Raw genomic sequence first — 144,179 nt, forward strand, 5'->3', positions numbered from 1 at the left:
CAGCAGGACAGAAGGACACTTTTAGGTTTGTAGTGAGCTCACAGGAAAAGCTCAGAAAGAAGCAGCAGCTCTTTACATTAACTATTTGTGGCCCACCTGTTCCCCAGCTTTGAGCTTTGCACACATACCAGCCCATTCCCCACGCGTTTGAGTAGCAGATCATCATAGCAAGAGGAGCTGGGAAGCTAAAGGCAGGCCATGGTGAAAACCATTTACTTCTGGAACACAGAGAAATCACTGAAGCATCCTCACCATTGTATAATAGACACAATGGTATGGAGGGCAGATGCTAAGTAACACTCACTGAGAAGAAAAAAAGATGAGGTGTTCATGCTTCAGTCACAGAGCACCGTTCTTTGCAGGACCACAAGGAAAAGAAACCAAGCTACAAGTTAATGAGATCAACTTTGGTGCAGACAAGCTGGAAAGTGTGCAACAGGAGCCCATGTAGTTCTTCATCCCTCCAGAGGATGTCATCGTAGAGCCACCAAAAAAAAAGGCTAGCGTCGTGACCCAAATCTACAGAGGGAGTAAATGCCTCGTGTTCAGCTGCTCTCGGACAATAACCCCAAACCTCCCTATTTACTTTCCCAGAAGGAACCAGCTTTCCTTAGGCCAGCCTGTGCCTTGTGAAGGCCAGGAAGAGCAGTGAAGCCCATTGCTATTTGAGAGATGTGCAACAGGTTAGCCTGGAAAACAAGTGGGATGCGTGCTCTGGATGGCCAGGCAGAACTCACATATGAAGTGTTGACACACTTTAAGGATGTATCTGTGTTCAGCCTCGTTTGTTGTCCTTGAGCATGAATGGGTGTGTGGAGAATGCATCCACAAACAAGGAAGACAAGCAAGGAAACTCATGAACACTGAGACTGTGTTCACAGACAGCAGGAACAAACTCTATTCTGCAGCCATTGAGCAAGCACAGCCAGGAAAGAACTGGTGGGGGTCTGTGTGTTCACCCTGCTCACCCATGTCTATGTTTTATGTCACAAAAAGGCAGCCTTTGGTTTGTGCATATTTGTCCCAGCAGCAAATCACAGTCAAAAGGAAGAAGTACTGGTGATGTTCATGGCACATTTCTGTAATACTTTCTATCCCTAATGATGCATCTTAACTTTGAGAGTTTAACGCAACACTGGCTTCTCTACAGAGCTAATTCAAGCCGCTGCTCCCTTTGGTCCTTCTTGTGGGACACAGGGACACGCAAACCTTCTCCACAAGCCTCAGTCTAAGATGACAGGAGAGGATCAGGAGTGGAAATGCTGTGCCAGTGGTGCAGAGCACTAAAAAGTCTCTAGGCTACTGAGCAATCTTAGAAACCGCCACAGCTTCAAGTCCTGCTGCTGCAACCCAATCACGCTCCCTTTCCCATGTCTCAAATGCCCACATGACCTAGTGATTGCTACACTTGGCTTGCTGAAGGGCTTTGAGACCCTAAGAGAAAAATAACTACTGAGAGAAATCCTGCAGTTATTGATAGTACCCAGGAAGCTGGAAGCCAGGCTGTGCAGCTTAGCCCCTCCGCCAAACACAGTGGGTTTAAATATAGGTGAGCGAAACAGCAGAGCTTCTGGGCTTTACTGTATCAAGCCCTTCAGCCAATGTTTCTCTGCGTGTACCATGCCAGTTTTGCCATTAAAGTGTATCAACAGGAAGCAAGTCATTATCCCCTTCCCAAATATGATTTAGTAAGTCCAAATCCAAGAGCTGACCCAGACCACATCCAGTGCTTAAGAATTGCTTGCCAGCCATCCATGCAAGCTGTATCTTAATCTCCTCTCTTCTTTGCTGCTATTTGTTTCTTTTTTTTTTTCTTTTATTTTCTTTCTTTAACATGGATAGATTAAATTTCCTGCCAACCCACTTTCTCATTCAAATATGTTACAGAGGAAGTCGGAGGAAGGAGGAAATCATGAACAAATGACTAGCAGAAAATGGCATTAGGAAACTTAGTAAGCGTCTGGTCCTTATCCATGGACGCTGTCCCATTCCTACACATAAGCAGTGCTCTCTAAAGCAAGGGAACCTCTACCACAGGGAAATGAAAAGTGCTTTATTAGCAGTTGCTGTCACAGAAACTCATCAAAGAAAACTTGCAAGAGTCCTTGATTTGAGAAAACACAAGGCTACCAAGTTTCTGCTCCCCAAAGAATAGTATTCCCCCCTCCATGCTCAAAGCCCTTGGCACTTATTATCTCTTACTCCCCCCTCCATGGCTGAGCAAGTGACCTGATGAAACCTTTCTCTGTGCTGCCCGCCAGCCAGCAACAAGAGCTCTGGGCTAGTGCCAGGCTCAGGAAAGATCCTGCATGCACTTCTCTTGCTGAGGAGGTCACAGAGCTGGTAATTCTCAGAAACATCCTCCCGGCACTTGCAATGCATAGAGACAAGCATGAAGAAAGCAGTCTGAAATAAAGAGTGATAGCCTTTCACTCCCCTTGCTTTCAAAGCTTTCCTTGTCCCTGATGTTCACCCTCTCCCATCTGAGGAGAGGCACAGCTCAGTGACCCTTTCACAGCACTCCTGCAACATTCCTGCTTCTCATCAGCACGTCTTGCCTTACTCACAAGAGCAGAGTCATTAATGAGGGCAAAACAAGGGAACCTCCTACTCTGCTAGCATCAGGAGAACAAGCTGCAGGACGACCAACAGTACTTAAAAAAAGCCCAGAGAGAAGGGCAAGATATCAGTCATCAAGGCATATCACAACAGCTCTGCTCGAGACCTCAATTTAATAGAGTCCATACAAGTTAATAGGAGTACCTATTGGGTTTGCTCTGAAGTCAACAGGTACAAGGGGTCTGTTTTCCCGGTTTTCCCTGCTCTCTGTCTTGGAAATGCTCAAAACCCTTTTAGCAGAATCTGCTGAACCATTTTGGGTGTACTTGGGTGTTGGAACATATATGCACACTTTTCCGCCTGTTCATGAACCAGCAGTACTGGGAAAATTCCTGTTAGAGGGAAGACAGAATGGTTCTTGAACTAGAGGAAGATGGGATACAAAATGTTAATTCCCAGGAGAAATCTACTCATTTCCAAAAATTTATCTCTGTGTTGAAGTCTAGAATTTACCATGAAACCACAGTATCTTTTATTTTTTTGAGGGGGTGGAAGAGGATCAAAACATTTCAGTTTGATTTCCTCTGCCCAGTACCAAATGAAGCACCTAATTACTTCAGTCCTGGCTGTCATCTGAGGCTACCCTGATGTGAGGTGTTCTTCATGAGGACCTAAACTGGGATATAAGGAGGCTTGATCTCCTGAGCATCCAAGGTCCTCATGGGGTAGCCACGCAATCTTGGAGTGGACACCATCTGGCAGACTGTCTTCTACTGGAAACCTGTAGAAGTGTGTGTTTTGGAAAGAGTTCACTGAAGTACATACATCTGGGCAATTTATTTATTATTTTTTTTTAGTTTAGAGGAATCAGCAGATCCAAGTTCAAAAACTGTGCAAGTTAAAATAAAAAATAAAAAATAAAAAATAAAAAATAAAAAAATCCTGTTTGTCTCCAGACCAGGTTTCCCAGATTTTTGAAACTGAATTCTCATCTCCACCAACTTCTAAAAATGTGTCTACTGCTGAAATGTAAGACATCCTCTTGTGGCTATACTCTGCCTCACCAATCAGAAGTATAGCTGTTCCTTTTTCTAAAACACATTTCCTACTAATAGTCTTTGATGGTAAGTGATCTGACTGATGGGTACTGACATTCAAGGTAACATCTGTTGCACCCACTGTGGGGGACAATCCCCACCAGACAGCTGTAATTGAAGGCAGCCAGAAAATTCAGTTGTGAATTCCACTTACAACTATAATAAGCCTTTTTTTTTTTTTTTAATGATAAATAATCACTCACTATCAAGACCTCTAACTGGTATTATTTTTAGCTAGATATTTGTCCTACAGCAATGCATCACTAGATACAATTTACAGGCTAAAACACCAGCACACTAGGTGCTGTACAAACATAGTAAACTATCCTGTGTCTTGGGAAATTCTGCTCTAGATCAAGAGGCAGAGATGTGCAGGAAAATGATGTAAAGGGCAAGCCAGTGGCAAGGAATGGGTAGTACAGCAGAATACTGACAGGACTATCATGGGAATAAAATGCAAAGATACTATTAATGTCACATCAAGGCTGTGCAATCAAAAGATGAAAAATGTAAAGATTAAGATTCCTACAGCAACTTTCCCAAAATGGCAATGCAGTCATCTCATCTACCATAAAGCCTATAGATGAAAACGCATTCGCAAGCATATTTTAACTAGTCGAAAAATACCTTGGAATGAGAACACAGTATGTGTGCAGCAGTGCTGAATTAGCATCGCTGCTGGATCTGTAGTTTTTTGTTTTTAATAATCATTCTCAGAATACCTGGAGGTTGGAGGGTTGGGGGGGGAGGGGAGAGAAGAAGCAGGTAAAATGAAACAGAGAAAAAAATGCAAAAACTTTGGACAGACATCAAGCAGGTCTAACTAATAAAAACCTTCTGCTAGCCACTGTTGATAGGGAGAGGTGTGTGCTTCCCAGTGCCCTGGAAGTGTGTATGCTCAGGCACTGAAATTTCCTATGCTCTGTCTATGGTGCTCAGAACTTTAGTTAAATTACTGACAGTTTCCCCCATCAAATATATTCAGACACCCAAGAAATTAACTGAGGGCTTTCCCAGTGACTGCTTTAGATTTTGGATCGGGGTTGAACATGACATGTTTCAGACCAGAAAACAGACACATGAGGAAATTCAGGCATTTTTAAACAAAATATTTCCCCACATCACTCAAAGCAGCACAAAGGATTCCCACCCACCCCCAAATGACAAAAAAAATAAATAAAACTCACCTTTGCCTAGAGAAGCAGAGATCCTGCAGGCTTGGGAAACTGTACCTTCAAGGGCAATGTGTCAGAGTATTATGAATGAGCAAAACAAGCCTATAGTACCCGGGTGCACTACCAAAACGGCTGGCCTAATAAGATTCAGGTCTTGGTTGCATGGTCACTGCTTACTGACAGCCATATCAAGGCTGAGTATTAACAGCCAAATTCATTGTAGTTACAGAATTAATAGGAAAAAAATGCAGCAGCAGGCATTAAAAAGTCCTTTTTTATATGAATAAAGTTTTATTGAATTTTAGACAATTAGAAAGAACAAAGAAAGAGGAGCAAACAGTCTTATGGAGGGTAGGAACCAGAAGAGCTTTCTCACTGGAGGAGGGGGCCTGCTGAGGGCAGTGTTCCTGTAAATGCCACACGGGGGTTGTTTCAAAAGCGGAAAGAGTGTGTCTGGGCTTTTCTTTGATTGCATTGTGTTGTTTTTTTTTCCTCCCACACTGGGGTTTCAAAAGCCACTCTTCTCCCCCACTATCAATCCAACCACCCAGCAGCAAAGAGAGCAGACAGGCAAGAATGAGGACTGCTCTGGTGAACCATGTGTATGTGCACACAACCACCTGTCTGCACCACTGCACTCATTCTGGACAGAGTTGTGCAGGAGGGGGGAAGGAAGGGAGGCTGTATATATTTTTTTCCTTTTTTCTTTTTTTTTCCTTTTTTATTTTTATTTTAAGCAAAGAAGGCACAAAATCTCAGCCAAGCTTCAAACCAAGTGCTGCCCAAGAACCCCCAACCTCCCCAAAGGAACTGCATCTATGTGGGAGACCAAACCTCACCTCTTCCCCTCCTTCCACAGAGGCTGTGCTTGCTTTTGAACAGTACAGGCAAAAGGCCCTGCCCAAGGTATATGCACTGCTAGGGAAAGTGAAGCTGAGCTGGGATAGGGAAAGGGGGACGAGGAAGTCCCTTTCCCAGTGTGAGCAACAGAAAGTTGCCTGTAATTGCCCACATTGCTTTTCCAAGAGCAGTTCTTGGAAGGTCTCTGGTACTTTTGGAGGTGACCACTGCCTTTACATGTGCAAGGCTTGCTGTTATGTAGGAGGGCAAGTACTCTGAGCCAGGGCTCTCTCACAGGAGAGAGTCCAAACCCTTGGTCCAGTCCTCCAATAGCACCAGGTCCCTTGAGCGGTTTCGACCCTTGGCTTTGATTAAGGCTATTTAGTTGCAATAGAAAAAGTAAAAGGACAGGTGCCAGCCCCAGCCACCTCCTTGACTGTGAGGAGATGGGAGAGCCACCAGCAGGTGCCACAAGTACCAGTGCGGGAAGTAAGTGAGGCAGAGAGATAGCATGGGGGCTTCCACAGGGTTACTCCCTCCATTGAGCCCCTGCTTTCGCTGTATCTAAGGAAAGGGATTGAGAAACAAATCCTGCCAACCTCAGCATCTGGGAAGTTTGCGTGTGTGCGCGCAAGAGGGAATGAAAACCATAGTGCGAGGTTGTGTGAGGGCCCCAAACACAACAGGTACCCTGCCATGCGCAGCCTGATAAGGAAAACCCACCATGCAAACACCTCAGCTGTGGGGTCTGAAGCCCTTTGCCCTCAGCCTGAGCAGCCCAGGTGCAAGAGACTCCTCTCAGGGCCTGTCTGCTGCTCTGCCACACTCAAAAATAACAATAATAAAAATAATTAAGAAAAAATAATTTAAAAAAGCCACAAGCCAGCAGCAATGCGTCCTTTCTCTCCACAGAGCTTTTCAGAAGCAGACACCCAGATGGCAACACTCTCTGCATCCATGAAGAGGGCTCTGGTGGTGACTGAAAAACACTTGGTTGTTTGTGTGTGTGTGTCAGAGGTGAGGGGAAAAATAGCAAAAATAAAATAAATAAAGAGAAATGCTCTCTGGCCTGCGCCCTTGCCCAGCCTTCCCCTTGGCCTGGCTGGCAGCTGTGCCTCCACCTCAGCCAGTGCATCCTCATGTCCATCCCTGTCCCACCACCTTCCTCGTCCAGCAGTAGGGCTGGCAAAGCAGGGAGGGAGCCATAGCCTCCATGACAAGGCATACCCTGCCTGCGCACCCCTCCCTGCCCCACACAGGCTGTTGTCCTCTTGGAAATAAAACAGCAACAACAACAGAAAAAAAAAAATATATATATAATCTCCCCAAACCTCCCTGAAAGACCCAAATGAACAGAAATGCCCCCCCCCAACAAAACAAACTGGAAACAAAACCAAAATCCCCCCCTCCCAAGGCTGGGCTGGGAGGGGGTCCTGGCTGGGGCCCAGCAGCCAGGGAGGGTCCCCTGGTGCCCCCACGGCCTTGGCACATCTGTGGCGTCCATGGTGGAGCCCCGAGAGCTGGGGGGCATCGCAGCACGGCCGGGGCTGTCCCACCGGCTGGCAGCAGCCTCAGGAGGCCCACCCCAGCTGCCTCGCCGCCTTTCAGGAAGGAGTAGGGTCTCTCGGCCATGTCTCTGCCTCTCTGGTACACAAGGCCCTTGCTCAGCTCATGGGTGCCGGCTTGCCCCTACACAAGGGAGCCAGCCCGGCTCTGGGCAGGCACCATGACAGGAACGGCCCCGATCCGCTCCAGCGTGGCCTGGCTGACGGCATAGGAGCGGGTCTGCGGAAGCCGAGGCTTCCTGCTGACGGAGCCATTGCTCCGGGCCACCTCCTGTGGGGACGGCGCTGTGCTGGCCGTCACCACCAGCGTCTTAGGGGCAGCCGGGGAGGGGTGGCCGCCGTTGGCGTAGACAGGGCGAGCACTCGTGCTCCCTGAGCGGGAGAAGGGGGGCTGGCGGGTGTCGTTGCTGTTGCTGAAGCGGGTGAAGGAGTCTGTGGCATGGTTGGCCTTGGGGTCATTCCAGTAGCGGCTGTTGTAGGTGTTGGAGGAGGTGAGGGTGTCGTTCTCCGACGAGGATGCGTCAGCATGGAATGTCTTGGCAGCGGAAGAGCATTTGGGTGGCAGGTCGTCCTCCCTGGGAAGAAGAGGGCATGAGGGTGCATGTAGGATGATGCTCCGTTTCCCCTATGTACCCCCCCCCATCCATCTCCACTGGGGGCAATGCCATCAATTCGAGGTGAAAGACAGCACCAACATGAACTGGCATCACTCTTCAGCCTGTTCACTCATCCCTCTTTGCAGGACCCACCTCTGTGCACATTAACTGCTCTGTGTGCCTACCACTGAGGGAAACAACCCACATTTATGTTTGTGGGGGGCAAAGCCAGTAGTTGTCAGAACCACTGGTGCTACACAGCCAGTCAGCATGAATGCACTTCTACAATCAACAAAGTTGATCCTCAGGGGAGCTTTGAGATGCTGCCAGAGGCAAACACTGTGGCTATAACACCAGAGAACATCACAGCTGTACCTACAGAGCTCTTCAGCTGTCACTATCTGATACTGTGGGTTAGGATCCCCACCACATACACAGTCACTCTCCTATGGCGCTAACAGTGCCAAGGTGAAGTTTCCAATAATCGTAATTTGGAAAGCAAAATCTGTAGTTACCATTCTACATTTGCTCCCTACATTTTCTGGGCAGATATAAAGACCTTCCCCTGGCCCAGGGGAACACACCTAGGATTAGTAAAAGCAGGATTTCTGCTTGCCTTCCTGCCAGCTGCTGCTTTTGCTGGGTGATCAGAGATTCCCTGCCACCAGTTTTCCCTGGCCCCTACCTTATCTCATTGGGAATCTCTTCTTCTTCTTCTTCTTTGTGTTTATTTTTCCAGTAAAACAGTGCTATGGCCACCAACACAATGCAGACAACAAGCACGACAGCACCTGTGGCCACTGCTCCAGCAATCAGGCCGATGCTCCAGGGGTGGGCTGTGGGGAGAAGTGAACAGAGAATGGAGAATAAATCAGGGCTGGGCTGTGGCCATCTGCGAATATTTGAAGCTATGTGGCTTGGAAGGGGGAAAGGCAATGTCCCCATTCCAGAGTAAAATGATCTTCTGATAGAGAGGCACACGGTGGCTCACAGCAAACATGGTTACACGCATTACTGTCACAAGACAGAAGCAGCTGACCAAGCCTCCTTTGGCAAAATACTTACGTGCAATGACTTGTAGGTCCAGAAGGCAAGTGCTGGTTCCAATGGCATTTGAAGCCACACATTGGTAAAGACCTGAGGACACAGTGCTGATATTTCGGAGAGTGACAGTGCCCTGGACTTGGTCTAGTTAGAGAGAAAAGAAGGATTTAAATCCCCCCGCCCCGGGCTTGAGGAAAACCATGAAAAGGCAAATCCAGCAAATAGAGAATTGATGTGTGAGACTCTTAAGAGATAAATAAATTAGGAAATAACCTTGAGAAGGAAGCATTGTGCACACACGCACAAGATTAGGTCTTAAGGAGCTTACACTAGATGTTTCTTTTTCTTCTTACAGATGAATTTCTGCAAATGAAAGCTTGGGTCTCATATCATTTTGTGAGAGAAGGGAGAAAAGAAGAGATGTGCAATTACCTATACCCAGATCTACCTGCTAAATTCAGTCCTGCCTCTCAGCAACTCTGCTTTCCCATCCGTGGGCTTCCTAACCCCTGCCCTTGCATTTTTTCTCCTTCTGGAATTACCTGAAACTAAAATTTTTGTGTATTCTTAAAATACAGCAAGACAAAGGGCAAAAGTATTGCTAACTATTTGGTCAGGACACAGGCTAAGAAACCTCATGGATGGGACTTGTGGCTGGGCAATACCCAGTCTGATCAGGGCCTTCCTTTTACACACACCTAAAAGGCGGCTCCAGCCTAACATATCAGAGCACGGTGATCTCAGTGTGACAAGATGGCAGGATTTTCAGGGGATAATTCTGCCTCTCTTCTCCCAGTTTTCAATCTATGAGCCTTGCATTTGGTTTAAAATTTAGGTGAATTGGCAGATGAAATCTCCAGCCACGTGCAAACGTCTGGCAACCTTATTCTCTGTCTCTTGTTTGACCAGACCCTTGTTCCTTAATGGTACAGAACTAATGTTCCTCAAAGTAAGACGAAACTTTAAATGGCCACTGATGGATACCTAGTCCAAAACACTCCAAACACTCCAGGAATCTTCGTTCCAAACAAGTGACCATGCAAGTGATGGCAGCCACTCAAAGAGCTGTGTCATCTCGGGCAGCTCAGACAAAGGAAAGCCCAGGCTGCCACCTTGGAAATAAGAGGATAATCAACAGAATGAGCACCTTGTGTGGCAGTTGGGGGCAACTTGGGAACATTGTCCAGTTTCTCCCAGAGGTATGTTGGCCGGGGGATGCCTTCTTCCGAGCTGCAGGTCAGTGTGATATCGCTGCCCACGTCCAGGGACCCCTGGATTCTGCAAAGCGGGGCAGAAGGAGGAACTACAAGAGAAGAGGGGAAAGTGACAGAAGATCAGGAAACATGACCAAACAGTGGAGTACAGGCTCTTTCTGGACACGCACTGCAGGGAAAAGCAAGGATATTGGCATGAGCTGATAGGGGACAAGAATCAGACAAAGCCCAGAAAGGAGGTAGCAGACAGGAACCCTTCAAGGTTTGAGGGGTGACAATTCACAAAGATTCCTGACTAGCCAGTCCATCAAGGTACCAGACAACTGCTTTCCCAGGACCCACTACTTGTAGAGCCCTACCTAGAGGAAAAAAAAAGGACGAACATTTCTGTGTTTGAGACAGCAAAGGTAGCAACAACTAACAGGGCTGCATAAAGAATATGCTGTGGTTGGATTTTGTTTTCATAGCCTTATAATGGCACAAGCTCTGTAGTATTTAACATCATAGGGAGCATCCAGTACTAATTCCTTTCTTGAAAAGGAAGCAAAGATCTATAAGTCCATTCTCTTCTCTTGTCACTATGCACAAAACTCTTACAGTCCCCTTAGCTCTCAAAGATGCACACATGCTTTATTCATGCTTCTTTGCAACTCCACATCACCAGTCTGCCACAAAAGCTTTTTCTCTACCGTATTTTAAAACTCCCTTATACACATCTGCATATGAGGGTATGTGTCCTACAAACTCCCACAGTCCTCAGAACCCAACCCATCCCTCACTACAGTGTGTCCATAGGCTCCAATGCACACACCACCCGTATTTTTATGCTATGAGAACCATCACACACAGAGGATTCCTGTGCCCCAATTCTTCCCCTTTCCCCCATAATCCCAATACACACACCCAAGACGGTCAGTCCAATGACTCCAATATTCCTGCTGCCTCGGTCAGGAAGATTGTTGACCAAACACTGGTACGTGCCAGTGTCTGATAGCTGTGTGTTGTTGATGAAGATGGAGGCACTGGTGGTTGGCATTGTCACAGCAAACCCCACTCGCCCATAGAACTGGGGTGCACCACCAAAGATCTGACCCCCTTGGTAAAGAATAACCTGGAAAAGAAAGGAAGAATCAAATAACACTCTGCAGAGGCTGAACAAGGAGGGAGAACAGCAAGTAAAACATGGACTCTGAAAGCTGAAAGGACCATTTCCTAAAGGATCTCTGAATAAGCAAACATCAATATACAACAGTAGACCCAGAAAGACTGATCCTAGGAGAAGCGTTTTCTCTAAAGGAAGAACACAGTCAGTGGCCTGTTTTATGTCATTAAAAATGTTTACAAAAGCAAATGGACCAGATAATACCCAAGTCTTCTGGCATAGCTGGATGGGTAGTACCACCCTGTTTCATGTAACAGTCATTACCCATCCAGACAGGATTGATGTAGAGAGGCAGAGACTCTGCAGGTCAGTAAGTACTTTGCTGGAAGGCATGCGCCTGGTGGACAGTATCATTTTGGGTGTCAGCCAGTAATGTCCTGCCATGATTTGAAACTGCTCACTGGTGATCGCTAGGATACACTGAATAATAGGCAATGCAACTCAAGTCTGTGCAGCCTCTACCAATCCAACAGCTTTTATAGCAGTCTGTACTCAGACCAAGTCCCTGAGGAGCAAGTTCTCTCCAGTGCAGGATACTGAATCACAGAACTGAACAGCAAATGTGACAGGGACAGCGTGACCCAAGATCAGTTAATTTCAGAGCAATGGGTTTCTTCTCCTCTTAGTATGTGGACAAACACAGGCCAGCAGCTCACAGGTTATGATTCTTGTACCCAACATAATAGGTTTGCTATTGTTTGTAAGAATGGCCTTGCAAAAGCAACAGGCAATGAAAAAGAGGGAAAATGAGCCTATGGGATTTTGTTACAAAGATTTCACAGGTTTAAGCCTGCAGCTGCTTCCAGATCCTTCATATCCCAAAGCCAGTGCACCAAAACCTGTATTATCTTGCCTGTGCCCTTTTGAACACACAAACCACCAGAAGTACAAGGCAGCCATACTGTAACACATACATCTGACCTGATTGTGCATCCAGCCAAGGACACAATGAACACAAACAATTTCCAAAGCTTTGAATACATCAGACTCATCTAAGATCTGCAGATCACATTCAGCAATGAAGAGAGTGCTCTGGGGCAACCAGAGTCTCAGCATCATAAATAGATTACATTCAGATCAGTGTCAAAAGGGTAAGGAAAGCTCCAAAGAAATACATGCTCCAGTGAGAAAGGACTTACCTGTTCAGGCTGGTTGGCATTAGAAAGAGGAGTGACCATCCAGATGACATTAAGGTTAGTGAGAGCAGCATTAGTGGTGAAGGTGCAGGGCAATACTGCTGTCTGGCCTCGGGCAACCTGGATACTCCCTGAACTGACTGACACCTCCAGAGGACACACCATACCTAGAAAGAAAAGAACACCCAGTTTAAGCATTTCACAAGAAGGACTCCCAGTTTGAACATTTCAGGTGGCACCCTGCACAGGCAGGTCATGACAGCAGTGTCCTGTAGTTACACAGCAATCCCTTACCAATTACATGAAGCTAAAGAATTATATTTGTCCCTCAACAGATCAGGCTGCTCTCATGCAGACCTCTTCCAGAAGCAAATGCAGATAGGCCATCCTTTCAAGTGAGAGCATTCTCATTTCAGAGCCTCTGAAAACATCAGGCTTTGTTTTGGCAACAGGGAAAGAGTTGTAAAAGCAGCCAAGCTGTGTTTAAGAGATAATGAAATATGTATTCAATCCCATCAATCTTAATGATACCTGACGTCACTGAAACTGAAGAGGAAACTGCAGTCTAAAAGGCTTCATCAAGGGGTAAGAAGAGAGAACACATTATTTAAAAGTAGAAACACAAATCTCCCCCAACATCTCCTCCTTGTGAAGTCCAGAATGAACAGAAACACTTTAGTGCTATTTTTAACTGAAAGGGTTAAAAATCTAAATCTTTTCCAGGCCGGGTATTTCTTCCTAGCTGGTGAAAAATGGCTACTCAGAAAAAAAAAAAATGAAGATCTGATCCAATCTTATATATTTCCCAACATTTCCACCATTCACTTCTTTGCATTCCGTACAAGCTGGATAGGGCACAGAGTCTGACAAGTCCCAGCTTCCCAGTGCAGCAGCTCAAGGCTGCAGTGTTTAGACTGCAAGTCACACAGGGAAATATCTCCTTTCCTACTGCCAAAATCTTGTCAAATAAAACTAACCAAGGAGTCACCAGCACTGTTTTGAGTAGCACTAAAATTCTTTAAAATACTTTCTTGCACAAAATCAAAACGTTGACTTTAGACATCTCCCTACATGCCAGCTCACTATCTTCCTGTTCAATGCATGTAGGAGGCTGCTGGAGGAGATGCTAAGAAGTTTTCAAGCCCCAAGGCAACACCAGAATATTGCTAACACTGGGATGTAGTCTGAGGGCTACCCTATTCTCTTGCTGACTTCAGGAAGAGCTGCTGGCAAAGTTTTCATTTCACCTTTGCTGAAGGTGAAATGCTCCTTGAAAAAGAATATGGTTCCAGCTGAACTCTGTAGAAATCGAACAGGCTAGTTCTGAGAAAAAGCTAAGTGTTCACTCACACGTGTGTCTGTTGGGATCCTTCTCAGCCTGCCTAGTGGAGAAATGGGGCACTCAGAGCCTGGAAGCACTGAGCTTCAGATTCTGTAAATCCAAAGTTAGAAGCACCTGAACAGGCTGTGATGAGTTCCTGAATTTGAACTGAGTGCTCTGGAGACGCAATACACAGGGATCTTGCAGATCCTCAGCAACCTCCTCTAGACTTCCCAACTCCCTTCCTTCCTCCCTAACTGCCACCCCTAAAGCTTCAGGTAGTTCTGGGAGAAATGCCTCAAAATAGAACCAGACAAAATGACAACTTAAATCTCTCAGAGTGAAATTCATGAATTTCTTACTTGGCAGAAAACAAAACAAAAGTCTGACTTTCTTCACAGGCTTGGAACATGTTTAAAAATGTGGAACATTTTGGAAAATCCTAGGGAAATGGTTTGGCTCTGATTCTAAAATCTGAAAGAATTAGGTGCTTGGGACACAGAACAGCTGGTGAAAGCTTAATCCATCAATCTCCTATGAAAGGCTGTCAGCAGCAAGTGGAAGTAAATAATTTGAAGGGCCAGTAATAAGCATGACCTTTATTACAAGGCATCTGCCTTCCAGTTGCTTCTGTGGTCAACAGTTTGGACTACTCCTGAGCTCCTTATGGCAACCCAGGCTGTTGCAGTAGCCCAAAGACCAGAAATGAGGTATCTCATACTGAACACAACTTTGACAAGAGATCTTCTTCTCTTCAAGCCTACATTGGCATGACTACTCATCAAGTCCTATCACCATCCACGCGCTAAACAGTGTGCAGGGAGACACAGTAATTTGGACATTTATTGGATTACACTCCCTAACGTGGAGCTGAAAACTCTTCTGCCATCTTCAGTGTAGTTTTTATGAGATGCTCCCCATGACAGGAAAACCTGCCCCCAGCTTCTTATCTGATTTGGAATAGCAAAGTATGTTCTTCAGCCCCATTCCTCTACTTTCCTCTCCAAGCAATACCTATATGTTCAAGTTCTTGTAATTCAGGAAAATTAGTACTTAAGCGTGAGCATTCACTAATTTTCTGGAAAAGTTTGTTTTTGCAAATTTGGCTTGGTTTCATCAATCATTCAATCACCAAGATGATGTGATTTTCATACCTAATCACCCTCCCACCACGCCAAATATTTGCTATTAGTTGATTGTAAACATCCTGCAGAATAATAAAAATAATTAAATAGAGCATGCATAATTTCCTCGCTGTAAAAAGAATTCTCAAGACATTTGAGAATATCCCAATTTGCTTATGAAGCATTTCAAAACAGAAAGAAAGCATGTATTATCCCCTTTTCTCTTCCAGTGATCCACTGTCACCCTGTAGCAGCCTTCAGAACCTGTAATCTTCCTCCCTGCTCCCCCTTTTCAAAGCACTGCAGCATTCAGATTAAACTGAATGACACAGAGTTGTTTCTGTGAGGGGGAAAACTAAGGAATAGATGAGGTTTCTGTCCATTTCTCTTGCCAAGGGAACTGCTCTGAACCTGTGCTTGCAAGACAAGCAACCTCCTGACACCACGCTGTCCTGTCTCTGCCTCATTGAAGCACTTGGGCAAGGCAGCTCCTTAGGCTTGCCTGTGCCTCATGCATCCCAGGGCCTGTCAGCTGCTCTTTGGCCCAGGATGCACAGGAGGCAGGCAGCACTTCAAGACAAGGACTCACTTTGTTAAGCTAAGTGGCACCTGCAGGGCTACAGCTGGGGAAAACACATACGATCAACTTCTGACAAGTAAGCTTAACCAAGGTGACAGGGGAGGCAGGAGACCAAACGCAGGCAAAGTCCTCCTCCACCAGCATAAACAGGGAGGTGTGCTAACACAGCACCGGGGCCAGGGAGAGGCATTATTACAGTGCAGCTCCTCTCCCAGGGAGACAGCTGAAAGAGAAAGGATCAAACCCTCTTCAGGGGCTTCAATATCTGTCTTCTTAGACTACTAGGAAATGTAATGTGGTTACACATGCACTTGTCTGTCTATGACATCCTTCCACGCCCATACTCATGGCCCAAAACACAGGTGGCTGCACACAAAGACACACACACGTCAGCCACTGTGCCCAGGAAGACACCTAGGAGGAAAACTGAACCAAACATTACTTATTTAAACATTTCGTACTTAGGAGTTGCAAAAAATGTGGCTTTGCATTAATGTAAAACGAAGGAGCCAGGGGAGAGAGGGAGGAAGAGATTTCAAATTTAGCATAAGTATTGGGATAAGGGTTTTTCAATGCAGCCTAAGGAATGAAAGCCTAAATTCCCTTGTGCAGATATAAATGCAAATATAGATATATGCACAAACATACAGCCCAGCCCAGTAAGTCAAATTACACATAAGAGGTGAGAAAAATCAAGCAAAAAAAATGTTGTAAAAGGTCTCCTTTTGACAAGGTACATAATCCTGATCTTTTCTAAGCATTCAGAGAAGTTTAATAACTTATAAGAGGCAGCAAGAATCAATCACCACCAAATCTTTTTTCTACTAGAGCTGAATTATGATGGCCATTACACCCTCTCCTGTATATGCAATCTCTTCCTTACTTGGTAATTAAGCATCCCCATAAGCCACATGCCTGGAGGTAGAGGAGGGTACATACACCACTGTCAGCAGGAGGAGTGGGCCCTTCCTGTACATAGGACACTTTGATCTTAGCTTGATTCTGCACACAGCTTTCTCCTTTGATCCCGATGCTCCGAGCTCCCATCACTAATTAGAACAGATGCTCCATTTTTGTGTCCCCTATCTATCAGGGAACCAGCCAGCAGAACAACGTTTTGGCTGCAGAGCCTCTTTTAGAGTGTCTCCATTTTCCCATGACCAAGTAATTATTCTGGCAACAGATCACTTCAATTTCATTTTTGATGGGGTACTATTGCTTTTCCGAGAAGCACACTTCACTACCTCCCCAGCACGTAGTTCGTATTGGTAGTTCATGCAGCATGACAAGCCCGTAGGGCCCACAACCAGCATTTTCCTCCTTGCTGGGGATGAGGAGGAGACAGATGCCACCACATTTGCTACCTCCCCTTGAAGGTTTGCAGCCAGAGAGGCTTCAGAATATACCAGACACAGCAAAGATCAAAGACATGGGCACGTCTCAGCTCTTTGACTCATACTAAGAGGAATGAAAATGTTCCCAGCTCCCAGTCATTGTCACACCTCCCTGCCAGAGATCACCAGCAGGACCAGCAAATCAACTCAGCTGACAGCCCAGTGAGCAAAGGAGAACTTCCATCATCACCACTTCACATCGAGAGGCCAGTCTGTAACATGAACAGCTGATGCACCACCACCAGTCAATATCACCTTGATGGTAGGTGGTCACAGACCATGGGGGCCTCAGAGGCTGCAGAAGCTGTCCCTACCAAAAGCACCATGGTTATGCTGTTGAAGCTGTGCTAAGGGCACCTTCCCCTTTACTTCGTGATCATCCCCAGCATGTTTTTCCAGAGGCAGCTATGCTCAGCAAGGTATCTGGGTACTGCTGGATAGGTTGGAGTAGAGTGCAGAGAGAGGGTCTTTCCCTACTGTATTTATTTTAAGACTTTTGACTTCCTAGGATCACAGGGAAAAAAGGAAAAAGAAAAAAAAAAAAAAAAAAAAAAAAGGTTTATTTGGAAGGTTATTCATTCCGTGAAATCAAGCTCTTGCCCTGCCTTGCCTTCTGGAGGACTCTTTCTGCTTTGAAAGTGTCCTCAAGAACTGTTGGCAAGTCAGCAGCATTTGGCACCTGCTAGCAGTGACCTCCTGAGAGTCAGCAGCACAGGAGGCTGGGCTAGCATGACTTTGCAAACACAGAGGCCAGGGTACAGGTTCACTCCACAGTGCTGGCAAGCCAGGGAAGCAAATGGCCAGGGAAGAAAGAAGTGAGGGAGGTGTGAAAGGGATGAAAAAAACCCAAACCCTCAGCTTCATGCGTTCAGCATCTCCATATCTCCAGGGAAAATATGCAGAAATATGTGTGGCTGGGGAGAGAATGAGAATAGAGCTTCAAGCTGTATCAGCTTGCATCCAAAAAATGCAGGGAAAGGCTCCCCCTGTCCCAGCGCAATTAGCGATCCTGTTGCCATGTGCTGGGGAAGATGCCTTTGGCAGTATGACATTTTGGGTCCCTCGTTAGAGAGGCAAAGATGAGGTCACTCAAAAGTTTCAAGAGCAGGGTAGGAACAGTGTTTGGTCTGGCGACTGCAGGCAACAGAAGGAGGAACTGCAGAGCAGTCTCTTTCCTGAGATGAAAGGAAAACACAAGTCACCATGCCTTTGGCCTGCCTCATGTCTCTGAGTTTGGGACCAAAGCTGCCCTCTGTGCTGAAGAAACATCTCCCACCCCAGACGAGCTGAGGTACATTGCTGACTCAACTCACAGAGCAATGCAGCAAAACCCCAGCCCAGGAAGGTGTGACGCACTGCTGGAGAAGTCGGTAACAGATGCTGGGAGAACTTCTGCCGTAGGACCTTGTGCAGCAACCATTCCAAAGCCCCTGAAGGGGTCTGACTCACAGTTTCAAGCGCTAATGACATTGAAGGGCAACAAAGAAACTAAAGAGACATTTCCCCTGCTGACAATCCCTTCTATCCTGTGAGGGAGCAATTACATTGCTTGGAATTGATCTCTGGAAAGGAAGCGGCGATCCTTCCCAAGCTGAAAATGTTGTTTCAGCTCCAGAAGGCTCACCAGGGCTGGAAAAGGGCACTCAAGTGCTAGCCTAGAGCATCAGAGATTACACAAAGGGAAGAAGATAGATGCTTATGGTGAGCCCAGAACATTCACAGCATCCAAACAGGCTGCTCAACAAGCCGTCTGAACACTGGTTGTGCCCATTCTCACTAGGAGCAGAGCATACCCCTGTCATTCCACATGTGACACACTTGCTAGCTCAGAGTCCATCTATCCAAAATCAGTATTTACCCAGGCTGGTGTCTGGAGACAGCTTGCAATAGACCAGATGAAGGACATCATAGTACAGCTCCTCCTCAAGACATGATTGGCACCCCCTGAGCCACTCTCAATGACAGTTTGTCAAATTTATTCTTTAAAGACCCAGATGCTGTAGTGTACAGCATGGTTTAGTAGTCAAGTCCAGCACTCTGCAGCCCCTGCTGTCTTGTAACAACCAGGTCTCTCACCAGTGGTACTTCTGGGTCCTGTCCTTCCATCACTGCAACAAAGCCATGCAATCCACACTGCCAGCCTTGTCCTTCCCTCTCCCTGTCTAGCTCTTTCCCCATATTCTTTACTATCCCCATCGTGGTGATAGACAAATACATAGCTCAGAGCTAAAAGGCGAAGTTGTAGTCAGCCAAAGTTTGGCCATACTGTTCTCTGAAACAGCTGCATCAGACTTGGAATATCTCAGCCACCGGACTAAGAATTTATTGGAACTAAAGGAAAAAAAAAAGAAAGAAAAGGAAAACTGTCACATTGTTAGAGCAAAACCTCTGTAACACAGGTGTTAAATCTACACAAACACTAACATTTACTCAGGGCTATACAGTGTTACTCTCTCTGCTAAATGGAGGTCAAAAGCCAAGTAAACCTCTAAGCACCTTTATCCCTGAAGAAATCATCAGACACAACTGGTGGTATCTAACATTCTCTCTCCAGCACAAAGCCTTCCAAATAAACAGACACATTTTACGCCAGTAAGAGTAATCTTGGGCTTGCTGCTCAGCTGGTAGGATATGTGGGCTAGCAGACACTAATCCAGGGAGAAATCACAGTGTCAGGGTCTTGAACTGGAGCCCTGCAGTGCTTCTCGCTGAGCACTCTGCCAGCTGATTGCAGACATTGGCTACCTGTAAATCTGTGCTGATATGCTGACCCTGCTCCCTTATCATTTATAATCTCATCCACACTAGACAAAAAGATAGCAGTGAGACTTGCTGCTGACCCACTCTGCTCTGGTCTCAGCTGTTGGCCTTGCAAGTAGCGATCCCTACCACCACTGCCATCTCCCTTTTCAAAACAGGTCTTTCTCTGAAGGCCAGCTGGAAGGGGGATTTCAAACAGCTGTCTGATTGAGATAACATGGAGTACATCTCCCTGTCTCTGACCTCGCCAACCTGCAGCCATAGGGAAGATGAAAGTTGGACAAAAAAAGGGCAGGAAAGCTTTCAGCTATGCATACTTCAAGAATGGTGTCGTTTCACTCCCATGTCCTTGTCAGAGGAGCTGGACTAGCTTTTAAGGGGGAGAGAAGGGTCTCTCTTAAAACACGCAGCTGAAAATCACTGAGGAATTTGACTCCTTCCCTATTTTTGCCACAGACTCCCTGGGTCCTGACGAACAAGTCACTCCGCTCCAGGTGTCTTCAGAGGGCCTCTTTTAGCATGAGATCCTCATTTGTCCAGGTTTAGACCTCCAGGAATGGACTTGCTGAACTGCTAAGCATTCAAACCTGCTAGGGAAATCAAAAACCTTTGTGTTCTCCATGTAGCAGGGACTGCATTATGCTTAGCTCTGTGTAACCTCAGTGATGTTCTTCCAACAGTTCTTAGTCCTTGTGCTTAATTAGTCACAGACTTGAAATGCAAAAGTGGCTTTCAAATTGTGAGAAGAGCACGGTGCTAGAGCAGCTTGCTAACATAATAAGGTGAAAACAGGAACAAATTTGTTTTAGAGGTGCCCTGGTGATAGCCAAAGTCAGGAGCCAAAGGACCCAAGTGGTCCTTTCCAATTCTGGCCTCCAGCTGTGCTCCCAGCACTGCCTTTCCTTCTGCATCTCCATCCAGCCTGTCTGGAGCTGCTGGGAGAGGCATCTTCTGCTAGCTGGGATGGTTGTCCCGCATTTCTGCTGCCAGGGTTGCAGTACACATGCAAGTTAGCCATGAAAACAAACAAACAAACAAAAAAACACACACCAAAAAAGCCCTGCATTATATTATAGCAAGATTATAAAAATCAGAAGAGACATTGATAGGAACAAAAATAACATCTACAATGACATTAGCTAGGATAAAACTAATCAATTGCTGTGCTCTGGGGCATGTGTTAATCCCCTCTCCGCGGTATAGTGTTGCACAATTAGGTACATTATGGAAGGTTTAACACCTCCCTCCAATGCATGCGGCACTGGCCGAAAACAGACTGCTGCGATCTGAGCTGGCAGTCCTTGAATTCACAGTGTTTGCAGAAGACTCAAGGAGCAGCCGTGCTACTGAGGTCAGGGAATTTTTTTGCCTTAGCAGATGAACAAGACCAGAGGGGACCCAGAGAGGATAAGAAACTTGCTCAAGTGATCATTCATTGCTCCCCTGACGAGAGGGGAGGGGCAGGAAAGCCTAATTCAGCCCAGTCTGTGGGACATTTGGTGCCAACTTTGCCCATCCCTGGCTGTGCCCAGCACTGAAGACATCTATGATTCTTCTCCAAACCCACGACTAGCAAACACGGTCCCTCCTCCTTCACCCCTTGACCTGTGATGGATCAGCTCTGGGGAATCCTGTTGCATTAACTTAGGACGATACCATCCCCTGATGTTTGCCTTGCCACTGAGAACAAGGTTATTGCCCAAAAAGCAGTGAAAGCAGAAAGGAAGCTGTGCTCCCATCTCATAGCCAAGCATTAATTAGCATAATCTGCTGAGGAAGGTGTAAGGATGGGAAAGCTTGCTTTGCTGTGAGAGGAAAAAGCTGCGTTGCAGATGCACTCTCCTGTGCTGCTGACTGCTACAGTGGAGGCATCGCTCAATGGTAAAGGATGTCTAGGGATAGGAACATTTTGAATGACCATTTTAAACGGCCATGGCCAGTTACTCAATGAACTGTCTAGCTGCAGTCTTTAGCTGAAGTGATTTGGGAAAAAAAAAAAAAAAAGTCAAAAGTCCATGCAGGCACATCTGAGGTGGCAAACCCTGGTTGAGTTCACAGAAAGCCTGCAACAGCAGCTGTGCACTGCAGACCTTCCCATTCAGCTAGCTCAGATACCAACATAAGCCTTCCACGTCCGTCATCTTCACTATCTCACTGCTTGTCACAGCACCTAGGAAAGAAAATTTTACAGTAAAGGCTTGCATCTATGCTTCCTAAAATGGAGAAAAGGCACCGAGATGACTGAGAGCACTGAAGACATAAACAGGCTTCATCTGGAAGCTGGTTGCAAAACCTCACAGGAGCCAGCCCTTAATATTTGGGAAGCACTGCCATGGGCAGGCACCATGCCGAAATCGCCCCCAAAGCATCCCTGTGGATATCAGCACAACACCTGCAGCCAGCTGAGCCCACAGCACGCAAAGCGCAGGGTGAGTGAGGCTGCATGGGATGAGACAAGAACTGTATGAAACTTGCTTACCCCAGAGCACGAGTCTAATTACAGCTCTTCCCTAAAAGCAAAAATAGCCTTGAGTCCCCCCCTCCCCATCCCTTTTCCCTGCTAATATTCTCCCAGCGCAGCCCAGTCAGCAGAGATGTGTCGCGCTGCGGATCGGTGCCAAGTGCTGGCAACAGCACGTGACATTGCTGACACAGCAAAGTGGCCTCCTTCGGGAGAAGGTATCCACCGGTGCCTCTGCAAGAGAAATGTATCTGCTTCGGAGGCAGGGGAACAGAGAGTCAGGGCTAGGAAGCTGAAATTAAAACAGGTCGGAGAAGCGCCACTAAGACACTCGCTCCTATTTTCTGTTTGCCGAGCCATAAAATATACATTAACGGCCCAGCAGCTTTGTAAATGATTTATGGCCAAAAGAATAAATTTCTTCCCCTTCTCCCAGTTAAGAAAAAAAAAAAAAAAAAAAAGGCAGCACAATGATGAACTGCTTAATAAGGGAAAACAACTTGAGGTTTAAATATGCTCAATGGTATGCCGAGTGGTAAGGACAGAGCCCATAATGAAAAAGATTAAGGCCCAGTAAGGGGAGCTGGCCCAGGGAAAGGCAGGATGGATGGGTGGGCAGGCTGGAAAACGTGACTTGTGTGCGGTGGGGAAAGGCAGGAGCACAGGGTGCAGCTGCATAGGAAAAGAGGTGGGGAAGGGAGGGATGGAGAACTGGCTCATCAGTGACTTTTAACACTGCTCATAAATACCTCCCATAATACATAGAGTTTTTCCTATCTTCTCCCCTCCACCTCCTGCCCCGGTAACAGGGGAAATGCCATGGAAATACAGACTGCAAATTCCAGAGTGACTTTTTCACCTACCCTGACACAACCACCATTAGGTCTAACTCCAGTGCAGATACTCCCAAGCTACAGTTCAACTGCTTTTACCCAAAGCACCAAGATCTGTGTCCATCCTCCCCTAAAAGGAGCAAGAACAGACAGAAAAGGGACAGCACCTTCTGTATTAGCCTCAGGCAGGGTGAAGGTGCAGAGACATGCTGACACATGGCTCCCTCCCTACAGACAATGCTGACATCTTCTGGGGGTCCTCCAGGAAACACAGACTTTGTTGGTGCTGCTGCATCTTCCAGAAGTGATAAAGCAGCAAGATAACAGGAACACGCTGCATCCACCCACCCAAACGTTGATGTGCTCCACCAAAGACAGGAGCCTACCCATGCATGCAGGAGTATTCATATGATGCAAAGCCACTGAGACCATGGCAGGGCTTGGGTCAGCAATGAGGGCTCCAAGGAGATAGAGCTTCTAAGTGAGAGAGCTTTCCTGCAGCCCAAGGAGGAAAGTGAAAGCTGAGGTGGATCATCTGGAGAGGCACAAGGGCAGCCCCAGAAAGGAGATGTTGAGGGAGTGGGAAGCAGGACTGTATTGGGAACATAGGAGCTGGCATTGTGGTTAAGCAAGTGCAGAAGACAATGAATGGTGAGGTCTGGGGGTAGGAAACAAATCCCCAAGAAATGTCTCCACATCTCAGAGCCAAATACAGGGGGCCTTCCCTAGTGCTTCTTAGCTCCTTAATGCTGGACCATGGGAGAATTATGAGGGTTGGCCGCTGAGTAATGGGCTACTTAAAACAAAACAAAGCAAAAATAAAATAAACCCTGAAGATAAAGGAACTAGCTGTTTCTGAGAAAAAAAAAAAAAAAAAAAAAAAAAATCTGATCCCATTCTCCTTGAAATTGTTAAACACTGTCTCTGGGATGAGTATCAGGTAATTAGAGGACCTGGTCCAGCAACCCACAACCTTCGGTTATCTGCTTTCTATCAGACTTCTGTGTCTCACACAGAAAATACTCTCATCCTGTTGAGTACACAAGTTTTGCAAGTGACAGGACACCCAGCAGACATGCTTTGGTGTTCACTGTGCCTATGAACTCCCCTAAAATTTTCCCAGCTCCATGACTTAGTTATAACCCTTCTTCACTTGTCCTGATGTCCTCATGGCCAGCACAGTATCAACACAGAGCTGGGGCTGTTCAGCCAGACACTGACACCCAGGCTGGTTTGGTATGTCCTAGCAATTCCACTGAAGGCAGTTAGGTAACTGGAAATACACTTCATGTTTAAAAATCAAGCACATGTTTAAGTATCTTGTCAAATCAGGGCTTAAGGGTCTAGTCACATTTGCATCCATTTTGATAACAAAACTCCTGTGGCCCACTGGTAGGAGAGAGAGCCTTTAAGTAAGAACACACACAGCCACTGTACAACTACTGTCTCATACCTGATTCTAAAAATGAGCCTGATATAGGCAGGAAAGCAACATTTTCAGTCTCCAAAAGCAGTCAGACTTAAACAAGCTTTCATGAGAATGGTCAAAGACGTAAAACTTCCATATCTTAAACTTTATTAATCCCAAACTACTTTGGAAATAAAATTATTAAAAACAAACAAATAGAAAATGAAAAAAAAAGGCATTTTTCATTTAAATTGAAAAGAAAATAAAAAACAAATTTGTCTTCTGATCTGGCAAATGTCAGGTCAGTAATTGAATGTTTCAGATTATGAGATGAGCTGTCTGAAAGAAGTTGTAAAAGGACAATCTTCCACTGGGAAAAGAGTTTTCATTAAAATCAAAATAGGTTGTAAGAATATCAACTTTGATGACATTTTCAGTGAGTGAAGACAAAATGAATTGCTTCGACTTTCCCATTTAATTACGGCAATATTGGCATGCTTTGATTCAATAAGGTAAAAACACTTTATTTCAATCCACTTAAACTTTTTCCATGTATTTAGATATAAATTCTCACTTCATATTATTTTATTCACTGTACAGTGAATAAAACACAGTACAGTGTTATGCACACATATGCAGTAACTATGGCTTTCCATGTGAACTGAATCTCTCACCAATGCAAATTTCCCCTGATTTCTGTTCCATCTATTAAAAGCCTGTGCTCTCACTCTGACGTGAGACAAAACAGGGAGGGATATTCCTGGAATAGATGACCATCTTTTTTTACCAGCTTTAGCTACAAACAGCTATGTCTCTGTCTTCACAAAGGAACATCAGGAGCTGTGGATGTTTCTATGTGAAGTCTGGTGCCAATGTTGCTTAAGAGCCAGGTGCCAGTGGATATTGGAAACAGGACCAATAGATAAAAGTGTGCATGGCGTTATTAAAAAACAAATCCACTGTCTTTCTTTTCCAGTGCAGCAAGTTTCAGTGGTCACTCTAATGTACGCTAGCAGGTAAGGTACTGGGGCGATTCATAGAGCCTCCATTTTGCAGTGAGGACAACTGAGATGGAGAGAGGTTGTAACTCACCTCAACACCATGCTGCAGGTCAATGGAGAGACACGAATAGGACTTTGTCACCTGATTCATGGGTCTTGCTCTGCCTATTAATCATGCTCTCCAGCGCTGTGCCAAGTATTAGTATTGATTTCAAATTAACACCCACATTTCTTATCACGGAGGGGAAAAAATAGCCAGGAAGGTTCACTACGTTCAGCTCTGCTGGAGTCCTACAGGATAGTAAGAGCAAACACTTTCTGCAAGGGGCTTTGCTGCAAAGCAGTCCAGGCTGGGCTCACACTCAGCACCATTCTCAAAGGAGTGCCAGATGCTCACAGAATGCCTCAAACCTCTTACAGAGGTTATCAAAAAATGCAGAGCACTATCATAATGTGATTGAAACTCAGAAAAGAGGTTTTCACTGAATGCAGGTGCTGCTGTTACCATACATGACCACATGCCTCCCCCCTTACCACCTTCTTTTCAGATGCCAGGTGTTGAGAATCAACCCTGGGTGACCAAACCCCACAGTGCAGTCTGATTTAATGCTTGTCCAATCTTCTTCCCCTTACCCTGATGTCCTAAATTCTCTTTTACAGGAGCTGCTAACTTTTGCAAACATAAAGCTGCTACAGGCTTCCCTTGTCTTTTAGAGTTACAGTCTCAGGAAAACACTTCGCACATTTTTCCTCCATAACAGATGCAAGAAGCTGCTTATGCCCAAGCAGCAAAGTACACAACTGCTCTGAACTAAGAAAGATTTTTTTTCCTGCACAGCTGGCTCAGTTTTTCAGACAGATGTTGTCACTCCTGCCGCGTCTAAGAGCGCACAACGCAACATTAATATGAAAAAGCCCAATTGGACACTGTTTTAACAATGAGTTGAAGATTCCCCAAGCACAGCCTGGATGCTGGGTTTTCCCTTTTCTTTGTTTCTTTTTGCTTTAATGCACCCCAAGGGGGAGGGTGGGGGAGCAAAATAAAACAAAATCCTAAGAAGCCACTGAAGCAAGTCTTAGCCTTTTGGGGGTAAATTCCCTTTTTGAAATTCAAAACACACATGTTAATCTTTAATGTTAAACCCCAGATTAAAAATTCATTCACAAATCTCATCGTTTGGAACACTTACAAGTCCATTGCATTATTAAAAGCTCAGATCAGTGGTACTCCGCATAACGAAGTCTCTCCAAACGCTTTCCTTTCTCTGGCAGCCAGGAGCAGGTACTCACTGCTGTCCCTGCTTACCCTCTCAGCTAAAAGAAGCCTTTTTGTGGTTCCCAAGAGCTGGAAAAGGCTCACACTAGGCACCTCCAGGTCCCATTTCAAGGTATGCCGCACACCCTGTGGTCCTGGGAAGCAAATCCTGTGCTGATGGGACACTTCAAAATGGTGTTCACCTGTTTCACAGAGGTTAGCAGTGATGCTAAGGCACAGCTTGACTCCACCTGCCCAGCAGTGCTTTTTGAAACCAGGCACCCACAGGCATCAAAAATGTTGCTCCCTCAACCTTCCTCCAAGTGTCTTGGCAACACCTGGGAAGCACCAGCAACAAATCCTGCAGGTCAGCCCTGATGCTGAGTTTGCTGGTGCTTGCAAACACCCCCAGTTTTAAACCAGCAATGTGGGGTGCACAGCCATCACCATCATCTCCAAGGAAAGAAGCATCTGTGCAAGACACAGCTTGGGCTGCCACAGCTCACTGGTGTTTCTCTGCCTTTTCCAAAAGGACTCACTAAACTATTTTGCATCATGGAAGGAAGAATCATTCCCAAACTGTGGTGTGCCTCTTGCTACAGAGGTTCTCACCTAGAAATACATAGCACTAGGCAAAGAACTCAATTACCTTTTTGTACTCCCTTCTTGCTTGCCTTACAGCTAGAGAGAGGGCACTAAGGGCTTAGGCTACCTGTATAGAGGTCCTGGGGTTTTATAAGTTGTTTTTCTGATTGATTGTTTTGCAGTCCCTTGCTCTGTTATGAGCTGCAGGCTTAAAATGCTGCAGGAGGCTGAGAAGTAGGTTTCTGTCTCTAGACTATGTGGTACCATGTCATTTACTTCAAGGGGTAAAATTATCTGTTTAAGAAACATTTTTGTTATGTGAAAAGGTACGTATGAGACTGGATGAGCTGTGTCATGTCATGCAATGGACAACCCCAATGTCATCAGACGATGCAGAAGCAATGCAATCTTTTTACCTGGTTTGCCAGCAGGGAGGAAAAAGAAAAAACAACACACGGAGAAGAGATTAAACTTGTACAAATCACACTTATCTCTCCCTTGTTTATCATAACTTTTCCTACCATATTTGCTAATGGCAATAATAATAATCTCTGCAGAAGAATTATGCTTGGGCTTCTTGCCCAGATTCCCTTCTTGTTCACCAGGCAGGGAAGTCATTTTATTACTTGGTGACACCAAAACTTTGCAGGAGGGACCCCATTAAGATAAGTTTTGACAGCTTGCTATGGAAGATGCTGGTAGCAAAAAGAAGAGGGATGGAGGAGAGCCTTTAACTTGGGAGAGACAAAAAGCAGTAAATCCCCATTATATTTGCCAAGAGGGGAAAGCAAAGAAAGCAGCAATTATGAATGAACACGCAATGCAGCAGTCCTGCTCACAACATGGGTGTGTTTTCCCAGGGAAGGCAAGGAGCAATAAGGTCAGGTGACAAGGAGTCTCCCCAGGTGACTTGCTCATGCTTGTGCAGAGGTGGAAGTGAACCCTCACTCTCCAGAGCCCCGCTCTGTAGGTCATGTTCCAGCTCATCCCTCCCTCTATAAATTCAGTCTTCTACTTTTAAACTCATGTGCCCATCAAGTCAGATTACAATTAAGACTCTGCAAATATGGCAAAATATATTCATGAACATCTGTTTGAATAATGAGCCTGAATTTGCTTCAACAGTGTTTGCCCGACCTGGTTTCCTTGCCTTCTGTGAGCGCTCACACCAACATCCCCTGCTTGAAGACACAACTGCATGAGGGAAAGGCTGCTGCAAAACACTCGTGGAAGCACGGAGATTGCTTCAGCTGCTGGCAGACTCCATAAAAAGCAGCTAAAAAAGTCAGAAAGCAAACATCCACTGCACCAAAGCCTGGTCTACCAATGAAGGCTCTAGATGTGGGTTTGAATGTTGGGCCTGTGGGGAGGAGATCTGCTGGTGTCATTGCTTTTCCACATGGCACATCCAACTGCAGAGCTCTCTCACCTCACTAGTGTTTCTGTGCTACTTGGGCACCCAGCGGTGCTAATGCCTAAAAGAGAAGCTCAGAAGATGTATTTTGAGGCTGCCACAGGCATGTCATTTATGTTCGCAATAAACACAGACCACAGGGAAGGAATTCAGCTCTAATGACAAGGCGGTGTTGCAGGAGGCTGTACTCTACTGAAGTTGCCACAAAGCACTGCCCATCCAGAGGTTATCTTCAGCAAAGGAACAGCTTTTTGTAACTGCTTGCCCAACTGTCATTACTATAGGACCTACTAATATGCATCTCTGCACTCACGTCACAAAATGTTAAAGTCTCTTCCCAACTCCAGGAAGCAGAAGATGCAGCAGGGGAGGAGGCACTTCTGCTAGGCTGGAAGACAGCATCACTTCAGACAGCACATGCAGCAATAATGCGTAAGCACAAAGGACAGACGAAGAGGACACAGCTACTTCCAGGTAATGGAAGTCTAACAAATGAAAACAAGCTTCCATTAGTCTGTTGGCATGAACATCGCTGGCTGGGAGTAATTAAATGGGTTTAGTACATACTTTTTGATCAAGAAGAAGGGTGTTGTTGTTTCCATACCCACATTGAACCTAAAACAAGGACTAGCAGTTCAGGACTTCCCTAGCAGAGAGAGAAGAGCCTTGGGCATCCACTTACCTATCCCCTTTCCTTCAGCCCTCTCACTGACCCTCAAAAATCTCTCCAGTGCTGATGCTGCCAGCAAGACCCAAGAAGAGGTGTTTTTCTGGGGCATGGTTGTGCCCAGCACCATGACAGTGCAGCTAACCAGGGCTGTAAGAAGTGCAAGAGGCTGAGGAGGGGAAATCATCCCCAGGTTGAAGGGCATCACATACATCTTCATTCCCAGGGTCCCGCATTCACTTTGTGGGACATAACTCCAGCCCTGCACTGTGGCAGTGTGGGGAGGAGAGTGGCAGCACACAGGCTCTCTGCCATGAGAGCACCTTCCTCCCCCAGGCAATGGTGTTGGGGTGCTCGCTGGAGCTGACAAGGCCACGCAGCACCCATTCAGTGTTTTGCATCCTCTGAGAAGTGAAAAACAGGACGTGGCAGTGTGGTTTTTCCCCCCTGCTTTCTGGATGCTCGGGTTTCTGACAGGTTTCTCTGCGAGGGGCTACCCAAAAGCTCCACAGAGCTGGAGTGTCAAATGCTAGCACTCAGCGCTTAATTTGTGGTGCAAATCCTGTCAAACTCGATTGTGTCTCTTTGCCCCTCCAAGGCATCCCAGGCCCCCTCCACTTCTGCAGGGGGGGCGAGGCTTTGAGGAACGGCTGAGTGTGAAAGGCAGGATGTGCAGCGTATGCTCCAGCACCAGTCATGCCCCTCTCCTCCCTCCTCCCATCCACTGTCTGCACGCAGAGCGGCCAGCAGGGAACACATGTTCATTAATTAAGGCTTGTGGAGTATTTGAACACTCCACACATCATCATGCCAGGAGAAGAGTGATGGCATCAGCATCCGAGCAAGAACTGTTTGGGTTAAGGGACAAGGGAGATGGGGACAGAGGTGCTGCTGGCTGGCTGGGAAGCATCCCAAAAGCACAGAACCCTCCATAGGGATTTACCATACTCATTTGTACCAGACACAAAGGTGCCAAAAGAGAAGGAGCCTTATAACAGTTGGGATCAGGCAGGGTTAAGTGGGAGCCCATAAAACACATCCCCCTGTGATAGGAGAAAGTCATCATGGTGGAAAAAGAAAAGTAGAGAACGAGATAGAAATACTTCAAAGGAAAAGAAGCAGAAGAATACAGAAAGCAAAATTCCAAAATATAACTACAGTATGCTTTTAATTTACATCTTAAAAACATTTCTCTTTACCCCACCAATCTTTTTTTTTTTTTTAAAGCAAAAAAAAAAAAAAAAAAATCACTGCAGGATCTCAGACTACTTTTCTAGCTACAACAGCAGCAAAGCTCTGAAAGACACTGCTCAGGGGAGTGCATCTACCTGAGGCACTGCCTTTTCCTGCAAGGCTCCTTTCCTACCTTCCATGCAAATACCAGCACTTGTGGCTATTTATGTTCTCAGGAAAGCAGCAGCCTGGGAGGAGGCAAACTACAAGAGAGGAACACAAAAAAATATAGGGATGAAGAGGAAAATGAGCAGAAAAGCAGATAGCAGTTTTTCCAGCACTAAATTTAGATGAAAAAGCAATAGAAATGGTTTCCTTTCCTTACCTTCCCTGCATTTTTCCCCATCCTTTTTCTTATAGAGAAAACTGAAACCAATGTCAAAAGAAATTAAAAATCACCTGTCCCACTTCTTTCTCCTACCCTGGCCATTTTCCATGGGAAGAAGGAAGTGAAAAAAAAAAAAAGAACATAATGAGCACTTCTGTGAAAAAGATTTTTGGACTAAAAATATGCCATTTTTCATCAACACATAAAGCTGAAAGAAAAACTCAGACCAGCTCTGCACAACATACTGGAGACATAGGCTAACCCCAAACCCACAATTGTTTGTTTGTCCTCAGCAAAAGGAAAACCCAGCCCCAGCATGAGTGCATGTGTCTGTACCAGGATTAATCAGGCTAGCATGGCTAAAACCAGCAGGGACACCATGCTGGAAAGGACACTGCATACTTTCCTGACAGCAGCTCACAGCAAGACCTGTGCTACCATGTCCTCCCTCTGCCCCTTACTCTTGCTGAACAGAGTGGAAGCAGCAATGCCATCACACCCTCCTTTGCCTGGGCAAACAAATCCCCAAAATGCAGAGATTCAATGCTACAAGCTCATCCAGCAGGTAGCACAGCCCCTGCTCCTGGCCAGGAGCAATAGAGCAGCTGACATACACAGGGCTGCTGTCAAAGGCACACATCTCTGTGAGGTTTATTGGCTCTCTACCTCCTGTTTTCTGGGAGGGAGCCAAGATGCAGGAATTTGTGAGCTTGCTAGCTCAGCATTTCTGCCTTGCTGGCATGACGTCTGCCTTCTGAGAAGTCTTGTGTCCACTTGTTAGTTGCAGGGCCAATGTCCAACCCTAGGTCTTGTGAAGCTATTGCATCAAGGCTTACTTTATGGTATGGATCACGGGATCAGACCTCCAAATTTGTTAGGGAAAAAATCCTGTACATGAAAGGGGTCTACACATTCTCAAATAGCTGAGTGCATCTGTTTCTGCTATACATTTAGCATGTAGATGCATATAGAAGATGCATAAAGCATGTACAGGGAAATGGCACTGTTTCCGCTGGATCTTCATAGCAGGTCAAGGGGAACAGAGGCTGGTTCTCAGTCTTCCTAAAGCATGGTGGTCCAGCGAGAGGGAGCAGAGGAGATCTGGCACAAGGACACGTCTTCACATGGAAGAGAAGATTTCATGGAGGAACCTCTGGCCAAATTGCTTTTCAATTCCCATTTGGGGCAAGTACTGCTGCACCTCCAGGCAGCAGCACTGCATTTCCCTCATGCCGCCTACTAACCTCCTTCCCACCCAACTCCCCCAAATCTTTTTGCATTAAAAACTCTTACCCACCCCAATTTTTCTCCTAGCCAGCCTTTACTTCACCCATGAAAGCACAAAAAGAAACTGAGCTCTGATATCCTGCTGCATCCTCCTCTTTATCCCCATCCTTTTCTCAGCACAAGATGAAGAGTAATGACCTGAACCAACCCCAGCTTAAGCCAATAGGTGTCTGGGTATTGACTTCAATGGAATTTGGATTAATATGGGATTGCAAAATCTCCAAAATGAATGCAACTGTAATGCTGTTAAAACAACGGCTCAAAGGTCAGATGTTCCTGAAGTTAAAGGTTTCCCTTGAAATTAAGTAAGCCACGTTGCACATCCTGCATTGCCTCTGATTATACCTTTGTAACAGAAAATGAAAGAGAATGCTGCGTATCTGAGGACAAAACCCAGGAATATATAACATTACATGTGCAAAGCAAATGTTATGAGTATAAAGATGAAGCTATTCACTTCTTTCTTTATCCCCCAGCTGGTACCGATATCTTGTACACTGCAATGCTTTTTGTTCTTGTGCTTTTCTTGAAAAATTAATAAAGAAAAAGTGTTAGAAGAAGACAGCACATGTAGAACAAATACTCCTCTGACAACAGTTATTCTACAACAACATAGCTCAGAGAGCAGCAAACCTGGCCTCAACCTCAGCTCCATGCACTTTTCAGCCTCCTTTTAAATTCATCAAAGGCCAGGCAGGAAAAGCAAGGTGTTGAGGAATATGCCATTAACAGCATTATTAGTGACCCCTTCTCTCAGGGCTCTCTCCCCATACAGGTAATGTCTTTGTGCATATGATTATCCCAACTGCACAAAAAAAGAGACTGAACCTGTCTCCAGTTCTAATCAGCACACCCACTAAATTGAGATTTCTGACAATAATTACAGTTACCCATTTTTAGATTTGAAACGTTATCCAGAAACCAAGTACCCCACTTCATACTGAAGGCAGCGAGGGGTGGTAGTTTGGAGTAGTTCTTTCTCCAGTTCTGGTGATGATGCCGTGATAATGCCACCTCTCAGCCTGGTACCACAGCTTGTTCTGCAGCCTCTTGTTGTCTTGGGGGGAGATGCATAAAGTCTCGAAAGGAAGCAGGCAGCCACTGTTTCCACTACTTGCTCATGTTTTAGGAACTGCACATTTTTCCCAGCGCTTTCCAGGGAAATCCTGGCTACATTCAGTTTGGCTTAGGCACAAGGCTATATTTAGGGATGCAAATAAACAGCTGAAGATCCATTTTTAATTTTCATTTAGATCTAGGATTTATATTTTATTTGTTAATTTTCCTTTAATCTCCTTGTGCTTCATTACTCCCTGACTTTCACAGCAGGGGAGAAGAGGGACACATGGACGAGGGTGAGGAATAGGACCCAATGGGAGCAGCGATGAGTAAGGTACTGAAAGAGGGAAGAGAGTGAGGGGGAAAGAGTATTGTTGACAGCATCTGATCCTCCGATTAATGTATTTCTAAGCAGATTAACCGAATCCCAACTGCTCTGTGCCAGGTTTCTTCCTAAGCTCCTCTCTCCCCCATGTAAACAAAGAGATATTTCCTCTGAGCAAACATCCAGCATGCTGACCAGAGCTCTGGCAGTACCTCTGCCAGGCAACACGGGGCACAAGAGAAGAAAGGGGGGAGTTGTGGGTCAATGGAGACCCATGGAAGCTCTTAATTTTTAAGCACAGTTTGTGCTTTCTTCCACCTTCTCAGGACTTAGCATGACTCCTGATTTGTCCATCTTCACGAAGTGTGGAAGGATGGGGGTGATATAGGATGATGAAGCAGCAATGGTTCTATTCTGGTCCAAAAGGCATATGGGAACTTGTAACCCTGTTACACTTTGCTTATCCACAGCTACTCTCCATGGCACCCACACAGAGAGTAGGGAGAAGAAATGTGGGTGAGAGCATCCCCACAAGAGGTGGTGTGAACCACTGAACACAACTGACCTCCTCCTGCCCTGCCCCACCAACACCTTCACACTGACTCCATACAAGAAAGAAACACTGCTGTTTCAACCCAGGTTGTTGGAGTATTTCAGTCACTAACTGGCCAAGCTCCCACAACCCTACATCACTGTCCCTGTTTTATAGAAACTTTCAAAGTAACTGAGCAGAAAATAGACTTTCCCAAGATCACGGGGCAGGTCAGTGGGAGAGCCACTTTCTAGATTACATCTTTGTAGGTCACAAGATTTAAGCATCTGTCTAGGTCATGAGATCAGCCTTGGCTGAATAGGTCTTCTCTAATGAGACTCCAAATTTAGCCTCCAAGTTTATGACTCTGGACCTTGTGAAGCAACCCCTCTGTTGGTCCATCTCCAGCTTTGCTCCCTGGGGGTGTGTGCACCATCCCTACTAGCAACAGCCGTAGTGGTCACGGGACACTCCTGCCTGTCTGCCACACCACTGAAGCCTTTAAGTATGGCATCATTGCCAACCCATCTTTGAGGAGAGCTTGGAAGGCTGGGAAGACCTCCTGTCCCCTCTCCCCCATTACAGCTCCTTATTTTGTCAGTGCAGATTTCTTTTTGGCACCCTGCCTTCATCTGAGCAAGAAGTGGCTGAAACACTCACAGACACACACCCCCACACACCTCCTTTGACGGAGATGAACTACCCAGAAAATGGGCAGATTTTCTTCGTCTCCTACCAGGGAAGGAAAGAAGCTCTCATAATGAACATCCAACATGGCACAGCGGATGAAACCGCTCAGAAAGAACAGGATTTGCCATTTGCTCAGCTGCCCATCCCGCCCTGTTCAAGTCACAGTGAGAGCTTTAAAAATTAAGTCAGAGACCCACTAGAACTAAAATGCTGGCTTTGCCACACAGTGACTGTTCCTAATATAAATTCTGCCTGAGAAGGCTCCACCACACGCAACTTTTAAATGAAACACTTCAGATCTTATTGTACTGTACAGCACGGTGTTTTCCTACTGATGCCTTTTCATTAAGAAAACCATAAGAAAAGTTCTGTGCTGCAAATGGAAGGGGAGATTGTGACTAAACAAGAATATACAGAGTCAATTAAGGCTGTAGGGAAAAGATAAGGGCAAGGGGAAAAAAAGCAAATGAATTTATGTTGCTCAAGGCACTGAAGGGAATAAGAAGGGATTTACAAATTCATCAGGAGGAAAAGAAGCACCAGAAAGAAGGTAGGTTCATTAATAAATGAGGATGAGGATGAAATTAACAGTTAAGCAATGGCTGAGCAGCTTTTTTAAATCTGTCCTTAGACAGAAGAATAAAGAAAGGAAGTTTTGTCTAGAAAAAGGGGGAGGAGGAAGGAGAAGGGGAGCAGAAACAAAAAGAACTTGAAGAACAACATGTCTACAAACCAAATAAAGCTAGCAACACCATCAAACTTAATCCAGAAGAGACAGAGACATTTTTGAGAAGTCTTTCACTTCAGCAGACCTATTACAGGGTTGAATGTTAAGCAATCTATATATATATATAAGCACATGCATAAATGTATGCAAGATCAGGAGCCTAATTTGTTACGGCAAACCATTGACAAACGTATTATCCCAGTGACATTGAGCTGAGGAGGTTCCACAAAACCAACCAAAAAGCAAACATAATAAAGATTTTCAATAAGGAATAGAGTTGGCAATGTTTAATTCCAAGTCGATATCTATCCCTAGTGAAATAATGAAACAAACAGGGAGTCATTAAGAATCTAAAGAATATAACCACTTGCAATACACAAACGAAAATCTTTTGCTTTTTAATACACATGCACAACTAGCACCCAGTGGGGAGGCAGTAAGAGCAGCACCTTCAGGATTTAAATGAGTTGATATTACCTCACTGCATCAGTTCAGCCAGAACAAACAATCCACAGATCCAAAAAATGGCCAGAGGTACAAAAAGAAAATGCACTTATTTGGACTGGTCTTATTAAACCAGTGTCAAAGGAAGCCAACACTTACTGTCCATTATGCTTGCAGCTGATGCCCTACATAGAAATTGCAGATGTAACAAAAGAAAAAGAAACAGGCCCTTGCCAAACAAGTCCCTTAAAATTAAGAATGTGTGGGCAATAGTCTGAAAGTTAAAGCAGGGAGTAGCATGAGTGAGAAAGGGGATGATTTAATCTAGACCCAACCAAAACAGAAAAATGCAGGTAATGATCCTAGAGAGCAATGGTCCAAAAGATGCATATTCAGCAGGAAGGAGAAAGCCCAGAAGCTGTATTGTACTCTGAGATTAGAGAAAATAGCAAATAAAAAATCTTGATGTGTTTTATCAGCAAAACAGACTTTTGCAGTTTTGGGTAGTGAAGAGAGGGGCATCCTGCAACAACAGAGGGAAGAAGGAAGGAGCTTTAGCACCATTTCATTACAACTAGCCCAAGGTTTCAATTTTGTTCAAGCTATCAGGTTTTCCTCAGCAGAGATAAGAGAAAAGAAGAGAGGGAGGAGAGTAGAAGATTAAGAATTAGATCTGGAAGAATTTGGGAGGAAGACCAAGAAGGGTTAAACGCGCACAGCTGACTAAGAAACAATCCCAATGAAGTAAAGTATAAAACAAACTTGATCCATATGAGTACTGCAGAGTGGGAGGAGGTAATAACAAGTGAGGAGTTAAAATATTAAACTGGAAAAAAAATATTAAAAAATAGACTTTATACCAGGAAATAAATTGACCTCATTCTAAGTTGCACTGATGTAAAAATAAGTAACCCAAAGGAAAGAAGGGGCACAGATGCTGTGAGTGCACCCAGCAAGAGCATTTTGCAGATCCTTTCCCTCTCTCCCAATCTTTAAACTGTCTGAGATTCCAGGTCCCAAGCCCCAGTGGCATTCTTGGTTGCACTGGCTCATCCCTTCCTTTTAGGAAAAGCAGAGGTTTTGCCCAGTGTATGAGTGTTGGGCAGAATTCAAGCCCCTGCTGAGGCAAAGAGCCTTGCTGGGTATTCCAGCAGCTTTGGCTCACCTCACGCCTGTTGGCAACGTACATAGTTATGTAAAAGAGATACTAAGTCTCTAAAACCAGTAGTCATTACCGTTATTAATACAGTGACACACAAATCCATAATAAAGACCTTGTGTCCCTAGGGAGGTCATGTTCCCAGATGCCTGCTGACCACATGGAGAGCTGGGAGAGGGGCACAGCTTCCAAATTCCTCTAAGCACTACTATGCTGCATAAACAGACCTGACCTCTTCTCCTGGATGATGATGAAAACAAGCTTCAGGTAGTCCCCCCAGAGCATTAAATCCATGGAAAGACATCCTCAGGGTCCTATATATTTTTTCAGAGACAAATCAAACCCCAAAGGACCTTCACTTAAGCTGCTGCAAAATGCCTGTGTTACTGCAGGCAGGGGGAAGGACAGAGATGAGTACTCAAAAGCACCACAGCTTGGTGGTAACTCATTTGACAAATTTGGCTGCTCGTTAGTCAGGATGAAGGACTGCTGTGTTACAGGCTTTCTCCGTCTTTGTCCACTTACTGAAATAAATAGGTATAACCTGTCCAAGAGGTGTCTGCTGGAGGTTAGCGCACTTAATATCCTTATTATACTCATTTCTCATTTTCTGATGGCTAAATCCTGGCTTGCCCTGCCTTCTTACGCTGTAGACCCCAGCAGATGGGATGCATATGTGCATTCCTCTCCATGTAATTCGGGTAGGGCCAGATGCAGCACAACGTTAATTGCTCCTGGGTCACCCAGTGGCTGCAATACTCAGCTGCACCCCACAGCTCCAGAGAAGCAAGCTCAGCTGTTGGTGGGCTAGGACTGAAGGAAGACCTGCCTTCCTCTCAGTGCCTGGCAGAAGCACTTCAAGCACTGCAATGCTTTTATCCGGCAAGCACAGAAATGCCTATACAGCTCGCTTGCCCCACCCAGAGGCATTTTGCTCGCTGCTGTGCAAATACCAAAGTTTTGCAGCCCCCAAGTACCGCAGGAGACAGGGGCAAATAACAGCCAGGTCACTGAATTAAACCCGAGAAGCGGCAATGACAGCAGCGAGGGAATCCTACAGACCTTGACAATTATCAGGTTCAGGCCCTCTGGTGCCTTTCTTCGGTCGCTCGGAGTTGTGGAATTGATCTGGAAACCACTTTATTAATGTTCTTTCTCTTCCTCCCCTTCTCCCCAAGCAGTATCATCATTTATTAATTTATGATTAAATGAATTATTGATTCTCGCTGCACCTGCAGTATTCGCCATTGTCCTTCTCCCCCCGAGACAGCTTTGACTGATGTGAGAATGGCAAGATGGCAGGGAGACAGAAAGAGAGAGAGGAGAGGCTCACTGCGGAGTAGGGCCTCAGACACGTGTGCTCCCACCAAAGTGCTGGGCTACAAAGGAAGGATGCAATGCACCAAGGCACAGCCATGGGACCACCTTCTCAGAGGGCCGTGAAGGTAAAAGAAAGTGCAAAGCCAAATTGCTCCCGATAAGGACTGAATGAGTAGCAGAACTATTCATAGGCATTCAGCATGTGGGAAAGTATTAAAAAAAAAAAAAAAAAAAAAAAAAAAAAAAAAAGATTTGACCCAGAGAAGAAGCTTTAGTTTTTATTCAGAAAAGTCAGGCTGCAGTTCTTTGAATACTTCACTGAAAAAACCTTCCAGGCTTTTGGCTTTTGCCTTGCAATTACAATCAACAGATGGTGATTATTTCACAGGCTGGGGCATCTGGTCAGCTCCTAGCCAAACATAAATAAAAGACCTTTGCATGATTTTATCGGGCATGCTGGTCCAGAGACAAAAATGAGCTTGGGAGTAAAAGAAAAAAAAAAAAGGTAAAAGACATTTAAAGTTCCCTGTTTTGGAGGATGTTTCCTTTTGAAGAGAAAAGGATGGAAGGTGGGGGGAGAGAGGGTATGACTGAAGGGAATACAAGCAGGATCTTTACAGAAATGTGCCCCTTGCACAGATGATCACTGCTCAGCACTCAAAAACTGATGGCAATTTCTGAGCCAGAATCTCCCTGTCATGAATTAAACCCATCAATTACATCCAAACCTGACTCTTTTATCTGGGCTGCAAAGCCCAGAAAAACCCTCGCCATTACTTATAGCATCTTTCCCCCAAGCATCATCATGTGCCTCTACCTAAAAGCAAGGCAAGTTTTACTACATCCAAGGCAGGAATGCATCAAGATACTGTTCCTGCTCTGCATCGATAGTGAAAAAGGAGAACAAGACCACTACTGGGAAACATTCTCTCCTGAGAGCCTCCCTGGCCAGAAGAGCTGCAATACTCACCTTGAACTGACTGCATAGAAAATGCAGTCCCGATTTTGGTCCTTCCTGCAGTCTTCATAACCCCATAAATCACTGTCCACCCCCTACACCAAGCAGTATATGCTGGCTTTGTGTGCATGACCACTGCCCATCAAGAGGATGAACCCACAACACTCAGGGAAGATCTAAAAGCAGCAGACAAAGTCCTCCTTTAGGGAAGTGCCTTGGATGATGTGCACAGAAGTTTCAGAGTCCTCATCATTACTTTGCACAATGGGATGATGGCTGAAAATCAGCAAGGCACTCAGCCAAGGAGCAACTTTGTAAGGAAAACACAGCAAACTCTTTCTGCTCCTGCCTTACACATGCCTCTGGGTTACTCAGCCATCATCCACTAAACTAAGAGCCTGTCCTGTCCCAAAGTCACAGCCAATTGTGACTCTATAAGCCAGCACCATGGGGTGTGCCCGGGCTGTCTTGACCTCTCCCGCAGCTTGCGCAGAGTCCTAATCCACCACTTGCCAAGGCATGAGCTCTGCTTTCAGGAGCAGCACGAGGAGATAGATGAGGATCTCCTCCAGGTCTCCCACTATCACAGCTCACGTCGTGACATGCCGCTGAATGGTTTCCGACTCCCTCCTGGGGAGAACTGCCGGAATTTGGCCATTTCATTACATGCTCGGCAGGACTCCACGAGAGAGTGGAATTAGCTGCCTGATCACTAGCTGAGGAGGGAGAGGGACACCCTCCAGCACAATTTATATCAAAAGGCAATGGCAAAACAGGGCCCGAGGTGGGGAAGGGGTATGGACATGTAATGTAGGAGTGAATTCTATGCAAAGGACACACATAAGCTGTGGGATGAAGGAAGGGAATTACATTACACTCCACACAGAGAGGGAACAAGCTTGGCTCAGAAATAAAAGAGCAGCACGCTACCCCACTGCCTCCTATTAAACTGATGAACTACATGGCTGTGCCCAGAGCTTCTCACGATAAAAAGGTTCATTTCCTTAAAGAAGAAGGTTTTGACCTTCTCGACCTTACTGGGCCTGCGTGCGCTTACCCATTTTAATTTCAGATTAGCATCTCGCATTTTTGGTACCCAAGGGATTACTGTTTTTGCCTGTGCAGCAACTGCAGTTCATAAAAGTATCGGTTACCCTCCCCCTTGTTCGCAAAATCAAGGCAGATCTGACCAGATGGCACATGCTCCTGCGCTCTGTGTCAGGCTGCATTAATTCAGGGGAAATGAACTCTCCTCCAAAACTATATTTATTTCAGACACCGCCTTGCCCAGTTGCTGGGCTGTCCTCAGAAAGACCTAGAGCCAGCTTTTGTGTTGTTTTTTTTTTTTTTTTTCTTCTGTGTGCTTAGCAGGGAAATAAAGGATGGCAAAGGCCTTGTTGGAGGTCTCAGCCAAATCTTGGCGCCTGGATGTGGGGTCCTCTGAGGTGAGCTGAGGCATTCACCCTCCTAGACAGAACTGATAGACAGCTAGGTTGTGGTATCCCACAGCAGACTCATGCCTGTCCACAGTGATCGATGTCCCATTTTTCAAGAAGGCTGCATTATACTGCCATGGTAGGATCAGAAATGGGATTCCTGCATGCAATAGAGAAAGGCAAAAGCTGCTCTGAACTGGTGGAGGGTGCACAATTTAAATTCTTATCTAGATTCAGCTCTTTGTCAGGCCATATTTTGTGGGGTTTGGGCAAAGCATTTCACTTACTGATAGCTTTGGTCATGTTGCCCATTGATGGCCCATTTCCTCCTTAACCTTCTGTTGAATAATTGCTGGAGTCAGGATAATGTGCTGGAAAGAGAGTGTGATGGGGTAAGAAAATGCCTTTTTTCCTCCCTGTAAAATGTTATTTACCACCTTATATAGCACATGTAACAACACCTAAGTGCTATACTATAATTAGTAAAATCATGCAGAGAAACTGTTCATGTGGATAATGATACTTTGCGTCCTCCCATGTGGGTAGTTTAAGGTTGAATTAATTCGTGTTTGCCCAGCTTTGTGAGATCTGTGGAAGAAAGGCTATTGTTATGCAAATAATTATTAATAATGACTCCTCCTGTGCTGTTCCCCATTAAATGTGATCAATGTATAAGTAAAAGGCTATTTTTCTCCTTGCTGTGAGACAAACTGTGTTCCACAAATGGACGCCTTGGTGTCCGTGTAGCTGGCAAAATACGAGAACTCTGCAGTGAGGGTGTTTTTCTGAGACTGAGGTCTTGGCTTCTGGATCCTCCTTTCTGTGCTACAAGCAACACTTCTGACCCTGGAAGTCACTTGGATAAGCAGTCACGCTGCCTACTCAAGGCAGCAAATTCAGACACAGTTCACAAGATCTCAACACGGAGGCAAGCCCATGCAGAGGGAAATTCAGACCGCCAAAAAACATATAATTTGACCACAGGTGAACAATTTTCTTCATTTTACAGGCTGAAGCACAAATGCCTATGACAATAAAGCAGATCGTAGAGGTATAAGTATACAAAAAAATAATAATTAAAAAAAAAAAGATCTAATCCTACACTAAATAAGGACAAATGTCTAACGAAGACACTTTTTAAGGACACCGGGGTCACAGTACAATTCAGACACGAAGGGTTTGGTATCACAACCTCAGTCCTTTGGAGCAGATATGCAAAACTGCTTCACAGCTGAAAGCTGTCAGAGTCCCTGAGATGTCTCCCACTGTGGACGAAGGTAGGGCCATGCAGAGTAGGTAGATAAGGAAATTTTTGTGAAATAGGGCTTCTTCCAAGGTTCAGGGTTTATCATGAGCCACACAGGGGTCACACCAACACAATACTTGCAGGACTGTTGCATGACTGCATGCCTCTGAACAAGTTCTAGGAATGCAGAGAAAGAGAAAACTGGCTGTTACCATAGCCTTTTTTTTAGAATTTCATTAGCCCTGTGGTTCATAAAAAAGAGAATTTTGTCCCTGTGCTGCACAAGGCTGCTTGCAGCTAGGACACATCAGCATTATGGTGCTATTTCCACTTGGGAAACAGCCATCTGTGCAGCAGCTCTGATGCAGCCTAAGCCCTCCTGCACAGTTACTTCAGCAAGGAATTTCTAAAGCAGAAACACAGAGAAACAAGAATTAAATTACACCTTTGGCTCCAAAGGCAGTAGCTTACGTGCACAGGGCTCCTGAACGGGGCAGGCTCTGATAGAGGTTAATGGTGTCCCCTCAGGCAGCCACTTTCCATCACCAAACATCATTTCTGCAGGGCTCCCACTGCACCAAAGCTCACAGAGGCCTTAGGCAAGACACAAGGTAGTAAGGCTGGAGATGGGCATCTTCAGCAGCTACAGATGCTAAAGAGTCTGCAGCCAGAACCTAGCTCTGGGGTGGGGGGGTTGAGGGCCACAAGAAACAGAGGTGGTGCCTGCTTATCTCCTTGTAGTTCTGCAGATGTAGTAAAGGTAAGCATCAAGGAAAATGTATTTGTGCCATGTAAATGAGCAGGTCTGAGGTGAAGACACTGCTGGAACTGATGTGGCAAAAAAGAAGGTCTTTCTCCAACACATTTCTCTGCTACCCTGCATGCACAGTGGCTGTGATTAATAGACGCCAACCGTGCCACAGACGGCCCAGTGTTCAGATGTGTGCCCTTCCCCGAGGCCCCTGGAAGAATGCACATGTGTGTGTTTGCATGAGAAATACAGCTAGTCCCACTGCTTGCGTAGGCCTGCAGATTTTCATTCATCAGTCCAGGGCACAAACACCTCCAGACATCCACCCACAATTGTCCCAAACCTTCAGGAAACTGACCAAGGTATTGTAGAGGAAGGATGCTGGGGTAGCTCCCAGGAAGAAATGTGTGTGTCCTAAGCCCTGTGGAGCAGGGAGATGATGTCTGAGGACTCCCTAGTGATCTCAGCAAGCTGATAATAAACATGCTAGAACAAGTCTTTTCAAAATGTGGCAATTTAACCTAAGAAAGCTCTTACTTTCTGTGTCTATTCCAGCTGAGGGAAAGTCAGATACCTGGGTAAGGTTTCCAGCCACTGGGAATGATGGCTTCATGTTCTGATACACATGAACTCCTTCAGTGTTAACCCCACAGGAAGGTCTCAGCTGTTCATTTACACATGGATTTTTATTTCTTTCTGAACAGCTTTTCTTTACTCTGTTTCCCCAAAAAGTTTGTGTCACTGGGGTATGCTGTAGTAGATCACTTCAGCTAGGATAAAACATCTCTGATTACTGAGGACTTCTCCAAACAGACTTCTCTAAAGTTTGGGGTCAGTCTTCAAAACCTCACATTCCCCTGTAGGAAGTGGAGATCATAGGGCATTTGTGTCAAGGAGGAAATTACACACTTCACTCATAAGAGAGAGGCAGCAATATTTTTATTGATATAATGTAGAGATCTAAAAGTTTAACAGTAAATAGCACAGCAACTTAACAAAATTTGAGATGGCAAGGAACCCTTGATTATTTACTGCACAGAGGACAGGGTAGGTCAGACACATCAGGGAGACCCCCCTGGTGAGTCACAAGGTTCAGAGCGGACCCCCTTGCTTTCTAAACTCCTTGAACTGAAGAGGTAAGGAGCCCAGGTGTGTCTGAATCCACTCCTAGTTCCAGACAGTGAAATGGGAGGCTGGCATGGGAAAGAACACAAGGATAAGTCCAGGTAGGTGACAAAAATTGGAGTTTCACCTTTTTTTTTTTTTTTTTTTTCCTCTTGGACCCACTTGCCTAGAGCAGCAGAGAGTATATTTTCCTCATTGGCAATTAATATGTTTGATTTTTTCAAACGACAGCAAAGAAGTCATAACTGGGATGCAGCCAGCCTACAGATAAATCTCAAGGTCTTCAGTTTATCATCCCAGGCAAAGATGCCATTAATGATCATGCATCACGCTGGTAAATCACAGAAATGATGCAATTGCCAGGGTCACAACAGGACAGCTACTTTCTCAGTATTCTGGCTAAACTTCTTTCAAAGAGAAATAAAACATTTCCTAAGCAACAGTACGTCTGAAGCCTGATTCCCTATAATTTCTCAGGTGCCCAGACACCCAGTTGAACTCCACCCTACAGTCATTACAGAACCTCAAAACCCCTTTCCACCCCATCTCCAACTGACATGAGTTCCCTGCCTTTCTGTAACAACTTGGTCACAAATGACCAATCCCTGGTGATTTTTTGGCCTGCTCTTGCTCTTCTTGTAAGAAGGGTCTCTTCTACAGAGGCCTGTTTTGCCACTGGAGTGCCTGTGCTACATGGAGTCTCCCAGGCTGCTGCTGAAGGTTTTGGTGGTAGGGAAGAGATGTGCATATGCTGCTTCCATCAGGGCACAGCCCAAACAGAAGGACTCGAGAAGCAGAGCAGCAGGCTGTTTCTTAGATGTGGTTAGCTGTCTGATTGCTCTCTTGTAAGACTGGCCCTCGGGGACAGCCGTGACATATGACAATGGATCAAACATTGCAAGTGGTCCCTAAGCAGGGACTTCCTTAGGATCTAGTACAACTTTTGTGTTGTAGGTAACATAGCAGCAGCAGCAGGAGAAGAAACACTAAGTACATGACTTATGAGCCCTGAAAAGAACAGGCAAGAGGTGAAACAAAAGCCCCCCTTGCAGACCTGGGTTGCCTCCCTCCACATTGGCAGTGCTGCTCGGAGACCACTCACTGAGGGGAGAATTGGTATCAGCTCAGAAATTTCCCAAGCCATGTCTCGCTGTGCTGCCAAGCCATAACAAATGCCAATATATTGTGCTGTAGCAGTGGCACAGCCAAGAGAAGGAAACACGTTCACAGATTTCACATTCCCTAGACCTGGTGAGGAAAAACACCTCTGCTTTCTGCAAGTTTTGATGGAAAGGGGGAAAAACTAAAACATCCCCTGCTAGCCCAACCATGGAGAAGATTACACTGCAGCCCAGTTACAGCGCATGCCAGAAATGCAGGACTTATCTGTCTCGCGAGATGCTTTTCCAAGTGAGGAATGTGCAATTTCTCTTATTTACAGCAAAGCTCCGCAATCCCTCCCTGCTCTACCAGCTTCAAGACACAAGGTCAGCACAAGAAAGCCATTTTAGGATCGTCCCTTTCACAGAAAAGATGCTGCAGGTAAATCATACATTCATGAGCAACCCCAGCCGGCAGGACACCATGGTATGATTAACCCACCCATTTCATAGGCTGTTAAACTGAGAGACAAAGCCTTGACCTGGCCTGCCATGCAGCCCCACAGACAACAAATGACCCAGGTGGGAGTAGCAGCTCTCCCTACCCTCTCAAAAGGCACACGGATGGGCAGGAATAAAGAAATCTCATCTGCTTTCTTGCTGCTTTGCAAGATATCTGCAAGCCTGCAAGATATCTGCAGGCTTGTGATGTGCTCTTGGCACTCGTGCCAGCCCGCCACGTACACCATTGATCATGGACTGGGCTTCACAGGATGCCTCCTGCTTGTTTGCTAATGATTATTATTTTTTTAAAAACAGTAAGAGATGGGGGGGAGGAAGGGCAAGGGAGCCCGGAGTGAAGGCTGCCTCTGTGCTCAGTCTCTATGGAAATAATCCACAATGCTAATACGTCCTAAAATGGTAATAAAGCCTGTGTTCTCTTATGTAATCCCATAGTAAGAAAGAGCTCTGTCGGCTTGCCTGACAAATGATATCTCTGTAACCTTGGAGGGGATTATTACTAAAAAACAGGGTGGAAAAACAAAGCAACATACACACACACACACACACTCCCACACAAATCTGACGGATGCAGCAAAAGGACAAACAGCTCCAGGAGGGCTCCCAGGCACTGGCCCTGCGCTGTTATGTCTCTGCCACCTACCAGGGAGAGGACCTCCTGGCAAAGCAGCAGCCCTGTCCCGGCTCCTCCTCTGCTTGCATTCCCCTCCGCACCAGGAGCAGGGAGGAGGCAGGTTTTTCCCTCTTCCCCCCCTCCTTCCCCCAAAATGAGCATTCAAAGCCCCAGCAGGCAGCTGGCCAAATCCAGTTTGCCTGCGTCACTGATGCACGTGGATCCACATCTGTCCTGCCCAGTGGTGATGGAGCCAGGGTTACGTGCATCCCCGGGGAGGATTCATGCCCCCAAATGCATCGAGCTGTGTGGCAGCAAGGCAGAGATCACACTTTTCCTGGGCTGAACGGCATGCTGAGGTTGCCCAGTTTGTCTCAGAGGTACAGGGAGACAGGCTGAGGGAGCAGGGGGGTTGGATACTGGGGTACACCCATTTTGGAGCTGTCTGGCCATGTTTGGTTGGCGATCCATAAACCAAAGACAGGCAGCCCTTTGCTCTTGTGGCACCACCAGATGAAAGGCATGCTTCAAAAGGTAAACCTAATATATATATATATATATATATATATATATCCATGCAGGTAGTCCTTTCACCACCTCTATGTAGCTCCCTGTCCCCCCCCAAAACTATGCCCCTCAGTGGAAATGGAGAAGCATCCATCCACCAGATCACCCTGGAAACCCATCTGAGGCATCACTCTAACAAAAATTGCTTGAATAAGTGTTCCCATCCTCATATAGAAAGGTCAGCCCTGAGCACCCTCCTCCAGGACATGGCAACTGGATGGTGAGGGGGCTGACCTAGGAGGCAACTCGTGCTAATGTCAGTGCCGAGCTCTTATCTCGGTGCCAGTAAAGCACAGTGACTGCTCCAGCATCTCTTTCCCACAGATGAAAGCATGGGAACGTTTAACGGAGCATCAGAAAACTTTCTTGGGAACAAGAGATGACATCAGGCGGGTTTCTATGCCTGATTGAACATTCACCCTTTCATGATGGGCTGTGCTCAAGAGGCTTTTAATGTTTTCTCAGACAGCAGGAGATGAATGAATAGGGAATGTCAGGTCAGAGAATATTCCTGAAGGCAGGAGAATGCCAAGTCTGAAGAAAAATTGGCCCGAAAACACTTAAGAAGATGTTATCATGACACTTAAAAGAAATGCTGAAGAGGGAACAGCCTCTACCAGTCAGGGCAGACAGCTGTAGTCCGTGCTGAACTCACGCAATGTGACTGCCTGGAGAATGAAGGGTTACAATCATTATTCACACCAGTCACATTTTTTTTAATTAATAACCTCGTAATTGGTATTGACTTAAACCAACTGATGACAGTCTTATGATAAGCCATTTCCAGCCAAGCTTTCTACCCAATTGCCCTCAGGTCAGGAAAACAGTGAACTCCATTATCGGGCACCAGCTTTCTGCCCCACACCAGTCTCCTTCGTGTGCCATGGAGAGAGGTCGCCCTACCGAGGGATGCAGCAGCCACCCACCTCCACGGCTGCCTGCTGTCACCAGGGCTGTGCTGGGGGCTGGCATCAGGCAGAGCAGCACTTTCTGATGCGGTGATTTCCCCCTGGGGAGATAAAACCAAAAAGGGGAGCCTGCTGTCAGGGCCACCAGAGCCCTTGTGCACCTCCCCGTGCGACCGCGGTGAAGGAAGCAGAGGTTAATTCACCTGCAGGCTGCAGAACAAGCAGATCTCGCTCCTCTCCTCAGACACAGGCTCAAGCAAAGAAGTTCTCCCCCTCCCCTCCTGATCTGCAAGCCATGGTAATTCTGGACATCTCTGACATAACTGCAGCACGCAACTTGAGCATGCCTCTCCGAAGCACGGGGGAAGGAAAAAGGGCAATGCCAACAAAGGGCAGAGCTGCCTCCGCTGCAGCTCATGCCACGGCCTCCCATAAGAGAGTTTGCAGCTGAAAAGAAGGACCCGGGGCAACATTTCTGGCCTAAAACACGGCAAATTTCAAGAGGGGGTTACCTCCAGAAAGAAAAACACAACATGGGTACAGAAGCCATCCAGATGCCCCTGCATAAGGCTCTCCCCAGCAGTGCACGAATACACCAAAGGATGGAGAGGTGAAACTATGGGGCCTGGGGTCGGGACATCCCACCTCCCATCAGTGCTCTGGCCCCCCAAAAAGCTCCCCAAAGCCTCTACCTGGCGCCCAGGGGGGCTTCAGGGCCGGCAGCCTCCAGTACCAGCGTGCAGCATTAGAGGGCAGTGCGCTGCCTTGCAAACCAGCAGCCTGCTCCCCCCCCGGGGCATCCCCTGCCCAAGCCCCCCTCCGGGGCCGCTGCGGTGAGCCCTGACCCCCCCCCCCTTTCCTCGCAGGACGGCAGCCGGGAAATTCTGCAGGGGCTGCGTTTTAATTAGAAAATGCCCGGTTTTAATTAAATAAATGCAAAGCTGAGTGATGCAATCAGGAGAATTGCCCGCGCTCTTTTCTTTTGCAATTCAATTTATTTTCTGCTGTCCCCACGCTTTTGGTTTTCATATGCCAAAGAGTTTTGCATTGATCACTCGGAGCTGCAATGCAGAATTTGCCAGGGACAGGGCTGGAAGCGCTGGCTGGTGACTAAAGGGCAGCTGGAACTTGCTCACAGCTGGGGACGCATCGGAGGCAGCCTGCGTCTGCAGCAGAGGAACTGATTTTTTCAGATATTTGAGCATCGAAGTTGCCCATGACCTTAAGCAGAGTTCAGCAATGCTCCTGAAAATCAGGTGCAAAGGAAGAGAAGCAGAAAATACACTGTCCCATCTCTAACTAGGGTGAGCAAGCGAGTAACCATGCACACATGTGTATGCAAGTGCACACAAACTGACAGGGCAACTTCATTCTGCAGCCCTGCAAACACTTCATTGATTTCCTGAGCACACAAATGTTAATTTTAAGGTTCCAGAAACCAAAATTACAAAACAAAAACAAGATTTTTGCTTTCAAAAGCCAGTTCTGGTTGCTAAGTGACTATAATATATTTCTCTATCACATCATTTTAAAAACCCACGCACTAAGAGCAAGGAAATTGCTGGGTTAGGACATCAGGAATGTGCCCCAGCAAAATGATGAATTTTGCATATGTATTTGCACTACAGTAGCACTCAAAAACCCCAGGGAGCCATTGTCTTTGGTAATGTTAAGAGTAAAAGACAGTTCAGTGGAGGTATTAAACACTCTGAAATGGGGCACAACAAGTTGGTGTAAGAAGCTGTAGCACAGACCTGGAAAAAAAAAAAAAAAAACAGAAGACAAGGAAGAAGTTCTAACAAAACTGAAAAGAAAACCCACCATTAACAGAAGAAACTGTAAAGGAAGATAACTATGGCCAGAACAGGTGATTGAAGCTGTGATAAACTATGTTTGAATGGAGAAATTGTGTGTGTGTGCACGGTGAACAGCATGAAAGGTAAAAGTATGAATCAGGGGCTGCAGCAAGAACGTTTTAAAACTAAGGACAGAAATTTGAGAGAACAGGAGGACACCAGACAAGCATCCTGCAGGAAAAGAGCTCACAGTGAGGGTACAGACATACAGTCATAGACACAAATCCGAAGGAAAATAATCTGCAACTTGGATAGACTGCAGGAAAGATACAGCGAGAGCTGAACCTATTGGTTAAAGCAGCACAATCAGCAATAGCTGCAAGACAGCAGACACCAGCTCTGGTTATTGTAGCAATATATGCAAAAATGCTCCAACTGAGAGGATATGATTCCTCTCTGCTTTATCAAGCATCACATAATAAAAAGTATGAAATTACTTTACTTGCTTTCCCTAATAACTCTGAAATTCTTTAAAAGGACTACTGATTTTATATCCGAAATACTATTTTACCCAAATGCTTGTCCATAAGACCTATCATCAGTGAATAAATTCATTAGCTGACTCTGATTGTGAATAGTCTTTCTGCTTGCTGAGTCTCAGGAATGCTGGCATCACTGTCTGGCATAAAGTCTGCATACAGCTATAACAAACCCCGTTGTTTTGTAAATACCCTTTTATTCATAAAATGGTGCTATGTTTTCCTGTTTCCCCTACATCCCTCGCAAACAGGAATTTCACATGCTGTGCCAAGCAGGGAACAAAGACAAGCAGGCACAGATATCGTGCCATGGACTGCAGAGTATCCACACGCAGGGTATACGCCTGGGAAAAAGACTTTGGCTGGGCCATCAGGACTCTCTAGCTATGTACAGATGTGGTGCTTGGGGTCTTCTCCAAACCAGAGGACCACAGCAGTGCTTGGACCCAGGACACTGAACCAAGAACAATTACCCACTAAATATCCACAACATTATCTTTTCACAGATAATGCAAAAGGCAAAATGACAAAACTTGATTGATAATGAAATTAGAGAGGTGGACTTGCTTCTATGCCAAAAAGAGATGATTACTGTCTATATATACGACACTTACATCACTCATAGTGAGCACATTCTGAGTTTGTGTGGGTGTGCATCTCAGTAGTTTGTCACCCACACAGCTCCTGAATGTGCTGGTCAGAAAATTTAACAGTGAGGAGATACCTCCAAGGTTTAGGTTTCTGCAAGTTTTGTGACATTGAGGGGATGAGGAAATCTGTGTTGTGACAAGCTGCTGTAGCAGCTCACCGGAGAGCTGCCCGGTTTCTCCTGCCAGACAGTCAATCATCTCACACAGATCCCAGACACCTTTTCACCTGGTCAAAGCAAATAAGAAGCAGAGGAGAAAATGAAAGGTATTTCCAAAGGTCACACAAGACAGAGGCTGAGTGGTATGGGCTGAGGGGGACACAAAAGGTTTGGCAAGGCATGGGGCCCCTGAACATTGCTGGGACTCTACGGATGCTGTGGTACTTGATCTTAGGGATGTCAGAGGAAGACAGTAGCACTGCAGGAGTGCTGGCAGTGTAGGACAGGAACCCACAGGCAGCCAAGTTCCCAAATGATCTTACCTTTGTCTGTCAGTGAGTGAAAATACCATTTTCTTTAAGGCCTATAAAAGAGGGGGATGCCATCATCATACACAAGATCTTTTCAGGTGTACCTGCACAACTCACACTGAAGTTAGCTACACAAACAGGTGCAGCAGTGTCTTCATTCATCCAACAAGCACAGAGAAATCAGGGCAAACCCAAGCTGACTGCATGTGCTCTTCACATCCCTGCTTCTTGCCCTGTCTGTGAGGTCACAAAGTCTCTTGTCTGTGTTTCCAAAATGAGCTTCTGTACACCAGGGTCTTATAAAGTGTGCTAAACAGCACTTTGTGTATGAATGATGCCTGGTCATTATCTGTAGAGATATTCATAACAACCAAATGTCTACAAGCAGCCTCTCTAACATGCATTACAGGCTAGCAGATAAGCCAGGCCATCTGTGACTGAGGCTTTGGTCATCCCAAACTTCCCATATCCTCAGACAAGACACTTCTCCATGGTTATCCATGAAAAAAAAAAAAAACACAACAGATCTGTAACCACTTCCTCGCCACCAAGGAGGCACAGCAGTGGGGAATTCAGAAGGAGGAGTAGTTTAAGGTTAATAGATGAACCTCTCTATGCTCTTTCAGTGCTACTACTTCCAATCTTGAATGGCCACATATTATCTCCGTAAAATAATGACTCATGTAGCCCTGCAGGTCCCTTCACCATCCTTTCCTGCTCCCATCTTGCAGCTCCTTCCAGCAATTGGTCCCCCCTGGTACCATGCAGCTCACTGCCAGCAATTTCCGAGCGTCTCTGGCATGCCGTGGGCTCAGAGCAGTAACCAAACACGGCTCCTCAGAATAGACATGCTCCCCCCCGCTGCTCCCACCCCCTGCGTCTTCGGTAACCCTACCCCAACCGGGCAGGGGCTGGGGGTCAGTAAAACAGGAGAGGCTCAAGACTCCAGGGATTAACTCCAGCCATCAGGCACAACTGCTGCCCGAGTCCTTCTCCCCGCCCCATCCCCAAATCTTCCTAACAGGTGGAAAAGGAGGGGGTGGCCACTGGCCCCACAAGAATCTCTGCAGGCATGCCTAAGGGCTGGATATAGCCAGGTACGGCCAGAGGACCCTCGCAGAGGGGCGAAGATGGCGAGCCAAATAAAGGCATGGAATTCAGCACCCAAGGGGAGATAAAAATACACGGCCCCCTCCGCTGCCCCAAGCAGAAGGAAGGGCTGAGAAAGCTCGCTGTCCAATGCAGCCAACTTCACTCTGCTCTTCCCAAAAGGTTCCAAAAGATACAGCAAGGAAGGACACAAATGTGCAATCATGTCAAAATCTCCAGGAGCTCTTCAGCAGTGTGGGCATTGCTCTGGATGAACATGACCAAGCCTGGTAGACGGAAAGGTTTCTCAGACAGACACAGCTGGAAAAGGAGCCACTGTCCCCAAGCATCCTGCCCCAGACACTGGGCAAATCCCTTGACCAAGCAGTGGGTAAGCAGGGAGGGAAGATATGGGAGAAACACAGGAAAAAAGGGCAGCGACTCCTGATTGTGCAAGGTTTGGAGTGGGAGGAGTTGGGAGACTGGGGAGGAACACAAGGGAGGGATAGGTCTCAGACAAAACAAAAAAGAAGCAACAGCCACTAGACAGAAGACAGACTCCATTTTTCTGCACTGCTGAACTGAGGTACTTAGTCTTTTATGAGGCCAATGATGTACTGGGGGAAAAAAAAAAAAAGAAAAAAAAAAAAGAAACCCACCCTCTGCCTGAGCAGACGAGGCTTTTCTAGTGCAGACCACAGGAGAACAAATTGCAGGGCTGCCTACATACATCTCTGACAGCACGGCGCATCGCTGTGATGAGCAAGGCTTGCAGCATGGGCAGGATGGTAACACAGAAGGCAAGGCAGTGGGGCTACAGGGGTGATGAGACTAGTGGAAGGAGCAGTCTGGTGGGCTGCAGCCCTCAGTCCAGGAGCCTCGAGGGTGCTCAAGTTCAGATTTTGGCTTTGGTGCTTCCGTAGGTATGCCCTCACACCACAGCCCTGATCAGCATCCAGGATTTCATCTCCTCTGTGAGAGGCAGCGCTTACTTGTGCTTGCAGCTTTCTTGACCCAGCTGCTCTGCATTACTGTGGGATGGACCATTGATGCAGAAACCTGATGAGATCATGAAAAGCAAGCAGGCAAACAAAAACAACACAATAACAAAAAAAAAAAAAATGGAACCCCAAACAAACAAATAAATAATAAAAAGCTTTAAAGTTACAAGGAGGTAACTCTAGATATAATGTTCGCAACGTATCAGGCTAAGCAGAGCAATGGAGCTGCTCCACAATTCAGCGGCCAGTACAGGTCTAATATCACGGAAAGCTCTTTCATATGTGTAATAGAGTCATCAAGAAATACAGGTTAACAGCAGAAGAATAAAGTGCACAAATGTAGTGGGGGAAAAAAAAAAAAAAAAAAAAAAAGGCCTGCAGAAAGCTGGAGCAGCACAATCAAGGTGTCACCAGAGCAGTGACACATGAGACACATAGGAAGAGATATGCATGGTTCTCTAGAATAAGGTATACCTTTAGGTAGGGCTATTGAGGAAAAATAAATAAATAAATAAAAAGTCTTTGCTAATGTGGCTATAAATGCAATCAGTAAAGATTGTTAGCGCAATCAAGCTGTCTAGAGAAACCGATACTTACAGATACTTGCAGGATTCATTAAATACCTGGAGAACAAGAAATTTTAGTGCCTGGACGGAGCTTGGGACTGCCTTGGTTTGGAAAAAGACTCCCCTTTTCACAGACAGCTTTACTGGAAGTGGGATTATGCCTCTATTTCACCAGTTACTCTTCATAAGCAGCATCTCTCCCTCTCCCCAGACCACTTTGAAGCTTCACTTTTTACAAAACCCAGGCACTGGTGGGATCCAGACACTGACATGCTGATAGGGACCAGCAGTCCTGTCCCTTGTATGCAAGTTTTTAGCAAATTAAATGTAACGTGAATCACACGCTCAGGGCTGTGGTGTCTGTATTAGCTGCTTTTACGTAAAACCCACTTTAATTCAGCTCTGTCCTGAGCTCCCCTCTCCCTATAATGACTTTACAAGGTGTCTCTAAAGCAGAGGAGCTGCCAGGAAGCTGCAGCAGCTAAGCATGAGACAACAGGGCTCTTCAACAGGCCATGTCCTGTAAAAAGGTGTGCAGAAGTGCAGGATTTCAGGCCAGGAAAAATTCAAAGCCCTCAAGCTATGTATCAGGAAGCTGAAAGACTGCATTCTTCATCCTCAGCAGTTACAAAAACGTGTAGAAGACTCGGCAGCAACCTCCAGCTAAGATGCTGACTGATGACCTGGAATGGGGACAAAGCCACCTGAGAAATCACCCAGAGCACAGTCCCCAACGTGCAGCTATCCCTCAGCTGCTGTTGTCTCGGGAAACCCATCATTTGGGATGAATATGCTTTGCTCCCTGTACTGCGGGAAATCTCCACAGCAGGTATTGATTTATGCAAGGTTTTGCTGAAGCTTTCTGCAGTGAAATCCTGCTCAGTGAGAGCTGTACAGGTGCCATCCTCGGGTGATTGCTGTGAAGGCTGCCCATTCATCTGATTTCCGAGTTATGTAATCTCGGGAGGGAAATAGGGCTGGTTGGTCTGATTGTTTGTTTTTGCTTTAATAGAAGCCATGTAATCACTTTAGGTTTAAGCTCTGGTTCAAATCGGACTATTTTTACATTTCAGGCTTGATCTCTCTGGAAAGAGGATGAGTCCTTTTGCCCGGCTTACAAACAGCGAGCTGTGATAAAGCAGTGACTGCTGGAGAATGACACAGGGAGCAGCCTGTCCCCCCTAATCTGGACCTTTGGAGCTCACTCACAGGTTGCTCACCCCAGAGCTCCCTGGGAGCTGCTGGTGCAGCCTGAACCATGTTCCCTGGACGAACTTGAATTTTATTTCCCAGTTTTAGCTGTCTTGCACCTGTACATCCCACTGTCATCTCCCCAGCAGTAATTAATTCTGTAGTTCATCCCAGGTTTAGAGCTCACCAGATTGTTCAGCATTTCTGTCCTTAAAACCCGGCAGCCCTTGCTTTCATGATACTTCCCTTGACGCTGGCTGTCACAGCTTATGCTACCTACTATTTAAACATCGAGGTGCTAAGTTTCAGCCAAAGAGACCAACAAAAGGTTTGCACAATTCAACAAATAATACCTTCCCATCCTCAGGTCCAGCTCTGTGTGCAGACCAAGTGCTAGCCATCTGGAATAAAGCAGATTTCCCAACCACATTATGCTTGTTCCTCACTACCACTCCATTTCTCCCCATTTGCAACAGAGACATCCATCTGCTGAAGACAGTTCACACTTCAGACGTGCTTAGGCCTTGGTGTGACCTACCACAGAAATAGGATGTTTGTGTAGACCTTCCCCAAAGTGCAGTGTTTACAAACTGATTTATTGCCCCAGGCCCCATCAGTGGCTGGTTTTGCTCCTTGACACACAATTTGGATTTCACTGAAGCACCTCTTCTCAGGCAGAAATGCCCATCATGTTGGCAGCAGGATTAAAATGGCATGTAAGCCAGCCAGGGTGAAAATGTCCCCATTAATTTTTCATCTTTCCTCGGGCAACTCTGCCTATAGATCTGCACAGGTAGTAAGGCAGCCGTGTTAACTAAAACTGTTAGCTCATCTTCCTCCTGTGTCCCCAGGGTGCTGCTGGCACAGCAGTGGAAGGCAGCAGCCCTTTTTTAGTTCAGGGAGGTCCAGGCACTCACTGAAGCAGAGGACATGTCCCCATGGACTGAATGTGTGACTTAAGCCACCCTCTTTCCACAGCACCACCACGAGCAGCCAGGCTAAGGGCAGCTGCCCTTCAGCAGGGCCCAGGGAGGTCAGACCATGCTGGGGAATCCCATCTCCACAAATAGGCATCTCAACAGGAGATGCCAAGGCACTGAGACTGAAATCCTCTCCGTTCTGCCCCAAAGCTCTTAAATGACAGCAGCAAGGATGATCCCACCTCCAAGTTCACAGAGCTTCACTCCAGCCCATACTCAGTCTCCTTTTCTCTGATGTCTCATTTCCCTTTAGTCCTCCCCAAACAGGTAGACACCAAAAGGGATGTCAGAATCAATCATCTTTGTAACCACGAGGAACTTGTGGCCCCCTCTTCCTTAGCAGCCCTGATGCAGCCAGGTTTCCCACTGGCTCTGCTCCCACTTTCCCCAAGCTTGGGCAGGCAAAAGCCTATAACAAAGCAAGGAGACCTTCATGAGAAAAAATAAAATGCTTCCCCAGTTCCCAGGACAAAAGCACAGCCTCTTCCATGCTGTCAGAGACACAGGCTTTCAAAGCTGAGGACTAGACCACTGGTGGCCATTAGAGATGTTATGGTCTCTTATTTTTTTTATGAGATTAAAAGTGATAAATCCAGTGTCATGGCTAAATTCCAGCACAGGTGATTACATGTTCCCTATCTTAATCCCTCCACCTCCACAGGTCTGACTGAGTGGAGTAATATCGAGCCAATACTTGCTCAATATCTTGCATGCATTTTACAGAAAAGTAAAATCAGCAATCTTGGGGAAGACTCTGCTCAGAGGTATTTGAAGCCAAAGAGACTTTCACATGAGCATGTAAGTCCAAAAAAAAAAAAGGGGGGGAGGGGTTAACTCTCTACCAGGCAGATAGATGCCTTCTTAAAAAGCCAGTGAAGAATTTAGAGACCTGCATGGATTTGATTGAATGCCTGATCATGCATCCTATTGCTGTATATCCAGCTTCAGCATATTGCTAAGGACTCAGCCTTTCAACGCATGCTGCTCGTAAGGGCCCATTACCACATAAGTACTGGACTTGACCAGATGGCAGGAAGATTTTTGCATTTTCTCATCATACAGTTACTGATGGCTCTGCACCATCATCATAATAGCTTTGTCCTCAAGCTGTATAGCTATAATTGTATTTTATTTTTGTATTTCTTTGCAACTTGGTGCTATGCAGAGCACTCAAAATGGCTGCTTTTGTTTCATATAGGACCCTTCCCCCCACACTGGCCAGCTATAATTTCTATTGTGAAAACATGTTTGTCTTTTTGATGTTTGTTTACCCTTTTTTATTCTATTTTCTTTGACATACATTTTTAATTAGATGCACTGTGCTTTCATTGCCTGTGAACACATTCATTTAGAAAGCACGGTGTTCACTATTGTTGCAAATCTCTGTTGTGTGCTTAAAAGGTCAAGTCTATTTCTTGCAATAACCTTCATCTGGCCAGGTTATCAGCCATACATCACAGACAAGACGATCCCTAGGGATCATCACTTGTATTCAAATTGTAGTCAAATATTTGTCTTTTGGTGATGAAGATTTATAAACGTGAGAGGTAATGGTATCACACCATCATAATTACAATTATTTTTTTACTTTTCGATAGAACATGACTTTCGCAAGGGATGATCTTCCTTCTGGACCCATAGTACACATGGAATCTCTGGAAATTTTGTTCAACGTGTTGCTGTTAGCTGGCACACACTGCCAAGCCCCTGAGCCTCCCAGCCTCCTAGGGGTAGCAGGTTGGAGGTGCTTTCTCTATCTGTCTCAGAACAGCTTACGCCACCAACAGCCCTCAAGCTGTTGCTCTCGAGCAGCTCTGACTCTAAACCTCATGCATTTATTACCTCCTCAGGTGTACAACAGTTGGACACCTGCCTCAAGCCAAGTAACTGAACCACTTCCAAGGTAAGCCAGGCTCTCCTCAACGCTGCTTCAGCACCGTAATTAATTCACCGGCCTTCCTCTTTCCCCTCCTGGTGCCAGGTCAGCAAATCCACTGTTATGCCAGTTACTAAAACTGTATCTTGCTCTCCCTGGCAGTTCATCAATTTTATTGGCGTGAATCTGTCTTCCCCAGCCAGCCCTCTGAAGTAAATGTATGGTAGAACAAAGAGCTGAAAGCATGCAGGACGGACAGAGCAGAAAGCTTGCATGATGCATGGGGCAGGAAGCTGGCAGGGAGACACAGAGGCTGTGCACCAGGTGGAAAAGAAAGCATGCATGAGCAGAGCAGAGATACCAATATCACCCGTATCCAGCCATGGGATTGCTCCTCTGGGATCAGGGGTGTGCAACATTGGCATTGCCTGACCCAGACAAGCACACAACCCAAGGCTGGTTTTCAGCTGGTCTCCATGATGTCCCTCAAAGCAGTTCCTTTTTGCAGCTAGGCTCTTCTGTTTTCTGGGATGACAAGGGAAGCCTACTGTGAAACACTGTGAAATAAGATGCATCCAGGCTGCCTGTGAGGTATCAGGTACGAGAAGCACTCCTGCACAATGGAAAACAAGTTGCTAAAATAAAGATATCAGCTCTCCAGCTGTGTAACCAGGGGTCCTCACTGTGAAGGCACATGTATACCAGCCTTCTCTGCTTTCAAAACACTCCTCAGATTTCATTGCCATCTCAAAGCTGATTATATTTACCCTCCAGGTACTGTCTGCATTGTATTTTAATAATCTGCCCACCTGTTATTATTTTCTCTCCCAAATCTGTCAGTCTTCAGCAGTGCTGTAATTTAACTCTAGCTGAAGGCTGCTTAGGTTTGGATGACAATGTTTTCTCTATTAGTACATGCCAAAGACAAAGCTGAAGCTCATCAAATGATAAACGATCATAACCGCCTTTCACTCTCTGAGATTTATTTAGATCACAATGCAGGGGGAAAAAATGCATTTGGTGGTCACAGCCCCATTATAAATGAAAGTCAATTCCCAGTCACAACACGAACAGAGGGTCAGGGTGGCCTGTTAGTGAGGAACAAGGTCTAGGGCAGATGTGCCCATGCTGGGATGGGCAGGATGCAGCACTGTGTGATCAAGGAGATGTGCCAGGATGAGCACCTGGGTCAGGGTGCCACATCACATACAGCTCTGGAGGTTTTCATTTACTGCGTCTATGGAATGTCCATACTGACCCTTTGACCAGTGTCCACCATTGCTCAGTAACCACAGGGTAACTAGTAGAGAGAACCAGAAATGAATAACCAACATACTGCATGGAGGAGCCAGGAGAGCCACTTCTCTTCCAGAGGATGGCGAAACTCATGACCAGCTGCTGTTTTTCTGGCAGTATGGTAAAAAGGGAAGAGAGAGATGATCAACACAAGGTCTTATGTTTATCCATGGTGCCAAGGCTATATTAAAGGAGAGGGCTACCTCTTGCCCTGTTACACCAAAGTAAATCCAATCCTGGTGAAAATAATAATAATAGACTAACTAAAAATAATAACAATAAAAAAGAATATAAGCATATCAAATGTAAATATATATGAGAAGATGGTGATAAGGAAAAATTCTTCCCGTACTTAGTGGGTGACCATCTAAAAAAGTTTTTCGTCTTGAAAAATTAAGAGAACTCTAAAACAAGCCCATTCTATAAAGCCAAAGCTTTGTTGTCCAGAAAATGCACATTCAAGCTGGCTCTTCTGTGCAGGCCTACATGCCAGCACAGATCCTTTGGCGAGCATCTCTTTCAACTGTGCAACGTGACATTTTACATACCCAGCAATACCAATCAAGATCTATAGCAGCTCTTCCCTGAGAGGAAACCAGAGGGGGGAAAAAAATAAAAGTGTTTCATTGCAATAAAGTAATTCTGATCTGGCCTGGGGTTATATGATGATGGGGCTTCGCTCCCTGGTATGCTTCCAGACGTTTCCATTTCCTCACTGCCACTTCCTCTTGGATAAGTTCTCCTGCACTCTCTGTGCAGCTGTCAAGTCCACCCGAGGTGCCAGGAGACTGACAGCTGCTCACACCACCGCCCTGCCCTGCAACACAACCCTCCTGCCCACCACCACACCACGGCCAGCGTGACACCTCCAGACAGCCTGACACCGACCACCCGTGCTGCAAGGCAGCAAACATCACACTTTCTGGTCAATACATATCAGCTCTGAATTAGTCCATGCAGCTCTACTGGAGAGAAAGATCCCTTCATTTCCTCAAGCTGCAAGATCTCAACACTTGGATGTCTTAGTCAGCATCCTGCTACAGTCCCTGATTTTCTGCATTCTCCCATGGGCAGCAGTCAGTCAACATGCCCTGCCTGTAGGGAGGAGAAGAAGCTCCTAGATGCAGGATTTTCCTCCCTAGTGTTGTCAAGAACAATTTTCAGGACAAAAACTTCTCTCACTTAGCTGGTACCGTTACCTCCCTTGAAAGACAAGGATGCAGCCCTTTGCTGGTAATTTCTGAGGTGCCAGCAGCTGTCAGCTCCTAGCAGAGAAGCAGAACATAACAGTTCAAAGGAACTTGCTATTATTCTGTCAGTTAAAATGTCTGTGTGGATGCTAAAGCATCTCAGGCTGGTGCAGCTTGACTGCTCTCCTCTCAGTCTTGTTAGGAGCTCAGTTTATTATATGTTTTGCTATTGCTAGGCTGAGTTCATTTCGGGGCCTCTTAATTACAATGCAGCCTGCTTCAGAAATAAAACCTGCAAGCACTCCCAGAGCAGAGAATTAAACTGGGCAAGCTAAAAACAACATCAGAGGCAGACCTTGCGCGGTAAAGGTCTCCAATTTACAGCCAGGCAGGTTACTGCGGGGGCAGCGGAGCGGAGTCACTCCGTGTTAGGATGATGGAGAAGGGGAGCAGCCGCCCCAGGTAGGAGCAGTCAGCACGTGGGCACCACATCCCAGCACTCGCCCTGCTGATGCCTCACCCACAGCCCTGGGACATCTGGTGCAAAAAACAGAAAAGCATTCAGGGAGGTGTCGTGTGGGTCAGGGAGAAACAAGCAGGAGAAAAGATGAGGTATGAGGTGAGGAATTTGTGTGCATTATTCCCACATGCGGCTGTAGGAAAATGGTAAATGCATTATGTTTTGGAGATTAATGAGGTGAGATTCTTGCAACGGGAACCCATTCTAGTCAATTTTCTCTGCCAGAAAATAACTCTGCAAGCTCTCTGGCAAAATATGTAGGCGGCAAAGGAAGTGTAAGTATATAGAGGGGATTGACTGTAGGTAGGGATCAGTCCCCAGCAGCGTACAGGCAGGCTTAATATTGGGGTGGGTATATTTTTGCCATGTAAGAAGGCCCACTAAATCCTCCCCACACCTTACCAAAGGGATGTAATGACTGATGCCCCCCCCCCCCTCCCTACAGTTTGAGAGCAGGCAGAATTAACAGTGACAGTTTGGGGTAAAACATCACCGGGAAGTGCAACACTTGCAACTCATCTCCATCTGAACATCACAAGAAGCACTGGCAATGCTTGTTTAGTCATTTAAAAATAAATAAAAATTGAGAAGAGGACAAAAGATGTGTGTGGGCTCATGCAGTCCAGCCCTGGCTGTGCAGAATAATTTAAATCTGTGGGGATCTCTCCTCCAATATTTTCCTGTCTGCCCCAAACAGTGATATTCTTACCATTGTCACTCATAAGCTGAACCAAAAATTATGCCCATTAGAAGCTTTTCTTGATATTCCACCTGAATTTCTTTCCCTGAGCTTTATCACATCACTCCTAGTCAGATACCTACCGCTAACCTTACGAGCAGCTCCTCTCCCTGACGTTCACACCCTTCAAATTGCAGAAAGACAGCTAGGCTTCTCCTTTTAATCACCAACTACCCATGATAAACACACTTAGTTGCTTTAATCTTTGTTCATACCTGGGCTCCCCTCCAGCACCCTCATCGGTGGTGTTACTCTTTGAACACCTTCTGACTAGCCTGCCTCTGTGACAGAGACGGCTGGAGCTGAGCACCGAGGTTCTGGTGGGATCTGACCAAAGCTGCAGGCTAATTTCATCATTAGCAAGATTAGGTGTCTCTGGCAGGAGGCGTGTGTTTGTTCACTTGTGTGTTGGTCCGCTTGCACATCTCACTGCTTGCGACAGGGCTGTCCTCAAGCTGCCTGCAGATTCCCGCTCCCGATATCATTTGTTCGTTTTATTTAACCAGGGGATTAAAAGCTTTTGGGGCGGTAATTACAGTGATTGTTTGAGTGCCGGCTCTGAAGCCTGAAAGCATGCCAGCCGTCCTCCATCCCTGCGTGCCACTGGCAGGGAAGTGCCCACAGGCATGGGTCAGACCCTGGATCCCACTCTTACAGCCTCTACAAACCATCTCTGCCATGGCAAAATGAGCACAGAGCAAGCTTGTGTGGCTTGATGCTGTGGTCACAGGTGGGAGAGCTTTGTGGGATGTGGACAGGTACTGAAGACATTGCCTTGCTGTTACTGGTCCTACCTACAAGGACCCCCTGTTCACACATTTGATAACACTTTCCACACACACAGCCTGCATCCAGGGCAGGAGAGCCAGCGATGCTCTGAAGTGGCAACAGCAAACTGTTACTCTCAAGGAAAAAGCAGCATAAATCCACCCACATGAGGATATAAAGTCACAAAGCCACCACACGTATGTAAAGTCATATTAGTTCTGTCATAGTAAACCCAAATTAAAAGCGTATCTGGAGATATATGGAGATGATGGAGATGACAGCATCAAATGATAGCTGGCTGCTGAATGGCTTGTACACAGAGCACAGGCTGGGAAGTGTCCTGCAGGAGAATATCACCTGTGGTAGTCTTCTTCACTACGGCCACTGGGCAGAAATGCAAGAACATCGTATATTTTCCATTTGTTAGCTTTCTGAATACGTTCCAGGAACAAATTTCCATAAAGCGGAGCTAATGATTCTTGCCTGGTTTGAGACGCAGAGCTGAAAAGCCCTCCACATAAGGAGCAGGCAGTATTAATAATATATTAGACTCCACTGCAATACCTTTCTCATAGCTGAGAACATGTGTGACCCTGCACAAGCTTCATCATCTCTCCTCTCTGTGCCTTGGAGGCTTCAGGCTAATTTCAAACTTTGAGAGCCTTCTCCTCCACTCGCTTCGGTGTCTGCAGTTACTAGAGAGCAGCCTGAATTTCGCCACACCACCTGAGTGGTAGATAAGTAAAATTTGCCTCAGCCATAGAGGAGAAATCTAGGTTAATTATGTTGATAACTTAACCCTGGGGCTAATCTCTAGCCCATTAAGGTGAGCAGATGGCCAGCTCGCAGCAGGGAAGAGGAAGAGGGGACGGAGCAGCTCCCATTCACACTGTGCAGGACCAGGTAGGTCCCCCAGATGCTGGGCATTCCCAGCCTGCTCCTTTCACCTGCAGTTGGCTTCTCTTTGCCCTCATTGCTGGCAAAGCAATCCAGAAAGGGAAGCACAGAGCCACCAGGAGATAAACAAAAGGCTACACAAGGTGGTTTGCTTTTTAGTTTGTTTCTGATTCAAGCAATAAGTTCACTGACACTGACTAAAACCAGGGAGGGGTAGGGCACTTACAGATGGGGTCTTACAGGCTGGCTTACCTGAAATGAAAAAGGACAGTGACACTTCATCTATTAGCAGCATTCCTATTTCTTCAGTATAGACGCAGGGATGCCAGGAACTGCTCCTAAGAGTTCCCTGGCTTCCACTGAAATTGCAGAGTCTTCATCTCTTCTCCTCTGCAGAAGCAACAAATCCCAAGAGGAGAATATGATGAAGATAAGTGTGTGTGCAAACTACCCATGGTGTACAGAAAGGACTCTCTGAACTACCCATTTTAGACATTATTTCCTAGAGCAAAGCTGTCCCACCCCAACCTAATCCTCCAGCTGTAACAAGTGGTTTCCCGAATAGTGGCAGCCTGTAGACCAGTCACTAGGACAGCAAAGGTGTCCACAGGGGAATATTAAGCCTTACAAAGAAGCAGGCATCAGGAGCTCCAGACTGACCATTATTTCTAAGAGTACATTTCAGAACTAATGGTCACATTGCAATGCTGCCTTGTGACATTCAAGATCCCGCTGTGAACTCATCACTGAATCAAACCACAATGTAACTGCCGAGTCACCATGCTGAGACCAACGTGCAACCATACATTAAACAATGATATCTGAAGGAGACGGGACCGGCTGGTGCACTTTAGAGCCATCACACTTATTTAGGGGACAGCCCGAGCAGCCTTGCCTTAAATGTGCTGTAGGTAAACTGTACTCTGGGAAAAGCAGGGGTTAGAGTAAGAAGATGCTATCAGTGAAACCACAGATAAGTTTGCCTAGTGCTCTGCAGGCAGAAGCAAGCCCTGGCCATGATAAGGCTGCATAGCTGTGGTTGGTGTGCTGCAATGCAAGGTGCACCAGCTCATACCAAGTGCTGCACTGATTTCAAAGTGCTGGCTTGCATCCACCAGCTTGCAAGGCGGTCAAGGGAGCTTACTTCTGCCTGCAGCACATCACGCAGACGTAGCGCACCTCAACTGCCTGCAAGTCCATGAATGCCCTTCTCTTCTTTCCTTTTTTCCTCTGTTCCCTTACTGTAGAGCAGATTCTTTCAGGAGGTGGTGATGGATGACACCAAGTGACAACTAATCACCACTAAGACACAGACACACAAAGAGGGATGCTTAAACAAACAAACAAAAAAAACCACCACTGCTTCCCTGAGGAGACTTGCACATGGCTTTCACCTCCCAGAAGCACACTGCAGGCATTCATCCTTACCATGCTGTGCCTTGTGAGAGTGCAAACAAGAATGCATCCTTCTGATAGACAAATCACTGTTAGTGCAAGACCCCATTTCGCTGGTGAGACCTGCTCCCTCCTGCGAGCCCAGTCACTCAGCTCTGCTCATCTAGATACGCGATAATGGCCCACAGCCAACAGAGCTGCATGGTGGCAAAGGCTCTCCTCCTCTGGTTTGAATTTCAGTGTTAATAAAACCCTTCTTAAAATAATACCTATAAAATAATACCTATAACAGGCTTCTCACGTGGTACTGCCCTCAGGAGCTCCATGCTATGGCACATTTCACCCCATTAGCACTTCTGTGGGGAGGCAAGTGTCATACCCTGACATGCTTAAGCCACAGGTCCCTAAATCTTCTTCCAGGAGCCACTGTGAAGCAACAAGCAAAAGCTAGCAGCATTCACTCTGCCCAGACTGGCATTATCAGCAGTGGGGTGAGAGCAGGAAAGATGACTTATTGAGCCTCAGAGCCCCAAATATACCGGTAGCACAAAGGCAAGGAGGCTGCGCCACATGCCAAGCAGTTCTGTTGCAGCTCTACACCGAGCCTTGCCACCCAGTTGTATCTCTCCTGTGGAAAGATTGCCATGAGCTCTTGAAAAAAGGGGGAAGATGCCTTAAGTAGCAAGGAAACATCTAACAGTGGTAGGCACGTTACAGCGACAACGTGGATGCTGGAGGCAGATGGTGTGTGGGAAGGAAGCAATTTGTCTCCCTCCTGAAAAAAAAAAAAAATCATTTTGCAGAAAGGCACAGAAAAGATCAACTCCTCCTTCACTTCCAGGGAGTCAGACTGATAACAAGCAATGGCAGGGCCCAGATCTTCTTCCACCTGCACAACACCATTGAGCATCTTGCTTGGCAAGACAAGGCCAGAGGAGAAACAAGCGTTTGTGCCCCCTGTGCTGGTTCTACCCGGCACCGGGTGCCTTCCTCTACACAAGACACAAATGCCAAGACACAAAGCAGAAATCCAGCTCTACCGCCGCAGGATGCCCATGTTTCAGCAAGGCTCTCCTCTCCCAGGCCACTTGAAGGAGGAGCCCTGCTTTGGCTTCCATCCAGCTCTGCCCAGTGATAATTTCTAATCCAGCATCCGAGGGATTACAGCAAGTTAGAGGAGACAGATGGCGGCACAAAGGCGGAGAAGTCTTATTGCTTGGCTGCAGCCTGCACTTCCTGAGGCTGTAGCTGGGATTTCGGCGAGCTCCACCCTCTGCACGAGCCCCTGATCATAAGGGATGCCACAGGTTTCTGCTCACCCTGCCCTCACCCAGCATTGCCTGGAGAAGGGTGACCACCACAGGCCACCCCATGCTGGCTTTGCTCCAAGGGGGGCTGCAAGAGGGGGATGCTTTTCTCTTGGGGTTTTCATTTTTAGGAGTTTGCAGTGGTTTGGTGAAAATTTATGAACTTACAGGTTCTTTAAATCTGCTCCTTGTTAGACATGTTGGAAATATTAGGTCTCTGCTTCCTGATTTTTGCCAAAGGCATCACGAGTGAGCTCATAAAACAGCAACGTCACACAGAACAAAACTGAAGCCAGAGCCAGGACACTGGGAGAACCATTGAAAACTTACTCTCTGGTTTATGTTAACACTTACTTAAAAACGTTGCCTGACAAATGCTTGTGAGAAAACCTCTTTTTCAGCAAGCCAATGCAATTTTCAGATGAGGATGAAGAACCTTCATGATACACCTTTCCAGTCTTCCCAGAAGCCCTCCAGCAAAGCCTGCAAGACTGCATCCTGATGTTTCTCACATTAAGAGCAAACAGAAAAAAGGTAAGATACAAAGCCAAAACCTACTCCAGGGGATTGCAGACACCTCTGGATAATGGCACAATCATCAGGAACAGCACAGCAACCTGCAATGGATCAGTGAAATGAGCAAAAGTGTGACAAAAGGAACATCTCTGCTTCTAATGGCAGTACATTTTTCTTTTTTTCTGGGACATCTTTAAAATAAGGCAAAGTGAACAAACCTGAGTCACAGCACTTGGCTTGCTCCAGGCTGCGCAGACCTTGGCAAAACCCATCCCTTTCCTACCCCATAGTCTCATCCGCAGCCAAACAAGGACGTCCCTTCTCAGAAACATAGTTAAGATCTGCAGATGAAGTGTATTTTTTCAGATTCAGTGTGGGGAGGAACAAGAGGTACCCCCTAATTTTGCACTGGCATGGCCAGAGCACAGGTTGCCCTTTCTGCCCTCTCCCTGACCTTGTCAGTCCCATCTAGGACTGGGATGGGACAAGCTTCTTGCACAGCCCCAGGCATTTGCATGCATCCATGCCCTTGATTTAAATAAATAAATGAATTAAATAAACAAAAAAAAACCTCTACGGAGCTCATACAACAAAACCCTCAAAAAAAAAAAAAAAAAAAAAGGAAGAAACACACAAAACAGACAAACAAAGCTCAATGGACCAAACCCAAAGTGGGAGTGCTTTGTACCTCCATCTTCTGCTTCAATGGAACGTGCTGCAGGCATTGTGTACAACAGAGGCATTGTTGCACACCAGTTACTCTTTCTCTGGGAGCTGTGGAGGCTGTGGGAATAATGAGGCAATTATTCCTATTATTCCCAGCTATGGTGGGAACTAGGTCGCTTTTGTCCCGTGCTCTGGATGGCACCAGCTCTGGCTGTTTATTTCCACAGCACAGACACAACTGTGGAGGTTCCTGGGATGTTTCCACAGGGGCCATGCCTGGTTGCACATTTGGGGGCACAGAGACAGCAGCAAAGGGCGGGGAGAAGGGTGGTGGGACAGGCAAGACGAAAATCCTCCTGGATGTCTTTTATTGCAGGACAATCCCCTCTGGGGCAAAGGGTCACCCCAGCCTTACACAAATATGTGGAGGTGAGGGATGCAGTCAGCATCTCAGACACTTCTTTTTGGTCCCTTCCAGCATCTCAGGCACCTCCTTCAGCATCTTTTTGGGGCCCTGGTGAGGGGCAGGACTCCCTGGTTCCTCCACTGAGGGAAACTGCAGGCTACTGAGAGCCCAGCGAGACCATTCTCCCCCCAAAACCCACTCTGTGCCCTACTTGGGCGAGGATCAGCGGGAAGTGCAGACAGCAGATGGGAGGGAATTAAACTCAGATTGAGGAGGGACACTGGCCCCCCAGAATTGAGACTTATTCCTGGCAACACAAGGCTGAAAAGCACTTAGATATTGGCAGTCCTTGTTAATTCACCAGTGGGTATTATCCAAGCTCGTTACAAAAGATTGATGTTCACTGTGGTGCAGTCATTAATAGCTACCCGCAGCACGTGGCCTGGATGGGGACACACAATCTAGTAGCCAGAAGTTGTTTCTCTTGATCATTTTGCTGATCCCTTGGCCTGAGTGTAATGATCAGATTAGAAGGCTTTCCTTTTTTTTTTTTTCCCCCTTCTTCCTCTTAAGCTAGATTCACACTTCTGTGGGCTGCTTGTCATCACTGCCAGGAGCACTAATTAGAGCAGATGAGAACCTGCGTGACCTGCTGTGGTGTGGAAGAGGCATCAACAGCTCCGGAGAAGAAGATCAGGAGCTGTAGGAGCAACATCTCCAGCAGGAGGCTTGAACCAGGAGCTTGACAGACCAACCATCCTCCCCTGATGGCCCAACACATGCAGTGGTCCTGGCAGCTGCCTGGCTGTTTGCAGAGCATTGCTGTTATTTCCCTGCTCCTCACCACCTCAACCTCTGGCTCCAGAGAGCAGCCAGCTGAGAAGCCACCAGCAGCATGGGGATGAGCACGAGGCTGCTGGTTATCGTGGGGCCACACACAATGATTTCATTCACAGAGGTGGTGCCTGCGCCTTGCTGGAGCTATTTCAGCTGGGAAACAAAAAGCCATTTTTTCCCCCTTGTTTTCCGATGGCCACCACGCACGTCAGAGTGACACAGGCAGCGGCACGTGGCAGCCGCGACACCCGTGCACCGTACCAGTGGCACTGGGTAAAAAACTCAAAACTGGCTGAAAACTCAAAACTGGCCCTTGCTTTGTAGTGTCACCGATGGGGACACAATTATACCCCATCCAGGGAGAACCACCAAAACCCTCTGCCACCCAGGTCTATGGCAGTGCTAGCTGTGCAGAACTGGGCTGCTACCTATCCCCGGCACAAGCCTCCCTGCATATTTCATAAGGGGATTGTTGTTTTCTTGTGGGTGATATGTTTAAGAACATTATATTTGAAGTACAGATATGACGGATATGTTTAACCAAATCTTTTTATTCCCTCTCACCCATGTGTCCACACTTGATGTGTCCCCTTGCTGCTGCCCCACAGTTGGTTCTGAGCACAAGGTACACAATGCTTGCCTTTCAGCTGCCTCTGTCACCCTGGAGGCTTGCTTCTTAACCCAGATTATCATTAAAATTTATTTTTTATTCCCCATCTGCTGTAATTCAGAACTAAATAAGGTGAACAAAAAAAACTCAAGTGGGAGCAGTGCTCAGGGCTGTGCTACACAAGGAGCAGCAGGCAGAGAATCATCACGGCAGTCTGATCCTCACCACAGACCACCTGCATCCAAACTGTCCTCCAATTAATTGCATCCCATCACCAGGGAAGACCAAAAGGGACCACCAGGGTCACCAAATCCAGCACATTGCAATCGCTGGCAGTGAGAAGTCTCACAAAAAGTTACTTCACCCTCCCCTCGATGCCCTCTGCCCCTAACAGAGGAAGACCCAAACCTGTAACTGCAGAGTGCTGAGGGACAGAGGAGAGCAGGTGGAGAGTGCCACAAATGCCCTGCAAGGCTCTACTGTGAATCTTCACCATAGGGAGCAATTCACAAGACAAAAATACACAAACATGAATGGAGCTTGCTCCAAAGTACAGAGGAGGGGAAATAAACAACCAGATTACTGCAGATGCTGCTGCGCTGCTCAAAGGGAGAAATGCCCTTCATGACCCTGCAGTTGACCAACAGGCAGTCTGAAACATGAGATCAAAGCACATGCAAGAAAGGTTGAGGTTATGTGTCACGTCCAGGTAAACTGAGAAAGCCCAGGAGGAAATCCCTCCAGGGATCCCAGCACCCAGGCTGGGAAATCCTTTCATCCCCAGTTGGTGCTGGCTTTCATTTAACCGTGGCTCTGGTTTCCAAGACACCTAGTGCAAATGTCAGAGTGAGATGAATTGCTGGTACTGCTTATTCCAAAAACCTGCCTAGGATTTATACTGGCCACTCATCTTCATGCTGGATCCAAATCCAATACTCCTCCTGTTGCCAACACTGGAACAAGAAAAAGGTTTTACTTAGCGAGAAGACAGGAAAAAGAAACCACAATAAATCACGTGCCACTGCTGTATATCTCTGGGAGAGCTCTCACCATCCCCACCATGGCACAGAGGAACAAGGGCAGTGGGGTGGAGGGGAAAAAGAGAAACTCCGGTCTAATTTTGCAATGTTGGAGGTTGGTGTAGCAGGAAAAATGCTTTGTTCCCATGCAGCAGCTGCTGCTCCACAGGCCAGAGGGAGCAACAAGGAGAAAACCACGGTGGCCAAGCCAATGGGCAATGACCATGCTCAACCTAGGCCCTGGCTTTGTCACCAGGCTTAACTCAGCATCTGCAGTGCCCTGTGATGACAAGCACTGGCTAAAGCAACGCAAAGTCCCACAAACACTGTTTTCTGGCAGCACTTGCCAGCTGTTTTGCTTCATTTCAAAACAAAGGCTCACCATACACAGCATCGAGACAGAGCATCAGCCCAGTCCAGCACCCAGGCAGCAAAAGTCCCGTTCCCAAGCTGATGATGGTTTTAGTGACTCCAGCTTATGGTTTAGCCAGGTAAATGCAGAAGTCTTTCATACTAGACAGCACCTTATCCACAGACAGCCTTCCTGCTCCTCCAGAGAACATGCCCCTACTGTGCAAAACATTATGGCTTGAAATGATGGGATAGCTGCCTTAAGCACAGGCACACATCAGAAGCAGCATCAGCCCACAGCAGGGGCTAACCAGCACTTGGGGGAGCCATGGCAGTGTCCAGAGGCAGGATCTCATTTTACCCCTGGAAGAACAGAGTATCTCTCATTGCCACCAGGGATGCCCAGGGGATTAGCCTGCAGCTAGTGAGCTAAGCTGTAACCAGTAACTAAAATGCACAGCAACATTCCTGCTTTGTGGTCTTTTACTGGCTCAGAGAGAGATCTTAAACTTTACACCGCCTGTTCCTCCCCTCCAAATACTCAAGGAATCCCTGACTTCTTTCAAACAGGGCTGGAACTGGCCCACGAGGTGCAAAGCTATAGGAGCGAAGCAAAGCATGCCACTTCAGTGCTGCCAGGCTAAAGAAGGATCCGGCAAGGGCACTGTGTAGTAACTGCACCAAGAAAAAACAGAGAGCCTCAAATCCTGTCCAAAACACACGGTTTGGGCTAAACAGCCCTTTCTGATTATAAACAGTCAGGTGTCAGAGCCCAGGCACCACAACCCAGCCACAGAGCAGACACGAGAGCCAGAGGTGGAGGCAAAGAGCAGGAACTATTTCAGGTGACACGACCCCGTCCTCACCAAATAGGATTGCTGGGCACAATCCGATCGGCTGAGGTGTGTCACAGTGCTGAAAATAGCTCTGTACTCTTGCCCTCTTAGCTGGTAAATAGCTTTCAGCCCCCAAAAGTGCTGAAGTGCTGTTCGTCGCTGGAAACAGCTTGCACAAAAGTGAGATGGCTTGGGGAGGGGGGCAGGGGAACCTGGGCTCCTTTTGAAGTGCTGCTGTGGCGTATTCGGGTGAAAAGGACACCCTGAAAGGAGCCATTAGACAGGAAAAGGAAACTCAAGAAATGAGCTTGAAGTTGCAAACCACTTAAAAGTTTTATCTCTGATGCTTTACATGGGCACATCTCAAATGCACAAAGCCTGCTTTGCTAATGTGGAACTGGGAACATAAGAGGCAGCATGGGACAGGATCTGCTAGGACACAGAGTCTGTCTGCATCATATAATCCCTTTCACAGACAGATCAAGACAATTATCGAAGACTGCATGGGTGTTTTGCTCCCATTACTCTGCTTGGAAGCCTGTTCCCAAATTTCGTTGACCTAAGGGCTTGAAATTTCACTTTAATTCCCAGATAAATTGATTACAACTGAGCCTGTTCTGCCAGCACCTTCCCCTAGCATCAAAAAGCCCTTACACTATCACAATGTTTACCCACTGACATATTTACAGAGCACTCTCATACTCCCCCTACCTTTTTACCCAGGCAAAATGGTCCAAGCTCCCTAACCTGCTGCCACAGTACAAGCTCTCCATTGTCTCATCGTCCTGATGGGTACCTGCTGCAGCACAAGTGCACCTCACCCTTAGCAAGATCATCTCAGATCATCTGCCTCTGCCCAAAGGAGGAGACAAAACTTATTTTTATTTATTTTAAAACCAAACTTTCTCCCTTGTTGCTTCGGTCCCCAGTTTTTTCAGTGGCAGCCCTTTTGTTCTCTCTGAGCCCAGGGAGCTGCATCCTTTGAGCACTCTCTGCTCTTAGGACAGCCCCACACACAGCCCATCAGTTGCCTGTTCCCACTACAAGCATTGGGATGATGGGAGGGAGGTGGTGATGCTAGAACAATTTAATTTCTGGCACAGCACAGTCAAAGAGGAATGCCATTCCTAGCTGTCAGCACAGGGCAAAAGAAAAGTGTGCACACAAATACTGAACAGGAGCCTTTGTCCCACCAAACTCACCGGGATGGAGCAGTGTGTGGAGCTTCCTCCTTTGTCGTGACCCTGCTCTGCCTAGCACTTACAGAGCATGCTTGGTGCTCACTCCCCCCTGCTCTGTTTCCATTAGCATGGGATGATGCAACCAGAATTTTGCTGCAATTCATGGAGGAACGCTGCTGTCCAAACTGATGAAACAGCAATTCAGTAGAGGATGCAGGAGGCACTTTAGAGAAGTGGCAGTGACACCAGACAAGCTTTCACCACATTTATCAGAGTGCCTGCAGATTCCATTTCAAGGCGGTAGCAAAACTTATAAATAATGAGCAGCGCTCTTCTACATGTAGAGCATTTTAATAAATAAAAATGTAAAAAAGAAGCCTAAACGGCACAGTCAGTTCTGTTTCTGCAACCTTTTTGGCCTTCCAAGAATATATATCAATGATTTTCTCCTGTGCAATCCCTGAAAGCACAGCTCTCCCTGGGCGATGCCCCTTTAGTACCAATATGATCTTTCACATATGGAGGCCATGCTACCACATTACTGCGGAGAAATGTGGAGCTCTGTGTTAGAGCATGTAGGTACACATGTGCATGCGATTTCACTCACCAGCTGCTTGCTCAGCCTTCAGGCACAGCATAAAGCAGCACACCCCCCTTCCCCGCACAATGCAACTTTCTGCACACTCTTTCTTCCAAAGACTAGTGTTTTTGAGGATCTGTTTCCTGCTTTATCACCCAAGTTTAAGCGTTCATGAAGGATAACCCAGAAAAAAAAAAAAACAAACAAAAAAACATTTCCTCATTTCTTCAGCCTGAGCTCAGCCAATGTCCTGCTCTGCAGCATCCTGGCTGCTTTGTCTATAAGCCACTATAAAAGCAGAGATGACAAAAACCTCAGTGGTCATTTAACGTGGGCTCAGAGGACAATGTGAAACCCACTCACAGCATCAAAGCTGCCTTTCCAATACCACATTCCCCAGTGCACCATTAAATACAGCCTGACCCAGCAGGACAGCAGGCACACAACACACATACACAGGAGCACCAGCACATGCATGCTGCCCAAATCACATCCCACAAGGATGCTCTGCCAGAGCACTCAGATCTTTGGAGTTCCTGCATCCTGTGGCCAGGCTCAAGCAAGATACTCCACTATGAGTATTTCATTTACTGAGCCTTCACAGGTTTTGGGGAGCAAAGTCAGGATGGCTCAGTCCCTGTCCCACACCCCACAGTGCCTGCCCCTTCACACCAAACTTGAACATCCACCGCGTGGCACAGTAAGCATGCCCTCTCTGCTACTGTGATATTCTCTTTGCAGCTTGCTGTTAATTATTTGTGCAGCCCTGGCTCTCCAAGCTGCAGCAGTGGCTGCTGCCACAACATTCTCTCTGCAAGAGACAGGATGGTGCCACAAGGAGGGAAATGGCTTCTAGCAGAATAATGTACCCTGCTGATGAGCACTGAGAAGGGCCAGTCTCCCCTCTCATATAAAAGCAGCACAAGCCAGGAGCCAGCCCATGCAGACGCTGACATAAATATAAATACATCTGCCATGCCACTGAGAACCCACCTCACTTTCCCAGGCTGTTCAGACAAACTTATCCAAATCTAAAACAATGGGGCATGCTGACACACTAACAAATCCCCTAGCAAAACCATAACAACAGGGGAAAAATTAGTTAGATGCAAGTATCATAAAGACAAAAACAGAAGGAAAAAAAAAAGAAATAACTTGAGTTCACCTGCCCAAGTATCATTCTGCAGCTGAAGAGTCTGCTCTTCTTGGGAAGGGTTTCCTGTCTTAGTGAACGTGTCCTGCTGAATTACATGGAGATGCCAGTGTAGAGATGCTTCCTTTCCAGCAGGGGTAGTGCATTCTCAAAGTCTTGAGAATGCAAACTGCAGCTGTCAGAGAAAACACTGAACTGTTTCCAGGACCATATTTATAGCTGGGTTTCGAGGGTGTTTATTCAGTATTTAGAGCTCCTGTTGTTGGTGTGGTTTGTTTGTTTCTTTTCAGGTGGCCCCTATATTTCCTTTTACTTAATTGTGAGTCATCCAGGTGATAACCATGTGCAGACTGATTAATGAAATTGAAATGCAACAAGCTGAACTATTATCACAATCTCACAGCTAAATACTCCTAATCTGGAAATTAAATGCTAGAGGTTTTCATATTAACATTATCTCAGCATTTTGCATGCCCAACAAAACCAGCAAAATGGTTGTTGGAGAAAACTCAAAGAAGTATTCATACTGAAAATGCAATCTTCTCCAAGTGCAATAAAGACAAAATAGCATTTCCCAAATGTCACAATTTAGCAAACCTATTCATCTGAGACATTAATGTTACAGAACCAAAAACATCCATATTTTTATTTCCCACAACTTCTGCTATTGTCATGGCTCAATCTTTTATTACCAATCATGTATAGCTGGAGCTGCCCAGCTTAAACAAGCCTCACTGGCATAGACTGCAAGGGGGAGAGCAGGGTCTAAAAACAATGATCTTGTAAAGGAGGTTCCCTCCTGTATTTTATGCACTCCATAGATGCACTAACATTTTGCAGAAAATCTGTTGGTTGTGATAAAACTTGCCAAAAGTTTTCGTACTGAAAATCATCCCAGGAGCCTAAGAATTCCAGCGGGATTCAGCAACTCATTTTCCTCTGGGCCCCTTGTGTTTCATAAATTGCTAATATTAATATAGGGATAGATCCTGCAGGGCTCTGAGCATCCATAGCACTCCCTAGACATGTCCATAGCTATCATAGCTCTGGTGAAGTGTTCAGCATAGTAGTGCACCAGCTTTTATGGCCTTGAAGAGCACTGAGTACTCAGCTTCCTCAAAGTGTCATTTGAGTGTTTCCCTAAAACACTGCTTTGTGAACATTTTTAATTCAGCTTACTTTCTATTTCTTTTGTCTTCCTTGTGGCAAAGAAGGGCTCTTCTCATAAAGGAAGTATGACTCTGGTTTTCCACATACTTTAATGTTGACCCTTCCGTGTGACAAATAACCCCTCCCAAAAGGCCATAGTAAAGCCACCACTCTTCATAACTCCACAGCACCTTCTTCTTTTCAGAACACAGTGATACCACTCCATCATAAAGATGCACATACTCAAAACATTGCCAGATAAACAACTGGAAATCCCCTCCCCTAGGCTGGAAACATACCAGGAGATGCCATCTCAGTAATAAAACCTTTCAGTTAGTCACGGGTGTATGAAAATTGGGAGTAATGAGATTTCCAGCTCTGGTAGGGGCAGCCAGAGGTCTGCTAGCAAGAAGAGAAAGCATCCTGCAGCTATGCCACCAGGCTGGGAAGATGACTTGGTATCTCTCCCAGGTACTGCCAACAACTTGCTTAAAGTCTCCACAAATTGTTTATAGTCAGGTGCCAGGAATATTGCCGTGTCTGATTGCTGATGAAACCACCTGGATGCCAGGATAGCAGCCAGGAGCTTCTGTATCTCTATAGGTCTCTTCCTTACTCTCCCTTCTGCCCTTTTACCCATCTGTAAGGCACTCCTTGTCAGGTTGCTCACAAAAGCCTGGATAAAACCTCCACAGAAAACCATTTATTTATTTATTTATTTGTTTGTTTATTTAGGAAGGCCAGAGACCTTCTCTGCTGCTGATGGTGGAAGCAGAGGGGGTGAAGGCAAGGTGTCCAGGGCTCCAAACATCCTCCACCATTTGCTGCAAAGAGATATAGTTCACTTGAATTAATGTCTCCATCAGATAGAGGAGAACAGGACTACAAGAGCTAAGTGAAATAAAAAAACATTGAGTAAAAAGAAAAAAAAAAAAAGGGGGCAGTGAAAGAGGTGTAGTTAAATTAAACTTTAAGAAGTGACCAGAAGCAATCATTTACTCTCCTTATCAGCAATTTACCCATATTAACAGAAGAGGAAGGTTTCTCCTCCTCATCCCCTTTGAACTAGTGATTTAACACATTGTGCCCAGTTTCAGTGGGCTTTGTCTGCTGCCAGCCCTGGCACGGGTCTGCCTGGCCTTGTCACCATCCCCGTGCTCCAGCTGGCTCCTCTTGCAGCAGCAAAGAGGGAAGCCTGCTCTGCTCCTGCCCCTTCTGCGCCTTCTTTGCAGAATTTAAATGTCACCCATGTGACACTGTTTTCCTTATACCCATAGAGTAAAAAATAGTGTCAGGAATGTGGCACAGCTCTGCCACTGACCCGAGGTGTCGGTGTGAATTCAGGAGGCAGGAGCCCTCAGCACGATCCACATCCGCCCCCATGCATGCACCTAGGCATCATCCAAGCCCTTGGCAAAAGACCCCATCTCATCTCCCACCCCTTGCTGCCACTCCAGTTCTACTTATCCCTCCCTTTTGTATCACCTCGGAAATGACAAATCCCACTGAGGGGCACAGAGCTGAGAAAAAGGACTAGCAAAGTACACCCAGCAGAAAAGAGAAGAGGAAAAAGAGGTGCAGAAAGTCTGGCAAAGATGAAGGAGGAATGTGATGTGGCGTGAGAGGGAGAGAAAACCTGGGAATACATGAAAATGAAGGGGAGAGGGAAAGCAAAGCAGCTCCTCCCTCAGACCCAGGGCAGCATCCCCACATGCTTGGCGGCTTGAAAACTGTGCACTGTCAGAGGCGGGGGAGCATGCTGAAAGGGGCCGACATGCCACACGGAAACCAGCTGCAAGCTACAGGAGCCTGAGCTACAGCACAAAGCCCCAGGCACAGACAGGCTGGGGCTGCTTAAAATGAGTGGCATGCTGCCCAGGGCCTGGAGCCTGGCCACCAGAAATGCGGCCTCAGCCCCCCGTGAGCCCCCCGGTGCCCCATTTTTTGGCAGAGGGGCTGACAAAGTGCCATTGAGGGCAGCCGGGACGTCAAGGCTGGCTGAACATCCCGTCTGCGAACAGTGGGCGCCTTGTTCCCAGGCTGGGACTGTGGGGAAGCCTCTGCAGAAGGCTATTGAAATGGAAATGGGGCCTTGCACCCAGCAAGGAGGAGCACAGGCTCAGCCCCAACAAGAAGGGCGATGGGAGACCTCGGAGGGGGAGAAGGGTAGGGAAGAGGGGAACAGAGGAGGAGGAGGAAGGGACATGCTTCAGCAAGCATATTGCACAAGTGGATGCAATGCTGGAATGGGGCAGCCAGGAGACCCCTTTGTGGGGATAAAGGGAATGTAGTGAGGGTGAGGCTCCAGGCCTAACTTCTTGGTCACCCTGCCCCATGAGAGGCAAATTCAGTAACTATGGACATCACCTGGCCATCCAGCCCTGTAAGAAGTGTATTCAGTAATGCTGGGCATCTAACATGCATGGAACTCAACACAGATCCCAAAAGCAAATCTCAAACTCAAACATGGCCAAGCAGAGTTCACAATGCACGTGGAGGAATAATAGCCCCAGGAAGTAAGGCCCACAGAATCACAGACTGGTTTTGGTTGGAAGGGACCTTAAAGACCATCTAGTTCTACCCCACCTGCCACAGGGAGGGACACCTCCACCAGACCAGGTTGCCCAAAACCCCATCCAGCCTGGGCTTGAGCACCTCCAGGGATGGAGCATCCACAGCTTCTCTGGGCAGCCTGTGCCAGTGCCTCACCACCCTCTGAGTAAAGAATTTATTTCTAATGCCTAATCTAAACCTACCCTTTTTTAGTACAAAGCCATTCCCCCTTGTCCTATCCCTACACCCCCTGACAAAGAGTCTCTCCTCAGCTTTCCTGTATACCCCATTTAGATATTGGAAGGCTGCTACAAGGTCTCCCAGAGCTTTCTCTTTTCCAGGCTGGACAACCCCAACCCTCTCAGCCTGTCTTTATAAGAGAAGTGTTCCAGCCCCTTGATCATCCTCATGGCCCTCCTCTGCACTTTCTCCAACAGCTCCTTCTTGTCCTTCTTGTGCTGGGGGCCCCAGAGCTGAAGGCAGTGCTCCAGGTGTGGGCTCACAAGGGTAAAGCAGAGGGGGAGAATCAGCTCCCTCAACCAGCTGCCCACTGTGCTTTTGATGTAGCCCACGATACTGTTGGCTTTCTGGGCTGCAAGTGCACATTGCTGGCTCATGTTGAGCTTCTCATCAACACCCCCAGATCCTTCTCCTCAGAGCTGCTCTCAATGGCATGTAGCAGGCCTGGAGCAGAGATGTGTTGATAACCCTGTGCAACACTAATTGTTTTCAAGTCCTAAAAAAACTCTCTCTCTTCTTCAAACAGCAGAACCTGTGAATCCATCCCTTCTTTCTCACTTTTTTTTTTTTTTCTCCGTGTTGGGGTGGAACAAGGGGAAAGGATGGGGGAAATCTCATGTAATGAACTAGCACAGATTACTGATGCTAACACGCCTTTCCAGGCTGAAAGTAAGCACAGTGGCTCTTCACACAAGCCAACTGAGCAAGCAATACAGCAAAGGAATAAATCAAGACAAACCCTCAGTAAATTAAACCTGAATTAAATTAATTAAGAGGAGACATTATGACTTCAATCACAGGAAATTCTACAAGCTGACCTGTGGCTTTAATTTCACAGCTGTGCTTGTGCTACCCTGTGGTGCCATCAGTCTATATTAATTCTAGGTACTCACCCAGTGGCCCAGGAGATGGCAGCTGTCCTACAGAGCCCAACTACTGAGGTTCAGATCTCTCTCCTCATCCTAGTCTTTGTCCTGGAGCAGTCTTGGTTGGATGGGGAAACCACCTTTCCCCAGTCTCCATGTCTTGAGGTGACCATCAGACCATGCACAAGGCACAACAGAGACAGGAACCCATGAGAGGGGTAAAATGCATCTCCATATTTCCAAGGACTCAGGCAAGAGACTCAAATTCCTCTTAAAAGAGCCTGCACGTGATAGCCCTTTCACACGCACTTTCTCTATGCAGGAATCTGGGAAAAGACAGAACCTAAAAATGACCTTTAGTTTGCACATTCCTTTCTCAGGCAGGAACAAAAAAAAAATAAAAAAATAAAAAGGTTTTTATTCATCTTTGGTGTTGGTAATGGGATAACAGGGAGGCAGTTTCAGAGTCATTTGCTGGGAGTTACTCCAAAGTTTAATTATTGCAGGACAAGATCACATGCCACAAGAAAAAAAAAAAAAAAAAAAAAAAAAAAAAGAAATGCTACGTTGCACTCTGCTCTTTAATTGGGCTTGTCAGGAGTCCCTCGTGCCATCCGCAGGAAAGATATTCAAAAGGGAAAAGTAAAAAGTAAGAATGAAAGGCACAATGAAACCACTGCATGCATGCATCCCCTGCTTATCTTCACCCTTCATTTTAGAAAGTACTTGCACCCAAGATCTCCTATTGCCTCTGTTTCTTAACTGCCTAATAGAAAATGGAAAGAAACTTTCTTCCCCAGAATGTAAGAAAGTCCTTCCCTAAACCATTAAGATAAAGCAAAAAGTGCCACACACAGACACAGCAGAAATACATCTTTCCAAGGCTCATTGAAGTGAGAAGGAGACCACTTTAATTAAAAAGCTCTACTTCCACATCAGGAAAGATTAATGTGTTCTGCAGAGCCATGAAGCCTCTCTCCAGATGCGTATCATCCCCACGCATTTAGAGCCACTGTTTGTGGGTCCCTCACAGCATTTGTCCCTGCCATACTTTCAACAGTGACCCCCATACAGCTAAAATACATCGAGACTGGAGGGCAACGAGGGGAGGATGCACTCCCGTTGCCATTGATTTCTGTAGGAGAAGGTGACTCTCCAGACAATGCCTGGTGCCTATTTTAGCCTTTATACTGTTTTTGATCTCTTCACAGTGCATGGTTTAAAAAAATTATTTACTCTCCATTCACAATTGATTTGAAAATGATTCACTCTTTACTCCCAATCCCTTGGCGAATGATTTAAGGAAAAAAAAAATCCCTCTGAGAGAGACTGCTTGCACCAGCAGTTGGCTGTGACTGATAACCTTGATCACAGGGTGCTAGGTCTTGACATAATCGGAGAGCAACAGACTGTGAAAGCTAAACAGAAAATTTTCTTGTTTGCTCCCAGGAATGCCCATGAAGTGAGCGGCCATCTCCCACTCATACAGCTGAACTTGCCAGTACAAGGACGTATGAGCAACAAAGCAGGCAAGGACAGCCTGAACAAGGTCTTATGTGCAAAAGTCTGCTAAGCAACTGTAGGTCAGGGACATAAGTTCAGGGAATAGGAGTCATTTCCATGTGATTCACACCAATCCTTCCACGTTTTTGAGAGCATAAGGAAAGGTACCTTGATCTCACTAGGGACTCAAGGAATCTTCTTAGTCAGGACCTAACATCTTCAGCACCTGCTTTGGGACTGCATCTGGGAGCTTTGGTCAACCTCCCAAAAAAGTGTGGGGTATTCAGACTAATTGAGCTGTCAGGAGCATTGCTGTCTGGCCTGGAAAAAATAATGGGTTAGAGAGCTTCCAGGGAATACAGATCACACCTGGGCAAGAGACCATTTTGGCTTTAGCTTCCACTCTTCTGAAAAAAAAAACAAAAACAGGGAAGAGTGTTAATGTCCAAAGAGTATCTCTTGGTCACTGCCAAGGAAAGCAGCTTTCCCACCTCCTTCGGTGGCTTCTCTTCCCCAGATGCTGGGGACAGAGACTAGAAGTGCTGGTAACACATCATTCGTGAACTCTCCCACTGTCTGTTTTCAGCCAGCCTTGCTGCTGGAGACCTTAGGTGAGATTCCTCCACTTGAGTAATAAACACTTGTTGCCCATTATGTGCTGCTCCTGGGAAATTCAGCGCCTATTCCTTTTGCACCCACCCACATCCTCATATTCTCATATTCCCACTAGAGTGCTCTGTCTCCTTCTCCTTCCCATTTTTCATCCTGAAGGAGGGAACAGACTCTTCCCATACTGCCAGTGACTATGATGAAATGCTTGTATCGCAGCAGTCCTGGGAAGTGACACATGTTTTGCTGGATGGTCCCTGCACCAAAGCTCTTCTCCTGCTAATCGGCGTACCAGCAAGCCTCAAACAAGCAATGAATGACCACCAGACCAGTGAGTGCTCAGCATAAAACAGACAGAAGACATTTCAGGAATATAATACTTCTGCAGAACACAGAGGAAAGATACAATCTGCTTTGCAGAGGTTTAAACTTTCAGGAATTTTAAAATCCATTGCTATTTATTGTTACAAATATAAAAACTAATAATAGTTATTACATTATTGTTATGTTAATTCATCTCCTTTTTAACCCTTGTTGTGCTAGTTCCTGCCTTCGCCAAGGTGGTTTAAAGGCACACTGTTGAATCACCCAGATGTCAGCACAGCTCAGGTATTTAGCCCAGATGTGCCAGAAAAGCAACAGTATCAGATGCCATATCCACTAGAGTTGAAAATGTAATATAAATACAAATCACATACTTTTGTTTGTTGCTGCTTCTTTCAACCTCCAGGACAGACAGACATTGAGCAGATATTTAAACACGTGTTTCACTGACTTGACACTATATGGGTGACTGCAGCTTTGATTTGGGACATACCTTCAAGCCCCAGCCAGGAGACAGAATCGCCAAGTCCCTTTTGGCTTTCTTAGGGTGCTCAATGCTGTAGCTTCCCACACCCTTCATAAGCAAATCCTTGTATTTTTCCAGCTCCTCCTGGATGGGGTGCTGGTCTGCTTGCACCAGCCAGTCGCAGACTCATCCTACCCATCTCCTCCAAGCCTCAAGTCCTAGGCAGTCTGCTCTGACTGTCCCCTCTTGAGCAGGGGTTGGACTAGACAATCTCCAGAGCTCCCTGCCCACCTCAGTGCTTTTCCTTTGTTTCTGTGACCTCTCTCATCAGCATTTACTCTCATTGAGTCCCAGTCTCCATCCGGTCCCATCTGGCCCTTCTTCCTCCCATACAATTGTGGTCAGGGGTTTTGTTGACCCTGCCGGCTGAGAATGAGACTGAGAATATGAAATGATAACTAAAATTACCAGCCATCCTTAAAAAGAAGCAGCACAACCAGACTCCTTGATTGCAGTATTATTATTATTTTTAAATCCCAAAATACTGTTATCGTCTGCAGAGATGATCCATCCAGGTGGCAGATTAACCACGATGCTTATGCAGATATTTGGTGGTGGTTCCCGTCAGGGTTACCGCAGGTCTGACTCCATACAGCACGATGGAGGCTCACTAAGCTGCTGCTAGAGATAGATTGAGTGGCTGCAAGCTGGAGTGAGGCAGCTCTGCCAAGCAGCAGCGTGCAGAGCCAGCCTGGTGCGCCTGCACCCCTCAGCTGCTCATCAGGAGCACTCAAGTGCACAGTGCAGGGATGCTTGAGTGACCCCACGCTGTGCCGGCCAGGTGCCATACGTCCTATCATGAATCTGAATGACTAAAGCCTGCCAAAGCTTGTCTCCTTCAGAGATAATTAGGTGTCTCCACACTGGGATCCCTCGTTTGCAGGTTCTGGGAGAGTTTATCCAGAGTCCTAAGGCATACGTGGCAGGCAGCTCAGGTCAGGTGTGGCATCCAGGCTATCAAGCCCTCCCCTGGAGCAGTCTACAGGCAACACCATGCAGAGAGGCCTTGCAAACATGAGCTTGGCCCCATCAGGACTTGCTGTGGGTGGAACAACCCCCACCATGCCAAATCCATGCTGTTTACAGAGAGAGCCTCCAGATGTACTTGCTTCTGCTGTATGGCTCAGTATCTATAGCATCTGGGTGCTTCAAGGAACAGACAACACTGATTTACATGACCCCAGGGTGACATGAGAATGTACTCTACCCTGAAGAGATCAGGAGTAACACTTCTCCACACAGCAGTCCTCAGGATATCAGCAGCTTCATCCTTCTGCCCTAAGGCAGGATTTCCTACAGCCTTGCCATTGAACCTGTCCTTTAGAGGCCTTCTTCCACAGTGGAAACTCCACACTTTTCCCAGCCAGCCTCCTCCAATGGCACACAAGCAAAATGAGCCCTGGGAGCTTTAATAAAACCATGCGCTATCCTCACATGGAGAACAGCCCATAAGATAAAGAATCCCTTCACAGAGTCTCTGAAATCTTATTCATGGTCTATTGGTATATCTGCACTGATGCTAGTGTAGATACATCAGTGGAGTACAACAGACCCTTGTACATAATGACAAGGGAAAAAGATTGCAGTTCTGCTTGGTTGGGCCCCAGGTCAGGCCCGTTCTGCTGCAAACCTTTATCCTCACTGTGTATCTTATGCCACGGCTGTGGCAGTAATAATAATATAGCACTGGCATAATGTTTTTCCCTGACAGCATCCTCAGGAGTGAGCTACTGTCATTACCTCCTAGAGGTGGGGAGAGCAAGGCCCAGTAACCAACAGGGAAGGGATGAGAAACACGGCCTGAAGCTCTCTCCACAATCCTTCTTCAAGCAGTGCCTCCTCCTGCCCTTACCTGCTTCCTGCACACATGGCCCATGAGGAAATAAAACCTTGGGAACAGTTATGAAATTCAGCCCCAAGACAAAAAAAAGCAAAAGAAGGGTAACCCAGAAGATGAATGGAAAGCACAGTATGCATGTAGGTGAGGTGCTGTTTCCCCACTTGAAACCAACCCCCTTAGTAGAGTTGCCCTACCCAAGCCCTCAGTACAGCAAAAGAATTCCCAAAATAATACAGAAGGCTGCCTTCCTACTGTGTTAGTGGTGTCAACCACAGCAGGACAAAAAGGACAACGGCATCCAGGCACGGCCAGCCAGCTGCTATTAGTTGTCTCCTGTCTCTCTGCAAGCTGCATAAAAATGCAGAGAGGGGACAGGACAAATCAGACCCTTCATCCTCTCATCCAGACCAGTCAGCATGCTTGTGCAACAGTAACCAAAATCACAGAATCACAGAGTGGCTGAGATTGGAAAGCATCCCTGTAAGTCATCTGGTCCAACCCCCCTAGAGGCTTTCCTAGAGCAGGCTGCCCAGTGCCATGTCAGGGTGGCTTTTGAAAATCTTCAGGGATGGAGACTCCACAAACTCTCTGGGAAACCTGTCTCCATCACCCACACAGTAATAAAGCACTCCCTCCAGGTATTTGATAAAATCCATCTGAAGCCTCCTCTTCTCCATGTTGAACAGTCCCAGCTCCCCCAGCCTCTCCTCTTAGGAGAGGTGCTCCAGTCCTTTGATAATATTGGTCGCATACTGGACTCTTTCCAGTATGTCTAGGTGTCTCTTGTACTGGGTTTGGCAAGAAAAATAGATGTGAACTCCTCCTTGAAGTACTGCTGCCTCATCTACCCAAACCGCTTGCAGGAAGCTGCGAGGATGCACCATTCCTACCCATTTTCCTTGGTGCTTATTTACTCTGTGTGTCTGCATAGCCACAGACAGGATTTGAAATAAGCCTGCTCATGCACTCAGACGTGTGTTACCCCCCCCCAGCCCCACTGGGAGGGCAGCTTCAGCCCCCGTTGGTCCCTGCACTTCCCATGGGAGAAGCGTGAGTGGGCAGGGAGGGGGAAGAGTCGTGAGCAGAAGCCGTGATCTGACTCTGTCAGCAGATGACTTCTATTTGCACTCGTTAGCACTGCCCTAGCGTGTGCTAACACCACCCCCTCGGGTAATTCAAATTTACAAAATAAAATAGAGGAGAAGAAGAAGAGGAGAAAAAAAAAAAAAAAAAAAAAAAGCCCATATTTCTATATTTAGGAGGTTAGGATAATCGGGGTGGAAGAGCCCATCTGTTTGACGTTCACTCCAGCTGCTGTGGATGCAGAAATTTGTCTATTTTCTTTCCTTTTGCCTGTTTCAACTTGTCCTGGCTGACTGCTACAGCCACCCAGAGAGCCTGCTGCATGGCCATGGCCAGTTGGACCTAAAACTGAACACCATCCCATAGGAGTCACTGTGCAACTCATCAGCACAACTAGCATCCTTCCTAAGGGAGTGTAAAACAGTTAATAATCATTATTATTGTTATTATTTTATTGTTACTATTAAAAAACACCTGTTCATAAACACTGAACAGAGGGCAACACAGAGAGGCAGAAGACAAGACATATCTTAGCCCTCCATAAAGGTCAGTTTTAGGAAGGCAGCCTCTTCTCTACCACATCCTCATTTTAGGAGATTTCATATAAAGCTGAATTTCTCTGGGATGCCAACTTGCTTCAGTGGCACTAGCCACATGGAGACACGGACATATTTCTTTTCTAGCCAGCCCTATTTGCCATTTTCATCCCAAGACACTCTGAAAATGAGCCCAAGCTAAATTTGGAAGCGTGCTTTGATCTTCCACCTTCCTGAGCTGATCAGGATCTGGTCCCAAAATAAAAAAAGTACAATGGCCTCCAGCAGTCTCTTGATGCTGTTCCTGTCATAAACAGGAGTGCCCACAACCCTTATAGGATATAGCATCACTGCCCCTGTACACCTAGCACAGTGCTATTAATTTTGCTGCTAAAGGCATCCACATAGTGTGCAAGGACCTGTGGCACACCACTGGGACCATTTGCTGTTTATTTGGTATAGGCGATTGCTTTTTAATTTTACAATATGCATTGCCTGGGTTATTAAAGGTGCCAGGGATGAGCGGTAAGCCTGGATAAACCATATGCAATTAATGTGCTAAAAGCCCTACAAAGATTAGAGAAGAGTGCCGGTGCAAAATTCAGAATTTCACCACCTGCTTTTCCTTGCAGGGCCCTCCATAGCCGTTGAGCTGGGACTATACAACAGGTCTTGTAGGAGGAAGGCAAGGAGCACAGGCTAATAAATAGGAATACAGATGGGGAAACGTGCCAGTTGAGAGACTGCCCAGTCCTCTCTGCAGCACACATTGCTAGTGCTCTTCTCTTCTGCCCTGCAAATGCTCCCTCCCCTTCCCAGCTACCCAGAGCTGAAGCTGTCCCATTGATTTCCTGGGGTGCAAGACTAAAACTTAAGCCATCACCTAAGTGGCAATAAGTTTGTCCATAAGCCCAAAAACTTTCCCTCGGAAACAATCCTCCTTTCATATATGTATTGTAAATCTCTTGCATACAAGGAGTCGATGGACAGTGATGACCACTTTTTGTAGGCTTGACCTTGTGATATATCAGGTTTGGGTTTTGGTACGGAGGATGGATTGGTTGCATTTCTGATTAAGCCCACTGACTAAGCACAAGAAACAACATCATACTCCTTTAAGTCTATGCTCCAAAGAGCTCATTTTAGCTCTTGCAAGTCAGCAGGAACAGTCGCCCTTCCTTGCCCCAAAGTCACTGTCTAGCCATGCGGCTGCCTCCCACACATCACCCATCATCCAGATATGGGTTTTACTCTTCCCAGCTTCCCAGACCACATCGACCTGAGCCATCTGTGGTCTTCTGCTAGCTACTCTGCTCAGGATGCCCATTGGCATCATGACCCACAAAGAGCTATTTCTTTGAGAATCAAAGCCCCAACACCCACACCTCCCCAGTAACTTTTAAACCCAGTGGCCAATGCTCACTGACTCTGACAGAGGAGTAAAGTGCTCCAAGACATTAATTTTATTTCCATAAATTGAGATATTTGCTGCCATGGGAAAGACTGGGCCCTACTCAACCCTCTATTAGATGTGAGAAACCCCACACAGGTCAGCCTGAAAGCACAAACAGGAAGGAAATGAGGTCTCACCAGACTGTGAACCCAAAAAAAAAAAAATTATTTAAGCATGCTTTTTCAGTCAGGCCAACAAAACAATACCTGTGCCATAGAGCTAAAAAGTATATCACATACCTTCAGATTCTTCTTTTCCACAATATATAGCCTCCAAAAGATGCATGGGAAAATGTAGAGCTTTCCTGATTTATATTCTTATGACAGCCCTTAAAGATTGTAATGTAGCTCATAGCTATTCCTCACAGACCTAGAGAAAGTTCTCTTTTCTGTGAGGGTCACTTTTAGTCAAGTATTATATAACATTTCCTAATTAATTTCTTGAGAGAGACGATAAGCCAATAAAAGCACATGGAAAGCATTCTGAAATGTGAGAAATCTTAAATGATGAAGAAATAACGATTTAAGTAAAAATAACAGCTGCTTTTCTCAATTCTTCATATTATTTTCCCTGGTGTTTAACAAAAAGCACAGACTAGCATGTGGAAAACTTCAGGTGAACTGTCTTGTATTCGATTAAATCAGGAATACTGCAAGCCTGTGCAATATTTATATTCTCACTTCTCTCCACCATCCAAAAGACATAACTGCAGACAAAAAAAAAAAAAAAAAAAAAAAAACAACAGCAAAAAGGAACACAAAAAAAAAGTCTCTCATATGGTCACTCTCATGAAAGATAATTTTGCTTGGGTCTATATATTTGGACCCTAATTCAGCAAACCACTTAAACATATGCTGAAGTTCATGATTTACCACTCTACCACTTACGTGTCCACTCAAGAATATGCCTAAAGTCAAGCATATGCACAGCACTCTGTTGGCTGTGGACCCTACATCTTTCTGTTCATTTCTGCAACTATTCTAATTTGGTGACATGAATGCACAAGTAAGTAATACATCCCAAGCAATTTTAGCACATGCTGGCAAAAGCGAAGTTTGAACCTGATTATCCACATCAATAATCTGACTAATCACTAAAAAGTAATAAACATTTTTCATTTCTTTCACAAACAGCTGAATTCTAACCATTATTTACAAGATGTCAGACCAGTGAAATACTATGGCATGAACTTTTGCTCTGGGTCAGTGCCAAGCAACCAAACCTGGAGCTGAAGTATTGCTCTGCCCTGAAAGAAAACAGGAGAAACTCTGCTCATGAGTATGTGGAACATCAAATATTATTTGTAGAAGCTATTCAGTAAGTAATTTCAAATAAGTAAAATGGGGAGAAACCACAGGATGTTCACAAACAATTTGCAAACAGAAATGGAAGAAGAATTCATTAAATAAATTATTGGCTATAAATTATTCACCTACCTCTAATCTTACTACCACTTAGACTATAAAATTCATGCCATAAAAGATACAGGATACATAACAAGGCATTGTTAACTTATGCATTTCCCAGTGCTGCTTCATTTTGACTGTCCAGTTATATTATTGCATTAAGACAGCCTTTTGCCTCTAATATACTTTGAGCGTAATACATTTCTGCTTTAAAAGCTGAGCTAAGGAGACCTGGTCTGATTTTAGATTGTGGTTTGATCTTGAGCTGCAAGGCTGAGTAACTCCTCAAGTATGAGAGAAAGATCCAAGCTGCCCTCTGAGAAAGACTCCAACTAATGGAAACCTTGCACAGTTGGATAATTTCATGAGATTTCCATCATTTGGGCCCACTTCATATAAATTCACAGTGGAGAGCAGATCACTGGGCTTCACAGGTGCTGCCTGAGCTTCCTTATCTTCCAGATGAAGGGAAGAGATCCCTTTCATTTGACATAGAGGATGGAGACACGAACCATGAGGCATTGTAACAGGCATTCCAGCAAGAGGCATAAAATACAGCCTGAGATTATTTTTAGCCGTAGAAAAGAAACCCAGAAGGGTTTCCCACTGATAGCCAAGGATGAAGACAGTTTTTTTTCATCTTGTTTTTGTCACGACTTGTTCTAAGTGACAGTCATACTCTGCTACTTGTTTGGTCTTTCAGCAGTTGTTTTGGTATTTTTCTTTAATACCATATTTGTTTACCTTTAATTAAGCTGGCGATGATTGTCATTAAATTTCAATGTTTGTGGGAAACTGGATGCAAACTGTGGTTATTCGGCTCTGGAGGAAGAGAGTGAAAAAGGGTTCCTACAGCTGTCAAAATAACCTCCTGGTTGCCTCCGAAGCCAACGCGACCGCTGCTGCTGGCAACATGCTGCAGTTAAACATCACACCTCGTCATCCACATGTGATTTCTCCTTTGACATGCCATCAAGGTTGGTCCTGCACCCCTTCATCATCCTGCACTGACTCATAGTGGGCTCAGCCCCTGGCCCAGTGGATGTTAGGGGCGTTTTTATCAAGTCCTGGCACAGCACGTGGTATTTCCTAGAGGTGCTTTGAAAGACCGTCAGCACGGGGCAAGAGAGGCCAGGGCACAGCCTCCACTCACCTTGAGGACTTCTTGAGGACTCCGTCTCCTGACCCACAGACCTTACAAGCTCAATAAGCTTTGCCATAGTACTCGCTACATCAAACAACAGGAGGATAACTATGGCACTGCTGACATGAGAAATCATGGGGATGCTTCCTTTTCTGGCTTATTTCCAACTTAAATTCATGTCAGCGAGGCTTTTTAAAAGGAACCTGAGGGAATTGTGTGCTCAGTTCCCATAGGTATTTCATAGGTAGGTAATCCGAGCTGTAACAGGCATAACTCTATTTTTTTTTTTGCCATTTCCATAGTGAAACTACATCACATGTAGAGAGTGGATAAGAAGAAAGGGCTGGATTTGGCCAGATGGAGACTGCAGTTCCCTGGAGCAATGCAGTTAACCTTCAAAATGCCAGAAGACCAGCTCCACTCTTTGGTCTGCAGAAGAGCCCTGGCTAGCACACCTCCACCACTCATGGCAAAGCCCACCCAGGAATACGAAGCCAAGGCAGGCCAGTCCTGCAGCACACCATCCTGAGCCTCTCGAGCCAAGCCTGTGTGCTAAAGTGTCCTCTCCCCAGTGTCCCCAGGGCCACCTCTCTGGACATCCTGTGCATGTCCTTCTGCCAATGACTCAATCAGCAGGAAGGCATCATGTTCCTATGGAGAAGGCACGGGGCCAGCATCAGGAGATGCAGGATCTGACCCACAGGAGACCTGCATGACCATTGGTGAGGTGCTTTCCATCTCAGTGCCTCAGTTATCCCACGGAGTGTCTGGTGATCTAGACAATGTCTAATTCAGCAGAGAGGAAGGTTATACAAAGATGAGCATTAAAAATGTGGGTGGGTGGAATGCAATGCAGCTATGAAAGATTCGGAAAAAATATGTGGGCCTCCTTCTTCATGCTCTTCATATCCTTCTACAAAGTAGTTATTCAAAGCAAAAATAATATACCCTTCCTACAAAGGCGGCATTCAGCAGGCATGCATATATTTAGATCGCTGTGCAAACAATTACCGACTTTTGTCCGAGGCAGGAGAATGGTACCCTGTGCTGCAGAGGGGGGATGGACAAAGACATCCCAAGGCAGCCTGCAGTGAGGAATAGGCCAGGAGATGGATCTCAGGGGCAGATTCAGCCTTGGTGTAAACACTAATGCTTGCCATGCATGAGAAACCCAGGAGTAAATAAATGGCAAACCTCTCACAAGCCTGATCTGGAGGTCCATCAGGTGCTGGATGCTTACAGGACACGCTCTCATCTTTCTGTACGTCAAATGCTTCCCTTCTACCTCTCCAGACAAACAAACAAGAGGACACTGCAGCAGAAGCAGCTCTCAGGAAGGATGGCACAAAACACCTCTCCAACCATTTCTGCAGCAATTTTCGCTTGCCATACTGTCCCCCTTGTGTGGCCGAGGGTGCTGCACGTGCCTTTTCCTTGCCCATGCGATATTTGTCAGTAGGAGCACTCACTTTCCCCTGACCCCTAACACGTGCTTTCTACCCTTTCCACCAACACGCAGCATTGCACAGAGCATGGAAACAGCAGCAGAGACCCACTTGGTGGCAGGAGGGAACAGAGCCCACATCTCCCAGTCCCCAGTGCTCACAGAGAAAACACTGAAAAAGGAAAGAAAAAAAAAAAAAAAAAGCAAGAGCTCCCCCCCACACCAGTGCCTGGCTTCTCCCTTACATGCACAGCATCACTGCTGCTGAATTGCAGCCTCGGGGAAGGGAAGAAAGAGGCCCAAAAGGCAGCCAGGAAACCCACCGTCCATTGGCTTCCCTCCACGCCAGGCGAGCGGGCTCCTTCTGCTGCAGTGACTTGGCAAGCGCACCTCGCTCTGACTCAGCACCTCGCCGGCCGGCACCTCCTGTCAATTAGTCCCACAAAATGCTGACTCCTGAAGGGCTATCTGTGATGGGGACAGTGGGATCAGCATCCCCCTTCAGCTGCAGCAGCCCCTTCTGCTGCCCCCTGGCCTGTTCAGGGCTGGAGCGAGGTGGGTGCAAGAGGGATGGGGAGCGGGGAGGGTAGGGGAAACCTGCCTGTGTTATACCTGTTTTGTGGGTAAAAGGAGAGATACTGATGGCGTGGCAGCTGAAATGCAGTCTTACAGGGGAAAATTTAAAAAAAAAAATAAAAAAATAAAGCCAGTGGGAACAGGGATAAGAGTGGAAGATGAGACTATGAAAAAAAAAAAAAAAAAAAGCAATGCAAAAGTTAGCAAGCTAGCACAGAGCTCTCTCCATAGAAGCAGCAAAGCACAGCCATGCAGCTGAGAGGCACGAGCCCACGCTTCGCATCCGAGGCACGGGTAGCACGGGAGGGGAAGGCGCTGACTGCGGATGAGCCCCTTAATAGGGGCCTGGGGCACGCCAGCTGTCCAGGGCAGGAGGAAGGGATGCCCTTGACAAGCCAAGGACGTGGCGGTTCTGCAAGCAGACTGGGGCTACGCTGTCCCTCTGCCAAGTAGCCAAGGTCCTCCCAACCTCTCCCAGCTCTCAACATACGGCCGGAAAGCGAAGCGGGCGTGCAGCCTAGCAGCTCCACAACCGATGGAGATGTCAAACCCCATCAGACAGCAAAGCTCAGGCACTCACTCAGCTATGGAAACAGCCCAGCGCTTCAGGTGGGATGCCACAGTTCCCTAGGACATGATGCAATGACTGCTTTATACAGTGCAGGAAATGGCCAAAATAGCCACGCTAGCCAATGGCTAAAATGTCCAGCATGTCTCTTAGTTTATGGTCCTGCAGCTGCAGAATTCATCGCAGAGCAATGTCACCACCTGGGCAAAAGGACAGACATTAAATTGCAAGGTGAGTAACACACAGATCCCATCTACACAACCATGGCTGAAGGGGGAGAAAAGTTACCTACAGATCAAATCTCACCGCAGCAATTCTGAATTTACTGAGCAGGAAGCAGATATGTGCTGCACGGTGTGGAGGGAAAGGAAAGAAACAACAAAGTCAAAGAAATACACCACTAAAAGAGTGACTTCAGCAACACATGTAGGAATTAGCTAAATGTCACAGCAAGCCACAATTTTGCAGTGTCTTAAAGAGCAGTAGGAAGGGGAACAGCCAGTCCCAGGGCACTTAGAGGCTAAAGCCCCTAAAAGTACACAGCAGGAGACGAAGCAGCTCAATCTCCACGCGCAGGCACTTGCACCCCTTCAACCCACTGACATTTCGGAAGGAAAAGCACAGGACTAAGTGATTAATTCTCGGTCCCTTCAAAGAATGACAGCTAAACTGCTCTGTGCAGGAGGCAGGCTCAGCGCCAGACCTATCCCTTGCTCACCCGTGCCCCCCATGCTGGTGGTGGGGGGCTGAGCCCTGAGCTGCTGCCCCATTGCCCAGAGCCAGACTCCCCCCGGAGCCTACCCTGTCCCTGATTACAAGGGATTACCCCCAGGTCTCCGACAGGGTGGGTTTAATCTATTCCTTAATATGTGGAAGAGAGCCGGCGAGCTGGCAAAGTGATTTGGGCTGGCTGAGATGAAAGAAGATTGGGAGAGACTTCCATGGGATCCGACAAAGCTAGGCAAGTGGGCAGCATAGCGCCAGATGAAATTCGGCATTATCCAACAGACAGTAATAGAAACTTGGGAGAATAATCTGAACTGCTCGTCTACCACAGGGCTCTAATTCAACTGTAATCACTTGAGCAAAATATCTTGGTATCACTGTGAACGGCTCAGAGAAAACATCTGTTCAACAGACAAGGGTGGTCAAAAAGCAAGCAAGCCGGTAGGATAGCTAAGGGCTGAGGCAGAAAAGGATGCTGGAAGCATTAAAATGCCTCTGTGAACATTGGCAGCGCACCCTCAACTGGAATTGCTGGGGTTGCTTCTGGATGGCACACCTGGAAACACAGAAGGGACAGAAAGGTTTCATTATTCACCAGTAAATAACACTTACTGGTCTAGCACTGTTAAAACAAGGCCAATTTAATCTGGAGAGAAGTAAGGTTAAAAAAATATATATCAAAAGGATATGAAGAAGTGAAACAGGTGCTTCTACCCATTTTTATTTTTGAAAGAAAGATGAAAGGATGCACAATACAACTAAGGAGCAGGGAATGTGACCAGGCATGAGGAAGTAATTACAATTTTCCTTTTTTTTTTTTTTCTCCCTCACTTACTCCAAGCACAACACATAATTAACTACCAGGAATGATTAGCACTTGTTATCAGTAAAGTCAAGAGCTCAGAAAAGTCACAGAGGCCTGAACACTTCTAAGGCTACTGGGAACGTCCACAGGTATGTCAGGTAGAACGAAGAGAGGAAAAAAAAAAAAAAAAGAAAAGAAAAGAATTGAAAAACACTCAGCAGCACTACACCTTAATGCTCCCAGGCAGGCATTAGCCAACTTCTAATTAATGAGGATTAGGAAGTAATCTCCCCAGTGGGCATGCAGAGAGTGTGTACCAGCCCACTTACTCCTGGCAAAGGCCGCTAATAGCCGCCAGGCAGGGGAAGAGCTGGATCTCCATCACCCACCTGCAGCCCATGCCCCTCAGGTGGCTGAGGTCTGGGTGCCCAGCAGGACCCCACACCAGCCTGCACACCAGCCATAAGGGCTGCAAGGTGGGGCTCATTTACCCCAGCCTGACCCCACTCCTGGTAAGGGGGCAGGTTTGGGGTCTCTTGTTTTGCACGTGGAGGGGGGACAGGAGAGGGGATGGGCATTTTAGTCACACCTGGTACCAACTGCTCACCAGGGGGGTTCCTGCATCCCTCTTGGAAGCATCCAGTGGTGGCCGTGGCTCCGCAGGCCAGAGGTGCAACCTGACCCACAGCTGCTTAGAGCTGCTTGCAGAAATGCACCACAGACTATAAATGCTCGCCCCCTGAAATTACATTCCTGGATTCTGCATCTTGAGGAAAACTGAAGTCTGGATGTAACTGAGCGGCATTCAGACATCGGCTTTGTGCTGCTGATGCTTATGAAATACAATCTGGCTCACGTTCCTGTAGCTGGGTTGACTCATGAAGATGTGAGAAAAAAAATATGCATAAGCTTTTATCCCTAAATAAAAGATCCAATCCTACTAATACAGAAATTACACTTGAAAGTAATTTCACGCAGATACGCAAATGCACAAGTGCTACTGTGCAGCCAGGAGGAGAGCTGTGACTCCATGCATGCACAAGTAACAGGAGGATGAGTGTGATCCTGTCCTGATCAGCAAGAGGGCTGGATTTCTTAAATACAAAATTGTCTAATTTCATACTCATATTCTGCGGTTTTTTGGTTTTTTTTTTTTTTTTTGGTGCAAATAGTATTCTGCAGTATGATGGATAAGAGAAGGACACAGGCAAGGCCATGTACATGCATACAATTTTTGCATACACGTGCTAAGATGGCAAAAATAATGGACAGGAACTGTGCATAAATACCATCAGTTGCTACAAGTTGGATTTCATCACTGTTGTTTTTAAATGCCCTGCAGAAATTAAAAAATAGGAGCAACTTTAGCTTTTACTGTATTTACTTCCACTAAACCAAACCTTATCAGACTTGGGATGCTTTGTAAAATCAAAATGGTGTTTCAAAAGAAAATTGGGGAAAAGTTGTCAGAAATATATAAATATCCATCTCAAGCCTCTTTGGGGTGAAAAAAAAAAAAAAAAAAAAAAAAAAAGACTTTTCACATCAAAATACCTTTTGCTTAGTGTATTTTTTTTGTATTATAATATTACAGTTCCATAGAGAAATAGAACATTGGTTGATCCAAAAATTCTCTAAATCCTCTCAGAAATTTCCTTTCAAAAACATCAAAGCCTTTAATTTCTATTTCCATTCAAAATGAGGCTGAACCCCTCAGCCCTGATGAAACAGATCATTTGTCCTTAGTCCAGCTCAAGCAGCAAAAACAAACAAAAAAAAGGCAGAAGCCAGAATGGACACACGTGACCTCCAAAACCAAAGAGACGACAACAGATACAGGGGAAAATGCAGTTTACTGTGCATAATTAGTAATAGTGTTCTCTCTTTCTGATGCATGAAACATTTGTGAGAGGAAAGTGGGGTGGTATATGACTAGGAGCCCTGTAATTGTGACTTCTCTGAAAGAGAGAGGGGCAGATGTCCTGGAAGACAGCAAGCAAATCATTTCATCTCTGTACGCTTCAGCTTTTCCAAGCCATAAATCAAGCTGACTGCACTAACAAAGTAAGTTCGGGGACTCTCAATTAGTTAATGTTCATAAATGACTGTGCAAACACAAGGTAGTATCAACAAGGGAACTGTCTTTGTTACACTGCTGTCTGTTAAACAACCAGGAGGTAAATTTCTCCCTGAACATTTACAAAGGGAAGGCAGCATTAGTGCTCCACAAGGAGAAAACTACAAAGAACAGACTTTCAAAGCATGCACTTCTCCTTGAAATAAACTGTGTTAAAAGCACTTTACTTAAAAAGCACAATGATAGTAGCATCCTGCTAAATATAGATGACTCACCACAGTTTAATAGTGAACATCCCTGAAGAGTGCCATTACAGCAGTGCTTAATTTTATGCAGCAGGTTAAGCATTCTCCTGTGCTTACAGTTTGGACCAAGACACTCAAGTCCACCAGCATCCACTGACCTTCAGTGGGTCACGAAGCCTCTCTGAGCCTCGCTTTCTCCTCACCTATTGCTGGTATCACAATACAAACTCATCTCCCCAGCGGAGGCAGGAAAAAATGATTTCTAAGTTTCTTAATGAGTTGTTTATACCATACTTTGTATACCCATAATACTGGTGAGCAGCTAAATATAGCTGTTCTTGAGACACTTCGAGAACCTCAGAGAACAGAATCTTGCAGAATAAAATTGCATTTTAGGCAATACTGAAGGAAGAAAGATAACACACACACAAAAAAAAAGTTTCCAAAATAAGGGTAAAATAATGCCTACGTTAGAGACACAAGAGGTATTTAATGCATCTATACCTACCACTGGGGACCAAGGTCAGGTTGTGAGCAAAATGATTTATCTACACGTCACAAAACCACACAGCTTGACACAAATGGCAATCTGTTCCAAAAATGCATAAGTGTGGAAGAGCAAGGGACGGCCACGGTCCTCTCTTGCTGGGGCTGAGGACCTGGCACTGGGTTGGGAAGAATATGTGGGCTAGCAATAGGGTGCTGCATGGCCAGAACTTCAATGCATAGCTAAAACTCAATGATAAACTCAATGTGGCAGGAGGTTGACTTCAAGTGAGGACCAGAAAGACCAGCCTGTGTGAAAAGTTGCAGACCAGCTGTTGTATGGATGCGTTGCTGCTGGGCTCAAACACACACACACGCACACTGATATACAAGATCCAGCTGCAATGGACTGTAGCACACTGACATCCAACCTGTTGCAATACAGTGTCACAGGATCTAAACACCAGGAGGCATTAAAAAAAAAAAAAAAAAAAAAAAAAAAAAAAAAAAAAGTTGGTTCTGCAGTTTAGCTGTACCCGATGTGTGATTTCTAGCACATCTGAAAATTTGCAGCCTGCTATTTCTGGTGATGCAGCGGGATTGATTTGCAATCACAGGTTTGGTTTCAAAGCTCTAAACAGAATTCCCTCCCATCTTTCCATAAACTTCCCTAGGGAGCTTGAAAAGTATTATTTGCACAAAAGTTATTATGTTAATAATGCTTTAGAGGGAAAACAAAGACACTGCCCCTGCCCCAGCAGCATTAAAGATGGATATTATAAGCCCAATGAAAGCAGTCATCTAGCTCCAGTTAAAAAGAAACATTGCTATTTTACAAATTACAAAACAACGTAAGAAAATGGGGCTATAATACTTGATCGACAAAGTCTGATTGCATTTTATTGTAGGCATAAAGTGTGAGAATGACAAAATGACCTCCAGGGACCTTCTTTCCCAGCCACTTTTCATTTGTTTGGCATTGAGCATTTCTTCAGATTATACACTCTTCTGGTTCCTGACCCTTTAACTTTTAAACCTTTCACCTGTCATTCAGGTATCACTTTGTACATGATCCCGTCATACCTTTTTTCTCTATCCTCAAAACCAATCTAGAGCCTCAGAAAGGAAAATCTCTCTTCCTAACCAGGCTTGGCAACTCAGACCAGAAATACACACACTGACCTTCCACAAATGTTGTTTAGAAAAAACTCTGCCAATTTTATTTGAGCTTGCACAGTGCATGTCTGTTGCTTATACCTTATCAGGATTTTCTTTTCAAAATCAAGAACCACAAAAAATATAACCATATTTGTAACATACTGGGTAATACAGAAATAGCTACGTGCCATGGTTATTTTCATCCACCACCATCTTCTAAAGACTTTTGCTAAGACAAAACTTAAAAGCAAACTTGAGACACAGGTGGTTCATTCAGGTCATTTTAAGCCTTAAAGGGAAGTGCAAGAAAAAAAAAAAAAAAAAAAAAAAAAAAAAAAAAAAAAAAGAATTACACTATTTCTGTGCTTAGTTGTCTCTATTGTCATTGTCCCCACATGCCCTCCACCAAAAAAAGAAAACCAAATATTGAGTCAATCTTTTTTTCTAAAGAGAAAATCAAATGCCCCTGTAGTTTTAACCTCGGATCTGGTTACTCTTTGATTTTTTTTTTTGCAGGGATAGCACATCAACAGTAACACTGCATTGCTTACATGTCTATAACTGCAGTAGGAACAGTAACTTTTTAGGCAGTTACACTTTCACAACGCCTGCAAATAAAGAACTGTGGCACTGAGGACCTGAAAATGAAACTCACTAAGCACACTTTCCAAACCTAGAAAAGCATAAAAAGTAATCAAGAAGCATGAAGTGTGAAACAGCTGAGATTATTTGCTTCAATTAAAAGCTAATAAACTCCTTTTTCCTCTTCGAAGTCAGCAGGCGAAGTTTCCAGTTAATGCATGCAACTCCTAAATGTTTTCAGAGGGTGGGACTCAGGGTGCCAGCTTTTGGGGCTGAGGCATTTATGAAAAATCCACCTTGTCCAGCACCAGGCTCGCTTCTCGGTGGGTCCTGTCCGGAGGGGAATGGTCTGCTGCGCCTCTGTGCAGGGCGCTCAGAGTCAGGTACGGCTACCAAAGCTGCAGTCTCCATCCATCCTGATCCAAACTTCCAGAAAGTTTCTTGCAGACCTTGCTGAGGCATTTCTGGTGCTCTCATGGGAGATCCCGTCATGCCTGGCTGTTCTCTCACTCTCCTGGGGATCCCTTGCAGCAGGGTGCCCGCTTTGCCAGCCACAGAGGTGGCCAGCAGCACCCAGCTGGCTTGGTGGAGCTGTGCCCTGCTCACTGCTGGGCTGTCCTCTGCCAAATTACTTAGCAGACCTCTGCACGAATGAGCAGACCTTAAGAAAATTACTTTACAAACCTCTGTAAAACATAAGCAAGCAGGCCTGCCCTAAAGTTTGACATCACTTGAAAGAAGGCATCGCTATCTGATCAACAGATGAGCCTGGAGGCTTTACACTTTGCAGGTTCTTCCTTCACCCTCACTGCAGCACCTCTGGGTGCTCTCCAGGGATGCACCAAGTGATGCGAGTGCCATCCTTCATAGGCGGTGTGCTTCCTCTCCCCACAGAGGACCGGGCTATGCACCTTGCTTTGCAAGGGCTTGTCGGGGAGGGAGGGGATGGAGAGGTCCGGGTCTTTCCACATCCCCAGAGATGGGGATGAGCTCAAGAAGCCGGCTGAGCGCTTGGGAAGAGGAGGCAACGGAGGCTGGAGTAGGGTCCTCGGGGGGTTCCCCAACCCCGAGGGGTGCTCGGTTCCCCAGGGGCCACGGAGGGCCCCGGGGCTTCCCGTCGGCATCTTGGCAGAAAGTTCCCTGCTGCCTCGGGGCCTGGAGGATAGCCCGGAGTTTCCCACCCAGGTGAGCTTGCAACGGGGCCAGGCCCTGCCAAGCGAACCTCTACGAAGCCCAGACACTTTGGGGCAAGTTTCCCGGGCAGGTAAAACACAAATAACCAACGGTGCGAGCAAAATAAATACATTTTAAAAATGCTGCAGGGGAGGCGAGCGGAGCAGCAGCGCTCCTTCCCTGCCTGCCTGCCTGCAGCGCGCTCCTCGCCGCAGTCCCGAGCATCCCCGGCGGGACCTCCACCCTAAGTACCCCCCTTGGGCTCCGGGTACCACCGGGTCCCGGACACCAACCGGGCACCTCCGGGTGCCGGGCAACCTCTCGCATCCCCAGCGGTGCCGAGCTTCTCTCCCCGCCCGGTACCCGCGGGCAGAAGCGGCAGCAGCAAGCACTCACTCACCTCGCAGCGCCAGGAGCGCGGCCAGGGCGGCCGGCACCCACCGCCCGCCGCCGGGCCGCCGCCGAGTCATGCCGGGCCGGGCCGGGCCGAGCCGGGCCGGGCCGGGGGCTCCCTCCTCCGGGCAGGGTGGGCGTCCAGCCCCGCCGCCCCCCGCCGCAGGTGCAGCCGCCGCCGCCGCCCGCTCGCCGCCCGCCCGCTCGCCGTCCCGGGACCGCCCCGCTCGCCGCCCAGGCTCCGCCGTGTCCCCGGCCCCGGGGACAGCACCAGGCCGGCCCGAGAGCGCAGCCTGGCGGCCCCGCGACGCCCCCGCAGCCGCCCGGGGGCTGCGGTTCTCAGAGCCGAGCCGTGCCGAGCCGCCCGCAGAGCATCCCGCAGCCCCCCGGCTGCGCTCCGGGCAGCCACGGGTTTTGGGGACGCCACCTTCCCCCGGGGGAGGGAACTGGGGATGTTTGGTCTGGGGAAGAGGAGGGTCGGGGGAGACCGTACTGCTCTCTGCAAGTACCTGGAAGGAAGGTGTGGGGAGCTGGGGTTGGTCTCTTCTCGCAGGTAACTAGTGATAGGACCAGAAAGAATGGCCTCAAGTAGCACCAGGGGAGGTTCAGGTTGGAAATGAGGAGACATTTCTGCTCAGAAAGAGCAGTCAGGCACTGGGACGGGTTGCCAAGGGAGGTGGTGGAGTCACCGTCCCTGGGGGTGTTCAAGGAAAGGTCGGACGTGGTGCTTGGGGTCATGGTCTAATGGATGACGTTGGCACTATTGGTGATGCTTGGACCAGATGATCTTGGAGGTCTTTTCCAACCTTCATGATTCTATGATCACTAGTGCTTCTCCGACCCAGGCCCTACATGGAAGAAGAGGGTAGAAGCACACAGGTGATGATTTGGTATGGTCTGCATGGAACCAGTCATTGCCACAACACCCAGCATGAATGCTGCTGGCTTGTTGTTTAAAGGTGTGGGGCACCCCAACTCCAGTGCTCAAGAGAGTGGGGGGCACAAGCGTCCAGGACCCCTAAAAATGGGACCAACTTATTTCCAAAGCGAACAAGACAGCTGTTGGAGTTGGAGCCAAGTATCACTGTGTAACACAAGAATCACCAGGAAGCTGTGTCATCCAGGGTCACGAGCTTAAGTAATTGTAGTCCTCGAGGCTACATGGAAAATCAGTCAATCAAAAACCAGCATCCAAGACATCAAGTGTGCACATAGAGGGTGGGAAAGGAGGAAAGAAGCCCTTTAGAAATTTATGGCAGTCATCCGGGGAAAGGATCAAGGCAGAGAGCTTGCACAGATGAGCTCCTTGTGCATGCCCAGCTCCCTATCCAAGTCTCACCATGTTAGTTTTGCTTTCCAAAAATAAGCAGTGTGGTTAGGAAAATCCTCCAGGAATTCAGCGCAGCATATGACTGTTTCATTCCACTACCCCATCAAAGCATAATCCTGCAGCCTTTACATCCTGCAGGGATGCTAAGTCCACTTCATGCAGCTTCTCCCTACCTCCTTCACAGACAGAGGCCCCGCAAGCAATCCCACATCCAGCCTACCCTACTGCCCACGTTTCTCTCTCCTCATTTTCCCCCAAAGCTGCATTTATTTGTTTATTTGTTTATTTATTTATTTATTTATTTTATGTGGCTGTACTCTGACCGAGAAGGGGGGAGCTGCACCTGGGAGTGACTATGACAAGCAAAAGCATACAGGGTTAGCAGAGCAGAAATGACTACAAGCAACAGGAAAAAGAGAAGTTGGTGGTTGTGGAAATAAATGAGTGGGAAACTGGTTACCATCTAACTGGCCTGGGTTAAGTTCTGCCTTGCCCAGCATCAAGCTTTGGCACACTTTTACCAGAGGACTATGTAAAAATGTCACTCCAGCAGCCCAGATCTACTAATTTTCTTGGTTCCAGGAGGAAAAACAACAACAATAGTTGACCGACTGTCCTCACCAGACAGTAAAGCCCCTGCTGACTCCCATGTGTGCTGGGATTTCATGCAATGAGGGCTGGTACCATGCGTTGAGAAGGCACTGCGTGGTGACTCAGGAGATGGAGCCACTGTTTCTTTTCAGCTCTGCCAGGTGCCTGCTGTGTGTCCTCAGGCATCAAACCTGACCATGTGGACAGTCTCATAGGCTCAGCATCCTTGCAAAATGCCCTCTGTGGCAGCCCTGCCACAGGCAGCAAGGCTGAGAGAGAGTTTTGCTCCATTAAGGCAGCAATATAAAAGCCAGCTCTTGGCAAAGGTCAAGCAGCTGAGGCACAGCACTTGGGAAGAGCAAAGGAGAGTTGCAGCCCAGGTGTTTCCCCTGCTCTCTGTCAATACAGGGCCTGAAGATTCCTCAGAGTCCTTCAGACTAGTTTTCTTTCCTTAGATGACCTGTTTTTAACCTAGAAAGAGCATTTAGGAACATGTTGTTCTTATTGATCAGCAGTGGCACCAGGAGACCACCATCCTCGTGGGTACATACAGCAACCACCTGGAGGGAGGCAAGGGGTACGTCTGTGTTCCTAACTGCAACAAGAGCCCATTAAGGCTTCTTGTCAAACATAATCCTTCAACAAAATTAAAAGAAAAAAGTGCACAGTGCATTGGGCACAGTGGCTTGCTGCTACACTCACTCCTTCAGATAACTTCAACAGATTAAAAGATGCAAAGATAAATCAAGCAAAAAGAGGAAAAACTGCATACTCTCCCTAGGAGTGCCGCACTGCTTTCCTGATCTGCCAAGGCTTGGAAGCTTTCTTGACCTAATGGAAATAAGTGTGGTTTTGAGTATAAGGACACACTGCATTTGGCAAATGCCACCCCAGCTCGCCTTGGACTGCTCCTTGTACCCTGCTGTGCATCAGCTGGCAGGTAAACAGCCAAGATCAGCTCACCCTGCACAGTGGCTGAATTAATGTACTTCCTAAAGAGCACAGCGAACATAATGTTAATCAAGAGCCTGGTGGTCAGAGGAAGCTTTTCTGCCCAGAATGGACCCAAATGACTCCCTTCTGATTCAAGCTGGTAGGAGCAGGGAATATTTTCATCACCTTCAGGGGCTGGTCACTGCAACAGATACTGTGTCATACCTGCATAACACAGTGACACAGCAAGTGACTTTAGCTGCTTCTTGCTGCAACTGAAAGAACAATCTGCTGCAGAAGGATGGAGCAGCCCCAGGGAATAATAGTCTTCAGATGCACCAGTCAGTCCTCTCACCCTGGGCCCCACTCCACCTTGCCGCTATTTCCAAAAATAGCCTGCAGACTGTACAGAAAGGACGTGGGCAATGCAAAATTGTTCCTGGAACTCTGAATTTCTACTTGGGTTGCCCTTGAGTTTGCTCCAAAATATTAGGCTTATGCCAACCATTTATTTAGTGAGTGCAGCATACCCCAGCTGGTTGGATGCTAGAGCTATGAGTGGACATATTCGCTGCTCCAGCGGTCTGATTTCCCATCAGTGAGTGTAGACCAGTTCCTTGGCATGATAGAACAGCATTTTGTGGACAGAGGAGACAAGTTTGCAATATCCCAAGCATCAGATGCTGGCCAGTGACCACTACAAGGCTCAGGTGTTTCATATCACTCATGACAACAGACATGGGTTCCTTGCACTGAGTGGCCAAGATATTTGCCAAGGCTTTACATGCTAGGCTGGGCAAGGACACAGAGAGACAAATGAAACCACTCCCACCTGTCTTTTCTTTTGAAAGAATTATGATAAGTAATGCAATTCTCATGTCTCAGGGAAAAACATTGTCCTGAAACCAATTTGAAAAGAAGTTTGTCTTTTTTTTTCCAGGAAGTTTTTTTTTTTTTTTTTCTTCTTTTTCTTTTCCTCTAACATGGCTCCATGAAACCCCAGTGGGGATACAGTTGGGTTCAAGATCTCTGTTAGGTGCCAAATCTTACATCACCTTTGTTATCTCCCAGCTTGTTATTGGGTAATCTATTGTCAGATAGGAATTTATTGAAGGTGACATTGCTTATAAATTGATCAAAATCAGCTTCAGTGAAGTGTCCTTCCAAGCTATAAAGAGATGGATAAAATTTACTCAGTTGATCATTAATAACTTCAGAGTCTCTGGAATTGGTTATCTCATTTTGACAGAGGAAATGGAGTTTGCAGATTGAACTGTTTTAATCCTATCTGAAAAGAAATATGACAGACCTTCAGAGATACACCCAATTAACTATCTCCATACCTTTCCAATAAAACAAAATAAAACAAAAACCTAGATTTATTTAGGTGAACATCTGTGTTTATACAAGACTGTTGTCACTAACCAGAAGAAAAACCAGAAATACTCTTGTCAACTCCTCTGTCCCTGCAGGTTTTTTTTTTTCCCCTGGCCTCAGAGTTAGTTACATTGAAATATTACTGTCCCAAGTACAAAAGTTTGTTTCTCAAAAGCCTGTGCACTAGAATTAGCAGGAGTAATAGGTATGTACTGTCTTGCCATCATTTGTCCTCTGCCTGCAGTCAGGTGCAACCCAGTCCACTGCACCACCAACAAAGGCTTTCTGGCAAGAGCTGCCCATGTTTCCAGCTGTGCAACGGTCAGGGCATCTTCATCCCTACCTCGGTGATGACCTGATGATGTGTCAGCCACCTGGCAAGACCTCGGTTATATCTGAGTAAAACCAGCCCCAAAATAACAGACAAATTACCGCACCCCTTGACTGCCAGATGGTACAAGATGTGTCTATGGAAACCTGGTGGGTTAGGCGTACTTTCAAACTTCTTGGTGCTCTTCCTTAGCATCATGGCCAATAGGTGCATCTGCTTCCCCTCACCACTTAGGTTTCTGACCACCCTGGAGAATTCCAACGTGATTTGAGTCAAGCCAGAATCTTTTCCTGTCTCTCTGTCTTTTCTACATCTTCTGAGTTTTCCCTGGCTGCTCCCACAGCAGAAGCAAGCCTCATCTGCAACATCTCCTCCCTCCCTGCCCAGAGACCCCCTGCACTTCAGCATACACCTACAAAGCTAAAGCTTGTCATTCAGCATATTGAAATCCTTTATTTCCCTCTTGTGCCTCTCCTCCATACCTGGTCCATGCAGACATATTTGCGACAAATTGCTCCCCAAGGCTTCAATTAAATAATTTCTCTGGATGTGCTGTTTTTTGCTGTGGTTAACAACTGCCCGTTGTACCTTGTCAGACACATTCTGCAACCCCTGTTAGCAAATGGTGGATTCTGCATCCTCATAAAAGCATTTCATAATACTGCCATTTACATAATAACTTTCTAAATTGTACATCGACAGACTTCCCCAAATCATTACAGTAGGTGAATTAAATCTTCCACTAAACACCAGCAAATGGTGGTAATGACAAGTCTTCTAAGTAGCACACCCCATAAAGCTCAGAAAATGAAAATCAATCACTCTTCCTTTTTTTTTTTTTTTCCAGAACTGGTGAAAGAATTTATTACACACAGCTGTGACGGAAAATAAATAGATGGCGAAACTGAGAAGCAATACACTGAAGTTAGGACTCATGTACTCCTGCCGTTGCGATACAAAGTGGGTCTCAGAGAATTTTGCAGATTAGAAGTGCTGCTGTAGCTGTGATGGTCTCAAGATATGTGAGTCACAATAACTTCTGCAGAGAAGCAATAACTTTTACTAGACTGACTGATGTAGCTGGAAAATAGCAACATGCTTTTGGGCACATTGACCTGAAGAAGGGCTTGCATGCCTGAAAACTCATCTGTTTTTTTCCCTATTGCATCCACTGGTCTAATAAAAGATATTGCAGCTTCCTACTGTTCTTAACTGCTTCATGTTTGTTGGCAGCTAGTAACCATACAAAACTTATTTTCAGCCCCTTAACTTGCTTTTTCTTGTATGGGGAGTAAAAATGAATGAAGAGACCTGGGAAATGAGAGGCTGAAATGCCTGTGCCAATGAACTTACAGCCACTTTTCTTAATCCTGGGGTTGCTAACAGGGCTTTTGATAAATTGTATTTTAATAACATACTGTATCAGAAGTTACTTTTACAAGTCATCTAGAAAAGCCAGAGTTATGCAAGGAAATGGTAAAAACACAGGAATGTACAGGACTGTCTGGAGAACATGGGGCAGATTTCCATGTCCTGTAAATGGTGATTTTGACAAGCCCACAGAACAATGCAGGTATCTCTGTAGCACCCTTACCACCTCTCTTGATTCAAGAGGGTTGCTTGGCTTAGGGAGTCCAATATTGCCTACACTACTCTGCAGCTGAGCTGTTGTACCAAGGTATGAGATAGCTCGGATATTTGGTATCCACAGTGCAAACTATCCATAGATGAAAGAGGTGGTCCATGCAGCAACTAGGGGTTATGTATTATTGGTCTAAAGGTCAATTTGAGCAAGGTTCCCCTGGTGGAATGAGTTTTCCATGTATAAAGCATGATGCTACTTATTAACATCATACCAAAGTCCCTGATAAATTTTGGGGAGCATGCACCTCACCCCTGTCCATCATTGCTTCCCTCCAAAAAGTGCTTAGGATCTTGATTGAGGGTCTGCCTCAATCCTTCAACACATCCCAAGGGCTTCTGTTCAGAAGTGACATAAGAATAAAACAACGTAAGAATAAAACAGACACTTGCACTTCTACACAACCTGTTAGCTAACATCTCTAGTTGCTTGTGCTCCGCTGCAGACTAACGAAGCCTCTCCTTGTAGCAACATTTGCTGCGGTGCAGGGAAGCTGCCCTGAACCCATGCCAGCTAATCTTCCTTTCACCTGTTCTGGAAGGAGTCTAAGCCACCCTGTAAATCACTGCTGAGAGGAATGCAAATTTCCAAGCTATTATTGACAACGTTGCCTGCCGTTGCTTAGTGTTAGCCATGGGCCACGTGGTATTTGTCAGAGTGCACGGTGCCTGAGGAGTAAAGAGTGTCTTAGATGTGGATGAATTTAGCTCTGTTGAACGTACTGCTTTGGCACAACAAGTCTGTTATGCGGGGCAGGATGTGCATAATTCACATTAGCCTGGGCCAGGAAGGGTTTTTTTCACGGCAAAGGGAGATGGACAGCAGTCTTTCCTTAGAGACTTGACTGTGCTCACAGCGTAATAGGACTGCTGACAGGTGGGTCCATCAGGCCAGAGTTTAGGCCAGAGAAGAAAGTGTTAGGGCTGACTTAAGGACAGCAGGAAGGAGTCAGCTCAGCCCTCAGCAGAACCTGGAGCCAAAGTCTCCTAAGGTCCTGTACCAAGAGCTGCTTTCAGTGAGGAGAGCAATAGCTCCATCTCTAACACAAGGCAGATTTTCATCTCCCAGCACAGTCACACAAAGATGGAAGGTGAATTTACAAAACATGTTCACCAATGCTCTTTTAAATGCCAGTTTAGGGATTATAATGTCGGGGTCCACTTTATTTAGCTACCACAGGGCAAAGCATTGCCTCCCTGTTGCATGAGGGCTTTTAAATGAGTTGGCTTAAAGCAAGGTCTGTAAGCACCCTTTTCATGCTTAGATGGATGGCTCAGACACTGTAGTCCCAAGCAAAGAGAGTGTTAACTGCTAGGAGGTTTTGTTGCTGAATCTACTCCCAACCAATTTTTGCTTCCCTTTATGTACATAGCGAGACATTTTCTTCTCCCTCCATTGCACAAAACCATCATTATAGCTGGCAATTACAGCACCAACACTGAAAACTCAGCAGGCTCACAGAGTGTAGCGTCCTCTCGGTCTGAAGCACGTTTTCTCCAGGTCAGTGCAGGAATGCGGCTAAAGTCCTGCTATTATGCCTTCATCTGTGAACGCAGGACTTGGGTCTCCAGAGCGGAGATGTCAGCCTGGCACCTTCCCTCACTGCTGCATTCATTTAGCACTGTTTAAAAAATGTATGCTTAAAAAGCAAAGTTTGGTTGTTTAAGTGCAAGGGAAAGTCTCTTAATTAGCACTCAAATCAAAAGAAGGGGTGAAATGAAGGAAAAGCGTAAAGTGATTTAACATTTTCAAGTGAATTTCCTGGCCCTTCCACCCCCCCCTCCATCTCCTTTTTTTTTTTTTTTTTTTTGCTGAAACTACCGAGACGACAGCCCCTTTGGACCAGTTTGGACTGAAGAGTGCTGTCTGTAAAGCACTACACGGGGACTGCCAGTTCATTTCATCCTGACTGCACTGATTTATACCAGTGCCCGGTCAAGGATTAAACCCTCCATCAAATTTTAACAGCCCCTTGTCCCTTTAACAGTCCGATTTTGAGCAGGAACCCTTCTTAGACCCTGGATGTCTCTATGGTAACACAACAAGATCGTTTTGTTCTATCTCACCGCATTGTGTGCATATTGAAAAGCACAGTTAAGATATTTTGAAGTGGAGAGTCCAGATCAGCCAATTCTGAAGCCTCGCAAGAAAAATGATTATGCAAATTAAACTCCTAAAGGTGAATGGAAATGAATGCTTTCAACAACAATACGGGTACAGTATGAGAAATGAGAGCAGTGGTCTCAGCGAGGTGCCTCGCTCAGCAGCACAAAACCCACTACACCACTCGCCTCACTTTTTGCTTATCTTTGCAAAATGGTCTGAGACAGAATGGGTCACACTGGCAAAAGCATTTCTCGGTTTTGGGGCTGGCATTCCAGCACAGCAGAGACTGAGCGCAGCCACTGCATGCAGAAGGAGAGTCTCGGGGATCTTAACAGTGTTCCTCTCACATTAATAAATAAATAAATAAATAAATAAAAATAAAGATGGAAAAGGACAGATGCAGCAAGTAGAGCCCTGAGCTCAGGGACAGACTAATACAGACAGTAATTTAAAAGTTTGCTTGCCCCCACCTTTGGGAAAACTGCATCTCACATACTTTCCTCGTGCTGTCTGACTTGCAGTTGGTGGCTGTCTGTGGTATTTCTCACTTGCTGGTTTCTCCAGAAAACATCCCAAAAGGATCTTGGTCTAGTGGGATACTGCACGTTAGGAGGGCAGGAGAACATGTTTCATGCTAGAGGGCACAAAGCAGAGACAGAGGAAGTTCTTACCCCTTCCAGTCATTGTTCCTTTCCTATTTTTTTCATAGCTATCATCCACCTGCTGACTGCCATTGTTGCATTCAAATTCTCATTACAGACAATATGGAAATGAGACATATATAAATCCAATAATTTATTACCAGTGTAATTGAAATCTTAACAGTCTAATCAAAGAAAAAAATATATGCCCAGACCTCATTATTGCAGGGGAAAAAGAAAAAAAAAAAAAAGTAAAGAAGGAATAATATTACCTGGAAAAAGTCTAAGTGATAATACATTTAAACTTACTTTACACAATATTCCTGGCAAACACCCTCCCCTTCGTTTTTCAGGGCAGAGTACGATGCTAGTACGTTCTTTCCCCTCCATCTAAGGTCCATATGGAGAGGTTTTTACACATTTTCTAGCAATGTTTTACACCTTACTCCTTCTTCCTTGGTCTGCAAGTCCACACTGCATCCAAATTTACTACACATAGAGAGTTTTATGCATGTTGGATTTCATTCTGTTTTATTTTTGATAACCTTAAGACTGCTTTTGCCCATCTCTGAGGTTCACATTTCTTTGTCTCATCTCTGGTGAGTTGCTTACAGACCTAGGATGTCCAGTGTTATCCTGCACCCTCTATCTTATCACCCCATTCTTATTCTCCTCTGCTCTGCATTCTCTGCTCCCTCTTTCAAGGTCTGTGTTATCACACTGTGCCTGGATTTCTCTGTATCAGGAGCAGGGCATATATGACCTCTAAACAAAGCTATCCTTTTGAAAACTGGGAGCTCCCAAAAGATAAGAGGTAGCAGCAGTTGGGTAGATGGTCAGGGACAGCACGTTCTTTTGGGGGGACACATAGTCCTTCATATAGGACTGGAGAACTAAGGAATTCTCCAGACTTTCTGGAAGTGGATTGGAGTTGTCAGTTTGGTAGCACAGATTCAACTCTATTTAGCTAAATTAAGCCCTTAATAATAAATTCACTTTTTTCTTCATCTGCGTGTTCTTCAAAGGCATGCACTCGACCAACCTATGGGGGGCCTCATTACCAGTAGCCCCTTGGGGTGAAACTGGAAAATGAATATGAAATAAATCTGAGAAGTCCTAGTTACTGCTCCCAGTATCATTTGCTGCGTCCAAATACGTCTAAAACTGGAGCTTTTACATAGGCCAGATGCAAGTGCTTCAACTGAATTTTTAGCAAAAGTGTTTTTACTCATATTGCATCTTTTTGTGGAATGATTTTAGTCCTAGTGCTTCTCAAATAAAGAAGGGGTTTGAAAGTTGTGTTTTTTTTTTTTTTTTTGTTTTTTTTTTTCTTCTTAAAGCTTTGAATTTAAAAAATGTTGCCTATAAGGTGACTAAGGTGAGGAAAAAAAAAATAATAGAAAAAGAGTAACTTTTTAAAAACACTTCTTACTTCAAAAATAATTAGCAAAATCACAATTTCAGCAGGGTCAACATTCACCTCAGACTAGATTGCTCAGGGCTTTGACCAATCAGTTCTTCAAAACCCCCAAGGACACAGACTTCACAACCTCTCTGGGAAACCCGTTCCAGACATTAATTACCTTCAGTAAAGAGCTTTTTCCACTTTCTTGATGACCTGCATGGATGCATGGAAAGATGGCTCTTTGGTCCCCCGATCCCATCCTTCTCCAGGCTGAAGAAGCCCAGGCCCGCATTTGCATGTGGTAGTGAATCAAAACCTTTAGATTGAATTTAAGTGCTGTTGCAGTGATATGTTTTAGTCATCAGATAGTCAGAACAAGTTTATACTGATACAGGGCATGCTAACTAAACTGAAGTTGTCTCGGAGTGGTGTATGAACTAACACAGTTTAAAAAAAAATAAAATGTACATATGGCAGGCAAGGTCTAAGTGACTTTCCTGGACTTACGCTGAAAGACAATGCAGGCACTACTGCCTGGGCACTGGGTTTACACTTCTACAAAAGGTTGCATTTGGACTTCTTACATTGACTCCTGAGCCTGCCTCTAGAGGCTCAGGGCAGCTTTTTATGAAGTATCCTCCCCCACCCATTCATCTCCCAGTTTAACATGCCACAAATTTCTTCTGCGTATAGAAATGTTATCAGCTCCAGTTACCAGGGATACTATGTTCTATAATGGTTTCAAAGCGGTGTCATCTCCAAGGATGAATCCTTCTCCTGAACAAGAACAAGGCAGCTGGCTTTCTCTAGGAAAAGAAAGGTGAAGAGCTACAAACCATATTTTTCAGAAGTGTTTCATAAATCGGACACTGATGTTGTGAAGAGACAGGAGCACAGTCTGTGTCTTAGCTGTACCAGCAGGATCACAGGGCCACAGAGCAGACCTTGATCCTGTCACCCAAACAACACTGACTGTTAATTCTTTCCTTCTTACTCCCATTCCTCATTGCTCACACATTGCTAGTAAAACCAGAGGACTGTGCAATGGTGCATTCATGTCTTTGGAGTCAAACTTTCAAACCTTCCACAGTGAATTAAATAACGGCAGCAAGTAACATGCAACCAAGGGCCAGAATATGCCTTGGCCTGCAGCCCAATAAATGAATCCTTAAGGATCTGGTGTCTCACTTCCACACAAATATAGCACTGCAGTCTTCTCTGCTCATTACCAATATAGCCCGAAATACTGGGGAAGACTACAGGAAAACAGACACTTGGCAGAGACGTGAAGTTATTTCCCTGCATGGTGATTTATGCAGCGATACTTCCTAAATCGCTAACACGGGGAGTACAAGCTGTGCAGCGAACAGTAGCCCCGAGGCGTGACACGGAGGTGCACAGCGGAGCTCCTACAGCAGCCTTGCAGGTCCTACAGACAGACAGGTACAACAGTGAGGTCTTCATTGCAGTGACAGCAACGTGGGGGCTTGGACTAAAATCCACTTAGCAATATTTATTTATTTTGAGGGAGGAAGGTGTTGCTGCCCCCAAGTGCAAAGGGACAGCAGTTTATTCTAATCCTGCTTTCCCTGCGTGCTTTCATTAGGCTGCTAAATGTGGACACATTGCAAAGGCAGCTAACGTCCTCACAGGACGCAGGAGCTCCAGCCTAGCTAGTTTTCTTCATCTCCTCGGTCATGCCTGTAATGAGGCACGGTGACCTGTTTCTGACTGGGACAGACTGTTTGCTTTTCAGGCAAAAATCACCTTTTCCGTAGTCCTGTGTTACAATTTCAGTCCACCAGAAGGCAGAAACGCACTCATTGCTCAAAGCAAAACTTCAACATCTGGTGACACTGGCACCCCAAAATCCCATCACCTACAGCATAACCAGAAATCAACCTTTGCAGTTCTCCACCTGCCCTCTTAAAAAGCCTTCCTCTGCTCATTTTTTCCTGGAACCAAGCTTGGCCTCCATGAGGAGAGGGAATGGTTACAAAGACAGAAACGGAGGCATTTATGGAAATGAATGTCATGAATTTATTAAGCAATTTATGTCATGAATTCATTAAGCATGAAAGCTTCAGAAGTCCACTATTTCATTAGTGAGCAGCACTGCTTTCCAGAATGGTCTCAGCATTTCTCAGGTGCTCTCTCTTTCATTGTATCTTTATTTCTGATTGTGCAGCACCAAGCATGCTGGGCCTGAAATTCAGGTGTAGTACTCCTCGTCTTTACAGCCACAGAAATAAAGAATGTGGTATGCCTAATTGGAGGTGTTATCCAGGCTATAAATTATACAATCCTGTCAAAACTAAATTAATCATGTACCTTTCACCAGCTCAGCTGTACTCTACCCATTAATCCATCTTCACTGAGATCTATTCTAGTGTTACAAACAACTCATCAGTTTCAAAGGCATTTCTCCCCAAACCATCCTTACTCAGGACAGACAAGATTCAGATTCAGCCTTGGGTTAGTGATGCTTTTCTAGGCATTAAAACCCTGTACAACAAAAACTGTCTCATCTTTAATGCCTGATGGTCATGAAGGGATAGAAACAGGAGGTTAATGCTATTAGAGAAGGGCAATTCCCAGCTACACAAAGGGGACACGTCCTGAAAAGACTCAAGATTTTAATGCTATGACATTTTTGTGCATAGAAATGCATTTGAGTCATTTTTAATGGTTGCACAGCTAATTTCCCTTTGAGTTCTCCACAGCTGGATTCATTGAAATGGAGGCAACTGCGTTCACAGTGGTAGTATTGTAGTTGTGAAGGCTTTAGGCTGTAGATGACACAAAGTTTGAAAGGAAAGGAATTATTTTTTATTAGATCAGCTAAGAGATGGAAAAATCACACAATCTTTTGGGCACACAAAGCCTTCTTTAAGATTAAAAAAAAAAAAAATCTCTGGATTTGAACACTAGGGAGCAAGGGAGTGGAGATTTGTTCCAATAAGCCTTTTAAGATTGCTAAAATATTCCTTTTTTTTTTTTTCTTCCCGCAAAAGCTGTTAGTTGGCATGTGATGGGGTAAAGAGTCATCAGGGCTACTTTAGGATGAGTCACACAAGTGAGTTACACTTCAGGACTCATGAAGAACAACTCCACCCCAACTCATTACAAAAAAACTTATCTGGTACACAACTTACCCTCATACATACATCAGAGTGCACAAATGGCTTTCCCTCTCCAGCTGAAACTAAGCATCAGCAGGTCACTCTTGGCTAAGAGAACAAGTGGTTATTCCCAAAGGACACCTTTTTTTGCTATAGTTCAGTTGACTTGGGTGGTTTTGGGGGGAGAGCTGTTTCTAAATAAATAAATAAATAAATGCAACAAATGCAGACATGAAGAGAAGTGTTACACATTTAGGAAGGCAGAAGAGAAGCTGAAGTAAAAGAAAGTCACAGATCCAATTGCCGGTCCTAATTTTTACAGTGATTGGGAAGTACGTAACAGACATGGTTCCATGTTTCTCCAAAAGAGGGCAAGCTCAGCTCTCCAGAACCCATTGTGAGAAGAAACAGAGTTGCTTCTAGAGGACAGTAATGGCAGGAAAAAAAAAAAAAAAAAAAAAAAAAAAAAAAAAAAAAACACTAGTTACAGCAATCATGTACCTTTAGGTGGGGAAGGCAATAAGACAACTTGGAAAGATCATGTATTAAATATATCCTCAGTCAGCCTGAGACAAAAGTTTTTTGGACTTTTCCACATGTAAGGTATAAGCACTCCCCGCTAAATTGGCATTTCTTGGGCTCTGCAGAGTCCTTACACTCAGAAGAAGGGAGAAAAAAAACTCTCATTCAAGATGACATTTGAGTTGAATTGAACACTCAGACATGCAAAGGCTCTGGCAAAAAGTCACTTACCTTTGTGCTCCAGGCACTGCACAGTATTTTCAGGCTGATTGGGAAAATATTACCCCAGTATGGGGCTCAGAAAGGTCTGCAGCTACCCACCAGTGAGTATCACATATACACAGTGAAATGAAGCAAAGTAGAAACCCCATAAGCTAAACCAGAGAGAAAACCCTTGCCCACCTCTTCCCAAAGCAGACGGTGCTAGGTAGCTTCTCTGGGCTGGAGCTGCAGCAGGACCTTACCCCAGGAACTAACTTTTTTTTTTTTTTTTTTTTTTCCCTGTTATTTAAGCAGGTCCATTGACACTAGAGATGACCCAACCCAGTTTCACAGTTGGCCCAATTTGTATAATAGCAACCATTGGTAAAGCTGCAAAGGAAGACTTTCAAGGCTCTATTGCCTGCCTCTATTAACAGCATTTCCTCATTTAGCTCTCACAAGTTTCCTAGCAACACCCTTGCATGCACATTAACACATATATTAGATCTTGCAGAGACACCTGTGGAAGAATCAGCTATGGTGAAGGGCTGGAAAACTTTGCTTTTATGTTGACTTTGAGGGGAAATCAATTTGCTTCAAGAAGCAAAACTCTTCGAGAGAGCAAAGGCTACCCACACACTAACGAGACATTTGTAAAACCATGGAGCTCTCTTAGTGAAGGGGCAACCTGTTGCATACGATTTCATTATCGGCAGCTGCTAGGTAAGAAGGCAGTGGGTTATCCTTTCCCTGCAGCTTTCAAAGAAGGCAGCTGTCAATACACAGAATAAAGCTCTGAATAACACATAAAGAAGCCCAAGAAGGTAGACAGTCAGACAGTGGACACAGGAGCAATAACTCATCTCTACAAAACCTGTGTCTCTCTAATGTCTGTCTGCTTGCGTAAACTGGATGCTATCTTTTTTTCTCACCACCTGAGGCAGCATCTTTCTTGCCTAAACCACCTAGTGGATTTGTTCACTGTCCCCAGTACTGCCTTGGTGAACCCACCATGGAAACAGGACTTGTCCCGGTCTGCTGGGTGGGCTAAAACCTCACACTTCATGCACCAACAGTGTCTGCAGACCAAGAAGATGAGGATTCACCATATGCCCGGGGCAAAATCTCAGTAACTGGCAGCAATGAGAAACTCCTCTTTCTTAAATCTCACTTGCAGCAGTGACACACTTGGGGATGAATAACACCCCCAGCTGGGGCAGGGCAGAAATTGAGCCAAGTTCCTCATACCACTGAGGTATACCAGCACCTCCCTGGATTAGCAGATAAGCAGAATTTACCTACCACATTTGCCATGCAAATAACACAAAACTGAATAATTGGCTTGGATTGAAATCACTTGGAGGCTCCTCAGCAAGCAAGGAGCATTTTGGACCCCCCTTAAGATTATCAAGACAACCTCGAGGTCACAAAACTCCCAGTCTACCTCACCCTGTGCTCCATTTACCTTCACTAGAGGAGTAACATGAACTGTAATTTTTCACTTGGATGGAAAATGAGTTGGAGCACACTGAGTACCAACCCTGTTGCTTGCCCTGCTGAAGCTTCGTGCAGTAGAGATGTGTATGGTGCAAGAAAATTGCCTTGAGCTGAAGTGAATGCTTTAGGGAGAGCACTTCACTTTTGAAGCAAAGAGAGCATTGTCTTGTCTACTGCCTAAGAAGAGGTTTATGAGAAACCTCTTTTTTTTTCTTCAGCCTTTCAGATGGGATATCCAGCCCCGGGATAGGCTAATGCCCATGGGCAGAACCCCTCCAAATTTGGTGGGGCAGCTGGTGCCTCACAGGTCTGTGCCCAGTGGTGATGACCTGGAGCAAAACCACAGCAAGGAAGCGTGCAAGTGTGCATCCCTCTGATTAATGCTCTCAGCCTGCCTGTTGACAAAAGCAGCAAGAGGATTTGTAATGCCTAAGCTTATCATCATCACACTTTGAGAAAATCCCTCTCCAAGAGACAGTGTAAATAAGTAAAGTTTTACAAGTTAACGGACTCTCCTAATTGAAGTAACCCTTGTAAATTAATAACATTGAAGCAAATGTGCAAAGACTCTGCTGGCTTTCTGGAAGATGTCTAATAACGTCAACGTTTACTAAAGTGCCCAGAGGAGCTGGTCCCCAAAACTTATCGTAATTTGTTGAGACACTAATGATAATTAAGTTCTAGAGCTTTATTCAAAGAGCTAATGGATATAGGGGAAGGAGAACCACCAGTAAATCTTCCCTCCTGACCCATTCAGGTCATTCCACTCCTATTCCACTTCCTATTCCTATTTCACTTCCAGTCCCGTGGTGAATGGGCAGCCACTCTTCTTCTTTCAAGGAGGTCCAGCAGTACAACAAAGAAAAAACATCCTCAGAGCTCACTTCAGAGCCAGTGTAGAAAGTCTCAGAGGTATATCTGCATGTTGCTGTTCCTGCCAGAGGGCTCCGTACCTCACAAAGGCCATGTCTTCCCACCCCGAATGAAGACATCTGATAGTTAAGCAAAAATTAGTGAAACATGAAATAATGCTTGGTTTCTGTTGTCATGTCTGATGTTCTTTTTGCTTTGCCTTCCCCAGTTCCAGCCATTGCTAACTAAGTCTACCTAAGGAGAAGCTGTAGCTGGGTGAATAATCCAATATACTGGTTTTTGGACAAACTTTGCTCATGGACATTCATGGCAGTTCCTACTATTGCATTCATTGTTTGAATTTTTTAGGCCATCCACACTGTATTTATTTTGACTTTAAAAGCTGTGAATATTCACATGCTCCCAGTCACCTAGCTTGGAGCTTGCCCACCCATAAAATTGTCCTGGTGTTACATACATTTAGTGGAGACCTCCCCACCTTTGCTAGCACTCTGTAAGGATTGGAAACCACTTATGATGATACAAGTTAAGTCTGCAAGGAAATTACAAATTAAAAACAGATTTAAGCCACTTATAATAGACATGAGAGTACACAAAGAGGAAGGAGAGAAAGCGATTCTGCTGTTTTAACTAACCCGGGGAAGGGCTGTGTGTAAGAGCAGCCTCAGGCAATGGAGAGGTGCCTTCTTTCAGTCTCAGCTATGCCAGTAGAAAAGGAGATATACTTCACCTTGCTCTTGTTCCCCCTGCAGGAACATAGGAATATGCAGGCCTGCTAGGAGAGCAGTTCACACGAGCCTTCCCAAATTCAAATCATTGGGCGAAAAAAAATTAATTGAAAACATCAGAATGGTTGATATGAGCTAAGCTGGATGGTTTTGCATACCTTGGGCCCAGGAACAAAAGGCTTACAGTTTCCCTGGCAGATTGACAGGGAAACCCACCAAAGCAGCAGTGGCAGCGTGTTGAAGCAGCTGTTTTTCCCATCAGCATGGCAACCTCTGCTCACCTGTGGAGGCTTGGGGTGAAGGCAGCTGGCATCAGTCCCAGATCAAAAGCTATTTGGAAGCCAACGCAATAAGCACCATGTTTGTGGCAATGGCCCGCTGTCTGATCAAGGCCAAAGTGAGAGAAGGGATTTGCCACCAGGTCTCCAACAGCTCAGCAGAGAACCATGCTTTACCCTGACCACTCTTGGCCAAAAATAGTCCAGTTTTCCTCTGCACACATATGTATAATGGGCAGGAGACCACGACTGTCCAGCTGCCTCGAACAGCCTCCTGCCATGGGTAGCCCTGTGCCTAGATCAACTCCAAAGAAGCCCCAGGGCCTGGAGCTCACTGGTACAAAGCAAAGAGGCCTGGCAGTGTAGAGCACCTACTGCAGTCACAGCTACCAAAGCCAGCAATTCTACTGTAAACAGGCTCTCATTCCTTGTGGAGTGGCACATCCCTCACAAATCCATCCTCCTTTTTCCTTCTCCTAGAGTTCCTGGTCTCTCTTCTGCTTCTTGGATGCAATGCAGCTCATGGTCCTCTCCTTCAAGGAGTCCCAGTGAAGCACTCCTGCACTGAGCCCAGAGCAGTCAGCAGGACAGAGACCTCAAAGTCCTTCAACAGTACGTGTAGTCCGTGGGTTCAAAACAGGGGAAATGTATTCCTTCTACATTACTAAAAGCCAAACTTCTTTCTGAGCTTGGCAAGCCAGAGATGCCGTGCCATGGCAAGGTCTTGTTCTTAACATTGTTCTTAACATTTAAATATGAGTAACATCCCTTTGGCAAGTAAGTGCTTGTCTGTGGTAGAACAAAGAAGCCTTTTTTTTTTTTTTTTTTCCAATGCATCAAGCAAAAGAGAAATTCTACTTGTTTGCATCCCCAAAACATGTGGCAGAAAATACACTGCTGAACTATGGGCAATCCTTAAGTGTCAAAATCAGTTCTCCATCAGTGCAATTCTACTCCAGGCTTCTGGCATCTGCAGACTTACAAGCTGCATGTCCCACAGGAATGCACAGAGGAGGAGATGTTCATATAGGGGGAAATATGTATTTACAATATATCCGTGTTGTGCAGCTGCACTGTGTACTATTATGCAAGCTTATCATTTTTTAAAATCAGATCATCGCAGAGAGGAAAAAGCTGAAATTCAGTTGTCTAATGGAACTTCAAAATATGAAGGTTGTTTGTTTTAAAAAAAAAAAAAGTGTGAAAGCTGCTGATAAATCTGGCAAAATTGATTGGTGTATGAAATCATTCAAGTCAATAGATATAAAGGTGAGGGAAGTGGTGAGAAACAGCAGCTAAAGGTGCTGATAGATAAAATAAGAGAACATAAAGGAGCAACTCAGCAGTGCTCCTCTCCTCCCAGAGGAGCTGAGCTAAACCCCAGAGCTCCTCGCAGCCTCTTGCTTCAGGGAAGAGGAACCCTAAGCCAAGCTGAATCCCAGGACCATCCTGGTTCTCACAAAAGCCCAGCCATGCCAGTTGCTGCTGGCCAGACTCCCAGCCATGCTTGTTGGGGAATGGCTCCTTAATGTCCTCTCAACGGATATTGGTGTGAGGGGACTGTGCCAAGACCATCTGACACAGGTCACAGCATTTCAGTCCCCTGCCACCTCTGCTGGAAAGGCAAACCAAACTTCTCCAGGAAAGTGAGGCACTGCTCAGCACTGGTTTCCCCCATTTTCATGCTACCAGCTGGTCTAATTTCTCTTGACGTTTCTTCCGTAATAGCAACAGCAACATGTCAGGATTAATTAAGCCAAACAGTGGGCTAATCTCAAAGGAGAACATACATCTGCTGTGATCTTCCCCCACCTAAAAGGCAAAGAGTCTTTCCTGGCATGAGGAGAGGAAAGGGGAGAAGGCAGTGGGAACAGCGAGGCATCTTCCAGTGGAAGAAGCACTGTGAGCAGCATTTAGCTAGTGGCGTGCATGTGAACACCAGTAAGGCTTCTGCATTTGACCTTGACATCAAGCACCCATGGCCCAAAGCACCCATGGCCCAAAGAGTGACCTGGAGCTGAGGAGCAGAGCTATGCTCCCCACAGTCAGGATGGGAAAGAAAGATCCTCTATATAACCAACAACCAACACAAGATGCAAGTTAATTTTCAAGTCAGCTTTCCATTTCCCAGTTGGAGCCAGGAGAGGGTTGTGCACAAGAGCACATGCAGAGGTAAAGGATGCTTATACCTCCTCATAGCCACATCAACCAAGCACTGGCCAAGTATCTGGCCATCTCCCTGCTCAAAGAAAACAACTCAGGCCCCAGTTCCCAGCTGGAATCTGATACTTGGATCGTCCTCTCAGCTTAGTAGGTCTTGGTGACACCAAGTATAGTTGCACCTGCAGAAGCACAGGTTGAAACGGGAGAAAGGGCACTTGGTGATATCACACTATTTGGCCAGTGGTACATGATAACCATTAGAAATGACCAGGATGTTCTCACTTCCACTTCTTTTTATTTTCTTCTCTCAGTTCCAGCCTTGCTGCCAAACCTTTCACCCTTCTGGAATTCAGGCAAGGAGCCAGAGGTAGTCTCCTCTGTTCTTCCAGTTCTGTATTAATTCATACACAGTGAGCCCTGTCACTTTCACCAAGGCAGCATGTGGCTCTGTAATAAGAGAAATTCACACAATTGTCATAATGTTTTAAGGCGAGAAAGGTATATTTTAGTAATAAAAAGGAGCTGTCTCAGTAACCAGCAATACATTTAAGATAGACATGTCATAACATCCTGTACAGGCATAATTACCTAAATACTAGTGCTGGTTGATTATCAAAAATCCTGAATTGTGAATCACAGCCTTCTTCTTGATAGACTCTGCATGATGTCATTGCGTGTCAGTATCTGGATAACCATGGAAATGCTAGGCTGAATGAATTCTAATTTTAGCAAAGATTTACATTTGTCCAAAAGACTTCACCAATGGTATATTTATTATTGTGCTCTTACAATTAATCCTCTTGTCAGAGATCACAGAGAGAGTTCACTGAATAATCAAGGAGGCCAACTACAGAAAGAATGACAAGGAATTTGCTGCAAAAACCTGTAAATCATTAGTCAAAGCTGTTTATTAATAACTTGCAACACAATATTGAGAGAAAAACAGGATTGAAATGCAATTCATGTACAGAAAAAAAAGAGTGTTATATAAGCACTGAGTGATTGAGCCCACTTTACTAGGTAGTAATACTGGAACAACAGTCTCTAAGCTGTGTTGTACAGATGTTACAATACAGGGTGTTAAAGGGTTTGACCTTGTTTGTAATACTCTGCATCCTTCAAGTGCTAAGGCAAAGTCTCAGATGAGATATTCAGTCATATTTCTGCTCCATTTCTATCAAAATAAGAATAGTTATTTGCCAGAAGGTCCACCAAACAAAGCAGGCAGGGTATAGAAGAGAATAGAGGGTTCTTACACATCTGTTTTTTTTCTATAAATGACGTTTTTGCAAACATCTCAAGCTGTGGATTTTCTTTCCTGGCATAATCCTGATGTATATTGGTCTATGTGTTATGCATTCAGATACAATAGTGTATAAAACAAATTCCAGTAAATCTCTTGTGCTCAGACATCTCCAGATACACCAGAATCCCAAAATTCAAGCCTGACTACAAATCCAAGCCCATTCCATGCCCCACCACTGATGAAGAGCTCCACCTCTGTTAGAGTCCATAAAGAAGAGGCTCTATATCTCCAGAGACATGGCATACAATTCTCAAGGTCACTGTACATCTTTAGGCATACTCCATCTGCATCCACACCCCCCAGCTTATTGCACTTTAAGCCTGTCCACATGGTAAGTGGTTTTCTAATACTAGCCATAATTTTGCACCCAGTTGGCATGTGGAAGGCTATATTAAGCCCAGACGATTAATGCTGTGTTTGCTGAGAAGCAAGAAAATAGTCGCTGTGCTATTATACTCTGTCAGCTTTCCCAAACACTTCAGGCAACTAATTCTGAGGACTTTTTGACTGAATTGACATAAAATGCATCCTTCCCCTCTTGTTGCTTTTTAAATGCGTTAGGCTATTTTTATACTGCTGTCTCAGAGGTCGTTGGCAAGAGCATGTTCTGCTTCCCACCAGGCACTCGAGGAAATTTATGAAGATAGTCAGGTCCCATTTGTTCTGGTCACCCTCGGTGGGTTTAAATGTCAGCATAACATGAATGAGCATCAAAATGTTGTTTGTTATCAGAAGGCCCCTGGATCTATATAGGGGGAGGTGTTTTGGAACAGTTACTTTGGTTGCTGCTTTCAAGAGATGCATGAAGAAAATACGGTCATCAGTAGATGTGAAAATGGAGAGAGGCCACCTGGAAAGAATTAAGAAAGCTGTAAGAAATGCATCAGAATAAAACCTGACAAGCCATTTGTAAGATAGGCAAGGTGGGTGAAAGGTTTAAGAGAAGGACTTATTTGCATATACTTAGCTTCTGGGACTGAATGTTTTTTGTGAACTCATCATTCAGAAAACATTGCAGCTCAGGACTCAGTTTCCAGAAACTTTCTCCATCCTCCTGTTGTGAAATAAAGTGGAAGGACTGCTCTTAAATATTTAGCTGATGCCCTGAGAATCTGAGATTATGCTCAGGTAACTGCTTTTTACAGGGGCTATCTGTTATTGACTGACAAAGAGCACTCCAAGGTGAGGTCTGCAGCTCAGGAGTGAGTTGAACTGTGTGCAGACATGGCCAGTGAGGGATGTAGGTGCCTATGCTGTAGGCACCTGAACATGAACTGGGGGCCAAATACCTCTTTACAATCAATGAAAACCAGTCAATGCAGGCGGTGGAGTCTGGAGAGCCACTAGGCTGACCAGTTGTGTCTATTTCAGCAAAAACTTACATCTCTCTCCAGACTCCACCACCTGCATTGACTGGATCTGTGCTGAGGGCAACCTCGTAATGTTCCAAAAACCCACAATTGAGTGTTGGGTTTTGGAGCTAACTCCTGTAGTTTTGGAAATTCTTTCACAGCCAGAGGCCAAGGTGAAACACTTCAGTTATTCTTTGTCCTTCTGTCCTTGCCTTACCGCTCTGACCTGTGTTCCTTGTGTGTTGCAATGATTAATATTAGGTATCTGCCTTCAAAGTGTTAATTGAAAATACAGCCTGACCTGGTATCAAATATGTAGGCTACTGCTTTGCAAACTCGGGTTGCCTTAAAACATTATAAACAGTGAGACTTTAGTTTCTCTGACTCATGTCATCCAGGCAATGGGGCTTCAGCAATTCTGAACAAAAATCAGTCTGAGGGCAATCAATCAAATCATTGATTTGTATGCATAAAATGAGGTATTGCTCAACTGCAAGATTTTGACATCCATTAAACATCAGATACAGTGGTACAGAAACAAGAACTACAGGTTTAAACTCCCCACTGCAGATTAATTGTCTCAGCAGTATTTTTCCTGTCCGCAGAGTTGCCACTTCTTAACCAATAAGTGTTTTCCATATGGATGCTGTATTTTGCTGGCTGTCTTCCCATGAGCTTTGTGAATAGGCAGTTCCAGTGGTGCAAGCTCCTCACTTGGAACAGAGAGGGTGTTGATGAAAGCTGCTTTCAAGTCAGTTCAATCCCTCTTGGATCAAATGATGCTTGGGAGACAGAGGACCTTCTGTTGCAGCAGTGAGAACAGAGTTACTTGTTTTACTGTAGTTTACCATGTCAGCACAGTCATGTGCGCAACACAACAGACAAAAGGGCCCACACCATGGCAGTTGTGCACCCCCATCTCAATGGGAATCCTAGAATATGTATTAGTTCCTTGTGGCTGACCTTAAAAAAAAAGACAAAGAGTAGGGTGTTTAAATCTGATATCTCTGAAGCTGCTCCTAAGATTTTTTATTTATTTATTTATTTTTGAGTGAGCTAGCAGCTTTCCAGATGGCCAAAGGGGTAAATTAGTCCTAGGTGATGGAATTTCTGATAAGGCAGAAAAGTGTGGTCAACAAGAAAAAGCAGTCAAGTCATTCCTCTCTTGCCATCCAAGATGTCCTAATATCCGAAGTCATCGTGTACTCTGTCTTTCTCATTCCTGACAAATTCTGAATTGGCAAATAATTCCAGGGCCCTGTCCTCCTGTCTTGCTGGATTGCTGGGCCAGCTTCTCAGCTCAAGAACTTACTGGAGGAAGTTCTTGGAGGATCAGGTATTTTATGTCTGAAGACTGTCTATCGCCTTTAGCATTCTCATAAATAACACAATAGAAACTTCAATATGATAGATTGCATCTTCTTTTTCAGATAGAAGATCACACCCGGTGACGTGATTTATACAAATGCAAAGTAGCCATTTGCCATGTAAGACAGATGAACACTGTGGAGATCTTTTCATGCATGTTTTTGGAAAGCTGAAAGGCAGTCTATTACAAAATCAATACAAAGGCTTCGACAAAGAAGGAGGAAACAATCTGTCCTCCATATTCTGGCTGGATAGGACAATACACTGACAAGCTGGATGATATCAATGAAACACTGGAAGAGTTGCTCTGAGGTGCAGAGACTCCATCACACGGATGCTTTCAGAACAGGTGACACAGCTGGCAGGATGGACAATGGTGAAGCAGACCGTCTTTTGGAAGAGGATTGATTACAATAACTTCTCAAAGTCCTTAGGCTACACATCAGTAAACATTCCAGGATCTGGTCAGGATCAAAGCCCTGTAAGCAAGCATAGGTAAGCCAGGCCAGACAGGATCATGGATGTATTAGTGTGAGACCCACAGCTTGTGCTGCCCTTACTTCTGCATCCTCAAACATCTGCTGGAGACAGCAGGGGTTCAAATCTGTGGGAAAAACAGGAGTGGTCCTTGATATTCAACAGTGAGAAGCGACTCAGCTTTGGGTAGAAAAGAGCTCTCTGCCTCACGCAAAAACATTGCAAAACTTTTTTTTGCAAAACCTTTATTTCAGTTACTTGATGCAAAATATCTTTGCTCGTTGGTGCTGGAGCTGCTAAATTAAGTGCATTACTTTCTATAAATGTTTCCTGTTGTCAGTGGGTTGCCTCTTACTTATGACCATTGTCCCTTCTGTTGCTACGGAGGGAAGAAACATAGAAGAGAGCTTTTGTTTAATGAGCCATCACATTTAAACATCATTTGTCTCGTCTGTTTTCCTTTTCTCATCTACCTTTGCTCATTACACTCCACCCTGCCTGGCTGTTAACAGCATAATCATGGGGAGCAACATCATCACGAGCTTCCTTGTACCAGAGTGATGCTGCTACCTGCTGCTTTCCCTCTCTTCACCATCTCTGATGGGACTGAGCTTGCCTAGTATCAGGGCCAGCATAGCAGCAGCTTCAGAGATTACTTCCTCCAGAGGACAAACAGCTGGAACTGTGCTTCCCCATACGGAGTGGGGTTTTGGCTGGATTTTCTTGGTGCTGCCTGTGACGTTCACCTTGTCCTTTTGTACATCTGTCACAGCCGGTCGCCAACTCCTTGCCTCTGAAGAGGGCATGGGGTGAGGGAAAGAGCCAGCAGTCTGTTCTGTACAGATGGCACATCAGCTGTGGTAACATCCAATGGGGACAGGGAAGAAAAACAGAAGCAGCAAGGTGGTGGACTGGTATTTACACAACTCTGCAGAGGTGCTGCAGGAGATTCCCCACCTTAAGGGTCCTCCTGTGTTTCCTTCCCTGGCCAGGAACTGCAGCAGGTCTAAGCCAAGCAACCAAGAAAGCAGCATCCTCAATAACAGCACAAGGATTAGGGGTATGGGAGCTGCTTGATCCAGTTGCAGCTAAGACTGCAGATCCCAGACAGAGTTAGTGGCAGTAATGATCTCCATAGTTCTCACCTTCATGCGCATGCTAGAATCTGAGCCAAAAAAATTACCCTTGCATCCCCAAACCTCTTGATGAGTCACTTTAGGGGGCAAGAAGTAATCCTATTGACTCTCACCATTATTTGGTTCCATCATGTAGAACTACAATGAAAACTCTGAGTCAACGTCTGGTATTTACCCCCATGGCTTAGACTGCCCTTGTCTTCTCAGGTGTCCAGCACTGTGACATTCAGATTCTGGTGGCACTTCTCACCTGTGAAGGCAGTACCAGAAACAGAAAGCTGAAGCAGTACCCAGTGGTACCTGTGGATTGACATGTTGTTTGCATGAAGGAGCATATCTGTTGAGTTTGGTTTGCAGATCACAGTAAATGAGTAGGTCAGGACCCCAGCATTTCAGTCTTTTTCCCAGACCACTCAGAATACTCAGCAAACACTGCCCCCCCACCAGTGGGGAGGTTAGCATCAACCTCAAATAAAAACAGCTCAGCCTCATTATCTCAGAGCTGAACAGCCTGGGGCAGCCCTATGAACCTGTCTAGTAGCTCTGAGAATGGAGGTGTAGTATTGTTGGGGGTAGCCCCATCTACACTGCTGTACACATCCCACAACCAACCTTCAGGACAGCAGAGATTTCAATCTGCTGGCTGCCACGGTTTGATTTCAGTGCCATGACATAGGATTCATAGTGGTATGGCTGTTAAAAGACCTTGGATGTTTATTGAAAAAGCCCCAGGGATGAGCAAAGCTGCAAGCCATGTACCTATAAACTCACCAGCCTCTCTGGAGGTGAAACATCCACTTCTCAGAGGTTTAATCCAGTGAGCTCTACAAGTGAACTTGACCTCCTCCATAGCACAACTCTACTCCAGTCTTACAAAGACGCAGAGGAGTTGCAGCTCCCCAGTACTCACTAGATGTTCCTGACCTCCCTCTCCTCTTTTTCCTTCTGACCCTGGCTCTTCCAACCTTGTTAATTATTCTGTGTACCTTCCTTTCAGAGGGAGGGAAGAGACTTTCAGGACACTGCATCCTACACTGGCACAACACAACTGATTTCTCTTTTATGAAGGGCTTGATCCAGTGCCAGGGAAGTCTCTCTTGCTCCCGTTTGGTTCTTGTTGTCCTCCAGATCCAATCTACTCTTTTAAAGCTACATCCTTCTTATGCAGCAATACCCTCTAGCTTTTGTCTATGTGGGAGAATTTTACCAGTGTAAGGTAGGTTATGAAACTGAAAACTATGAAGTTTTACTAGTGAATATATGAATAAAAATTCCTTTCCTCCTTAGTCTTAGTGATGTTTTGGAAGAGGCTTAAATTAAACCAAAAAGTCATTTATTCTGACAGAATGCCTGCAGGGGACATAAACCACTAGTGCCTTAATTATGCTTGTATGCTCATTTTGATTGCTTTAATGTCTTTAATTACAGTGGCAGCACTTTTCCAGTTTGACAAGCTGGGAAGACAATTTGGCTCAACCAAGGAAGCTGGAGCACGGGTTATGGGAGATGTATAACACCTTCCAAAATGGCTTGCTTCTGCCAGCTTGGAAAAAAGGATATCATTGTCATGCTGTTATGTCAGCCTGTTCTTCCTTTGGGGCACTGACGAGGTAGCATTTTCAATGGCAATGCAGTGGCAATGAACATGCTGCTATTGCCACTTTTGGCAAGAAAACTTTGTGGGCATATACAGAACCATGGAAAATAAAGTTGAAAGAAACATCAAAGAACTAACTGTGCTCTCCCTCCAGGAGCAGACAAGATCACTTTGCCATTTTCATCCAAACTTCTCTAGAGGCAGAAGGCCCCGAGCCATTTATTCTTATGCATCTTTACTGTACTATTAGTAAAGACTTCTCAATATCTAAACCGATCTTCCTTCTGTTTAAGCTAATTGCATATTGTCCTATCCTGCAAGAGACACAGCAAAAAAATATTACTTTGGAGCCCGTTAAGGCCAATACAAATTAAACAGCGAAGACTAGACTGTGAGCGGTGTATCTGACAACTGATATTTATGTACTTCTAGATGGAAGCCACAGCCTGGACTATTTTTAAGGGTCCTCCATAGACTCTATAAAGTGCTAAAAAAACTTCACTGTGGACAATTTTAATCCAATTTGCTTAGATGGAAGAGAAGGATGGGAGCTTTTTCCCAGTGCTTGCAAAGATGTGCTTGACTTACATCCAAAAGCATGTTAATTCAGATCCCTTAATAACACAGTCTGAAATAGAATTTAATTGATAAGCAATAGATGATATTTATATCTTAGCAAATTTAATCCTAAGTATCTGACTCCATTTGAATGCTAGCAAGCTTTGAATTCAGTGCTATTTAGCATCCTCTAGAGGTATAATTGCTAGCAGAATGACCTCTATTGGTGTTCTTTTCCAACACATGCTACGAAATAATATCTCCAGTCTCCAAGGAAATGGTCATTTGGAAGAGGTCACTGTCAGAGCTAACAGCACACCAAGCTAAAACCTACACCAAATTCAAGATTTGTCTGGGGCTAACAAACTAGAGTGTACAATTCCATGCCATTCGTGGAGGAAGCAGCTGACATCTTCCAAACAGTGACCCATTTCCAAAAGTCAGCCTCTGAAAAGACAGCATCCCCTCCAGCTGACAATCTTTTCTCTCTCTGTCCTCTATGCCATCGATACTGCTCCTGTACATTTAAGTTTGTGTATTCCCTATGCCCCTGCATGCATAGACTTTAATTCTACAGGAAGAACTGTTTTGTTCTTCCTTAAATTGCTAATCATCACACCTTTCAGGAATATATTTTTGGCGAAGAGTACAGTATGGCTGTGCTTCACTCCTATGCCCTTCCAGACACCATGTACTTGTGAGGAACAGCTTGAATCAGAGCTAACATCTTCATATTTTAAAAGACCTCAGTGGGTTGTCTTCCAGGAACTGGATGCAGGAAGAGTTTCTTGTCTCTCAGTTCCAAGAAAGCAGTATATAGGGTCAGCAAACACTGGAATCTGTATTACTATTTTTCTTTGAATACAAGTTCTTCCTTCCCAATAAAGAACCTTAAGGGCTTAAGAAATCCCCCAAGACCATTACTAAGGACTTTTCCACTGTTGGCAAGTTCTGCTTCACCTTTCCTGCCTTTGGTCTTTAATCCTTGGAGCAGCTGAAGAGACAAAATATGGCCAATGGTTACCAGTTTATTCTCCCTGAGCAGGTCAGTGAGACATGGCACAAATACACACACAGTAACTTAAGTGCTGTCTGGAGATGTCAGTGAAGAACATGACTTTGCTCCTTGGCTCAGTTTCTGGAGGCACCGCCCCAAACTCCAGTGCCAAGGATAGGCAGTGTTGGGTTACCTACACAGTGTAGTCTACTGTACATCTCAGCGACCCCCAACCCTATCCCATGACAAGTAGGGAAGTTAAAGTTGTCATGTATCTGTCTCAACTGTATTTTTACAGATGCAGTCAAAGCAGAATGTAGCATTGCTCATCTCAGCTGGCACCTCTTACATCAACTAGTTCTGCTAGTTTCCAGCCTGGCCAAAAATAAAGACTGTGTTAAAGCACATCATTAACAGTTGAGATAAGCCAACAATTAGCAGTCCATCACACAAAGATGTGCCAAGATTTGGATATATTCTCATGGCCCAAAAGGGTATTGTCATCATCATTCATTGCTGGGTCAAGACAGCCCAACTAGAACAGAAACAAGAGCATGGGATGGGGAAACAAATACAGAAATAAATCGAGTAATGCTTAGGATATGCATATTACTCTCTCAGCAGTTCAGTCCCATTTTCAGGCTTAGTCTCAGACCCTACACATGCTTTGGTCTCTACACAGAAACCTCGTTTCTATTCAAAATACTGAAGTCAAGTCAGTGTTAAAGTCAGTCTTTGAGTCAGCGTTTTCTTTTCCTGATTTATCATTTAATAATCTCTTTTATCATGTCTTGAGAAGCTTGCTGGTACCTATGCTGCCCCTGTCCACCCATTATTTTGGAAGATCATTCCTTGCTAGACACCAACTCCCTCTGCTCCCAGAAATCAGGTCTGATTTCTGTAGGTACCAGACCACTATTTCTGCAAGTAACAGGAGTTATTTAGGGCCAGGTGGAGCACACACTTTTCCAGGCCCTGCGGGTTAGGACATTCGTGAAAGTTAAGGTAAATTAACCAAAGATGTGAAATGAATGCACATGAATTAAAGCATGTTAAACCTTGTGTGGACATTCGGGGATAAAGTGACCTTGCTTTGCTTTGTTTAATTGTCACCATAGTGAACGGATGCTGTTTTCCTTCTGTATCAGAGCACCCACACAGGGGTTTAATGCACTTCAACTTCTGCACATTAACTCACACCTCACACTAATTTGTCTTAACTCCCCATGTAAACAAGCACTCTGAGGACTGTTTTTTCCCTCTCTCATGTGACAGTTCACTTTATCACAAAGTGAAATGTGTTGAAGAAGACTATTTGCAGTGAATTTTCCTTCAGTTGTGCCTGCAGTGACATCTTGGTTGTGATCTGCTGCAGAACTTCTCCCTCTGCCTAAGTTTGTCTGCTTTTTTCCTCCTCACAACAGCTATATTAGAACAGCTTCTAATTAGTAAAGCATCATCCCTTTACCAGGCAGACAGGGAACTGTTGGCCTGATATAGAGGTGGGGTATAGAGGGGATCCAGTGAGATTAACTGCTGAGCTCTGGTTCACATGGAGTATCTGCAGCTGAGCACAGAAGCTGTCTATATCCAGACCTCTTTTGTGCCTGGAAACATCTTTTCTCCTCCCTCAGTGGATTTTTGCCTCACTAGAAATAGTCAACAAGCTTCTGCAAACCTCAGTATCATGCTAGTTCCATGGGAAAGAAAAAGAGAAAAAATACTGCCATCTCCATGACTCCTGTGTGGAGACAAATCTTTCCCTCTCACTCTCCCCCTTTTCCTCCATCCCCTTTTTTTACATGAGAGCTGTAGGAGAACTTCACATTAAGATACTGAAGCCATCACAGTTGGAGCAGACAAAGCCAGAGTGAGGAGGGAGGTGATGGAGGCTGAGACAATGTATTTTTAGTCATTTCGATGAATTATGGAGACGTGAAGTTGATAATTTATTGAAGAAGGGAAACGGGGGACTCTATGTAAATGTTTTCAGATGAATAATTAATGTGACTTTCTAGCATCAGGGGGTCTTTAATTAAAGCCTCTGTTAAACAAGGCAAGTCAGATGGGCCCAGCTCCTTGCAGCAGCTAATTGCACCTTTCCCATGTACAGCTACGATTCAGAGATGAAGCATCATTTGCATCCATAAAGAAGGACAGATCCCACCTGGGGTGAGTGGTGGGAGGCTGTGGAGACCAGCCCAGTGGCCCCAGGGCTGCGGTGGTTTGCATCACATTTTAAATTAGTTTGGCATACAGGCCAAATGCGGGGGGGGAGAAAGCTGGGAGAGGGGAACAGGCAGGTCAGAGGAAGGAGGGGCACTCCATACTTTGAGGAGCACAAAAAGCTGCTCACAACTCTCTGGGGATTACAGGCTTTTCAAGACAGGGCTATCCACGGTCTTACTGTCACTGTGTGATATATTTGTCTTCCCAAAGCCTGCCCCATACCGTGTCTGTCCTATACCATCGTGGTTCCTTGCCCCACAGTGAAAGACAGGGTCACAGCACAGGAATACGGAAGCACTTGTAGGCAAACCTGTGCCTTCCCTCTATCCTACTGCTGTCCTTATTCTCACCGTCCTCCACAAGCACCACTCCCTCAGGTGAACATTAAGCCTCGGCTCTCCCTTCCTGCAGGGAATTCACAGCTTATGTGGAGAGTGTGGGATAAAGGTTCAGCATAAACATGAGTCAGAACAGAGCATCCACTCCCTCTGGTGCCAGGTGATGCTGAGACAAAACTAAAGCCTTCTCTCTTACATGCATTTGGCATCCCAGAAGGTCTATGATTATTTCCCATGGGGAAGGATAAAACCTTGACAGCTTTAGGCTTCAGAAGTTAGAAACAGGGCAATCACTGAATGACAGAAGCTGCCCCAGTTAATATCACTGAGGATCTTCCAGTATAATACCAAAGTCAGCTTCTTTCGTTCCCCTAGGGAACAGGAGGTGAGTTTCCAAACAGAGGGCCAAAGTCTTGTTTGTGTTTGTTTGTTTGTTTGTTTGTTTTTGAGAATGATGTCTAAATTAGACACAGATTAATTAGTTTTGACACCTTGGCAAAGAAGCAGTGTCTCATGTTTTTCATTCATTTTTACTGCCAGTAACATTCGTGATAACTTTATAAAGGGAGGAGGGAACAAGAAGGATAAAGGTTTATTTTTCATAGAAAAGATAAAACCTAAAGTATGGTAAACAGGTTTCCAAAGAAATATTACAAAACATAGAAACTACAAACACATTTCTTTCCTGCCCTTCCGAAGATGGAGCTGAAGAAGACCTCAGGGTGTTACTCATTCCATGTCCATCAGCTGTGAAATGGGTTTGCTTAACCTGCTACAGGTACCTGTCTACTTTCTGAAGCCATACTTGAGGTATCCCCTTTTGGCTCTGGGTACAAAGACAACCTGCAGAGCATCCCCTCAAGAAAGGTTCCTCTGTTCTCTGCAAACACATAGTTTTCCAGGAAAGCACCAAATTTTTGGGATTCCTGGCATGTGTTTTCTGTTTGTTCACACCAATGCTCCTGACAGGTCTGACGTGCCTGCGAGCTCAGTGCTTTACTGCTGTGTTCTGGGGAGGCAAGCAGTGCACGAAATCTTGGAGGATGCACTCGGAGCCCCTGCAAGCAGCTACGAGGCTCTGCTGCTCTCTGCTGGGAAATGCAGGCAGAGCTCTAGCAAGAGCTGGATTCGCCAGCTTGCTCTGGCTTGGTCCCCGCACATACCCGAACAGAAGCACTGCATGAAAACAGACAATTTGGTGCAATCTCTCTCGAAGCATCGCTGTCAGCTCCGGGCCCACATCAAGGGCTGTTGGTGTAAGTCAGCACCCCCTGTCTGCCTCTCTTCCCTCACATCCCAGCTCTCCTCACTTCATTTGGGAGCTAGCTTTCTCCACGATGCTCTGCTGCACTTACAACCACTCCCCTGCCAGCTTATAAATAATTTAATTTCTCAGCAGCCCCCTGGACAGACTGCCGAGCAATTACAAATGCGTGGGACAAGTCTCAGGTCAGTGTGTGGATAAACACAGACTCCTGCCACCACCCCATCCCTCTCTGCAGCCTGCTTTTCTTAATGATTGGTCCATGCCACAATGCTGCCCTTTGCTCTCCAGACCTCAGGAAGGCTTTAACTATGCCCAGCTGCAACTGTGCAAAACCACAGGTCAGAGAGCCTCAGAGCCACAGCGGATGGGGAGCCACGAGGCCATGGCCTCAGGTGTCAGCTGGGTTGCAACAACCTCATAGACAGCTTAGCAGGTGAGCTCGCTGCCCTGTCCAGCAATCTCTGCCAAAAAACAGCTCTCATACCCAGGAGGAGGATGGATCCCACAGCCTGGCACTGGCCAAGGTCCTCTGTGTCTTTAAGCAAAGCCATGTAATTTTCTGATGCGTTTCGTCTTGTGCATCCTATTATGATTGTCAAGTACCAGATAAAGAGGCAGGAGTTTAGGACATGCATTTTCAGGCTTTGGCTTATTTATTTATTTATTTGCAGCACAATAAAATAAGAAGAAATATTCAAAGTGAAGAGACTGTGAAAAGTGATTTGTTCCAACTCTTCACTGCAGACTTGCAAGAAACCAATCAGAGGGGCTCAGGAGTAGTTTGACCGTAATTTATTAACCCAAAAGGGGCCGCATTGTTAACCAACATTATTTATAGTGAACAGCTCAACCATCTCTACTGAACAACTGTGTGATACTGCAGGGACAAATGCAATGAGTTACTACACAGATAGGACAAAACCAGCAGCAGATCTTTGTTACAGCTGTTAGAAAAAGTGTCCCCAGGAGACAGACACTGAATCTCTAATGGCTATCTTATTTCTCTGACAATTTATTTAAGTTTTAACTTAACAGCAGGAATGATAGCCACAGTTACACAGTGACTCCCAATAAAAGAGTGTGTTGCTGATCTGCAGCTGGTGTTTTCTTATTTATTTGAAAGTCTTTAAGTTCCAGACTTAGCATATGGTGCCATATAAATAATGATATAATAATACGGTTTTGCTTTCCATGTGCCGGGATAGAAAAAAGCTGTGTGATTTATGTTACATGAACATTGTATTTAAGGCTTTATTTTGCTCAGAATTTTAATGTATTTAAAATGCATCTTCTGTTTTTCTGTAATCTCTTCTTTTGAAATAATAAGCAGAGCAGTGATGTTTATTTAATGGAGTCATTCATCTTACTTCCTTGTACAAAATCCTAGCTTTCCACCCCCAGCAGCCAGTTCCCTGCAGTAGACAGTGGGGTTGGAAATGGAAAGATATGCTGTTTACCAATGAGGCACAGATGAAAGGAAGACATGGGGCTTAAGATTTGCCCACAGCAGGACTCTATCTGAAGCCAGCAGGCAGCTGAGAACTGCTCAGTCCTGTCCAGTAAAGGATGGAGAGGAGAAACCCATGGGAGAAGTTCTGCAGGGAGTCATGTTGTGGAGAAAACAGCACTGTGAGGCTCAGCACACAACTGAAAACAGGTGCCTACTTCAGCTCAAACTGCAATTGCAGTTACTACAGCTAACGCTGCCCCCCTGAAGTATGATGGGGATATAACAGTTTACTGCTTTCCTTTCAGACCCTAAGTAAACTAGTTCTGTGAGCATTACAGCACATATCTAGCTGAAGGGCAGGGAAGATCGCCTAACTCATGCCTCAACTGTTTCTGGGTTTCTGGACTTTTCTTTCTTGGACCAGTTGGCAAGAAGACCTTGTCTAGCAAAAATTCTTCACAGATACAAGGTTTGCAAACACACACAGATCACTGCAGAAAATAAACAAGCAACTAAACTGATTATTTCTCAGGGGTGTACACAACAAACTCGTGAATATCCTGCCTAGACGCTTAAGCCTGTTCCATTGCCTGACATCTCCTGGAGGAAAAATGTCAGGGTCCACAAATCAAAGACTGTTAATCCATAACACCAGGCAGTATACAGTGCTTTTTCTCCCACCATATTAAGACAGAATAATCAGTAGAGGTTGAAGAAGTTGTACCCTGAAATCTCACCAAAAGTCCATGCAACCAACTGCCTAACAACAATTTTATCCATCACCTTTCAAGATCTTTGTAAGCCAACACACTAAAAATAAAATAAAACAAAATAAAACTAAAATAACAAATCAAGAATCAAAAAATTGGCAGTCCCATGTCGTCCAGTACTATAGCAATCGTGTGGACAATTTGGGAAAGGCAAGACAGGCTGAAAGGAGTTGAGCAATGACCTGGCATCCCCTGAGAGCAGGCAGCAGCGCTCAAGTGCAAGAGGATCTGAGCAGTCAACATGCCAGCAGACATGGACAACAGTGTTACGAACCTAGTATGGGAGCAGTGGGGAAAGTGTTTCTTGTAAAAGGTCAACAGCTTAACCTGAAAAATACACACAAATTGAGCTGCTCTGAATCTAAGTGACATCTGTTAGTTTAGCACAGTTTTTGAAGTCCTGTGTTCCCCTTTCACGCTCCCCGCCTCAATGCCCATGGCAGTTTCAGCCACTCATGTTTCAATCCCAGCTCTTGTCACACTGGAGCATGAACCAGAGTATTTCAGAAGCCGGTTACTGTGGTAACCCAGCACTGCTTTTATCTTTTTTTCCTTTCATCTCCTCTTTGGGGGAAACTGGCAATCTGTTTATTTGCTTTTTTTTTTTTTTTTTTCCTGAGGTAGCTCATCACGCAGCACACTGTCAGGATTTGTGTAAAACTGAGAAGAGAAAGTACCTCTCACTTGAATGCATACACACACATTTCACTCACTGCTCTACCACCCTACCTCTTGCATCCTTGCTTCTTATTACAAGATATTTGCCATATCCTTCTACATTTGACCCTCTTTGTAGAGCATGCCTCTGCCCTTCCCTTCCAGACCTTCTCACTATAGTGATACTTACTAGTAGGGCCAGCAAGACAAAATAGTTATCATGTGCTTTGCTGCTTCCTTTACCAGAGCTTGGTAAAGTAGAGAGGCACCATCAGGGCCTGTTTTGTCAAAATAGAAAAGCTAATGGCACTGAATTTGCAGTGAAGCCACAAAGCTCCCAGTAAAACAAGAAGTCTACCTGCTCCATGACAGTCAGAGTGACATGCAACCCCCCCGCCATGTCCCCTCTCTCAGCCAAGTTATTCCTGCTTCCACAGTGCATGGGGCCAGCAGCTCCAGCCTTCCTGCCTCCCTTCACAGGCACAGTCCCCAAAAAGGCTGGCTGGCTGCTGACACACACCGAGAGACTTCTCCAGGGGGATGAGTAAAGCAGGGGAGGGGGCAGCCATTACAGGCTCCCTAAGCAGCAGTGCCCACCATGAGGCACAGCCCACATATAACTTTAAACTATGACAGTGCACGGCAGGACCAATATCAGGAACAGGACCAGGACCAGGGTCAGGACGAGGATTAGGACCAGGACCAGGGCCAGTGCCAGGGGCATAGCCAGGGCCACCCCACCTCCCCCAGCTCTTCCGCCCAAACCTAAGATGTCCGCGCAGCATTGCCTAGAGACAGGGGGGTGGGACCCAACGGCAGTGCTTCCCTGGCAACCTCCCCAGCGACTTTCACATTCTCTGCCATTTTCTCCCTGCCATGGAGGGCTGGCAGCCGGTGAGCACGGGCGGTGGCAGCAGAAAGGCCCTGGGACCGGACTCCCCCCATCCCCGGATCCACATCCTGACCATCCCCTGACTCCCACCATCCTCCCGAACCCCTCTCTATCCCCTCTGGAGGGGCATCTCCCCCTGGTGCCGGCAGAGCAGCCCTTTCTGTCGGGGTGTTCGTGCTGTCGGTGTGATTTCATGGTGCCTGAGCTCAGTCACAGGGCTGAGAATGGGGATGTGGGGCACGGGCAGGGTGCAGTGCCCAGACAGATGCTGGGAGGTGGGTGAAGCCCTCACAGGTTTTGTCTCTTTGCCATCAGGGAGCAAGAGCAGTGCTGAGCAGGATGAGTCTTGTTGTGCCAAGCTTCACCCTTAGCCAAGGTGCACAGCACATGGGCAGGGTGCTGGTAACAGGGCTCACCAGCAGGAGCTGCTCTGGGACCCAGCCAGGGACTTCCACGCAGGAGACAGGGACACAGACAAAACCACCTGCAACACACATCTGGAGTCCCCCGAGGAAAACCAGTTAGTAAGCAAGGACCAGGCATGGGAACACCCACAACATATCACAGATGAGGCGTGAAGGTTTGGGTCTGAGCTTAAATGGTGTTCCTGGGCTCATGGACAGGGGCAGTGGGGGAGACCCATCACAGAAATTAAAGCCTAGTGTTGCTCTCAGAGCCCTAACACTTGCTCTAAGAGGGGCTTCAGTGTATTTTCAGAAGGATGAAGTAATCTAATGTATCTGGTCTGCAGGGCTACATATTTAAAACATTCTTTGTTTTTTGTTAAATATTTTAGCAAGATGCCAGTGACCATTCTGAAACTGAAGTGAAGAAATCCAGCATACCATCAGTTGCTGAGCCATCAGAGGACCAGAGACCTATAGTTGAATTCCCACCATCACTGAATGACTTCCCACCAGTCAAGACATTGTTGCCTGAACCCTCACAGGCTGGGCCATCAGCACCTGTAGTCAATCCAACATATGAAATATCAGAGCAGCCAATGGTATATGAAGACCCCTACGAAGTCTCTGTTAAGTACATGGAGAAACATAATATTCTGCAGATATTTCAGGTGATATTTCTCTTTCCCTTCTCTGTCCAAAGGCTTGCCTGTGAAGCTGGGCTTAAAGTTAGCTTGTATCAAATTGTCCCTTCCTCTGGATCCCTCCTGGTCTTGAGCTTTCTTCAGTGTAAACTTAAAAGCAGTAGAAAGGGACACTTGCTCATCCTCAGGGATTGAAAGACATGGTTGCTTTTTAAAATGCAGCTAGTGTTGGAGAAGAAAGTGCAGCCACGTGTCTTCCCAAGGATCAATACTTCTTTCCTTCTGTCTGTCTCTGTCTTAGGAGATCACAGAAAAACTGGTGTACGAGAAGCCTGATGACCCCTTGCAATTCATATTGCTGCAGGTATGGTGTCGTGGTGTTGCTCAGCAGGGACTGCCTCTTAGATCCAGAACAGAAAGCCAGCTTTGCTGAGCATGCTGCAAACATGGTGAACTCATGACTTGTTCTCTCACTTTGTGCCTGCTCAGAACGGAGGAGGAGGAGGACAGAGCAGGAGCTGAATGCCTATGGTGCAAGTGCTCACATGTGCCCTTAAGGGAGAGGGAAGAGAGGTACAGGAGGGTGGGTGTGTGAAAAAGCATGATGTGAGGGAGAGAATGGGGTGGATGTGCCCTCCAAAAACATTATCTGACAGGTAAGGGGAGCCTGGGGAGAAAGTCAGGGCTGATTTGTGTCCCTGTGATCTGTCTATAGCTCCCTCTGTTCCACACTGGGAGCAAACACTTTTCCTGCCAGGTACCCCTATTCAGGTGAGTTGTATCTGCTGATCCTGAATGATTTTAAAACAGAAAATTCAGTCTGTTGAGAAAGAAAGTTAATTAGAAGTTGGAGTTAGAAACATTTGGAGCTCTCTGGGGAAAGGAGTAGCTCAGAGGAAAAGGAGCAGAAAGGGAGAGGGTTCTTTCCCTCTCTACCATCTAGTCAGTAAGGGGAAGCACCACTTCTGGGCACTGTTGGCAGGGAAATAGGTTCCCAAATGACTCTTTTCCTTTTCCTTTTTCCCAGGTGCAGTCTATGATAAATGCCCAGCAGGCAGAAACAGAGGGAATATTGGATGAGAGCAAAGATAGAGAGGAGTTTCTGGAACAAGTCCTGTGCACTCCTTTGGGCCCCTACTAACTTTGCTATTGTGATGTTCCACGTGGCCTTTGCAGCATCCTGCTTTTGCAACCAGTGGAAGTAACTTTGGAAATGTCTGCTAGTATCTCTGTTTCTTGATTTTTCATGTGATTGTGCTTCCCCTTTAGTATAAATCCTGAAATCTAGTGTCTTTATGGACACAAACTCAAATCTGAAAGTGCATGAACCTGCATGCACATATGGCACATTTTGAAAAGGCTGTTCTCCTGAAATCTTGTATGGTCTATAAAAATCCACAGCTCCCACATGTAGGCCACCACTAAATTCGACTTTTCTGTTCAGGGAAACCTCACAGCACAGACAATACAAGTGCAAAAGCAAGTAGAATTAAAAAGCAGCCCTGGACAACCCACAGTCCTCACTTTTTCATGCTGCACTGGTGGCTTACTGTCTCAAACTATGCAGTATCACCAATGCCCATCTAACACTTTGAAGTCTGTACTAGGAGAGGCTCAGCCAGTGTTTTTTCTGCTGTCTCAAAGCTCCTCTGATGCAAGGAGCCATCTCTTTGTTGCTTCCACACACTGTCAGTAGCTGTCTCACTCTTAACTATCCCTGCTGGGTTCAGATCACTCTGTTTTTGGTGCTGCCCTGCCTGTATCATTGCAAGTACAGTGTGTATTTTGATTAAAAGAACAGTAAAGCAACAGTTGCCTGCACGCTCTGTGGCTTCAGAAGGCACTGTCACTTGGGAATGTGAGAGGTGAATAAAACTAAACAAACCAAAGACACGCACTGGTAGCACAGGAACTTCAGAGTTAAGATACACTTTGCAAACATGTCATTTGAACTGCTTTTAATTCTCAAAACACTTGCAATGCTCATTTTCATACTTTCCAAGTGTCTGTTTTCACCCTCCAAAGGACGTTTGTATTTCTTGTCTCTTGTCTGAAGATTATTGAAAATGTGCAATAGACCATACTGTTATTTTGGCATCACTTCATGTGTATGTGCAGTAGGTGCCAGAAAGCTTTTTGTCACTACAGACTTTTCTCTTTTTTAGGCAAGTGCTCTAATTTCATGATGGATAGTAACATGTTCCCAAATGTCTGTCTCTGGCTATGAAGAGAGCACCACTGAAACTTATCTTCCATCTATCTATTTGCAGCTAAAAGTCTGATGATTAGGTTGTGTGATACTCCACAGCAGAGCCTGGGCCCGAAAAGTTTGGGAATAACAGAGGCAAGTATTTGGCATACAAATTCTGCATCTGAGAAGAGATGCCTTTCTATCTAAGACTCAAAAGAGATGAGTTAACTCCTGTGTTTCCAGGTTAAAGGCAGGAAGCACCTCTGTCATTCACAGATCACACAGATTTTCAAGGTACTATGCTCCCAAAGATAGCTAAAGATTAGATAACTTTTCATGGGTTTTGTAAGAGTTATGATGTGGTCCTAAGTGTCTAGGTCACACTGAAGCACTGAAGTGCTTTTGAAAGCCCTGCTTATTTTCAACATCTAGATGAATTGGGTTGCTTTTCAGACTCATACATTTTTGATCAAGAATTTGTAAGGGAAGTGCTAAAGCACTTCTGTGAAACAGGTAATGAGTGGAAGATAATCAACATCACATGAAGTTAGTGGCTAAGGCTTTCTAATCTCTATGGTCGCTGGTCAGCGCATTTTCCAAGAGAAAGAGGGGTGGGCATGTCTTTGAATTTTGTTGTGGAACAGAACTAAGGTACTTTGGGGTACGGCCATAGCTGTGAATTTCCTAGGTTTCTATCATTTGTATTTTTTTATTCTGTTTTACTCCTGAAAAACTTGTGAGTTGTGATGTTATCAGGCTATAGGCATGTGCCCTCAACTTCATGTCAGCTTCAAGAGTGTTATGCAAGGAAAGTTCCTTAATTTCTCTTTCAGACAAATTGAAAAGAGATGGAAAGTATTCCTCCTATAGGTGCTGGAAGTTTTGCAAGAAAGGCTCTACACAGTGTTCCTCAGCAATCTCAGGGCCAAAATTTTCCTTTCATGTGTTGAAGACAAGGAGAAAAGATAGATTTAAAATGGAAACATTTATTACAGCATTAATTCCAGAGTGACTGTCCCTTTTCCATAAATTCTTTCCCAAACTTTTGGATCCTTGTTTCTTCTTCATAAGTGGACATTTATCACCATGGCATTAAACTGTCATTAAATTTTTTGCCTTGGGTGCTCTGAAGGAATTAACAGTTCATTGTGTGTAACCGAAACTACTCCATATAAGTCCTTGTGGCATGCTAGTCACTGTATATTTGAATGCCCTCCAGTTGTGTGCTAAGCAACGTGACTAACATCTGCTGTTTGTTTTCTCCTCTGCACAAGGGAGAATGAACTGACGTGCATTCTTTTAAAAAGGGTGTTTAGTGTTGTGTTGTTGTATTTTTTTTTACCCACACCTGCATATTGCTTTGTGTTTCCAATGGATTAGGGTAAGTCACAGAGTGGAAGATGGGGAGGCTAGAAATAGTTTCTAATTCCCAAGGGTGCTTACTCTATAGTTCAAGACGGAGAGTGAGCAAGCACAGTATTTTCACAGATGAGAACTGCTGTTGATCCATGAACAGACGCAGAAGCATGACGTCCAGTTTGGCTTACGAATCACATGGTCTTGAGGTGCACAGAGCATTTCTGTTGTGAATCTTGGATGCCATGGGGCCAATCAGACAGAGATTGTACACACCTTGAGATAGGTGTCATGGATCAAAAGGACATATTCTTTTTCTGCTGTCTCTGTATGGAACTTAAAAGAACTGAGGTGCCCAGGTAATACTAAAGTTGCCAGTGTAGTGCCTCTAAGCAATTAAAAAAAAAAAAAAAAAAAAAAAAAAAAGTGTTGTAACTGCTGATTAAAGGTCTTTTGAAAAGTTCACCCTGTCTCTGCTCTGTTTCTTAGGTGGAGGGCACAAGAATGATAGCTCTTCAATGGCATGCCACTTATAGCATGAGACATTTCATTGTGACTCACTGGGTATGAATCATGGCTACATAACACCAATTTTAAGCTAGTTTAATGCCATTGATTTTGAAGTTTCACAATTATGTGAAACTTGAAGTAGGCAGCAGCAAATGTTCAGAGAACTGTGTGTCTGAAATGGAAGAAATTAACCTCTAGGTAAACTCTAATAAAGAGCTTAGCTCAGAAGACAACTCAGTCTGAAGACTGGGGACTATGGGAGTGCTTAGGAAGGGAATATACCAGGGCAAACTGATCATACCCTCTCTGACATGCCTTCAGGTTGTATTCAAGGGAAAGTTTCTCCTGATTGTTCTTATAGCCAAAAGAAATGCAGAAGAAAAAGAAGAAACATGCTGTTAAGGTCAGGCTTCAATATCTGTGGCTGCATTGCCTTTTGGGCACATTGCTTTCATGGACAACATTGATGTAGCAACATCATCAAAAGTTCTTGGCCATACCTCAAACATATCACAAATGAAAAGGGAAACTGACTTGTTGAAGTGACATTGTCTGATGAACAGCCACCTACCATCCTCTCCTGGGGAAAGGTGATGGGCTGGAATATCACTTCAGAATAGCAGAAGTTGGGCAAGGCAATCTCAGATTTCTATACTCGTAATTCAAGATCAGAAACTTACTGCAGACACTGCAGTGCTTGGTCTGGTTTTGAAATGCCTGGTGTGAAGGAATGGAATGGCTCTTTTTTCCCTCAGGGATATCATCCCAATTCCTTGTGCAGCTCCTGTCCCTGGTAGGAAGAGCTCACCCTTTTTTTACCACAGAACTAGCTGCCTTCCAGCTTTCAGAAAGCCATCTCCATGTCATATTCATCCAGGAGTCTGGGGTGAGCTTTCTGTCATTGCAGAAGTTGGGAAAAACTGCGGGTGTAATTTCATTAACTGCAGGAAAGTAATACCGGGGAAGAAACTAAAACTATAAGATGGAATCACTTGCTTTGTTGTTGTTGTTGTTGTTGTTGTTATCTACTTTGAGACCAAAATTAAGCTTTTTTTCATTGCCAGCCATTAAAGTGGTAATAGATGGAGGAACACAGGTCTACTTAGAGCCAGTCTTATGAAGGTGGACAGGTACCTAGTACAGTTTGCAGGTGTGAAAATGTAGGTAATGTAGCTAAGGGAGTGCTACACCCAGCTTACCCTGGCTATGAAAACTTCACTAAAAACTGACAAGCCTTTAAGGGAAATGCCTTATTTGGAATCACCTGGTCCTACACTTAAAAACTCTTCTTACGAGCTAGAAGCTAGGATCCATATGAGGGTTAGGGATTTTGTGAGAACAAGAGGTGACCTCTGTCCTTCCTCCTTCCCTTCAACCAGTGTCTCCTGCTATGAAACAGGAAGTAGAGGTGAATAAACACATAGAATAGCACAATTGCATGCTAATGGGAAAAACATGTGCTATATGAGCCATTGAAGAAAAACTGTTCCCACCTTAAAAAGCCATTGGTGTTTGGACATATGAGTAGACATCAGGGAGAAGGCTACATTAAAATGCAGGCAAGTGGGTGGTCAGAGAGACATAAACTTGTAAAACTGACTTAAACTTGCATAAACATCATAAAACACACAACAGGAGTCCCTCTGAAGAGCAGAGAGATGCCTGCTCTGTCCTGCTATTATTTAAGTATTCCCTTGGGTCTAGCATAACATCCTGCCTCTTCGCAAGAAGATCCAGGGAAGGGAAGTGTCACAAGTTTGCTGAAAACCCAGGGTATTGAAAGCAATGGGAACTCTGCCTGGCAGAGAACCCACTTTTTGGCCCTGGGACACCGTGCACCAACTCTGCTTATTATTTGAATCTGTTGTAGCATAACTGCGCTCTTTTGAGAGACTCCTTGGCTGTGGCAGGATGCTATGATGATGATGATGATCTATGTTTGACAAGGTGGCTGGAAGTGCATATGGGAGAAGCTCAGTTTGTTCTCTAGAGCAACAGCTCCCCACCTTTTTCACCATTAGATGTCTGGATGTTTCCAAATGAGAAGCAAAGCTTAAGAAATGTAAGAGCTGGGAGGAGTCCGACACAACTATAAACAGAATTAATTTTCTTGTTAGGTTTCAGAGCCCTCTTAGAAGCTGTTCGTAAACCTTCATGGCTCTTCAGAAATCGTGTGTTGAAACCTGTAGCTTGTATCTTGCAGAAAACGAAGGTTGAAATTTAACCTTTCCTGTATGTCTCCATGAGAGGGCAGCACAGACCGGCGGAGCCTTCGCTAAAGGCTTTTAAGAGGCAGGATAACTTTATACAGTTGCTCTCTAGCTCACCGTGATTTATGTCCGTCAGTGCAGCAGCTACAAGGAGAGAAAAAGTCCATGTAAAAGGACTTGATGGTCCAAAGTACAGCTCCATCCTTCGCCCACCTGAAACTGAAATTCAGTTTGTGATTAGCTGGGTGCAGGTTTGATGAGGTCAAACCTCATGTGCACGACAGGATCTGCGTCTCGCAGACTTCTCAGGGAAGTTTCCAGTTAGCTAATGAAAGATTAAAAGAGAGTTTCAGAGGAAGTGCTTTGGACAGTACCTACAGTTCTGTCTACGCAATCAGTTGCTGTGAGATGCCAACCACTCCCTTGCCAAAGCAGAAGCTGTCAACCCAAGAACCCTATAAACTCACCCAAGGCATGCATGCTATTTATTTCCAACCCAGCTCTCCTAAGCACTGCACCAGCCAACACCCCTCTGCAATTACTCCGTGTTCCTACTGCTGAGACTCTTGCAATGCAGCTTTATCTCGACCGTCCTCCCTCTTCATTTTGGGTGCTCCAACCTTCTGCCAAGATGGGTTGTGGAGATGTCGAGATAAATCAGACATAGGTTTGAAATACTTGAAGTACTTGGCTTACAGCAAGCATGCTGCAAGCAGGATAGTGGCAGGGAACTGTAAGTAGATGGCAGTGCTCCACCGCCAGCCCACTACAGCCTCTCAGATCAGAGGCAGCTAATGCAGAGGTAGGTGAACAGGCTGGATATGGGAGGAATGAGGTATCCTGAAGCACCTTTCAGTAAAGAGCTGGAACAACTCCTGTGAATAAATTTCTTTGTCCCCTTCCAAACAAGCAGTAAAAGTCTGCAAGCAAGAACTCTTCTTTCTACCATATTGCAGCTCTTGACTGACACAGGGAATTTTGGAGGAGGGATTTTTAATCACCAGCAACAGCAGTTCAGCCACTGGGTCCAGACAGAACAGCTTGTTCCCGGTCTGTTAGATGAAATACAAGAGAAATACCAGAACCAAAGGAGTACCACGGTGCCAAGGCCATTCAGGACCTGAGGCCACATGCTAGCAGATATATCAACACTGGCACCTGCATTCTTTCAGAGGCAGTAATCCAGAAAGCCCTAAAATTCACAACCAAGAGCAATATGGAGGCACCTTCTAGCAGTCCTTCCCAGGACATTGCCAGCCTTTTAAAGGAGCTCTCTCAAGCACAAGCAGAAAATTCTGTGTTCTCAAAAGTCTGTTCTCC

The 144,179-nt window shown here is 45.7% G+C and overlaps 1 protein-coding gene across 3 annotated transcripts; it reads right to left on the reverse strand.

The window, feature by feature from the left end:
- Nucleotides 1-5,188: 5,188 nt before the first annotated feature.
- Nucleotides 5,189-99,551, reverse strand: IGSF11 (immunoglobulin superfamily member 11). Of its 3 annotated transcripts, none has more exons than XM_082760477.1 (7): nt 99,418-99,551; nt 12,392-12,555; nt 10,994-11,201; nt 10,024-10,179; nt 8,898-9,020; nt 8,518-8,668; nt 5,189-7,811 (listed from the first exon to the last, which is right to left on the reverse strand). In XM_082760477.1, exons 1-7 carry the CDS (start codon nt 99,485-99,487, stop codon nt 7,361-7,363), a joined length of 1,323 nt encoding a protein of 440 aa, XP_082616603.1. In that variant the 5' UTR covers nt 99,488-99,551; the 3' UTR covers nt 5,189-7,360. The 3 variants fall into 3 exon arrangements, with proteins under 3 accessions (XP_082616603.1, XP_082616604.1, XP_082616605.1); XM_082760478.1 differs by lacking the exon at nt 99,418-99,551 and adding an exon at nt 78,781-78,972; XM_082760479.1 differs by lacking the exon at nt 99,418-99,551 and adding an exon at nt 12,683-12,754.
- Between the last annotated feature and the right edge of the window lie 44,628 nt (nt 99,552-144,179).

This window comes from Aythya marila (assembly GCF_965140915.1).
Source record: "Aythya marila genome assembly, chromosome: 1".
NCBI lineage: Eukaryota > Metazoa > Chordata > Aves > Anseriformes > Anatidae > Aythya > Aythya marila.

What these genes read in the sequence shown, in the direction of transcription:
- IGSF11 (XM_082760477.1), bottom strand. Translation starts at nt 99,487, where the DNA reads ATGACTCGGCGGCGGCCCGGCGGCGGGCGGTGGGTGCCGGCCGCCCTG. An exon ending in ATGCCAACCAGCCTGAACAG is followed by an intron (nt 11,202 to 12,391) that starts GTAAGTCCTTTC and finishes TTTCTTTTCCAG; the next exon opens with GTTATTCTTTACCAAGGGGG. An exon ending in GGACCTACAAGTCATTGCAC is followed by an intron (nt 8,669 to 8,897) that starts GTAAGTATTTTG and finishes TTCTCCCCACAG; the next exon opens with CCCACCCCTGGAGCATCGGC.